General features: G+C 38.3%; 1 protein-coding gene across 8 annotated transcripts; it reads left to right on the top strand.

Annotated features, from left to right (window-relative positions):
* Nucleotides 1–69,482: 69,482 nt before the first annotated feature.
* On the top strand, nucleotides 69,483–140,139 carry PPARA (peroxisome proliferator activated receptor alpha). Of its 8 annotated transcripts, XM_066990319.1 has the most exons (10): nucleotides 71,856–73,605; nucleotides 74,285–74,375; nucleotides 108,211–108,337; nucleotides 113,807–113,902; nucleotides 127,905–128,149; nucleotides 130,755–130,915; nucleotides 132,326–132,464; nucleotides 135,188–135,390; nucleotides 138,538–138,985; nucleotides 139,578–140,139. In XM_066990319.1, the coding sequence occupies exons 5-10, from the start codon at nucleotides 127,942–127,944 to the stop codon at nucleotides 139,823–139,825; spliced, it is 1,407 nt and encodes a 468-aa protein (XP_066846420.1). In that variant the 5' UTR covers nucleotides 71,856–73,605; nucleotides 74,285–74,375; nucleotides 108,211–108,337; nucleotides 113,807–113,902; nucleotides 127,905–127,941; the 3' UTR covers nucleotides 139,826–140,139. The 8 variants fall into 8 exon arrangements, with proteins under 8 accessions (XP_066846418.1, XP_066846417.1, XP_066846420.1 ...); XM_066990318.1 differs by lacking the exon at nucleotides 113,807–113,902 and having other exon boundaries at nucleotides 71,858–73,605; XM_066990320.1 differs by lacking the exons at nucleotides 71,856–73,605; nucleotides 74,285–74,375; nucleotides 113,807–113,902 and adding an exon at nucleotides 104,799–104,987 and having other exon boundaries at nucleotides 108,215–108,337.
* Nucleotides 140,140–144,179: the final 4,040 nt, after the last annotated feature.

Genomic DNA, 144,179 nt, shown 5'->3' with positions numbered 1-144,179 from the left:
TGGTCCTCTCCAGAACTTTTCACAATGTATCTAGCCTTGAGATTGGAAAATAATTAGTGAATTTGGGTTGTCAGCCTCAGGAATCCTCAGAAGGCACTAAAATCTTCAGAAATTGCTGTTAATGGAGATTGCATTTTTCAAAATCACAGTGCCCTGGGTTTTGAAAATTTTAGGCTTGCAGCAGTATTCATGAGAAATTCAAACTCACCAATATTAATGAAAGAATACTCGTATGGAAAGTCCTTTGCGTGCATGGTGGATGCATTTTAGAACCTGTTTGAAATCCATGTGCAGATTCTGATGTTACCATAAAGGCAAACGTAAGCAAACAGAAGCATTTGAAACTGGGAACTAACATGTCAGTCATCTGGTACTGGAACTGGGTTTGAATTAGACCTACATGTTGCTGTGTGACCTTTGAACATGTAAGACATCAGTCTACCATCTGTTGTAATCGGTATCTAGTGATAAGGAGAGGCAGAGACCTGAAGCAGCAGCAGGTAGTAGAGACTTAGGCTTGTGCCTGTTACGGGCCCTGGTAGTGGCAGGTATGGAAGGCTGCTTACCTTCAGTGACAATTAACTTTTGAAGGTAGAAGAAAGCAAGTATTCTACACAACTAGTAGTTGTAATTGCAATATATATGTTTTTTTAACGATGTACTTGCAGTACATAAGAGAGTAAGGAATGTTCAAATGAAGATCACGTTGATTGCTATTTTTTTCAGATGAACAGGAACCTTAAATTGATAGAGCATGTCAGCAATAACTGCTTGTGTAGGTAAATCGACAAAAGCGGTCTGGAAGTGATTACGATATACACATGATGACTGGTCTAGCCTGCTGACCTCTGGTGGAGGAGTGTTTCAGCTCTGCACCAGGTGATGTCTACTAACTGCTCTATACCACAGGCTAGCAGGATTTGGAGGAAGCAGTAAGAAGGGGAGTGTGTTTTATTGGATGTTCAAAATTTTGTTTTGAGTAGGTCATACCCAAGTTGCTTCCATCAGGGAAAAGCTCACAGTGGACTGAGGCCCAGGGATGTTGAAAGGGAAGACAGGTTTTGGATTGGGTTTTTGAAAGAAGACAGAAGGCAAGGAAAATACAGAACAATCGAGATCTGCTTGGGACACTGTAACATTTTCATCCTCATCCGGATCTATGTGAAGTTCCAGTATTTGGATGTGTGCTGATTTATCTTTAAGTCAGGGAACTGACTCTTTCACAAAATTTTTCTCTGTGTCCTGGAGAGAATAGCGTTCTCTTTGGTCTTGTGGTGTTTGGTGGTAAATGTAAAGGTATTTCACAGAGGTTTTTATAAATTCAGTGACCAAGTTCTCTGCTTGTATGAACTGTCAGACTATCATTCTACTCAGCGCAAGCTTACACCAGTTTACGTGGAAGACAGTTTGGCCTTGGCGTACAGCAAATGGTTTCTGCTTCTCCCAGTTCCTGAACAGAGGAAAGTTTTTATTTGTTTTCAAGTGTAATTACGCCCTAATGTGTATACTCTGAGTCAGTAGTCTGAAGCCAGGGAGGTGTCTGTATATAAAAGGGAAGATGTTGTGCTTGAGCTAATATGCTTTTCTGGTTCAACTGAAGAGGGGGGAAAAAAGGGGTGGCAAAGAAGCACTGATCAAGCAAAGCATCAGGCACTGCCAGTAATATTGAATGCAGCCCAGTTCAAAAAGTTCAAAACCACTGCTTAAAGGAACAGTGAAAATGTTTTCCATCATTTTCTATGAAATGACATGGTTTGTTTACTGTTTCTTGTTTATCTGCTCTGTATGATATGTCACATTTATCAGTAAAACAGACTGTAGGGGGTAACAGTATATATATAACATGTTTATTTTATGATGTTTTGGCTTTTGCTGTGTTTATTCTGCATTTTCTGACTGAATTGGTACTCAGACAGCTTCTTCTTCTGCTCTTACAGAGTATCTATCTCAGGCTGCCCCTAAAAAGATGAAGTAGTAATCTGGCAAAGTGAACTCAAGAGGCACAAAGAGAAGACATCAGAGACTGATCTGCAAGGTGTTCAGGTATTTGTGATTTCATTATATATACCAGTAATTGGTGCACGGTGTGGGGTACTCTGCAGTTTGTGCACTTACAGGCTTGAAGGAAAATGTTCGTGATAACTCACAAAAGGTGATGATAAAATAACATAAAATGAATGAAATAGTTATAAGAAGCATTAAAACTGTTTAGTCAGAATGCCCCCATGCAACTTAAAGATGAAGCTATGATTTAAAAGGTACTGTGTAAGAGTTGCAGCTTGAAATTCGGTACATATTTATGCTGCTGGATGTTCCATCAAATCTGTTAGCTAGGTCAGATTTTACCCCATTACTACCCAGAGAATTGATGGCCATCCTTGGAGCTGTGGATAAAGCTGGCTGTTTTCTGACTCCCACTGCAGTGAAGTGAACAGGCTTACTCTGCTGATGGGCTCATTCAGCACCCGAAGAAGGCACTATCAAACTCCCAGTAATCTTGGGAGTACTGAATTAGATTCTGGGAAGTGCGTAAATTGTAGGCTACAGTAAAGGTGAAATTGCTTTTGGTGCCCAGAAGGTCTTGTGTATCTCAAGGATTTTATTGAGGTTTTAATAGCATAAATGTATTATATACAGTTGGAAAGAAATAAGGCATTTGCAGTTATTCCCAATGTAGAAATTGGACTTTGCAGTTGGATAGGAAGGACAATTTGCAGAAAGGTTGTGAATTTCTAGATTATAGGAAAAGAGATTTTTTTTTTATCAGTATATACAGGGAAAAGTAGTGAAGGTGTCTGTTTAGTCTGTGCTACGCATCTCTAAAGCAAGGAGAACAATTGTGTGATTACTTTTCAAAGCTCCTTGTGAGCAGGTGATGACAGGTGTGCTATGGATGTGCAAACTGATAACTTAACACTAGCAAGTAATTACATACATTTTTGTATTATGATAATAGTGTAGAGATATTGCATGTACACAGCTAGGTCCATTTATAACTGATTAATTTAGTGAAGCAAATGGGATTGCTAACAGGCTTAAAGGTAAGAGTTGTGTTTGCAGAATGCATTGATACAAAGTACATTCAAAGAAAATGCTTTACTTTTGTAATCATTACAGTCTTATATTATCTCAGTACAATCATTAAATCATTTTAATGAACATTGCAAACTGTTGTTCATAATCACATGCTTTAAACAAAACCACAGAAGCAGAGGGTAGCTCCTAAGGGTATATATTTAACAGTTGTGTCACTAATATGTAAAAAATCATCCTTGTTAAATGTTATACCATATGCTACTGTTTGAAAAGTAAATATGAGTAAATAGAAAAGTCACTCTAAATATTTTTTTTTAATTCCTGAACTACACACTGTATCAGCTTCCAGATATTTATTCAAGTTTGTATTTTATTATGTGTGCATTCCAGTGGTTTTGGCAGTGTGTTGGTAGACAGTATATGTATGTACTCTTTTGGATTTTGTTACTAAACTGCTTGTTTGACTTTGTACAGTTTATTTCATCTGAGTGAGCCTCAAATGCCTTGTATGCAAAACTGGTATTAAATCCTGGAGCACCAGATCTTGCTACACATATTACAGATGTAAGATGAGGGACTAGTGAGTGATGGTGCAGCGTTAGTAGCACTTCTAGTTTCACTATTTTGTCTTTACTGTTTGTGTCTTTGCTGTTTTTGTAACATTGGGCCTCCAGTGCAAGCAGTTGCTAGCAGCAGCTTCTTAAAATGTAATGTCAGTGGTGAAAAATTGTGTTTTTCTTCCAAGTATTTTTGAACCTTGAGCCAGATCACTGGCCTTCAGAAACATCCTCAGTCTGGTTTTGGAGCTACAGTTTTCTCTGTAAGAACAGGAAACTGCTGTCAGAATCTCCTAATGTAGACTTAGAAAATGTTTCTCTCCAACTTTGAAGAGTGATATTGTTTTCCTATAAGAAGATTAATTTTATCTAAATAATTTTAACTTTCAAACCTCCTTAAAATAAGTATACTTAAGATTAAAAAATGTTGAACTACTCGGTTACATAATTCCTTGAGAAGAGTGAACACTCTAAAACAGGAGAAATGACCCTTACCCAATTTGTATTGACAATAGATAGGAAGAATAATGTCTGAGAACATTCTTTAACCTGAAATTAAGCATCAGTTCTGTAACCAAAGGTGAAAAATTGGTGGTCAAATACAAACATCCAGTATTTTAGACGTGAATTACTGACCTTATTAGTTCTAAAAACTCATAGTTATGGGGAAAATAGACTTGACTTTGAATTTCAGGTTGTGATCGTTGTAGCACATCTGATTCCCTCAAAATAAAAAAAATCTAAAAGTCAGATTTTCCTTTTAGAAATCTCACAATATATATAATTTGAATAACTATAGGTAACAAGCTACTTTAGAAAGGAAGATTTTTTTTTCTTTCTTTAAGGAAAAAATTACACTTAATACTCATTGCAACCCTTTTCTATTTCTAACAGTACCCCAATACACTATTTTCTAAATAAATTGTGATTATGGTATAACAAAGCTACTCACAAGTGTACCTGTATTCTAGAGATGGAAATTTTTATTCATTTTGGTTTTCAGAGAAGGAGTACTTCTATTTCACAAATTTTCTGTAATTTTGGGACCTAAACAACTTGAAATCGGTATATTATCACAGTATTTCTAGAAGATGATGGCACTTTAAAAGGAACTTTTCCTAAGTGGAAAACTTTGTGAAAGAAACTCTTAAAGCCCATGTCCATCTCATTTCAAAACACTCTGCATTGAGTGTAAAAACAATTAGTATGAAAGTACTAATACAGGATGTGATACAGGATTATTCCAGTTAATTGTATTAACCACTGCTTTCATTCCTGTTTGCTGTATCCTGTAACCAAGGCAATGGTTTCAAAAAGTGCGGGAGTATTGGTTACTTTTTTTGAAATTGATTCAGTGTTGAATGGTAACAGAGATGTCTGGGTGCTGTTAAGCTGATGATGATGTTCAGATATCTCTATTTTAAAATGACAGCTTTGCACCTATTATGCAGCCCAAGCATGAGCAGATCTACTGCAAAATGAAGGCTAGGTAGCAATGGTAGTTAAATCTCAGCTGTAAAATCCAAATGCAACAGACACTGGGGAAGAAGAAAATAAAAATTAAGGTATAAAAATGATTTAGTTGAGTGCCTTCATGCTGCAAGTTCCTGAACTTGTGGTGTAACCATTTGTTTTCCTTGGTAATGTTCAAAAAGATAAATTGATTTCGCCCCCTCTCCTTTTTTTTTTTTTTTCTGGGAGGCAGGGCATTCATTGGACCTAAGTATCATCTATTGAACGGTAAAGCATAATGTGGGGATGGAAGAGAATTTCAGATGTGAATTAAGTCTGAGTTATAATGACTCATAACTGACAACAAAACACCCAAGAAGAGACATGAGACAGGATGAGATGAAATGAGATGACATGAAAGAAGGGGCAGATTTATGAGTTATCAGCCTACAGATGGAATGTGAAAATATACGAGTGGAGAATGAGATCATCACAGGGAAGTATGCTAGGGGAAAAGAAGGGGGTTCACAGGACAGATCCCAGTAGCCTCTTACGGATGGTGGGAGGATTGATTTAAGCCACAGGAAAACCAATATGAAAAATGATATAAAGATGGTTAGATTCCAAACCTCAGAGGGGCTTGATTTTTCTCTCAGTACACACACACACACACACACACACACACACAAAAAAAAAAAAAAAAAAAAAAAAAACATGAAGAAATGACAGTTGGGATGACCCTGAGCCTCAAGCAGTATGTGGAATCTGTGCACCTTGATGGTAATCCCACCTAGCTAAGATCTCATAAACATGCTTTCAATTTTGGTAATGAAAGGCAATTTTCAGCATTTTAAGGAAAGTACTGCATTGCTTAGAATAAAGACAGGAGGCAAAATTCTCGCCTTCAATCTAAACAATGCAGTAGATTTCTTAAAACGTTAAAATTTGCCTTTCATTCCTGAAACTGAAAGCATGTTTCCAAGTAACTGTGTCCTTTGTGTTACACTGCAGCCAAACCATTTCTTATGGATTATAAGTGGTAGAATTGATTGCCAAGTCTATTTGAATGAAATTTCAGTTGGCACAATTATAATCCATTTCAAGATTCAGCATCTTAAAATTTCAACCTAAAAGATGAAAATAAATACTTGGCTGCTTACAAAGTATTAAGTGGCACATACAGATCTGTCAAGTTTCTGTGTTCCTTTAGTCCCGTACCGCCCCCCCCCCCCACCACCACCCTTTTTCTAATTTTATTCTCATATCCTGTTAAGAGTGATTAGGAGGATCTGTTCAGAGAAGTGCACAGAAGTCTGTTATTTAGCTGAATCTGCAGAATCAGCTGGCAGTCTTATGAGGAAAACTTCTGGTAGAATTTCTTCTTATGCCTAGTTCTGATAGGAATAGATTGGAATTTGCAAGAGAAAGAGTGATTTTCACAGATTCAATCATTTTTGCTCCATGTTTTCACTAAGAATATTATGGGACATCTGTATTGCTGGTCAGATTGAGTTAAAACTTATTAAACTTAGTAACTGACACATAGGACTGAAGGTAGTCAGTAAAGCAGTTTTGATTTTTTTAAATGTCATTGACTTTTTGTTTTAATCTTCATTTTGAATATAAAAGTGAACTATATTTAAAATTCATGAAAATGTATTATTCTAAAATTGCATCTGGAGCTACTTAGTTTTGGGTGAAACTGAAAAAAAATGATAGTCTTTTTTTGAAAACGGGAAAATTAAAAATGCTGAAACATTTTTGCTTAATTTTAACCAGTAGGCTGAGACAGGATTGGTTAAGCTTTAGTCTTCAGTATTTTACATTTTGTTTATCTATTCCTCATCATTCTCTCACAGCAGTGTGCAGAGTAGGAGCTTATGTTATGGTACGTCATTAGGAAGGGATGGAAGGTGTGAGCATAAGCATGAGCCCATGAGCTGAGTCCCAGAACTCATCCAGCAGAGAGGTGGACTATCCACTCCTTCTGACTGTCACCTGTCCTCAGCACTGGCCAAAACTGAATGCCTAAGGAAGCGTGTAAGAATGAGGAAATTATATATCATATTTCTGGTAAGTAATCCCTCAGTGTTCAGCCATCCCAGAGATGTACTCAGGCAGGCATAGTTTCTTTCTACTTAGTAACCGCAGTGGATTTCTGCTCTGTAAACTTGTACAGTCTTCCTCTGAGCCCTGTAAATTCCGAGCATCTGCGTTAGCAAGGAGTCCCACACCTTAACACACGTGTTATGAAGAACCACTTCCTTTTCGTTTATTTTGAAACTACCTCCTCCTAGTTAAAGATGGAAGGATACATTATGGAATCTGACAGCAAAGCCGGTATAGCTTTATTGAAATTATATTTTGAAATGTGATTCATTCTTGGAAAATGTTAGATTAGTGGTGTAGATCAAGCACAACTAAGTAATCCATGATAGTGTAGCCTTGTAAATTAGATAACTACTAGCCTACAAGGTCTGCACTCCAAGAAAATTTATGTCTTAGCTGCCATATCAATTCTAAGCATGGACATGCTTGGAAACAGCAGCAAAATTCATGATAGGTGCTAGTTAAAGGAAGTATTTAAGCACGCTTAGTTCCATTGCTATGTTTCAGACTATGTGCTAGGGTAGTTTACTGAATCTGGGTCTTATTCTTGAGGCATTTCTGTATTTCTAAAATGTAATTTTGCTGAAACATGTATATTAAAATTACGTCTTCATACCTGCTTGATAAACACCATATACTTTCAACTTTGCTATCATCTGATGTGTTAGATTTCCTTCATCCCTTCCTCCCAAACAATTGGAATCTTATTGAGAACATATTTAGTAATTTCCAGCTTTCCAGTGATTGAGATCTAACCAGGAGAGAGAAGTGGGAAGAGGAGAGGAAGGGTGCATCTTGAACACTGCCATTTGAAGAAGATAGGAAGGACAGGAATCATCAGTCTGTTAAATATCGAGACCAGATTTCCCTGGGATGTGCTAATAAATGCTTAAAAACTACTTAAGTAGACAAAGATCTGAGAGACTTTTAAATTAACAATTTTTCCACTTTCTAAGATGTTGGTGGTAGCTTTTCTTTCCTTGTAAAGCAGATGTTTTATAGACATATTCATGGATAGTGAGTTAGGACGTTGCCAAAAGTCACAAGGCATGTTTAAGGTTAGACTGTTCTTAAGCTCTTTGGCGCATAACATTAGAATCTGTGTAACGATGTTGCCTCTGTCCATCAATGAACTCTTAGGTTATGGATAAGAATGAGTGAGCAGGTTTATCTATCCTTCAGAATGGGCATAGTGCAGAGCTTGGAATGAGCAGGCTGCAACTGCCAGAGCTGCTCTTTGTTCTCAGAAACAGTCACCCCTTTGTGGCATCTTCTGCTAAACAAAAAGAATGTCTCTTTGCTGTGTTTGTAAAACTTATTAAGAGCACTGAATGCAAAGCAGTGTAAAGAGCAAAGTATTAAAATTACTATTTACTCATATGGTTTTTCAGACTGCTCAGATATCTCCTGCAAAACCAAATGACCAGCCAAACACACATCCTTACAAAATCATGACATTGAGAGGCTGATTTTAACTAAATCACTGTAAAGTCTGTCTGGCTATGGGAGTTTCTCCTTTTTTTTTTTTTCATTTTGAGAAGGCTTCTTAATGCAAACAGACTTTACAAGTTTTAGTGCACTGAAACTGAACTGTCTTAAATGTCAAATGCCTTCTTTTTGGCAAATTATTATAGTAAATAGAACATATGACATTACATTATGTAACTGTGGTATTCTTAACTGAGTCTTATAGTAGAGTTCCAGGCTGAAACTCAAGACAAGCTGTGTGTAGTACAATATTTGATCATCTGTATCCTAAATTCCTTTCATGCAAAGATAGCTTGGGACAAGGCAAATACCGGTTTTTATTTTCATACGGCATACTGAAACACTGAAAGATTAGGACCAGAGTGTCAAAAAATTTGAAATCCTATTTAGACAGCAGAACGAAAGGCTGAACTTTCAAAAACGCTCAGCTCTATTGGCACTGTCTGATCATAAGATTTGAAGCTGGAAGTAGTTGATGCTGAGAGCTCTTGAAAGTCTGACATCAGCGGTGGGCTTTTAGCACTGAAATATCTGCCTGCAATTAAATTTCCTCAGGTAACACAAAAACTATGCTTCAATGCAGGAAATGAACCTAGACACTCAATCCTATATTTTAAACAATACAAGTTTCTGGGGTTTTGGTTGTGTGTTTTTTAAGAAGCAAACAGTAAAGGGAAAGGAAACACCTCAGAAGGAATAGAAAACTATCATAAAGATGGAAAGGAAAAAAAAAAACAACTGGAGAAAAAATGTAAGAAAATGCCATGAGCAAGTACATTGTTGGCAGTGAAAGATGGAAACCATCAAAAGAAATGTCAAAAGTAGCTAAAGATGCCAGGAGAGATAAAAGATGGGGATTATTATTCCTAAGATGTGTTCCTGTTGAGGGGAAGTCAGAAGGAAACTGTGAGGATCGATAGATTCAGAAAATGCTACTGCCCATCAAGACACTGTAAAAAAACACCATGAAAAACATGATTGTGAGATTGGTTAGGGCCAGAAATGACCAGATTTGTTGTATAAGGAAGATCACTAATAGCTGTATTATTTTCAAATAAGAGAGGAAATGAGTTTATTTCAAAGTTGAATTGTTAAAATACTCTTTATTATCACAATTAATACAACCTAAGCAAAAAATCTCTAATACAAACTTCTAACACCAGTGTCTTTATATATCTTCTAGTGAGCATATATTTCTCATGTATACTCAAGGTCTGAACAGATACAATAAAAGTATCTTAACCATTAGAATACTTACGTAATTCTGTCTGTTCGTTTTCTTTCTTGAAGCAGTTTGCTGCATTTCAGACAGGTTAAAATGGAGTGTTTTTCTGACTCTTGGGACAGACATTCAGCTTTCCTATTATGTCTTATTAAAGGCTCTGTCAGGTTTGAAAATCACTAATGTTAAAATAAAAACAGTGTCTGGAGGGAGAGGCACAATATGCTTTAGTTTTCCAGCCTGGTTGTTTGCGAAGAGTGGGAGGAGAAGCAGGGTTCGCCGCATGACTTAAGTCTACTTTAGATCCTTCTTTAACTAAAAAGGGAAAAACGGTGTTTATTTTTTAGAGAACAGCCTGTATTTGTATGTACTCAAAATACCGATTGATTTGCTGATATTATTGACAGACATTGCATGCATTTCAAGTCATTGAACAACAATTTGCAGTAATTCTGTTTTCCTTTGTGGAGATAATTAAGCCACACAACAGCTGTCTAGCAAACATTAGCGCTCTGCTACCCTGTCCCAGGAGAACAGAGGCAAAGCAGGAGTGCTATGACCAAGTGGCTGCAGTTACTGGATGGCAGAACTGGCGTGAGAATCAAATCTTACCAACTCTTGAATTATAAAGTCATACATGTTACCGCTGAGGAGGGTGGGCTCATGTTGTTTATACTTAGAACATCTCAATCAGTGTGCTTTGTGAATGCAGAAGAGTAAGTCATTTTATGTCTGGAGAAAAACTATATAGCTGTGCGAAGCATTGTACAAACATGTAGAGGTAATCCTAATCTCGGCTCTGCTCAGTCTAACTGTATGAAAGAGACGGAAGTCTCCTATAAATTTCTTTTAAACCATAATGCAAGGTAAGCTCTGTACAAATTGAGGGAGATTTAAGCATATGTCTCTTTTCTTTTTGTTTTTCTTGTATCAAGATCATACATTAGCTAAAGAGGACACCTTTCAGTCACAGGTGTACTTTAATACCATTTTTGAAAATGTAGTAGTGTACGTTGCATTATTGCACAGAATCACAGCACCACTTAGGTTAGAAGCTGAAGCTTACTAAGACCTCAAATGGTTTGTACAGTATCATCCTTCTCTATAAATAAATAGTATATAACCTTTGTACTCTAGAAGCCTAGTAAAGACCCTGGCAGGACATCACACAACCTCTTAATTTAACTTCCCAGCTATTTGTGGAACTCTGCCTCGGTGTCACTGAGAAACAGAGTTGGAGGTGACAGTTCAGATTTTGCATCCTCCTTCCGGAAGCCATTTCAGTCATGCAGCCAGTTATGTATCTTACTGTGCATTTATAGCTTAAGGGAATCATTTGCTGATGAAAATAGTCCTGGGCACAGCAGAGATGGACAGAGGGTGAAGGCAAAGGTACAGTTCTGTTATTACTTTAAGGATATTGAAATTGAATGTATATTTACTAGCTTTCTGTTCTAATGAAAATGATAAAGATAATAAATGTGAGTATGATATAGTTCAGAGAAGGTGCAATTTAGAATGTTGAAATATTTATGTGAACTCTCAAATACCATCCTAAGCAGGTATTATATTAATACTGCATATTAAAATACAAATTTTCCCTTTCCCACTTACTGGTAGTTACTCTCACTTTGATTATTGAAAATATTCTTAATTATTTTTCTGTTGCTGATTTTTTTCTGCTTAGATAAATAAGTTTACAAATCTAATGAATTTAAACTTCTAAATTTAGATACTTAATCTTCTTTCTGCTTAGATAATTAAAGTAAAAATGTGTAAAATGCAGACATACCATTTTCACAAAGCCATACTATTTTCAGATGTTCATTCACGTTGCAATATTCAAGAGCTTATGTGTTAATATCAGAAGAAAACACGCATCCAACTACAGGAAGTCTTTCTTGAGTCTTTTCATTGGGTGTCAGGGCTCAGGTAAGCTGTTTTAACTCGAGAGTATGAAGTCGCCAAACCTGGCACATGCCAGTGGACTAGCTTTTGTTTAAAGGAGTAGTTTAGAAACTCTCTCAGTTTGTACCTGCTAAACACATTCCCCAAGAGGAGTGGATACCGAGATCCTCCTAGGTTTTTAGAAAGGCCAGATTTCTGCCTAGTGTGTATGAACTTGCTCTCTGAGCCACCTGCCATAGAACTCATTCTGTTTCCTCCTTGGGCCACAGATCTCACACCAGCCATGCAGTAGGCAGAGTGATAGTCTCAGCAGCCTCTGAGGGATACAGAGGCCAGGAGGACATAGTTTTCTAAGCTCTTCTGTACAGACCAGCACGTAGGCAAGCACAGCTCACTTTTCTTGGTGGTGGAATTGAAACTGGATTTGGACAACAGATACACTAGTTGAAAGGACTTTCATTTTTCTCTTGGCCAGGGTTCGGTGGCTTTCTGGTGACTTGCTTCTATGAGATGTGGAGGACCACTCACATGCATAATTTTAGTCATATGCCTAACCTTTTCGAGTCATTCCTTGTGTTGTGTGAGTGGTGAACAGTACAGAGTTTATTGAATTTATCATTTGCATTGTACTTTTTATGGTAGGGGTACAGTTTAGGAGAATGTAGAAGTACAATCGAGAATGAAAGTTCAATTTGCATTGCACTACTTCAGTGACACTTGCTGAAATAATATTAGTTAGAATGCAGAATGCAGTTAGAGCAGTTGCTAAATTCAGTGTAATATTCTGGAAAATGTAACAATATTGTGTAAAGCAGTGTTTACCACTAGCTAGGAGAAAGCAGAGGGCGATCTTTTTGTTAACTGAATTTTCCTGGATTTCTACCTGCATTTAGCAGTGCATATTAGTTGATACATCATTTAGTTTACATATTTCATCTACATCCTTGGAACTAGATAAGGGTCTGTTAGTGTCTAGTAAGTGTGTACTCAGAGGATTTTTTTTAACACCAAAGCATACAAAGACAATAGAAATTCAAGATTTTCTCTTACACTTTGTGATTCTTCTACTGTTTTGCTGTTGAATTAATGAATGTTCTGTGCAAAACTATAACTGAAACATTAAATGTCACTGAAAGGGAAACTCCAGTGTATTTAATGGATAGTTTGCTTTTTTTCTTGGTCCTTAGCGGTTATACAAACACTGTATTTTGGGGAGGATGAGAGAAAATGCTAAGGGTGGATCTTGGAACCAGGACACAGACTTCTTTTAGTCATTTGTCTTTGTGCAATTTGACTGCTCTTGAGTTCATTCTCCGTCTCTGCTGCTTCGAGTTAAAAATGGTTAGCAGCGTTTCAGAGTCCCAGAGTATGTGGCCTCAGTTATATGGGTATAGTCTGTGAGAATTAATAGAGCCAGTGGAATTGAGTTGATAAATGCTACTACTATTGTACAATTACATATTACATATTAAATGTTACCTGCATTACCCTCTCAAGACAACACACTGCACTCCCAGGGAAGAAACACATAACATGACATGAAGAAAATGAGAACATTTAAAAAGGATGTCTTCAGAACAGTCTAGGGAGAAATTAAACTGGAATTCACTTTAAGTCTCATGTTAGGTAGATGTGCTAGTGAAAAATTAACAAAATGGAAGAGCTAAAAGGATATGCTTAACATGCCGTTTCCCCCCAGCTGGTAAATTCTGGAATATCATTTCTAATTTAATGTCATTTGAATATTATGCTCTGTTTTGGTTTGCTTTTAGTTTCTTTGAGAGAATAATTTCAAGGCATCTTTTCTTTTCTTGCTGGTATTGAACAAGATTTCTTTCAGCAGTGCCTAGCTGGTTGACTTATGATAGGAAAAGTACAGTGAAATACAGTGTATAAATAAACAAAAACATTAAGGCTTTTTATGTGTTTGCTCTCTACTCACTTCTTTTTGTGATGACAGTCTCAGTGATTATTTATAACTCCATGAAAATGTCTGTCTGCATGAATACCAAGAAGACACACATTATTTGGTTACACATATGAAAAAAAGGGAAATACATAAAATACTTTTCATTCCTCTTGTTAATTCCTGATTGAAATTCATTAAGCATTGCTGTTCTTCTGCTAGTAATGCACAGACAAAAGAGCGGACTGTCACCAACAACAGTTCCTTAACTTGTATTTCAGAGAATATCCTTATTTTATGGATATATATGTGCACAGATAAGTGTACGTTGGTTATAATGGATTGTGATATAAATGAGTGAAGCAGAAGGAAATCTCCAGCAGCATTGCAATATGTACATTATGATTACAGTTGGAGAAGCCCTGTTTAATCTGTGAAATGAGCACTTGCTGTTTGTAGGCATGCAAAATACAGTGTAAACACCAGCACCCCCTTTTTTAGGAAAAACAAGAAGTTGTACTTAAGGGGTTGCAGGACACATACGGCAGGTGAAGGTGATAACCATAACAAAGCTGGCTTTGAGATTCTCAAGAAAAGGCAAGGCATTTTAGGTACGAAGGATCAGGCTCATATTGGGTTCTCAGTACTGGTGGCATAACGCTATAATTTCCTTATAGAAACAGAGCAGTTAGAGGTGATAGGCTTGATGGTGGATGCTAAGTATCGGTTCCCTTTTTAATTTATTATTTATAATTTAGAAAGTTTTTATTTATTTTTATTTTACAGTATCTTTTTAAAATACTGTTCATTAAAGATAATAATGTTTAGAATATAGATTTACAGAAATACTTATGAATCCATTATGAAAAAAATGTATGAAGAAAATTTATGAGACTTTGATTTGTTCAGCTTCACACTGTACGTTTAAGAAAACAGTCTATTCTTGAGAGCCCAATTTGTACTGATAATCGTAAAAATGATTTTTGGGAGGGAAAGAATGTATTAGAAGCAGTTTCTGGAAAATGTCATTAGCAAGACTACTTACTCCTCCCTTAAAAATCAAATCACAGTAAAGCACCCTGCAGTGAGTTTTGGTTTTTGTAGCCAAACCATAAGTGTTCGTAGGTAACTACCAGAGTCTAGGCAAGGAATATACAAAAATCTCTGTCTGAATGAGACAGATGTAGTTAGATACATACATAACCTCATGTGATTTTTAAATTCATATGTGTGTTTTCGCTGCAGTACTTTGAGCAATAACAAATATTTTACCTATTCAGTACCTGCAGCAGCAGGTGCTTAATGAAAACTGTGTCATAAATTATATCTTAGGACTCAGGATCCTGGTATACTCCCTTTAACGTGAAGGACATATTCAAACTAATTGTGAATTTTAATACATTATAAGGAGCATCAGGACATTTTTTTCAGGTGTTCTGGTGAATAATAACAGCAGCTGCTATTTAGAGTATTAATACTACTTTATGTCTTTAGAAACAAGGAAATAAGAGAAAAAGAAATATGTATGCAGTTATTATGTTTTGTTGCTGTAGTGCTATTTAAACCTTTTCTTTTAAGATAGCAAACTCCATCAGATTATTTTTTTTATGAGCCGTACCTTGGGAAAGGTTGAAAGAACATGTGAATAATTCAGCAACTAGAGCTAGATGATGGTATGTTAAAAAGCTGTAATTCCTTAGCAAAATGGTAAGCACATCATTATTTGAAATTAGTAAGTTGTGAAGTTTTAAAAGTAGTAAAACACAAATCACGTTCCATCATGGGTGTGCTTTGCTTGTTAATTAAAAAATATTTTAGCAATGACATTTGCAGGCTTTTTCACTGTTGGATTTGCTGCTGCTTCTGTTAGCAGCAGGTTTTTTTTTTAACAGCTCTCACACAGGAAGAATGAGAAAACGTATTTCCATGTAACATTCTAAAGAGGTATAAGGTGAGAGTTCAGTCACGGAAAAAGGAGGATATCATGTCCTGAATATAACTTAATCTGTACAGAAGATTGTTAGATACTTTTTTCAGTGTAGATTTTGGCACTAGGTCTTTCTTGAAGGAAGGTTTATTGTTTCTTTTCTTCCTAACAAGTTTACAGATCTGAGGATGACAGAAAAGACTGGTACTATAATGTGTCCTTACTTACCAAGAGCAGTCCTGGTTCTCTGAAGCTAAAACTACATTCACAACAACTTTCTAACAGAGGAAGAAGGTGTATTTTTGTTTTTGGTATTGGGATGTTTGGAGTAATTACAAACATAGCAAACATTTTTGTCTCTATGATTTGATTTTGCAGCTCAGTGATCTAACATTAAATGTACCAAGCAGTTACGATAGAACCTTTGAACAGTTCTGAGAGGTAGTTTGGGATTGTTCCTAGGTAACAAAGCATACTGTAGAAGTTAGGTGATTTTTTTTTCCACAATCTAGTTTCTTGCATGCAATGCAACAGGATTTCTTTACTTCACATACTTGTGCCAGATATTCTAGCAACTAAGAAAACAGTTGATGATGAAAAATAGAATGTGTAAATTACATACTTGTTGAAGGGATCATCAGAATATTTTATTCTTTTTACAGAGTCCAATATTGCTGTGCAGAGAACAGGATTCATGTTTTGATTACCAACTCTATATGTTCTCTTTTTTGATTTATTTAAAAACAGTGGATCGAATTATTAAGATATCAAATCAAGACCATACTGCATAAGTAGATTGACGCTTAGGGTTGCTGCCTTGCATGCTTACCTGATTCAGACACAAAAAAACAAAGCTTTTTGCTTTTATTAAAGTATGCTGGTCAGTATGAAAGTGCATGAGCCATGCTGTTCATAAATAAAAAATGTGGAATGAGGGATAGTTTTTGGAATAGTCACAATCTGAAACTCAAAAATTGATATTTTTCCTTTTTTTTTTTTTTTTTTAAGCAACGGTCATGTTTTTAACAGTATGTCCCTGAAAGCACGTCTAACAAGAAAATTAACTGAGCTTCAGACTTACTCCTGGAAGTAAGCTGAGCACTAAGTGTTACGGTTAAAAAGCTTTTGTAGATGAGACCTTATTTTAAAATTGCCTTAGTTCCTTTAAAATCTGCTTAGTTCCATCGTTTATAGACTCATTTGGAACTGGCTTCTGATGTTGCTTGGGATGTTGTCTTCGGTATCCCAGTGGGATTTTCAAATATGTCACTGCTGAAGTTTGACAGTGCTTATGTTCCTGGAAGCATGGAGAATAAAAATAATTCTGAACAAAATAATTTTATTTATTTTAGGTCCACTGATAAGATGCAAACCAGAATCTGCTTACCATTGTCTATTCCAGATACAGTGTCAAAGCTAACAGGGGAGACTGAGAAGTAGCATGACTCCAAAGAGAAGCATTGGTAAGTCAGTCACCTAAGTCCATTAAGAAGTTGAGAAAATGATCTTTCACATGAGCAGATTGTTTTTCTGCTGCTTTGTAGTTAAAGCATATTTTTAAGAAACATTGATAAAAACATAGTAGGCTATTCACTTTTTGGAAAGTGTTTATGCTTTCAGATAGGTGGCGAATGAAAAATGGCGCATTCCTGCAAGGTATGCTTAGTTAGAACATCTGGCCAAAGCCTAAACTTCTAGAAAACTTAACAGCCCCTCAGCATTGCATTATGGTTTTGTTTAAGCGTAACACAGTGCTATTCATATTTATGCAGCTTCCACATTCTTTCAGAATTAATTATTTGCATGTTTCTGTTACAATATCTTTCTTGGCCAGCCTACATTACTCTGTATCTTAGAAGGAATATTTTCATATTCAAACTCCATTGAATAATATCATCTGCTTAAGGAGTTTCTCATTCACTTTAGACCTATGTATTGACTACTATACAGCAAAACTGAAATAAAGCTATTCCCACAACACACACCTAATTCTTAGGTCTTCACTATCTAAATATGCTTCACAGGCTTTTAAGCTTCTTCCTGAACTCTTAAAAGGTTGATTTTTAATGTGGTAGCCATATGGTTTGTAATACTATTAGTTCTTAAATTTACTGATACTCTTATACTATCATGCACAAGTTCCTTTACACCTTAAGGATTGTTTAGTTGTGCTAATATAGCTAACAATGTTGCTTGACTTTATTAAAGCCTACTAATGTGTTTAAAGGGGATTGAGAGGTCACATGGTTTCCCTTTACACCAGTAGCAGTCAGTTCTGATCTGTATTTTTACAAACTTACATTAATGTTTATAGTAGAACATATATACACAGATGATTAAAAGAAAAAGCTGTTTAACTTTTATATGTCACTGGAAAGTAGGGTACAGGTATGTACTGTACTCAAGTCAGCCTGCATATGGACATATAGCAATCACCTAAAGATAAATTGAGTATACATAGATAGTTTCTTACTATAATGCTTGAGAATGAGATAGCCCTGTTTCTGAAGCAAAATAACCCTGTCTGAAAATCATCTGGATAAATTCTTCCTTACTTTTCCACTCTGTAGAACTCTTGTACAAGGATCTACCCACCCGACCCTTTTCCAGAGTTTCTTTTCATTTCCCATTTTGATAACTGCTGCAGTTTCTTGGTATTCTTTACCCCCATTGGGCCCAAGTAGCAAGTACAGACTTTCCATTAATCATTACATCTTACTGATGACATTTTTGTAAAAGCAATGGAGAACAGATGATGTCTGTTGGTGTACCAGAAATGGAAGTGTCTTCCTGCACTTTCTAGCCTTTCTGGTTTTGTTCCAGTCACACTGTTCCATAACCTATTCTAGTTGACATTAGTTGTCCTCTGGACTGTTGTGTACGTGTGTTTCCTTTCCTGTACGTGCTTTACCTGTCTAAATAGAAGCATGGAAGACGTCTTGTGCACCATAAAATAATGCTTCTTGGCAGTGCATTTGAAAGAACATACCCGACATGCACCATAATCTGGGTTGCAACTAGAAGAATAGAGGCTAGATAAGAGAATTCTCAAAATACTGGTGTATTTCTCATGGTTCACACATGAGAAAAAGACATATGAGAATTGCATCCAGTGCAAATGCAGAGCCTGGGACAGAACTGAAAACAGCTGTAAACCCTGCCTCAGTGAGGTACAGCTGTAGTAGTACAGTAAGTACTACTCTGTAGTACAGTGAGGTAAAGCTGTAGTTCTGTTTCTATAGGGGTGCTACCCCAGCAAAAATAAATTGGGCAACTCCTGATCTAAGATATTAACGTTGTATTGTCATGATGTTCTTCTGACACCCACACACAATCATTACATTGCTACTGCATCAAAAAGGTCATAGTAGCTTAAATAAATAACATTGGTATTTTGCAAATGAGCAATTATGAAGCTTATTTTTGTATAGCTGCTGGCATTGATCCTGCTTTGCATTATTTAACACCAAAGACTCCAGAGTGAATTCATTTTGTCAGCCATGCAGCATAGCTTTGCTGTGGTAACATCTTTTGTGACCTTCTCAAGCACATACAGAGCAGACTGCAGGCTAATAAGAGTAATAAGTTCTGCACTTATTTACAGTGCAGTTGCCTTGGTTGTCCTCACATACTCTCCATTCTCTTGCTCCCTTTCTCTCTTGCACCATTCCTTCAGCACTGGTTTCCTCTGGTTCCTGGCACAGAAGTCTTTGGTGTCAGTGCAGTGTGTGTCCTCTGCAATACCTGATTTCTGTCTCAAAATCTGCTTTTCCAAGACTCCGAAAACATTTGCTGCCTTCCCCACACCTCCTCATTTGTATCTCCAAAGCAAAATACTGCACAAAATTTTGGCTTGACAGAGGTCCCATTACAGTAGTCACCACAGAGGAGAGTGGTAAGCCTAACCTCTGAAGTTGTAAAAGCCGCTTGACAAGTGGTAATGTCCCCTTATATTGCAGTTTATCAGAAGGGATTCCAGGAGGGAAAAAGTTAAAACAGAATTCCTGTGAAACTCAGGATTACATTTGTTTTATAAAAAGCATGAGTCAGTGTTTACTGCAAAGTTCTTTCTTGACTACAGGCTGAACAAGGAAGGAAACAAAGCATTTGAGCTCTCTGTGTAAGGCAGCTACTTTCTCTGTGCCTTTTTCTTTCCTCTGTTTAATTCCCAATACCCTAGAGATACAGTTTCCTCCCTTAGCAAGGACTGCGACCTTAAAAATAGCCAGTTCCAAAATAAACACAGCAAAAAAGCCACTTCAATTGTTTCACATACATGGTAAATAACCAAAACTGCATCCTTCCTAAAGCTGGAATTCATAAGCTTTTGGAGCTTTTGTTTCTCGGAGACTTAGCATTACTTTATGCTCACACTGCATGTCACTGTTTCCAGAGAAATTCATTAGATCTTAGGGCGCCATTTGCCCGTGATTTGTTTCTATTCTTATCTCTCTTGCAAAGTTTCCCGAGGATTCACTTTCACCTCGGACGAGAGCGGGGTGGGACTCACATCATGCAGGGAAGTGGCAATCCCAGGGCCCTCTCATGCTGGTGGGCATCGCTGCTGCCCAGGGCCAGCTGGAGGAGTTGGCGGCTTATGAAGCAGAAACCTTTTCCTGCCGCTTTTACTTCTAGTTTTAAAGCTCTGTTCTCTGATGCGGTTGCATGAGGGAGGAGGCAGGCCCGCCCTCTGGATTGCAGCCATGTCAGTAACCCCATCCAGGAGACCTCTGGGCTGTCTCATCGCTGCCGCTGCCACCGCTGCCTTCACTTCCGTCTGCAATTGGACCAGAGTTCATGTTCATACAAAAGCCTTTTTCAGGAGAACTTATCATTAAACAGATACGATGGGGGAAAAAACAACCCCTAACCTACTGCATTATCGGAAGGCTTGTGGCCACATGTTAAAGCCGTTCCCAGCTCCCTGTTGTTAAGGGCTGTACCGATCATTCAGAAGCTCTCCAGTGGTGTACAACCAACCAGTAAGAAGAGAAGGACAGGAGAAAGGACGTTCAAGTCCACTAAATAAATCCCTCTGACAGGCAAGAGGGATCTTTTTCGAAGTCTGGCCGGGGAGCTGTTGTCTTTATGCAGTTGCGTGGAAAAGTTAGTCATGTCTTATGAATGCTGCTCAGGGGTCAGAAGCTTCTGACCTTGCTTAGAAAGGTGGTTTAAATTTAGTAGAGATTCAAGAGTAACAGGCTGTTGGGTCTTCAGGAACATTTCAAGCCTTTCTCCCCACAAACACCAAGTAGTGCTTGTGCAGACTGTCACAAAATGCAGGTATTCATGGTACTTTTCAAGGCCTGAGTTTATATGGCAGGAGTGAGTTTTCTTCCTCTTCCCACATGAATATGCTAGCTATATCTGTGTGGTATAGAAAATACTTTAGCACTGGAATACTTTTCTCTGAATATAGTCTAAAATCTTTTGTTTACTTAGAAAAATGTATTACAGCATTTTGAAGTCCCAGGACAGGACTATGGAACTATTTTGATTCATGCAGACAGCTTGGTTCTTTTAGGTGTAGGGGAAAGAGGAACAGCTAGCAAATGAGTGGAGGGAAGTAGCACAAGAACATTTTGTGTACTTTTCCATCTAAGATATAACAGGGTTTGGGAAGGTTTTTAATCCATAGTGTTACCCAAATCCACGGGGAACTCATTTTGAAATTAAATATACCAAAGCATTTATGATTTACAAAGAGGGAAAAAATAAGAGCCTTCAAAAATATCTTGTGTTTGATCTATTTGTCGCTATGAAAATATTGACAGAAGGCGAAAGAATGGCCTTCATTTAGCTTATTATTGTTGGCTTGCTTTAATGCTTTCTTATTAAGAGCAAACTCCCATTTAGATGTGAGATTAACTCTTTCACTGTTGCAAAGGAATAAAATACTGAAATTTGGAACATAAAATTCCTGCAAGTAAGGATTCTAACCTAGGTAATCTTTATGTGATTCCTACTCAGAAATGTGTAATGTATGAGAAAGAACCTTTTAAAAGTAAATATATATATATATGGAATAGTTTATGCAAAATGTATGCTTCAAAATATCTTTAAAAGCAGCCTCTTCTGTAAACTTAGAAACATGGTGTTAATTACACATTCATAAAAGTAGTTCAGAAAATAAATATTTTGTGGGGAAAAAAGGAACATTAAAAATCTTACACAGAGTCTGCATATGTAGTCTCAGGATAAATCCTGAAATAAGGATCTGTCTTCACTGAAGTGTTAACTAGAGACCCAATTCAAATATTACTGGTAACTAATTGTCAGTCACCCACAAAAACCTCCAGTTTTGTCAAGTGGTGCTTTTCACTTGAGTCAGCTAGTCCTTCGGCTTCGGAAGCCTGTTTGGAAGAACAAGTGCTACTGATGTTTAAATTGGTAATGCAATAGAGAAGTGGCGAGAGACTTCAAACTTGAGTTAACACAGTGCATCAGCTGCTAATCCAGTCATGCTGTGCTGCTAATCAAATCATTCTGGTAGTCCAAGCTCTGTTTTCCAGTGTAGTCACTGTCACAGAAGTAAGAACTAGGTTGAAGTCTGTGCCAAAAATGCGTCTTAGCAAAACTTACCAGCTTCTGGCTGGCCAGTCTGGGTCCCAGAAACTGTCTGCATGTGGCAGTACAAGGGATCAGCTTCTAAGACAGATAAGCCAGTCCCTTGCAAACACCATGCTGCACTGGCTGTGCTGCTGCTATTAGTGGCCATGCTTGCTAGTTTGAAGGCCATTCAGGTTGTTAAACTCATTAAGGTTGGCAGGAGAATGATTACCTAGCTCTAGGTTAGTAATGTGATGCCTAACATTGCAGAGGCAAACCTCTTTCGTTTAAGCTGTCTGTTAAGAAGTTTACGCTGTCGGTTGTTGCTCTACAGAGAGACAGATGCTACTGCTGCCATCCCAAAATTCCTAAAAGAAATTGGTAATTTGAACTATTTATTCCATTAAATTCCCACTGAATTAGCATTAATAATAAAAGTAGCTGTATTGTTATCACTGGAGTATCTGAGGAAGCCTGTTGGCTAGAATGTCATAAGAACAGGAATGTCTGTTGGGATATTTAGTTTCATCTCCGTCGACAATGTGTGGTTGTTCTCTTTTGTAAATTTTCTGTTAACTGTTAGTGGACTGTGTAACTTTGTAGAATAGGTAGCAGTTACTACAGGCCAGCACAAAGCACACAAAAGTCTCTATCTGAAGAATGCCAACATGCATGGAGAAATTGGAAAGTTAGCTCTAGTGAGCTAGTGAACAAGATGTTCACATTTTCCTTCTCATAATTTCCCACTGGGCTTTGTTTTTTGTCACTTACCAATACATTGCTATGTCTCTGTAACTGAGAGTAAACTTTAGGATTCCTTCTTAAACTATGAGGACCTCTTCCTGCAAAACCCCATCTCCTTTAGCTCATCTGTGTAGTCTTGTTTGAAAGCTGTTTGGTCAGATGTTCAGGATCAGCTTTGCCTCGGCACTTCACAAAGTTTTCATCACTACCTCAAATCAGAGTTTAACTGATGCCTTGTTCACAGTAGGTATAGAGCTCTTAGTGTTTAAGACTGTAGCATTACAACACTTGCATTGTGCATTGTGTTATGCATATTTTATTGGAGTTCAATTAATAGACACGATTTTGACTAGTTTGCCATGGGGACACAGAATGTAGTTATGGATGTAGTAGGTATTGGTAATAAAGCTTATAATAAGCAGTAAGCTTGTGTTTGGAGTTGTGGACTAGACATACCACTTCCACGCAAAATGCATTCACTGTGCAGGGTTCTCCTTTTGTTTTTTACTTCTTGGTTTCTTTTTGTGTTGTATTTTGTATCTTTGGAGTTGGAGAGTAGATTTCTTTGTCACAGGAACCTACAGTATAAAATACAGGGGGACATCGCTTTATTAAAACAATTCTTTTAGTTGTCACGGCAACAGGTCTTACATAAATGATGAAGAGGAAGTATATAGAGAGATACATTCAGTCATAGTGATAAATCCACTATTTTTTAAACGAACAAGGAGGCACACTACGGTTTGGTTTTGTAGTTCATTTTATTCCAGATTATTTTTACAACTTGAGTATTATCCAGGTTCATAGTCAAAATTACAGCACTTGTATACTCACAGTTGTATCAGTTTCACTCTCTCTGGCGTATATAACAATTAAGCTCCTCCATTAGGAAACAGATTTATCAAAAATGAATGCAGAACTACATACTAAAAAGCCAGACATGATACTTTGTGGTTGTCTGCAAAATACTTCTATGCCCTTCTCCAAAACTTCACTCAGTCAGATAGGCAGCAACTACAGCATGAGGGAGAATGCTGTAGTGACCCTGAGCTTGTCAGTTTGAAGCACTTTTTAACAAATATTTAATTTTCTCACAACTCAGCTGTGTTAAAGGATAATTGGAGACTTGGGAGGGCTTGAAGGGGGATGTTTTTATAGTATCAGCATACATGATTTCCAGCATTTACAAGTGGTTAAGGAATAGTTCACCAAAGAAGTGGAACCCCAAAGCCCAAAACAATGCTGACAAAATTAGGATTTTTTTCTTTCTCTAGTGATTTAAAAGTAAAATCAAATTTAAACAATATTAGTATTAGTACACTTACAAAGATGTGTCAAAGAAATATGACATATTGCAATTAACATCCTTAATATTTTTATACCTATTACTTCATTTTCAGTATGATTTCTGAACTGCTGTCCTAATTTTTGCCTGTCATTTTTCAGTCTCTATTCTCATCTGTCCACAATAATTTCTCTTTTCCTTTCATATTTTACCTTTCATTTTTCCACTTTAAGTCCTTTACTTTTTTTTTTTCTGCATGCCTAAATTCATTTTCTGTTTTTCTCTTACAACTGTAAGGTCTTCCTGTTTTCAGTACTAGTAAGAAAAACCCTTTCAAAATATACCATAAATACTTTACAGTATATGATTATTCCTATTCTAATGTACAACAAACCAAAGCTGATAGGTTATATGGCTTCAGACCACTGGTCCCAATGCAAATGGTATTCTTCCACACTCATTTCCCTCTGGCTTACAGCCTGCTCTTTACTGTGACCAGAAAACTGGGGCTGTGCGAAGTTCAGCATCAGCTGGCTAACTGACACCAAGTATCACAGAGATTCACACTGTCAGGAACTAATATGATACGCCTCATGGAAATGCTGAAAGTACTTGTTTCATCAGACTTGAAAACTTGCATTTACAGAGGAGACAACTGAAAAGTGCTGTTTTACGATAAATACTGCTTCAAACCTTAAACCCATGCAATTGTTTTGCCTTTTTAACAGTTGTCCAAATTTAAGGGCTAACACCAACTTCTCTTTCATGCCCTCCTGACTGCTGAAAGTAAGCCTTGATAGCTTTGGTGTAGGCTGCAGTACATCAGGTTTTCCTGTGGGGATGGCACTGTATAATTTCTAGAAATATGTAAGTAATTGCAAAAACAGGAGCAAGCAGGGAAGTTAACAAGGACTCTACAGTCTACCCACACATTCCTCACTTAGGTAAGTCAAAAGTGTAATACAACTGTGCCTCCATCATACCTCCCTAATGTTTTTATTTAAATGAAAGTTGAACGGTGGGGTATGGAGACTTCTGGTTTTCTGAATGTCAACAGGTGAAAATCAGTGTATTTATTTCCCAGGAGCTCATGCAAACATTTTTTTCTTAATCTTTGTCTTGCTGTGTTTAAGTTTGCAGCTGCTGGATTCTGCTTTGAGTCTCAAGTTCAAAGGAACCCAGAAACTCTTTCTGAAATATCACAGAAACCACTGAACTTCACCTGGCTTTGCAAGGAAATCTTGTGAAACCACGAGTTTCCCACACTTCCAGTGTGAAACCTTATGTTAACTCAGAGCTTTTTTCTCCCATTTCAGATCCTCCGAAGGATCACAACCCTTAGGGAACTTCTTCACGAACTTTGGCCTGTTTTCAAGTTTGTAACAAAACTCAGAATTCTTTCCATGATTTTGGGGTTTTGTAAGAAAAGCAAAGCACAACTGTAATCCATGTAGCTTTTAAATCAATGGGTTTAGAGATGGTTCATAACCTTTGAACATAGCATGTGTGTACTAAGCTTGGCAGCCATCCTTATTTTGGCAGGTTTGTTCAAATTTTGAAAGAGCTGTCCCACCTGTTGTCACAGCAGTATGGCAGATTGCTGGCCCCACTGCAAAGATACAGGATGCTGCAAAATAAATGTCTCAGGGAAATAACATCTCTCGTAAAACACAGGGGGCTATATTGTGTTGTAAGACTCAGCCTTCACTGGGGTGCTGAGGGGGTTGTGTAGCAGCTGGGCTCATCAGATGCATCTCTCACAGGGCTGACGGCAGCACCGTTTGGAGTGGGACCTCCACCACATGTTAACAGCATTGCACTTATGCCCATCCCGGATGGCTCTGGCTTGGCTGAGGGTACAGACTGCAGTAATAATTCTCTTTCTGTCCTCTTATATACACTACAGGTCTAGCCAGCCCAAACAAATCTCCTTTCACTTGCTTTATCTCTTACTTACTTGTAAGGGAAGGTTCAGTGTAGGTTGGAAATTTCTGACATGTAAAGGCACAGAGAGACACAGTGTTACTGGTAGGTTTGTCACAGTCATATGTAAACTGTAGGCCAAATTCTTCCTTTTTCTGAGAACATTTTACCTCCCTGTCTCTGGGGGTTCAGAGTAGTTTTCTTTCAATGCAGCAAGGCACACCAGCTTCCTCCTGTTTACCACCAAGGGACAAAGTTTCAATATATGCCTCCCCAGACTATTTATTTATTCATCCAGGTAGCTGGTTCACTCTGCTGCCTGCATCCCAGATATGGTGACCTAACTTGTGGCTTTTGAGTGCTGGCCATATTTTCCCATTCAGTTGACCTCCTTCCTTGTCTACTTCGTGACTTGGTTTGTTGAATATCAAGCGTTATGCCGGAGTGCAAGTCTTTGTAAGAAAAGAGAAGCAGAAACATAGATATATTGCTTTAGCCTAGCCTCTTCTAATGTCAATATACATGTATTATGCCTGTGATGTTGGCAAGCCTCTGTAGTTATGCCTTACCTGCTCTTTTTGTCATCTATTACAGATACATCAAAGTCAGAAATACACTAAAATGAATAACAACTTTTTGTTATATAATTTGAGTGTTTTTTAAACTATATCCCCATTTTCAAACATAACATTAGTCCAGTCTGTTTGCTTGTTTTCTATCATGAAAAAATGTAAGCAAAATCCCCTCAACCATGTTTGATTTATAGAAGGATGAAAAAACCATAGTTTTTTTTGTTAAAAGTTGTAGTTTGAGTTTTTTTGTTGTTGGGTTGGGTTGTTTCTTTTCCTTAGGGAGCAGTATAAAAATGTCTAAATGTCTGAATCTTTAAACCTAAAATTTGGCAGGTACCTAAATCTTTAATAAGTTGCATGTGCTCTGCAGTTTTTTCCTAAAGATTTGCATATTTGTTTCCTAGGATGCATCAGTCACTAATACTTCTAGGAACAGTCTGGTAGGCACACAATTTAAAAAAAAAAAAAAGGAAGGTGCTTACTAAATTTTGGATTTTTTTTTGCTTTCATTCACTATGGTATTACCTTCTTTTGCTTTTGCTATTCCTAGCTTATTACAAATTAGAATGAAAAGTTATCTGCAGAGGCAGAGGTAGATTCCCTTTAAATGTTCATTTGCTGGTTTTGGTGAAAGTGCTTTAAAAGCTATGCTGAGCATTTTAAAGTTCCTGGAGCTGTAATAGAAAACATTAGTGTCTGGACTTTCAAGGGAAGAATGTGGTTAGGATTATAGCAACTGAGTCACTGTCAATGGGTGGTCTTGAATCCATATGGTACACAGTAGATAGGGACACAGAAGAGCCTTTGCTTCGGTAGGTGAAAAGCTCTACTCAAGATAAAAAAGGGCCATGCTAGACTATATTTTACCTGCATGGGGCTTAAATATGGTTGGGTTGCATCTCAGTGTGGCTTTGTTTCAACTTTGCAGTAAAGTAAGATAAAGGATCTGCTTAAAAGCTCAGTAGCTGTAATGTTACATGCTCCTTTTGGCTCCTCAAATTTCTTCTTTTCATTCAGTGCTTTTCCATTGTTGCGTTTAGCTTTTAATGAGACAGTTACAAAATGTCTGCCTCACTCTGACCGCCATTTTGTAGCCTGATTGTTGGATAATGAAGACTGTGAGAAATAGAAAATAAACAGCATGGCATGGAGAAGATTTCAAAAGGAGTACAAAATCTGCATGTTTTATTTAGACGCTTAATTGTTGCCGACTGGCTGCATTTAAACAAGCGGCTTTACAGTGTCTGGAAGAAGACCAGCTCCCGAATTTGAGGAGCTGACCTTGGGTAGATGCCATCAACTGTTCTTTTCTATTGGCATGAACGTGCTGCTGGCAGGATCTCCCTGTAGCTGCAGTCACTAACCCGCCTCTGACTCAGAACCTGCTTGCATTGCACTAGGCCACCAAATCATGCCGTTTGTTCTGAATATTTTTCACAGCCCCTTCAACAACAGAGATTTGATCTAGAATATATAGGATGTTTAAAAATAAGGACCTTCAAAATCGCTATCATTAAGCTTCTCCCATAGAGCAACATATAATGTTCAGAAAAAGGGGAGGAAGGGAGGCTTCAAGTTTGCTGAAAGCAAACTGAAAATGCACTACGGAAATTGAAAGGATACTATGGAATTGTTACTGTGCTCCTATGGACAGGGTGCTAACTGTGTGAGGAGTGCAGTTAACAGAATTTACGTGCTTCCTATATGAAAAACTCCTTTTTGTGTGTAGAACGTGGGCAAGGGGGGATGGGGAAGGACTCTTTACATTCACAGTAGGGTGTATATTCAAAGCTGTTTAAAATTCTGCCGTATCTTAATGATAATAGTTAATCCCAGTATCAGAACAGTACTTCTATTTTTAAAATGTAATCAATCAATCATTTTAATACATTGTGCCCTTAGTGCCAAACATCTCAGAAAGCGGTGTGTACAGTAGTGAAAATAAAGCATGTGAAACTGCTTCTATAGAATCATTCTTCCTTTCTTCCTCACCCATATATGTACAGTAAAATCTCAAAGCTGCAAGAAATATCTGGAATTACATAATAGTGACTAAGTCTTCCAAACAAGACCAGTTGCCATGTAAGGAATGTGGTCACAGACTGAGCGAGGAGTCACAGACTGACTGAGGATCTCTCTAGAAAAACTGCATATGCTGGGCTTTCTTGGGTTTTGTCGTTGGCTTGTGGGGTAGGAGGTACATTCAGATGCTTGACTTTCTTTTATGAGGATTACACTGAAAATTGCTTCTTTCCATTTTTTTTCTCAAGACTACTTCCTATGTCTACCATGCTCTTTCAGAAAGTTGTTCATATGGATATAATAGAGATTGTAGGTAATTTAAGTTCAGTTTCTGCCTCTGCCTCAGTGATACACACAAAAGCACAGTATCTGATTATGCATATGTTCTTCACATGCAAAATAAGGATTAATGCTTCCCTATCATTAGTGCTTATAAGTTAGGTTGAAGTTCCTCCCATGCACTCCAAATCACCTATCACTGTTAGCGATAAAAATGTGAACTACATGACTCAGTCATGTTAGTGGTGTATTAACTGGGAGGATTTTTAAATACTTGAATGTAAAAGTATCAGCCCCATATTCAGAGAATAACCAACTACAATGAGAGCATGCTTATATAAGCATATTATCTACATTTTTACTCACGTGTGGCTTCTCTCAAAAGTGAGCCTTTTCTTCGGTCACTCACTTTCTGAGACTGAGCCTCACCCAGTGTGTTGATCAAAGGCTTTGTGTTTTTTAACCATCAGCAAGAGACAATGATGTTTTCAGTCATCGAACTGATAGGACCATTGTGCTGGACTATCCTTCATTTTTTCATTGTCTCTTTAGGTTCTTGTCATGCCAAGAGTCCTCCATGCCAGCAGGCCTCTATGTCTGCAGAAGTCATTGCCAGTCTGTATTAGTTCTCTCTTAGGTACTCTAGGAGAGTACTTCTTCCAGGTTTGGGTTTTTCTTTGTTGTTGTTGTTGTTTGTTTCTGAAGAGCACTCATAGGCAGAGAAGGTATGTAGATGATATGCCTTTTTCTCATTTACAGTTACCATTGCTGCTCTGTTTGTTGGTGTGGGTTTTTTTCTTAAATCAAAGTCAGGGCTGTAGTGTGCTTTGCACAGTCACCATGGGGAGTTTCTTAAGTAAAGTTAACTACATGCAAGTATAACAAAAGAGTTGGTCGCAATTGTTACCAGTGTTTTCATTTACATGTTCCACATGCATCTCAGCCAGCTTCCATTTCACAAACTCACTCTGTTTTTTGTCTGCCACTGTTTTAGTCTTTGTTCATTGTCTGTGTTGAACAGAATGGAAATCTGGTGGCACTTGAGTCAAATTTTATATTGATTTCTGATTTTTTTTCATCTGGTATTTTTTTCTTTCTGTACATATGAAATACTCCTTCTTCGAGAGTTTTATCCATTATATGTTGCTGTCCTGGTGTACTCACCTAAATACTGCACTGAAGATCAAAATGTGTTGATGTTAGATTTTGAAGAAAGATGTGTTGAACCCACTGCCGTCAATGAATAGTAAGGACAACAAATGCATGTAGTTTGGATCAAGCCTCTCTGCGGACTCAGGCACAAGGCTGCCCAGTTTGTGAATCCTTTATTGGCTTAGGTTGCAGGATAGTGGCAGATCTGGTTGTACAGGTAAAAGAAGAGTCCAAAACTTGGAGCATCTTTGGTGTTCCAAATATGGAAAAGGCTTCCAAGCTTCTGCAGGTCTCATTCTTTAACTTGAGTGCCTGAATTCCACTAAAACCTTCCTTTAAATGACTGTGCACTTCTGCATACCTGTGTCTTCCCCCTTACTCTAGTCATAATGTCTGAGAACTTATGAGGCGCTCTCTGCCCAAAATCATCTCACATGAATTATGAATTAATTTCAAGCATTTCTGTTACCTCTTCAGTAAAGGGGGAAATTCTGAAAGAGATTTGAGGTTTCAGCTGAACAGTATTTTCCACAAATAGGTATTTATATAACAAAAAATAACTCAGTGCAAAGCAAGTTCACTTGAGGTGAAATTAGCGACAAAGGAATGAATGATCTGGAATCAGATCATAGGTTACAGAGATAAGACATCTGGATTTCTAGTCAATTCTCTGAAGGAATAACTAGGAGTTAGTAAGGTTTGCTTTCCTCTTACAGAAGGCCATTTTTTTATGCAGTGTCTCAAATTAGCTTCCTTAGGGGATTAATAATTGTTTTTTCCATTAATTCAAAATAGCCACCTTGGAACTGCAAGGCAGCTTATGACAGTACTTCTTAGCCTTATGATTTTATAACTGTAATTTTTCATGATTTCTACATATAAAGTCATCCTTCCTAGGGACAGCTGTCCCAGCAAGCAGAATATGATAATTGATGCCAAGACTTATTTAAAATATTTCCTGCTTTGAAAATTCATATCTTAGGCAGTATCTCAGAAGAATTTTTTTAAGTAGCAATAATGAGGGCCTGTATTTCTTGTTTGTCTATGGCAGCAAGGGACTGGATCCACTCGATCCATTCCCATGGCATGTTTCATTTTAAAAGGCAGCAAGCATGTTCTTCTGCTTCCTTGAGATGTGTCTGCTATGTTGACATCTGGAAAGCAGCCATACAAGGTTCCACACATAGTTTTTGCAAACACCATTTGCTGGTGGAATGAGCCAGAGCAGACACCTCTTTTGGCAGAACTTTGTTGCCATCTATTTTTAGTTGAACTCTACTACATCACATTACTGTGTGTAAGCCACCAGGAGTGTGGCTCGTAGGCAGGCACTCAAAGACGGAAGGCAGGCTTTCTGTCTGCACAGTGGCTGAAGTGTTCAGGGGTGAGTTATCCACATGTTCTGTGACTTGCCTCCTTCTCATTAATGTAATGTCACAAACTGTATTCTTGGTTGACAAACAGAAATGTAAGTGGGACTTGCACTGTCGTTTTTGTTACCCTCATGGCACATGGGAGCACATACAAACTTTAGAGGACAATGCTGGCCAGAATATGCCCATTCTGAATTAACAGAAATGATATACTCTTAACAGAGCATGCATACAGAACAATGCATACGGTAGCTGAACAGGTAGATAACTCTGGGTTTGGGTCTCTCAGCTGAGGTCCATTAGGTGATCTAAGGACTGTTGACTATTATTCTGCCCAAAGCAGGAAGAAAAAGGCCTACAGTTTCTTACCCTAATTGACAGGGCAGCAGAAAGGATGAAAAACTCTGTAGATTCCCTGCAAAATTTCACAGTCTCTGTTTCCATATGAAAATGCCTTTCTCAGATGTTTGCAGAAATAGTTTATTTTTGCTGGTTTTGATGCTCATTATGCTTTTGTATGTGATTGTACCTTTGTATGTCAGATAAATCTAAAATTATATGTTTTTAGTTCATCATACCAAAATACCTATGGCATAAATGAAAGACTGGGGTATACTAGAGTATACTGTTAATATATGTTCTGATATTCATCATACAGTTCCATGCTTTGCTTGCATGAGTGGTAGAGGACAGCCTGTCATGGTGGAGTGTCAATCAAATGTCTTGATTTTTTTCTGAGTGTTTTCTGAGATGTTGGATATAGAAGGTGCATGGCACTCAAAAGTTTGAGTTGTATTTGAATATTCAAAGTCCTGTTTGTGCAAAATATATTTACTAAACAATTGTCTGAAGCTCCTAAACACATAAAGAACTTCCACATTTTTATTTTTTTTTTATGAAGACGCTTGGGTTTATTTTGTAATTGATTGTTTTTTGTTGTTGTTGTTATTTGTTTTTGTTTTCTTTTTAAGTTAAGTAAGAACTTTCCCCTTTTGAATGTAGAGTGCAAGTTTTTGCCAGGATTTTGCAAGCAATTAGCTTGCACAGTGTTTGGACACTCAGCAGGTCTCTACAGATCAGCAGTGGCTAGGAATGTAAGCCAGTGCCAGGTGAATGGCTAGCGTTCATTCCTTTCCCATAGTTAACGTCAAAGGGTCAGAGATGATCACATCAGTTTTTTAAACACAATTTTAAAAATTGCACTGACTATGTTTCCAGAAGTAAAAAAGCTTGTTAACATTCTGCATTGGCTGTGTTAGGTTTCCTGTGGTGATGATTTTTTAATTGGGTATTTTTTGGTCTGATTATTTGCTTCTCAGCATTACTTTACTGAAATCATTAATTTAAAAAATCTCAGGGAGAAAACCCCGAAAAAATGCCAGTCATTACCATTGTTTCCCCTTGATATTAGACACCTGTTTTCATGTAGCAAGAAGCATTTTTTTTGCTTCTACTTCATCAGGTCCCAGTTATAATAATGTCTGTAGCATGAGTAGATAGGGTTTTGATCTGGTCTGGTATCCAGACACAGCTATAAAACTTCAAAAATTATTGTGTATGCTGTACCAGTCTTCCTATCTATATGGATTGCTTTTGGATAACAGATCGTCCTGAGAGCACTTTTCGTATTAGAGAAGATATAAATGATTTCTTTGTGTATTTTCTTATGCCTTATTGAGTCGATCCTATGTATTATGTTCCTATCTTACTCTAGATATTATAAAATACCTCATTTACTTGCTTCATCATTCTTCATGCGTTGTGGATAGTTGAAGTCATGACAGTCCTATTCATCCTTCCTACTTTAATACTTTGTAGTAGGTTATGTTTACATTAGAAAGATCATATTTTTTTCTTCCATGAATTACCAAGTAGGAGAGTGTTGTACTTATTCACAGGTTAGATGATTCATTAGTGATGGAATATGGTGTTCCCTTCTTAAATGAATGGGCTGCTTATTTACAACATTCAGTGTTGTAGCTGTGTTTCCAATGATGATGATTTGGGGTTTGGTTTCTTTTTTTAGCAGCTAAGGATCATTCTAGCAAAAAATTGTTGGTAAGCCACAAACCAACCTTGCAGGGTCCTGGTTTCCTAGCAGCCTAGCCTTTTGTACAGACAATATCAGCTCTCTTTGGAGGAGTCAGGTTAGCATGCTGCAAAAATCAAAAGACTAAAATGTTATTGAAGAATTCAGCAAGTCTGAGAGACTTTTGTGCTGAATCTTTGCATTTACAAATTCTCATTCACTTGAAAAAGTTCTGTGAAAGTCTGTTTACAGTGGTGATTAAAGTATTGTGTATTCAAGATGTTTCCTACTGGACAGGTTCAGTGAGCTTTCTCTGAAATAAGTCAGTGTCCATCCAGTGGACAACTGTGCTCCTGCAGTATCCAGCAACTCAATTAGAGTGTGTTCTGGGTGTGAGGGATTATCATACCCTAGCATATATAAGTACTAATGTTCTTAGAAGAAAAATTACTCCACTGCAGACTTGCTGTGTCCCAGCTTATCATCCACATTTTATTTAAATATCTGTGGCATTTTTGTTTGTTTTGATGAAGGTGCTTTCTCCGTGCACTGTTGATGCTGCAAGACATGGAAATTAGGAAATTTGTATTTTAACTTTTCCACAGCACCATAGAAGATTGTGGAAGATGTGCATTTGACAACATAAATGGTATACAAAAATGATGCATGTACAGTATGTGGACAACGAAACATTTAAATGATAGTAGGGAAAGTTACGTTTTTAGATTTCTTAGGTATTATGTGTTTAAATGCTGAACTTTGACATTGCATGAATTCTGGATTTTTTTAGCTTGCTTTTTCTCCCTTGCTTGCTTGCTTGCTTTTTATTTTACTGGCTCTGATTTTCTGACCACAATAAAGCAGACAGAATTACTTCATGTTGAGAACCTCGTTAATTTTATGGCCCGTTTTCACATGGAGATCAGCTTTTATTCCCCCCTCACTCTTTATTCTTGATTCAATTGTCAGTAAGGTTTGTTAAGCAAAAACACTGGATGTATTATGGGAAGAAATCTAATCAATGCAGCACCAAGGGACAGTCCTTCAGAATCCTCCCTAGTGACTGTGAGCCAGACTAGAGGTTACTATGAGGTTACTCTGTCTGACTTTAACCAAAATACCCATCTACTTCTGAAAAGGCTGCCTGCAGCCTTGTGCATGTGTAACAGAAGCCTCATTAATGTAAGCTCCCAATATATATACACCTGTTTTGCTAGCCCCCAGCACAGAGCCTGTGTTTCCTATTTTAAACACTTTGCATGTCTGTCTACATTCCCTTCTGTCTGCAGTTGCTCCAGTGTGGTACTGCAGAGCAACTCGTATGCAGTACCTCCAGGGAATGCAGAAGGCTAAATAAAGTTGTGGCAGATGTCAGTGGACTTTGCCAAACACTATTTTTCAAGTTAGATAGTTTGAAAGATTCATTGACTAAGCCAGACTTTGTAATACAGAATTAGCCTCATTAAGTATACATTTCTTTAACTACTCCTTTATCAGGTATCGATGAAGGAAATTGCGTTGACAAACGTGGGAAATTTTTATTTGATTGGCAAAAGTCTGCTCCCAAAACTTCATCCCCAAACCCTAACTCTCCTTTTTGTGTATGGAGTTTAACTCCTCTTAGAGTTAAATTCTTTGAAAAATGCAGCACTTCCTTAGGGCTGTTACCTGTTTTGGCTCTGAGTTCTAAAAAATCATTTGACAGCAAAATTACTGTAAGCTGAACTTTTCCTCTTTTATGAACTATTTGTTCAGCACATTCCAGAATAGGGTTTTAACTCAAGAAGTTACATATCTTCTTTGTTAAAGACCAAAAAAAAAAAAAAAAAAAGATCAAAAGCAGTATAAGATACAACTGCTGATTCAGTATAGGAACAAAGCCTTAGAAAACCCACTGAGCCATGTTCCCTCTGGCTGCCTAGCTTGGTTTTCCCAACCAATGCACAGGGAATCAGTTGTGTCAATACCTCTGATAGGTCCTTGCCATATTTTGCAAAAGGAGCAATAAGTTTGCTTCACACAGCTCTTGAGGAAAGCATGGTGGTCCCCCAGGCAGGTCCAAAGATGCTGCGAAACAGTGATGCTCTGGTACTCGCACCCAGGAGCCAGCAAGTCACTCCTAGCCACACAGGGGTTGGTCACAGGGGACACGCTTCTGGTGGTTGTGTGGCTCCTTGTTACACCATGTGTAGAATGACATTTCTGTAAGCAGGCACATCTGCTATTGCATTCACACTTTTCATAATTGTTTTCACAATGCACACTTGATAATGTCTGTTTTATTTTTTTTTCCAAAGCCTTTTCTGTAGAAAATTTCAATAGGGCATGAATCCTAGCTCTAGATATTGATGGCTACCAATTTCTGCTGTGAAATGTGCTCTGCGGTGAATCAGAGAAGCACTATAGGAACTGAATTAACTGTACTTCAGTTTTAGCATTTCTCCATCTGCAGTGATGGTCTTGCTTGTATTCTGTTGCAGCAGTTGATTGTGAATTATTACAGCCTGAGAGATATCTGGCAATTTTGATATGCATTTATATTAAGCATAATTTTGGGAAGCACAGTATCCTCTGTTAAAAATCCTAAGTACTTAAAAATTCCCAATCTGGAATGGACCAAAGGTCTGTCTGGCCTACTGACATGTTTCCAGCAGTGGTTAACATAAATTAAAAGTGGTATGATATGCATATATACAATAAACTAAAAGTTGTATGTATATGCAATAAACAGGCAGAAGTGGTGTGGTTATTCAGGTTAGTCACACTGCATATTAGAAATCGTCTTGGTCTATAGTTGCCATTGGCCAGTGGATTCTTATGCTAAAATCTTATTTTAGCCTATGGATCTGCACAGTGCATCTTGTCAAACGCTAAATGTGTCTGGGGTTAAGTCCACACATCCCAGCCATTTGCAAATGATCTAATTGTATGAGCTTTCATCTTCAATGACAGTAAATAGAAGATTGCTCAAATAGAGTCAATAACTGTCTTAATTATTTTTAGTAACCTGCTTCTTTACGTAATGGTTTTGATTTGTCTTGATTATTTCCTTTTTATGTCAGAATAAGACCCATTTTCACAGAATCACAGAATCATCTAGGTTGGAAGAGACCTCCAAGATCACCTAGTCCAACCTCTGACCTAACGCTAACAAGTCCTCCACTAAACCATATCACTAAGCTCTACATCTAAACGTCTTTTAAAGACCTCCAGGGATGGTGACTCAACCACCTCCCTGGGGAGCCTATTCCAATGCCTAACAACCCTTTCAGTAAAGTTCTTCCTAATATCCAACGTAAACCTCCCCTGGTGCAATTTTAGCCCATTCTCCCTCATCCTGTCACCAGGCACGTGGGAGAATAGACCAATCCCCACCTCTGCACAGCCTCCTTTAAGGTACCTGTAGAGAGCAATAAGGTTGCCCCTGAGCCTCCTCTCCGGGCTAAACAACCCCAGTTCCTTCAGCTGCTCCTCGTAAGACTTGTTCTCCAGACCCCTCACCAGTTTTGTTGCCCTTCTCTGGACACGCTCAAGCACCTCCATGTCCTTCTTGTATTGAGAGGCCCAAAACTGAACACAGTACTCAAGGTATAGGAATTCTTTTAGTATGTCTGGGTGTTTTGTGGACTTTGACTGTGGAAGCATTTTTTTTGTTGTTGATAGAAGGGATGGAATGTCACAAAAATTTTCCTTTTGTGAAGTGTTTTAGTAATGTTGCACACTTTTGGTCAGACCATAGAGCTAACAGGCATAGGAAGCAGGTTATAGTTGTCACCACACCCATTATGTCTTTGAGCAAATATCAGAGTGCTTATTCCAAAAAAGATTCATAGCCAGCACTTTCCTAAAATGGAATTAGCAGTGCCACTTCATGGAGGTCCTACTTGAGTATTGTCTACTGCATTTTAGTAGGGTTCATATCTGAAATGTCAGTCATGCGACTGCATTTGACCACAAATGCTCTTTTCTGCTTTTCAGACATTTTCTTACTTCCACTGAGATTATCTTGAACAGGTATACTAGAAATGGGTTACAGTTTCCCAAGATATATTTAGGAGATCACCCTTGCTTTTCTTGAAAGCTGAATAATGTTCCATAAAGTTAAATAACAAAAGTATAAGATCCAGAAACCTGACACTGAGGTCACCAAATGGCTCATTTAGAGCTCAAATCACTTTTTTGTTGACTCAGACTCCTATCGCAAAATAGCAAGTATTAGTAAACCATTTTAGAGCAATAAACTCCATTCTGGTCATGACAGTAGGGGTAACATCTTTGTAATTGGAAATGCAGATCTGTACTTCCAGTTGTGGTTAGGTTGTTGGTTAAGTGAACCACAGTTGGTCTCAGTGAACAAATTCTTTAGTCCACGTGAAACAGAAATGAGCATTTTGATTCTTTTACATGAGTGTTATTAGTTGGATAAGTTCAGGAATTTCTTTTTAATATAATTTTAATATTCTTAATAGTAGTTATTTATTTGAAACAAGAGTTTTTCTATGGGAAGATAATCAACAAACTGTGACTCTGTGAAACTTTCATGTGATGTATTAGATTAAATTGAAACCCAGTTGCTACAAGCTATGTTGACATTGTATGTTTCTGAAGAGAAAAATTTCCCTAAAGAGAACCACTCAGAGCACGTTCTTTGTACAAATTTGTTGTTCATATCAATCTTAGCATTTTCCACTTTTGAAAAGCAAGTATTTTCAGTCCATTAATCAGGTAGCATACACAGGGAGCCTTGGATATGGGAGAGGAAAAATTCTGAAATTCCTCAAAATAGGTGAGTCAGGAGTCTGGCCAGTACAGGGAGAAGGAGAAGGGAAAAGAAGAACCTGTGAAAGTTGTGAAATGCAATAGTCTGCTCACTTTAAATTGCTGCTCAGTAATGTTCTGCTGCATGGAGGAGATAATTCAAGTAAAAGTGAAGAAACGGAGTTCTGCATTCTGAAAGTAAGCTGAGAGGTAATGTAAATTGAAACTTACTGTTCTTGGTGTCAAGTCCTCAAAAAAAAAAAAAATTTGGAAGCTACTCTTCAAGAAGGCAAAAAGAAATAACAATGGTGTTCTGGTGTTTTGGTCAGTCTTGTGGTGGTGTTTTGTTTGTTTGTTTGTTTTGTTGTTGTTGTTTGTTTTTAATCAATTACAAAGATATTCTCTCCTTTCTGTCCATTAATGAACATCTTCCAATACTGTGCTGTGAATTGTGGCTTTTCCATTTTAGTGGACGGTATCTGTTAGTTATACAACATATTTGGCATTTCGCATTGCACTTCCATCATTATTTGTGAAAAGTACATAAACAAAACCATGAACTAAAAAGGAGGAGCTGAGTGTGGCTCTGCATGTATCTGCATGTTCTGATGTACCTGCATGTGTCCATTGAAATGGACTAGCTATGCTTCAAGTCACAAACCAGAGCATTTTCTTCTTCTGTTTTAAAAAACACATACTCCTAAAGTAGACTTTTAAAGCAACTGTTCACATCAGGATTATCAAGAAAGTACGGATTAACCTTGCAGAGTTAAAAAAGAAAAACTGTTCTTTACATCATACATAAAATCAACAGTATTTCAGATTGTACACAATCCTTCCCTCCCCCTAATGTTTTAGTCTTTTTTTCTTTTCCTATAAGCTACTATTAAAAATACCTCTTTGTGACCAAACTGATAAATTAGCCCAGATATTTTTAAAATATGGATTTAAGCACATAATAAACAAATAAAAACAAAAGACAGGAAATGTAAAAGTTTGTGCACAGCAGGGAAGCCAAAAGCTCGCATTATTGAAATCTGCAATGTTAAAAGGATGGCTTATCCCAATGACCTTCAAAAATATTCTCAGTTTAAGCTAAAAGAGGTACACTGATTTCCACTGTCAGCCACTAATCCATGAGGCACCCTTTTTTGGTGCTTTGGATTAGTGAGGAACCACCAGCAGCTCTGGGACTTCAGGTGAAAATAACTGTAGAGTAGCTTAACTACCTCCTTGTGCAGATATTAAGTACAAAGGACAATCAATTTTACTCTCTTTTCCAGATACGCATTATTGTGAGTTTCCTGGCTCTCAGGCTGTATCACTTTACTATCTCGAATACTGTACACACCTGCTGTTTGCCTTCTATTTTTTGCTTTTACTTGCAAGGGTAATACAGTTCTTGCTAAAGAACGTAGTATTTTTTGATCAGGGAGCAATATATCTGATGTTCAGTAATGTCCCAATTCAGAACAATACATAGAAACGTTTAATTTGAATTGCATATATAAGTAAGTCCTTGAAGGCCTTGAAGCATAGACTTAATGCTTTATCATAAAACGGACAGAAGTTTAATATGGTGTTTCTTGTTGTACGTTCTCATGCTTCAAGAAAAGAAATATCTGGCAACTGCTGCTCTTTGATTATGAATATAGGAGTGAGGTGGTTTCTTATTAACTCTCTCAAGAAGGAATTTAAGACCCAGTCATGAAAATACTGACATGACTAAGTTCTTCATGTCTAAACATCTGCAAGATTATAGTCTACTGTAATAACGGAACAGTCTGCAAACCATGTCTATAAAATCTCAGCATGGCACCATATCAACACATACTCTTTATAAAGTTTTAAGGCAGTCAAGTTTGAAGCGTTTCTTTATCTGCAGTATTTCTATCCCATCTTGTGTCTGGACTGTTTGCTGTCTGTGGGTTCCCATTTGCTGTATGGTTTGACTGAGGGTAAGGACTATATCATATACATTTTGTATAGTACCTGTATTCTCTTTTAAGGAAAAATATATGCATGCATTTTTCTTCTTTATTAATAAACCAAGTGACAATTTAAATAAATTATTTCAGCTGTGCAGAGTGGCACACAGATGTGCTAGCACATTTCATAGTAAGTTAAATAGAGAGCAAAGTATTACGTCACCAAAAGAGTAGAAGAAGAGGAGCTGATCTCTGATCACAAAAGCAAAATTAAGCATTGCTATGATGTTGGCTTTGACAAAAATAAGCCAGACTATTTTAGTACTTAGGTGAACTATGGAAGCAGCAAAAAATTTGAGAGACGTATAAAGGTAAACTGTGGAATGAAAGAGCAATAATGATACAGGTCAAAATAAAATTGAAAATTAGTTTGGGACATAATGCAAAAAGCAAAAAAAAAAATTATAGAAACATAGCATTAACGTGATTGATATCTTCATGGAAAGAGAGGATTGGAACAGTGAATAGACATTGGTGTGAAAACCTGTCTAATATCCACAATGGGGATGCCAATCTGAAGTCCTTAGCTCTCCCTGCAGATTGTACGGAGAAATCTGATGCCTTGGTATTTCATTCCATGACCAGGTATCTGACAGTGGGTAACTCAAACTTAATCTTTAGGATGCTTAAGGGGGGTGGGTGTCCTGGTAACGGGAGATGCCGAGAAGGCGGAGATACTGAATACTTTCTTTGCTTCAGTCTTTGCTTCAAGGACTACCCCCCGGGACTCCTCGACCCTGGAGGGAGGAGAAGGGGTCTTGGGAAATAGAGGGCTCCCCCCTGGTTGACGAGAGAGTGGTTCGGGAGCATCTGAGTGGGCTCAACGCACACAGATCCATGGGTCCCGATGGGATGCATCCACGTGTGCTAAGGGAGTTGGCAGAGGTGATCGCTGAACCGCTCTCTATCATCTTTGAAAGGTTCTGGAGAACAGGAGAGGTGCCTGAAGACTGGAGGATAGCCAGTGTCACTCCGGTCTTCAAGAAGGGCAAGAAGGAGGATTCGGGAAACTGCAGGCCAGTCAGTCTCACCTCTGTCCCTGGAAAGGTGTTGGAACAGCTTGTTCTGGATGCCATCTCCAAGCAACTGGAAGAGAAGAATGTTATGAGGAGTAGTCAGCATGGATTCACCAAGGGGAAGTCGTGCTCGACCAACCTCGTTGCCTTCTATGATGGCATCACCAGCTGGGTAGATGGGGGAAGAGCAGTGGATGTCATCTACCTTGACTTTAGCAAGGCTTTTGATACTGTCTCCCATGACATCCTGCTAGCAAAGCTGAAAAAGTGTGGGATAGAGGAGTGGGCAGTAAGGTGGGTTGAGAACTGGCTGACTGGCCAAGCTCAGAGGGTGGTGATGGGCGGCACAGAGTCCGGCTGGAGACCTGTGACTAGCAGTGTTCCCCAGGGGTCGGTGCTGGGCCGGGTCTTGTTCAACATCTTCATCGATGACCTCGATGAGGGAGTAGTGTCTGCCCTCAGCAAGTACACCGATGGCACGAAGCTGGGAGGAGTGGCTGACATGCCAGAAGGCTGTGCTGCCATTCAGCGAGACCTGGACCAGCTGGAGAGCTGGGCAGGAACAAACCAAATGAGGTTTAATAAGAGCAAGTGTAGAGTCCTGCACCTGGGAAGGAACAACCGCATGTATCAGTACAGGCTGGGGGACGACCTGCTGGAGAGGAGCTCCGAGGAGAAGGACCTGGGGGTCCTGGTGGACGACAGGTTGACCATGAGCCAGCACTGTGCCCTGGTGGCCAGGAGGGCCAGTGGGATCCTGGCATGCATTAAAAGGAGCATGGCTGGCAGGTCAAGGGAGGTGATCCTCCCCCTCTACTCTGCCCTGGTCAGGCCTCACCTGGAGTGCTGTGTCCAGTTCTGGGCTCCCCAGTACAAAAAAGACAGGGATCTCCTGGAAAGAGTCCAGCAGAGGGCCACAAAGATGATATGGGGCCTGGAGCATCTTCCCTATGGGGAAAGGCTGAGAGACCTGGGTGTGTTCAGCCTGGAGAAAAGAAGACCGAGAGGGGATCTCATCAATGTGTATAAATACCTGAGGTGTGGGAGACAGAGGGATTTGGCCAACCTGTTTTCAGTGGTTTGTGGGGATAGGACAAGGGGTCATGGCCACAAGATAGAGCACAGGAAGTTCCGCACCAACATGCGAAAGAACTTCTTCACAGTGAGGGTGACGAAGCACTGGAACAGGCTGCCCAGGGAGGTGGTGGAGTCTCCTTTTCTGGAGATATTCAAGGCCCGTCTGGATGCCTACCTGGGCAGCCTGCTCTAAGGAACCTGCTTTGGCAGGGGGGTTGGACCCGATGATCTTTCGAGGTCCCTTCCAATCCCCTACAATTCTGTGATTCTGTGATTAAGTCATTAGGGGACTTAGCTCTTTGCCTTGCAGTGGAGGGTATATTGACTTGAGTTTAGATACAGCTTAGGTGCATGTATAGGTAATTGCTGTTCCTAAGCTCCTAAGCTGCCGGTATGAAGACAGAAAAAGAGAGAGACTCCTAAGGGGTTGATTCAGGTTACCTATGTTAGACATGTACTACAGATTTTGCCCTGGACCCTGTACCAACTGACACAATATACGATTCTATCCTCTTAAATTAGACAGTTAAGTGCCTAAAGTTAGATGAGGTACATCCTTTCTCTCTCTTCATCTTCTTAGTCCATGAGCAAAGACAATAATTTTTCTGCTGTGAAACTGTGAGGGTAACGTGCAGCAGGAGTTGTGAGGCACTTGCATATTATGGTGGTCATAGGCAGAGAAATGCCAAAATGGGAGGATTCCAATCTCTCTTTGGAGAAAATCAGTTTTCAAGGACATTTGGTGGGCTATTGTATGTATATAAATTTTAAGGACATTGTGGGTAAAAGTAACCTTTCTTCAAAAAAGTGGCAGAATTAGCTGAAGAAAACAGGAATCAATAGTAAGTGAATAGAATTAGAATGCAATCTGGTGAACAGGCAGAGAACAATCATAGCATCACTTCTTTGGGGATGACCTTGAATAATTTATCTAGTGTTGTGTCACATTCCTAGTAGTGCTATCACTGTCACAATACAAGAAAACAAAGATTGTTATTTCACTATATTATATGTATTTTTATGTGTAATTAGTGGTTTCTGTATTTAAGTATGATTACAAAGTATTTTCAAAGGTATTAATTATATAAATGCATTATCCAGAAAATACTAGTATCACTCACTACTGAGACTAAGCTACTGAATACTACATGTTATGACTAATTTATACCTGATGTTTTGATGTCCTTGCCTGGTTGATTAGTCAGAGCACAGTTAATCTTTCTACTACCAGTAGGCATAGTAATTTCAAATGATTGCTAACAAGTCCAATATTCAGGAGTAAAGGTTGAAAAAATTGTATCTGATAACTTTTCTTTAAAATCAACTGGCTGTAAAAGTAAGGGACACTATTTTACTTGAAGCTTTCAAGGTTAGTAGCAGCTAAATTGAATAGTCTCGGTAATCGTAACTCATAGTGCTTCCCTGAGGGTAAAGTCATCCATCTACAAAGTGCCATTAATACCTCACTTACCCTCGATTAAGGCTTTCAAAATAAGTTTGAAGTGGGATACTGGCCTTGTACTGAAGCACGTTCCTTGAATATAGAAAAGGCTTTGGAAGGCCTGCATTTAATATCTGTATGTCAGTTTCTCACTTTTTCCCCTCATAATGATAACATACATATTTCTTTTTTCTTCTTTCTTCCTTTTTGAAACAGAGAATGACTTACTGGGGAACCAAGTTGTAAGATGAATGCTAACCAAGCTAGAAGAGGAAAGATGTGAAGATTGGTCACCTGTGCAAAGGAAACGACAAGGTGTGTGTAGCAATCACACTGGAGGTTATTTCTTGCTGGCATGTAGGTCTTCATGGTAGATTAATTCTGGCAATAAAGTTTAAAAATAGTCCTCTGAAACCTTGAAAAAGGTGTTTTGAAAAGAACTTTTTTCTTTTGTTTGATTGCCAGAGTAAGCATATATCTTTATAAGTATCTTTAAGATACATCTTTAAAGTCATTACTGTGTTGAATTGTAGCTGTATTTCTAGAGGTAAGAGGCAGTCACATCCATGAATTGTGTTTTTGGCAGAGACCAGGAAAAACAGCCCTTCTCCCAACACCAGAATAAAATCCTTCCAGATACTATCAATGGTCATTCCTGAGGCTTTCAGGATTATTTAAAATAATCGTTTTATGGATTCATTTAAATCACTGCACTTTGACACTCAGTGCAGGAGTTACACAATTTCCTCTTTTCTTCTGTGTATAACCACTACAAAGAGATGTGCTAGCACATGTTTTGCACTGCTTTTAAAGAGTGTGTTCTCCTACATTTGTTGTTCTGCAGATTTGTAACTTGAGGAATGCAAAATCAGCACTACTGACAACTCATATCCCTCAAATATTTTCAGTAATGTGAATATATAATATTTATACAGTGGCTGCTAAAAGGCTGGCAAAAGGCTATACGCTACTTAAGATCTGAGGTTAAATGGTACTTCAGTGATGCATAAAATTTGTATTGACCATCTGCCCAGCATTGAATTGAACCCATTAATGAACAAGCCTTACAGTATCACTGTGAGATAGGGAATTATGAACTTGATTTAACAAGTGATCAAACTAAGCCCCAAAGGGCTCATGTAATCATTTCAAGTCATACAGGAAGTATATAATAGAGCTAGCAATCTAAGCCAGCTCACCTGACCTGCTGTCTTTCTTATTTGGACATCCAAAATAATCCCGTTTGTTGTTCTTTTCACCATATTCTTTCAGGTGTGGAGCGTGTACATCAACAGCTATGCATTCTTTACGCACAGCTTTAACAGTCATACTCTCTTGCAGAGCAACTTAAAACACACAGTTAATGTGAACTGTGAATCATGCTCATCCATAAAGAACAAAATAAGACACAATGCAAAAAAGGCCAGCATAAACAGCACCAGATGGCCTTCATAAATTGAGCAAGTTAGTACAAAATGCCAAAAGGGAGATCTGTTATTGTGACCTCTCTATTTTTTTATATATATTTTTATTTATTTATTTATTTATTTGCTTAATGCTGAGATCTTTCCCTAGTACAGAGAGGAACTGCTGATGTAGGACGATTAATGCTTTTCCTTTTGTAATCTTGCTGAACGTCTCTTTAATTCCTTTAGCAAATGTCAGGTCACATGTTGACTGCTTGCGTTCTAAAACTGAAGTATAAATCATCTTCTCATGTGAAAGAAACTGTCATTTTTCTTTGCAAAATATTTTTCTAACTGTATCTTATGTAACTGTTACAGTTGTTGACATTTCCCTAAAAGCCCTGTTCATTTGACACTTAAGATTTCGGTATAAAGCTATAGACTAGAATAGAGAATTCTTTTGCCTTTGCTTGTACCTGTTTCCTTTACCATGCGTTGAAGAAAAGAATATTATGCATTTCTGAGTCATGCTGTAGAAAGGTACTTTATTTTTAATATCATTAGCATTTTAAAAGGAGAAAAATAAATCATACCACAGGTGAAAGCAAGAGTTAATGTGCTTCAGCTGTAGACAGTTGCTATTAAATTTTGATGGGATGCTATCACTAATACTTCAAATAAAATGTTGATGTGGTGATGTAGAGAGCGTGGATAATGAGTTGAATGCTACAGAAATGGCTGTTATTTTTAATGGGACATATATATAAAATATATGATCATCAACCAAAGATGTTCACACGGATCTATCCATAAGAAAATATCCGAGTATGGACTTCTTATGTGTGCCTTGAGTTGTCTACAAGAGTGCAGCCCTATAAAGCTGTGTCTTGTCATAGATTAAGGTTGAAAATATGTAACTTATGTTTTAGTGTGCCTGACTCCTGCCTGGTTTAAGGATAATATTCTAGCATTAATAATCTGATTTCCTTTTACTCATACATGTCTGCAGAAAGCTGTTGAAAGGTCTTCCTGATGGGCCTTTTAAATCAAACTTAACAAATGTAACAATATCTCAGAAAAAAAATGGCTGCAGAATGTGGAGTCGGTGTTAAACTCCTATTGGCATGGCCTTTTACTTGCAGCCTCTGCTGGATCCAGCTGAGGCATGAAAGAGGATTTTTGCAGGTGTTTCAGGTCACCACCTGTGCCAATATCACTATTATGGGCAGTGAATTAAAGTGTTTCGAAATGGCTCTGGAAAAACATGTTCAATAAATGCTGTGTTCCTTCTGTTGGAATGCTACTTTTAAGCTCCCAGGATGATCTGGAGTACCAGGACTTTGGTCTTGAAAATTGATACATTATTCCTAAAGCACACAAGCCCAAATCTTTTAGTTAGGTTTTAAGCAAGCTACAGACCTTTATAGGTAGATGCAGGGAATTTAAAGACATTTTTAGGAGTTTAAAGATAGTTTAGGATGTCCATATAGACATGGAATCTTAATCTCTCAAAACAAGGATTTGAATTGTTTGATTGAATATCCTGTTGCTGTCAAAGAGCATTGCTGAGTTTAGGAAGACAAATCAGATCTTGATCTAAATGCCTCTGCTTTATAATAAGATACAGTATAATAACAACATGCACAGTGAACAGTTGAACTCAACACAGACGCATGTGAGAGGGGACACTTTTCTCACTTAAAGAAAACTGTGAAAAGTGTCTGCCTCATTCCTGTGGCTGGCCCAGAGGCTAGACTCCCTGCAGAGTTTACAACAACATATCCTACCGTTGCATGTCAAGATTGTGCTTTCAAGGTTTATAGAATTACAGTTCAAAGCCAGAAGTAGGATGTGAGTCCCCAGGAAACAGGTTCCCCCCATCAGTCTACATACTGATGTGATCTTATCACTGAAGATTCTCGAAGCCAGTTCATGGACATTACGAATTTGTTCTCCTCAGTTCATAAAGGTAGGGACATAATATTTTACAGGTGTGGAAGCGAAACACAGATGTGAATATTTTAAGATGTATAGCCTGGACAGTCTAAGCTGGATACTTAAAAGCATTCAGCATGGATCAGCTCATCTTGTAACATTTCCAGGTAGACCAACAGCTGGTTTGTAGTTTGCCTTTGAAAGTCTAACTAGTTACTGAAGCATCTGAACACAGCAGTACTGCCATTTTTCTAAAATCCTTATCAGGTTATTTGCACAAGAGGATGAAGAAAATTTGTTGTACAGTTGTGAAATGAATACAGCTCTCTCAAGTTTCTGAATATCTTCCTCCCACCTTACTCTTTTCCCCATTCTGAAGACTTTTTTCTAAATTCTTAGAAGACCATACATCTCTTCTGTAAACTGTCCTCATTAAATCTTTCTTTGTCTTGCTACAAGCTGTAATAGAGGGGGACTCCCAATAGTGCTCTCTTGAAAATCCCGTAGTGCACATTAAACAATACTGGGTCCTGAGCCCTGAAGTCTCCAAAGGCTTACTGGATGATCGCCTTTTAAGATCTCTGTTGGTACCAGTTGTCCCAAATTACAAAACACTGGCAGGTCTCAGAAAACTGTAAGAGCAGGTCTCTGCAGTTTTTATATATCTCAGGAGATCAGCTAAGAGAAAGAGGATGATTAAAGTTTATGGCTTGAGAAAGAGGAAGTCAGGGGGAACATTTCCCAGTGTTCTTTTTATGAGAATTTTTAAAGGAAAAATATTTCCACTGACAGGCCTTTCTAATGATTGAATGTGCTGTGAGTTCCGTATTTGCAAGAAGGCCTAGAGGAATGCACTTTTATTTTCTGCTAGAAGACTGCAATCTTTAGCACTCTCAATATTAAGATCATTTGAGCCAGGGTTCCCTGCTGATGTTACTAAAATGAACTTTAATCAATCTTGAAAAAAGACTTTAATAACCTGACTTATGGCACCCAGTACTAAATCTTTGATAGGGGTGTGAGTCTAGCAGTGTTGATTTCCTCATGCTCAGCATTTCTTCTGATATTTTTACCACTTGTTAGCAGTGTGTATTCTAATAAAGCTTCAATTTATGAAGTGTCTTTTCCCAGCAATCTTTCTATGTTTAAGTGGAATATTTTTACATCATTCACATATATTTTTCCTCATTTCGAAACAATTACATTTTTTGTGGAAGACTGCAGATTCCAAAATTAATCTAAAAATGGCAACTTGCTTCCCTGTCTATGACACAGCCCTTGTCAGTCCTACCAGCTGGGGAAGATAAGCCAGAAAGTAGCATGGATAGTCACCAATTTTATTCTTCCATTTTCTCTTTCTCTGTGAGGAGGCAAGTTCTTTTAGATTTTCCTAACTCATACAGCATTTTAAGTCTTGGCCTTTATGATTAGAAGAATTTAGAGCTGGTTTTGATAAAATAGCCTGGACAGTTTTAGAGAATTCAGAGCTTACCTGAGATAACTGCAAAACTGAAAGAACTGAGAGGAAGGGGCTTTTGGCCAGGAAATCTGATGGGGAGTGCACATGAGCAGTTTACTAGTAAAGAAATGGCAAAAAAGCTGAAACTACTAATGTTGCTATTATTTTTCCAAATTTGTGTTCTAACAATGTGTATTGCAGCAAAGTTCACAGGTGGCATCTTGTATGTGGCTTGCAGCCTTCTGACCTCCTTCTGAAAGGTGTCCTTGTGGTTTGATAGGTTAGCTGTCCATGAGTAAGCTGTTACTGAGCAGACCACTAATGCTTCTCCACAGCACTACTGCTATACCTTTATAGTGACTGCTAAATGATGTGGTATGTACCACAGAGACCACCATCCAGAGGAAAGTGCTGTCAAAGACTGAGAGGGCGTTAACCACAAAATATTTACCATTTTAGTGTGCACTGAAAAAAAATGTAGCTGAAAACAGTATTTTCCTTTTGCTCTCTTTGTGCATTGTGGTTTTACGTTGGCTGCAAAGAAGAGTCCATATAGTGTTGATTCTCTAAAGAAGATGGCAAACAATGATTAACCAGTTCCTTCCAACTGCTCTTTAATGAGCAGAAACCAAGTTGAACCAGTTACTCATATTGAATTAAGCTTAAAAAAAAATCATGTAGTTACAAGCTTAAATGTTCTCATCTAAATCTAAACTTTCCCAGAATAGTACAGTTGGGGCTGGATGTCTTTTTTCAAGGTTATTTCTAGTGGCAGAGGATATAAAGAAGTAAATGATAGTAAAATACGATTATAGTTCCTGATTTAATTTAAAATTATTCCATTTTAAGTGAAATACTGATGCACAAGGGTAGGACAACTGAACCATGTGCATTTACAAGCCAGTCCTATGCAAAAGTTTTTTTATGCTGCTGTTGAGACTTAGCTTGTCATAAACTAAAGCTTCTTTAAGATTTGAGTGGAAACACTGTTCTAGCAGTACTATCATAAAATGGTTTGGGTTAGAAGGGACCTTAAAGACCATCTAATTCCAACCTCCCTGCCATGGGCAGGGACACCTCCCACTAGACCTGGTTGCTCAAAGCCCCATCCAGTGTGGCCTTGAGCACTTCTAGGGAAGGGACATCCACAGCTTCTCTGGGCAGCCTGTTCCACCTCGCCACCTTCAGAGTAAAGAATTTCTGCTCTATATCTAATATAAATCTACTTTCTTAAAGCCATTACCCCTTGCCCTATCATTACACTCTCTGACAAAGAGTCCCTCTCCTGCTTTCCTGTAGGCCCCCTTTAGGTTCTGGAAGACTACTATAAGGTCTGCCCGGAGCCTTCTCTTCTGCAGGCTGAACAACCCGAATTCTCAGCCTGTCTTCCTAGGAGTAGTGTTCCAGCCCTGTGAAGGGTTTTAGATGTATAGCATTAAAAGCTAAGGTAATAGGACATATATTTGCTATACATTCACATTCCTAAGCTGTTTTACGCATGGTACTTCAAGGCCAAGAGAGGCCTAGGATAGGATGGTCTTTCAAATTTAAAAATATATAAATACATAGATAAATAAAAGTAATCTTGGTAATTTGAGAAGTGGTGTATATACTGCCGTCAGTGAGACGATACAGGCTGGGGGTCACCTGTGTAGGAAGCAGTTTTGTAGAGTATCTGGGGTTTCTTGCATCCAGAGCTGCAATAGCAAGACTATAGTCAGCAGTTCTAGAGAAGCGATCCTCTCCGCTTTCTAGCACTCATGAGGCTCCATTTAGAGTATTGTCTCCAGTTTTGGGCTCCCTGGTACTAGATGCCAACCATCATAGCGTGAGTTCAGTGGAGGGCCGCCAGGCTGACCAGGGCTGGAGCACATGGTGAACAAGGAGGAGCTGAGAGAGCTGTGTCTGCCCAGCCTGGAGAAGAAACGGCAAAAGGGAGACCTATTGCTGCCTACAAATATCTGATTAATTGCCAGGTAAGGAGATGACACCAGACTCTTCTGAAAGGTGCATAGTAATAGAATGAGGGCTAATGGACGCAAGTTGGAACATGAAAAATTCTAGTCAGATATAAAGAAAAACTTTTTTCCAAAGAGTGGTCAAACATGGGGACAGGAGCCCAGATTGGTTATTGGATCTCCATCCTTGGAGATGTCTAAGACTCGGTTGAATACAGACCTTAGAAACCAGATCTAATTAGACCTGCTGTGAGTAGGAGGTTGGACTAGATGCTTCTAGAGGTCCCTTCAAAGCTGAGTTATTCTATGGTTCTTGAATTCTGTCATAACTTGTACTAAAACAAGAGTGATATAGCAGACTTGGACTACTGGAAGAGGGCAAAGAGTTTTTAACATTGCTTAGACTGTCTTTTTAAAATGGCACTTGTCAGCATAGTGTATGTAGCCTTGTTGGTATGTTCATATGATAAAAAACGTCAAGGGTGTGTTTCCTACTCTTACCTATTGTACTTTATAATGTTGCATATAGTATTGACTACAATTTTTTAATTGGGTGCAGTATGTGTGAGTATGGATAGTGATAAATTCTCACTGCCAGTCTACATGGCCCATAAAAATTTTGTGCAACTATAAGAAGAAGTTACTGCAACTGTAGAACCATTTGGGAAACGAAAGTGCCTGTTTCAGCAGTCTGGGTGTGATCCTTCAAGGCAGTCAGTATTTTTGGATGAGTGCAGGTGCACGCATGATTATGAAGTTAGAATGGTCCAGGAATGTTTAAAAACAACAAAATACCTCCAGTGTAGAGGTTAAGTTCTTGATTTGGTAATTCTTCTACCCAAATCTTCATAATATACCCTTCCATAAGAAAAGTAGAGATCTAAGAAATGTCTATTAGTATGTTACACCCAATTCCACTGTTTAGCATTTGTTGTGATTTTATAGTAATATTAACATTTTTCTGATTCTTATTTGACAAGTCTTCAGAACTTGTTTCTTTGAAACGTTTTCCCTATAGTCATGAGGGAATTCCATATGCTTGTAGAGAATCTGACATAATACATTAGTCCATTAGCTGTAGCATTAAAAAAAAAGTAACATAAGACTTGTGATTCTGAGAACTGGTAATGCTGCTTTTATGATTTAAGAAGATTTTTTTAATGGAGCATTTATATGCTTGTATGTGAATCCGTTACGTGACATGCAACGTGGTTAGCAACAGCTTTTGTGTATCATGGCTCAGGTTCCCATACACTCCTGACAGTATGTATATTCATGAGATTCATGACATTTTCCTGCATCTGCTCTTATAACAGATTTCATTTCAAAGCAGCACTTCATTGATGTAGTACACTGACGCATTTTACGTATAATTGCTTTTCATCTGGTTGTATGATTATTTTGTGACACCTAGTGGATATATTGATAGTAGTGCCGATTTGAATTTCCTTTGTTGTTGTTGTTGTGTTTGGTTTTTTTAGATTGTCTTGATATACGTTCTGGCCTGAAAACTCAATTCCCATTACAAACACCTAGACTCTATTTCTTTCTTGCTTTCTCTCTTTCTCCTTTTTAATTTTTTTCTTTAACTTTGCTCCTGTAATGACTTGTTCATAAGTAGGTGAACAGATACACGGCACCAGTTTGAGGAAATTCCATGAATCCCAACATTTGAAATTTTAATGATACCATTTAGTCAGAATCTGTACATGTGCAGTGTGTGGTCTTCACACATCAATTTTTTCTACTCTATCAACTTTTTTGTGTTGTGTTTCAAATATGCTGTTCTCTTAGGGATTGAACATATGTCATATAAATTTATAAAAGGTTACAAAGAAGTACTTAGACTTATTATCTTATGAGGACTATTAGAAATCCAATTCCTTTTCTGTTCTTAGAAAACGAAATGTGATAAATAATTAAAATATTATTCTATAAACAGAAGAATATATTTAGAATATTTCCATCAAGAAACAGTCTAGAAATGCCTTAAACACATGACGTACTTTCACAAGATATATCTTATGAAGTATATGTTAATTTACATGTCATGGATTCTGAGCCTGAAGCTTATTTCAAAGTCATTTCTCCAACAGGAAGATGTTGAATTACTGTCCCATGTATTTGCCACAAAAGCTGTGAGATAGGAAGGCAGGTATTTTCATATGACTCTATCTTCTATGTTGATAAAGGGAGAGGAATTGATGTATTTGTAGACAGTGGCCTCAAGTCTGCTTGCTGTATCGGTGGGTTGATACTGTCAGTGAGCATGTTTCTAACTTCACAGAAGGTATAATATACTACTTGCCCAACAGGTTTTTAATTCTGAAATCTTCCGGTGTCCCAGTGCAGATGCAGGACAATAGCTTACATGATAGCTAGGATACAATTTTAGTTCTTAAAAAGGAGCTAAAAGGAATGCAAGGTACATGAATTTGTGAGATTATGTATTTTTCATATTTGGGGAATTTGAATTGAGTTGTGCAGAGGGCATAAAGAAATTGATTTTAAAGACCATCTTCAAGATTTTAGGTTTTAGCTTGTCACTCTTCAGAGAAAATGTTTAATATTTCTGCTCCCAAGAGGCTTCAAAATCAGAAAATGTAATACTAAACTGTGTCTTTAATACCAGCTGATGTGGTGTTCTTTTCCTGTACTCTTCACAGTTGCTCATCGTAACATTTCTCTTGTGACTTTCGTTTATGTAAAATTCGAGCCTGTAGCAAGAGCATCATGAATAATGGACACAAAGGATCATCACTGAACGCTGGCAAAGATCTGCTTACTCTCCACCACCTGAAACCGTGGTTTGAGTCCATTAATGAATGTTTAACTAGTGAAAGCTTTAGTCTCAAGTAAAAAGACTTAGACTGGAGTAAATCTGTTGAGAGCCCCAGTCACCTGAGAAAACAAAAGGTTGCACAGAGGGAGCTGAAAACAGTGAGCGCTGTGTGTCTGGCTAACCGAGCTCCTTGCCTGCAGTTCATGAAGAGCGCTCGTTGTGCAAACAAGTGCGGTATTGGTTTCTGCCCCGCTCACCCCAGGGCACTCTGAACACTGTGCACCTCTTCGGCTCCCTCAGCACACACATCTGCAAGAGCTGCCTCCCTGGCACTCAGCCTCATCCTGCCCATGCTTGAAGGTAGTGGTGCTGCAGGCCGTCACAGTGTGGCACACCTGGTCTCATGGCCTCTGAATGAGTGCTGCAGCATGCCAGTGATGGTGAAATTGTGCCCTGGTAATGAACAGCATTTTTTGGTGATTTCTCCCTCACTTTTTGAAGGCTTGTATTATGTAAACCTGATCTGGGTCATGGACTAGTCTTCTTGTTGGATGGCTAATGAGACCGGTAATCTCATTAAGTTGTGCAGTGAGAGTACATGTAAGCCTTCTTTGCTTTGTCGTACCCACAGCTTGGAGTACTCTGAGTGGAAAATAATGGATCAGAGCAGAAACAGAAGAGTCATGACAAAACCCACCTGTGTACCTTTTTTTAATCATAATGCAACTTGTGACAATATCAAAGAGTAACAAAGCTGTTATTGTACATAGAGATCATCTGCTGGTAACCAAAGAAAAACAGTAGCTAAAAGGAAAAATGCATCTCAGTAGTTAGCAATGTTAGCGGTAAATTCATTGAGGTCCCTGGGAGTGTAGACATGAAACATGTAGGACACACTTCAGGCTCCAAAAGGAAGGCAGAGGAAGGGGATGAAAGGCAGGACGTGAACCAGAGTTGCAGACTGCACAAGTATTTTCTCTGTGTTAATGTATGTAAACTTCCAGGCTTTGGCTTCGTGACTGTTGGGTTGAACCAAGCCCAATGGCTCAAGCCAGCATACAGTCAAGACCTCAGAACATTGTTCTGAGCTGGAAATTAATTTTAAACTTTTAACAGTGTTTTAAAACATAATACATAAGTTGTTGATTATATGCCAGTTTTTCACATAATGCTACTCCTAATTCCAAATGCCACAGGTCTAAGTAATCATGGCAAATGGAACAGATTTTGTTTGTCTGCCATAATACAGAATTTACTCTTTGTTAGCAGACAAGTAACTTTATTGTGTTTGTGCTGATAGTAACTGTAAGTGTGCATTGATGTAAATATAGAATTTTAGGCTAAATTCACACAATGCTGGGTTATTCAGATGACTGATCTAGTCCTGGGTCCCAGTCTACTAACTTTCTCAGTCCTACTTGTCAGCTGCCTGATCTCACTGAGGGCTAAAATTTAAAATGGAAGTGTTGTGGGGCAAAAAGCAAAAGACATTTTTTCTACCAACCAGAGTTATTAGTGCAGCTGCATTTCTGTAAAATGAATTTTAGTTTTCTTGAGGCTTAGAACATATTCTGTCTGACATTCACTCTTGATGCTTAATTAAGACAGAACTTGCATATACTGGTTTATTGCATGTTTTAAAAAGGAAAATAATTCCAAGCATATAAATCTTTCTGACAGTGAAAATTGAGCTTTCCCAAAAAAGGAATTTGCAGGTTGAGATCGGGGATGGCAGTTTTCAAGAGGACATCAGGTTAATATTGTTTTGACAATTTCTTGTGACTCTGGTTGATGTTATTTACCTAACTTATGTATGGGACTGCAATTAATAAAGCTTCCTATCAGTGGTAGCACATAGGTTAGGTGTGTCACTATGTGAACTGCAACTATGAAAAAAGCCAAGTCTGGCTGTCTTAAAAAGCATATAGCTTATTTAAGATTCTCTATGTAGTGAGCGTTTGTTTTGTTTGTTTGTTTGTTTTTGTTTGTTTGTTTTTGTTTGTTTGTTTGTTTGTTTTTTGTTTTCCATCAGAAAATGCTTGGAAACAGTATTCAAATAGTTGCTTGTGGTATGGCCAAGTATGTAGCAAGATGGGTTGGAATATGTTGATCCTGACTGTTCCCTGCATCAGTGATTGTGCCCTGTTGGATTTTTTATTTTCACAGGGCTCAAGGGGAAGTGGGAAAGATGCATTTTTGAAGAACTGGGTATTACATGTAAAATCAAAGGTGAGGGTATTCAGTTTAAGTATCAGATTTTATATTCAAAGATGTTAAGTAAATCCAGGTGATGTCAGCTGACTTATGGGAGTTCAGCTCTTTCAAAAAAAAAGGTCCAATATGCAACATCCTGAAATAAGCAAATATTTGGGGGAAGGGGAGTAATTAATATTTAATTTTTGTGTCATCTGCATGAATTCAATCTGATATAGAGTATGGAGATTAATTATGAATGTTTAGGAAATGCTTACTGTAAGAAAGGTGTTATTTGCACCTTTTATTCTTAGCCATCTCTGACAAGAAAATAAAACTGACATGCTTTCTTAGCTCTTTTCTTAACAAGAAGCAATCCCTAATTTGTCACAGCTTCACCTCCTCTTACTGCAGATACTCATCTCCCAGATAATCCTCCCTTGCTTTTCTGCTTTTATGCCTGCTAAGATGTGAAGAATACCTGTAACATTTGTTTTTCATAAGACGTGTCTCACTTGCCCCTGGTGGATTTGCCCTTTCTACACAGGTTTCATCTCCCCTGGCTGCTGGCCTCACCCCGATTTCTGGGCATTGGGATCTGGTAACCGTGAGTTCCTGCTGCTGCTGCTCCTGCAGCCGTCTGTGTCACGCCTGGCAGCCATCTTAGGCTGGGCAGAAAGCCCACCAGGGCTAGCACAGCAAATCGGCTGGTAAGTGAGCAGACAGAAAGATTATGCTAGGAAAACATCAAGGGTAAATATTTAAGTTGTACAAAGCAAATAGCTCATAATACGCTAAACAGTTCTGCTTTCCTTATGGAGTTTATTTTATATATTAAAAAAAAAAAAGTATCTCCTTAAATTTTTATTTGCTGAAGAATACAAGTGCAACATACAAAGTAGCTGATGATTAGCCCTGGTTTAATTTCTCTTTTTGTGGAAGCTTTGAGAAATGCTGAGTGTTTTCATCAGTCTCATGAATACTAACTTATATAGTTTTTTAGCATTTGGAGTATTATATAAGCAAAACTCAGAAATAAATGCTATAGAAAAGTAAAATATATGGCAGTCTAGGTGCTTCAGTTTGCATAAACAGAAGAAAAGATCAAACATCCTAGAAAAATAAGGTGTTATTTTGATGGAAAACTGTCTTTTTCCTACTACATTCCCCTTTGAAGCATCTTTTTAACATTCAAGACATTTTACAGCACTGAGGCTATGAAATGCATTTTAAACATGTATAGAACATGTCTGTGAAGGTGCAGAACTCCTGTGATGTACACCCAGCACCAGCTCCTTGTCTTTAGTGCTAGCCAGATGCCTATACACCCATTCAGTATATTAAAGTAACAATTACTAAGCATATCCCCTTTTTGTATAGTGTTGTAAACCTTTCCTGAAACATGTTACATGAGCATTCATTTCTATGGAGGAATTTCATTGAATTTAGGAAGGGTCCAGGTAAGAGTAAGGAATCTCTTGTGCAGGTCTGTAGTAGATACAATGTGTCAGATGGAATTATTTACATTTGTATTTTTTTGCATGCTGTTGCCATTTTTTTCCATACATAAAGTGTTCAAGATTTTAGGAACATAGTAAGTTACTAGAGAGTTCAGAGACATGTAGCCACAGAGTTCTGTTTCATTTCATGACTGCTCCTTTTTGCCAAATATTTCCAAAGAGTTTGATAAAGACAATGGTTTCTGTGACTTTACAAAATTATGTAATAGATAGAACCGTATTACAGTACCTATAATGTTCTGTGTATTAATGAAGGTAAACAAAGGTGGACAACAATTACATAACTGATTTTAATGGAATTACTACTCAATACAAGCAGTCAGTTGCTCCTAATTTCTATTCTGATGTGAACATTTTCTGAGGATCCAGAAATGTTACCTTCAATATCTGTGCTTTATAATCTGTGCTGTAGTGGATCATCAGGACTATTTTCAAAGAGAGAGAGATCATGTGAAAGCATACTGTTGATTTCAACAGTGTATGAATTGCTCCCCAAGCCCACTGAGTATTTTTTCTTTTAAAAAGTCTTCTGATGATTTCAAAGAGATTGTTCCAGAGCAAAACTGTGAACAGGGTTCGTAGAAACCAGAAGAGCGCACCTGTACACTGTAGTGCCAAGTAACTTCACTACTGAACAAACATCATGACCAGAGCTGATCACCCATTTGGATATTCTCAAAAAGGTAGAGAAAGCTAAGTTTGGTCTCGCAGTCATAGTCTCGCTATACTAATGCCTAGTTACGGATATTAAGAACTTAGTGTATGGAGACTAATGTTCTTCTGCAGCCAGTTGAGAAAGACAAACGCTTGTACAGAGAACTACAGAGAGCAGGGCCTAACTGAAACAAATTTTAAAAAAACAACTGAATGTAGAAGGAGGCTGTAGAGACTTGATGCTTTGAATATTTCCTATTGTGCCTGTCTGAAGTTCCAGCAGAATCTGTCTTAATTTATTAAGGACAATGGCTCTGTGTCCAGGTGAAGGCTGGTGACAAGTTGTGTCCCTCAGGGGTCTGTCCTGGGACCGGTACTGTTGAATATTCTGTGATTCTGTGAATATCTTTATCAACAACATAGACAGTGGGATTGAGTCACCTCAGCAAGTTTGCAGATGACATCAAGCTGAGTGGTGCAGTCAATACAAGAGAAGGAAGGGATGCCTTCCAAAGGGACCTGGACAAGCTTGAGAAATGGGCCCACGTGAACCTAATGAGGTTCAGCAAGGCCAAGTGCAAGGTGCTGCACCTGGGTAGGGGCAATCCCAGACATGAGGACAGACTGGGAGAAGAACTCATTGAGAGCAACCATGCCGAAAGGACTTGGGGGTTCTGGTGGACCAAAAGCTCGGCATGAGCCAGCAGTGCGTGCTTGCAGCCCAGAAGGCCAACTGCACCCTCGGCTGCAGCAACAGAGGGGCAGCCAGCAGCAGGTCGAGGGAGGGGATTGTCCCCCTCTGCTCTGCCTTGTGAGGCCCCACCTGGAGTACCGCAGCCAGCTCTGGGGCCCCCAGCAACAGAGGTTGGATGAGACCCTGGGCAACCTCATCTGCTGGGTGGCATCCCTGCCCATGGCAGCAGGGTTGGAACTGGGTGATCTTTAAGGTCCCTTCTAACCCAAACCATTCTATGAGTCTATGATTCTGTGATTATTAAATTACAGTAAAGTTTCAAAATCAGTGAAAGAGCTGTTGTTTGCCATCTTAGAAGCAACTTTATTTCAGTAATGAGTTAAATTACCATATACATCATATTTCCAAGGAGTCACAGATTCTCAGAATCTGTTTGTAAAATACTTTTCACTTCTTGAAGGATGCAAGCTATATGAAAGCATTATGTATGTTATATTTACTTAAAAATGCATTTGGAAATACTGTGTGTGAAGTTCGTCATATGTGGATCCTAGGAAACTGTATCCTTCCCTCCATCTGTTGGTTTCTGTCTGAAATCTTCAGAAAAGTTACCTGCAATGGTACTGCTCTGTCACAGCCCTAGCTGACATGATGATGTGTCAGCTTAATTTCCTGCACAGAGTCTATTGGATTCAGTCAGAAAGATTCCCTTGGTCTCAGCATCTACCACAGCAGAACCTCAGCCATCTACCCCACAACCACTCTTAATAGCAGAAGTTTGTGACGTTTATAATAGTGAACAAATAGTCTGCAGGAACAGAGTGGTGGCTACACCACTTTGGAAGCCAGAAGATACTCGTTCTATGGAAGCAAGCACGAAAGCGCTGATCTGGCCTGCATCCAGACCCTTTACCTTGCTGGGGAATGTCCCTACCTTGTGGCTTGCCTTTGAGCCGTGCATTTCCCCAGTGCAGTCAACGTGCACTTCCTCAAGCACGCACCTGGGGCATTTACCTCACCCCCGGGATCCTAGTGAAGTTTTGCATTTGTAAATCATTCTGATATTTGGGGTGGAAGGTGCTCTGAAATTGCAGAACGCTTGTTCTGTGTTGTCCCAAAGTCTGTTAATTATTAAGGCTTTTAATTATATAACAAGCCAACTCTAAAACTGTCATCTTTCCTATTACATCATAGAAATAGCAGAGTTGGCTCTGTGCCTTTTTAAAAGTGACTGCTGAGGTATTTATTAACATCTGTTCCAAGACATTTTTCACTGAACAGTGAGAGTTAGAATATGGAAATGTCATATTTTTCCTAGTATTAAACAGTTGTTAAACTAGAAACATAACTCTTGCCAGATAGTTATTTTGTATGCATGTCTTCTTCATAGAAAGAAAGTGAACATGCACTTTTCTTTCATTAGGTATTTTAAAGTTCATCCTTGTTTGGTGATCTAGTTAATTAAAATAAGTTTATGAGCAGCTTGTGAGAGCAGGAGAATAATTAATTTTAAATGTTGGATAAAGCACATTCTTTTCCATTTTTGTTTGCTAATGAATACTTTAAACTACTAATACCCATAATAACTGATCTTACAGAAAATAGAACTACACAAGGTTTATATTGCTTTACAAATAATTATCTCAGTGTCTATGAAGTAACAAATTATTCCCTTTTTTGTGGAAGAATATACATTAAGGCAACATTATGTCAGAACTTCAGGTGTGGAGAAGAATCTTAAATATCATTATCAAAAGCTTATCTGCATTCACTAGAAGATAAGTGAATCTTTTTGAAATGTTTCTTAAAAGCTCACAATTTTTTCAAAAGGATGAACATTTTTCAGTATCCCAACTGACATTGCACCCATGAGTGAAAGACAGACAGGCAGTATAAATCATTAAAACATATCAGGTTTTCCAAAATTTTACAATTGTTTGGGTCTGTCTCTTGGAGTCACTGGAATCAGCTGCAAGGATCTTCATCTGAAATTTCTGGTGGTTGGAAGTGTTTGGGTCTGTGGGGTAGGCTGAGCTTTTCAATGCTGTAAACACATCATTTTTAATGCCAGAAATTAGTTCTTTGAACTGTTTTCACGGGACCATCCAGCATAAAGAGCAGTTACACTGAAGCATTACATTGTTTTTCTTCTTTCACTCTAAAACAAATGCTTATCCAAAAGTCTCACTTTGAAGTAAATCACACAGTGCACAGCTTTCCTCCAATTATTATGTGCTGGTTTATATTTATATAAGCATAGGGTTTGTTTTAAACTAAAGCCCTTTCTGTGGGGTGACTGCATAGTACACAGGTACACACCCAGCGTTTCTAAAATTTACCAACTTCTGCACAGAATTTTAGAAAAGGCTCCAATACAAATTCTAGGCTCCTAGGAAAAACACTGAGATCTCTGGCTGCACACAGAAAGAAGATGCTTGTTTTTAAACAAAAAACAGGCACAGGGGAGGTTTTTTTATTATTTTTCAAGTGATTATTCAGAGAGTAATTGACCTTACCCAAAAGCTGGCACTCAGAAAATGCAGGTATTTAAAACACTTAAGTGTATAGAGAAAACTGTCATGCTTTCTGCTGCAGAGGTTTCCAAATGACTTTCGTCAATTGAGGTTAGAGAAAGCTTTGTTACTAGCTGTTACCAGTTTATGCTAAAGAGGTGCTGAAATCTCTCCTGCTACACTTTTTTATATAACATACAAAGAATATTTTAATGAATATTTGCTTTGGCCTGCAAGGGCATCGATGTTATAAATTGCAAAATCTGGGTTTGTACAGTATTCCCTCTCATGCAGTGGTCTCAGAGAAGTCAAGGTTGCACCATTCCTGTTTTGTGCCACAAATATGCAACATGTACAGCTCAGAGCAATCAGTAACCTCTTTCTACATGTGGTCACAGTCCACTACAGTGAAGTGATCTTTGAAGTTGTCAGTGTAACATTGCTTTTTATAGATTAACACATTGCTCTCTAATTTGGTTAGGCATTTGCATTCTCTTGTTCCTTGAAGGTGAAGTAGCTAATACCTCTGCCTGTCTCTGCAGTGCTCTTAACATTTGAGTCAATCTAAAAAAAATACCTTTTCTTTTTTTCACGGTGCTTTGTCTCTTGCCTGTCTCTTTCAAAGTGGGGGTGCCCCCAGGCTGTGGTATGATTGGGGTAGTAACAAGTGAAAGAGAAAGCTGGTGCTGTGCATGGTTGTCTTTGAGAAAATGTACAGAGAAGCTGCTCTCTGCTTTTTCACTTGCTGTCACTCACCTTGTAATTATTTTAGTATGCACAGAAATGAAGTTGATACATGCATTTTCTCTTGCTGCTCTCTTTTTAGGTTCCCATATCGATTTTGCTAAGAGCAGTGAAAGATCACTTCAGTTGCCCTGAAACGTGAACTGCCTCCTTTGGGGTGAGATCTGCTTCATAGTGAAGCATGGCTTTAGTTTCTGTGTGTATTATTTATTGCTTTCTTTAGCTTACCGTTAACAAAGACTAAGTTAGCTTGTGAAGTTGGGGTATTTGCTTTGAAAGTCTGCTTATTTATTAAAGCAGTATTTATGTTACAATATGGACTGGTACTACGGTTCTTTTCACTTCTTTGGATTTTCCCTCAATGGGATGTGTTGTGGTACATCAAACCAGACGGCAGGCAATAACAAGCTGCTCAAACTCTAGCATAGTTGTGAGATTAAAGTAGATTATACTATAGTGGCAGTTTTGCTAGTCATGTTAACTAAAGTCTATGTAGTACAGTAGTGTATGTTTAGTTTGGCCATTGATTCAGAGCTGGGTTACTGTCCTTTGAGGAGTAGCATGTTGCTTAAGTAAGTCTTAACATTTTCTCACAGTCTGGACAAATTCTTGATTCAGTCTTATGGATTTACCTATGCAGAACTTGGGAAAGTCAGTCAGAGAAACTCAGCTGTTCCCCATTAGGGTAATAGAGGAATATCTAGAAGACAGTGTTAAACAATCCCTCTAAATCAGCATCCACTCTCTAAGTCATTGCAATGCCTTTCTTAAAGTGACAAAACTGGTTTGATAAGATGCAGTCATGTCAGAGCTGGAAGTACAAAAGTGCATTTATTAAAAATGAATGCTGTATCCTCTTTCCCCTTGTGTATCTTGTCACTGACATGACTTCACAAGTTGCAAATCTATTAAACATTTCAAATGTGAAACTAGAGCTCATTAAGCAAAATGTCAGCTGGTATGTAGCAAACTGTTTCAGACTGTACGCTGTTAATATTTATCTCCAGAGTTTTCTGTCTTCTAGGTTGTCACCAAGTCATCCAGCTGTCTGGGAATATAGTTTGTCTTTCGTCTCATCAGAGTCTGACTGTCCTTTGGGGTGAGGTAGTAGGTTGTATAGTTTTAGGGTTATGCCCTGCCTGTCAGATAACTATACAATCTACTGTCTTTCCTGAAGTGGCTGTGATATCATCGCTGGATATGTCTTCAAAAGGCAAAGTAAATATATTTCAATTGTAACATTCTCTGGCTCTGACTACACGTTGAATTTGGTTCTTATAGCAGGGTTATGAAAGAACACAAACGTCCTTAGATTGTTTAAATTCCTGGATCTGTCATTTAGATTCAAAAGTAATTTCCTTTTTGTCATCTTCTCAGAGGAGGTGTGTGAGTGACAGGGCACAGAGGTACCACCCAGTCTACTATGGGTTTGCTCATGCTCAGCTTTCTCCAACTGCCAGCATGCTCTTGCGAGTGGCTATTTGGAAAAAGCTGACCCATATCTTCATTACTTTGTGGCATTTGTGTTTATACTCAATGGAAAATGCCAATTTTGATTGAGAAGTTATTTAAATCCACTTTGCATAAGCTGTTTGACAAACTAAGTGATGACTTGGATAATAAAACAAAGAGGATGTCTTCCAGTTGCTCATGTTCTGCCCTGGAACCAGTAAATGCTAAGTAAAAAGATCCTAAGTCTCTTAACTAACTTTAGCAAAATCCTAAGTAAAGAGATTTTTAAAATCAGTTATTGAACACTGATTTAACTTACTTTTATATTACATAATGCTAACTTGGGAGGGCATGTGCTTTCCACTGCAGTTCTTCTGTCTGTGGAGTCACCCGACCAATTCTGATGAACTTCCAGGAAGAACACTGAGGAAGGGTTGGCAGGACATAATTATGGTCTTTTTAAGACTAAGATACACGTGGGATAGAAGGTGTTCAGGAAATCTTACTTGCAAATGATGAAATGCTAGTATTCTTCAGAAGATCCACTTAATGCTCTTAACAGGATGAGGTAGTAGGTTGTGTGGTTTCAGGGTAGTGATTTTGCCCCAATCAGGAGATAACTATACAACCTACTGCCTTCCCTGATAAGCAGCATAACATCAGTGTCTTAATCCACAGAAAATCAAGGGCTGAAGTAGACTTCTGTGACCAGCACAGTAAGTCTACATACAATTGTTGTTGCCCTGTCCCTAAGAGCTCTAATTTTCATGTCTTGCTTTGTTTTTAATAACTGCCTGCAAAATAATGATCTTTTTTAAACTATTGGGAAAAAAATGAATTAAAGAAATTTTGCTTATTCCAAAGTTTGTCTGTCCTTAATCTATTTCGTTTCTGGTTCATTTCAGTGGAATGAAGTTATCATGGGAAATGATTCCAAAAATGCTGTGAACTTGCATTCAAGATGTTCGTATTTCCTTGACATCTTAGTTTGAGTGCAACAAATTTTACTAGCAGAGCACTGTTCTTGTTCAACCCTCCCTCCCTCCTGGGAATCTTCCAATGTTTCACAAATAATAGCAGATTAACTCACACAACACTCTTCAACAGATCAGCTTTGTATTACAAATAAAGAGCTATAACAATGAAAATCAAGGACCAGATTTAAAAAAAAAAAAAAAAAAAAACATTGATTTTTTGCCCTCAGTTGCTCATAGGCAGTCTCATTTCATGACATTGAAATGGTCCCAAAAGAGAATTCACTGACTATCTAAAAGGAACAAGTTGCACCTGGAAAACCATGGACAGAAAATATTAGATCCAATAAAGATGTTTTGAGAATACAAACTATAGTCTTACACAGCCAAAAAAACAAAATCTCTGGAAGAATGGGGATATAGCAACAAGGTGCTGGTTTTAGTTGTAGGCACTGAAATCATTCTTCCACGTGCAAAATGTATCAGGAAATACAAATCATGTAAAACTTAAGGTTACCTTAAGATCAGGGGTATCAAGCTGGTTATGTAGAGCCATTTGTGTATATTTTGATTATACAGCATCTGATTACTGTAAAGAGGAATGAAAACTTAAGTTAGTTGTAATCCTTTATTCCTATCTCACATGCTATACAAAAGAAAGCGTTGCTCACATAAAAAGCATTACCCTCATACCTATACGTAGGCAAGCTCAGACATCCATGGTGAGAAAAACCAAAAAACCCTGATGTTACGTTCAGCAGCAAAACTGGGTATTTTATAACTTCTCTCATCCAAAAATATCACACATATCTGGACTCGGAAGGTTTTTGAGGTCACTCAACACTTCAAAACAGGGCCATTTGTTAATACCTTTAATAAATGACTAGGAATGTTATTTGACTCTTGTTCATAGGAATAAATGCAGTTGGTAGACAAGGAAAAATTACTACATGTCTGAAAAACGTAGGAGAATAGGCAATACTGAGGCTGGTTTTAATCTTCTCTTTTCTTCTTGCTGTTTAAAGAGGATCTCTTAATTTAAAACTGCTGTAAGGATACTTACCATGCTGGCCATGTTCAAGGGCTCCAGGACATGCATTGCAGATCCTGAACTCTTCTGCTGAAAATGCAGACTCACAGCTGCAGCATAAACATCTTAGATGAGTGTGAGTAGTGATTGCACTATGTGTAGCTTAAAACATCCTGCTCCTCTCCAAGATGCAAAACTGCCTGGAAATTTCTAGCTTAGTTTTACATTCAGTAAATACATAGCAAACGTTCTGTACTGGAGAAAGAGGGGAAAAGAGGGAAAGTACTCTCCACATTCTACAACAGCCTTTTGGATCTTGTCTCTGAAGTCATTTTAAAATCTTCTGTCTCTGTCTGGGTCAGCATTTCATTCTTGGTAATGAGCTGTGAGTTTTCAGATTCTAGTCATCCTGGCAATCCCATTAAAACAAAGGGCCAAAAAAATCCATAGCGTTCTCTTCACTGGGATCTACAGTAAATGCAAAAACATGTGCCTATATTTAGCAGTGTGCAAGCCTGCAGTTAATCAGGTTTGTCCTTAGCAGTAGGTGTCATTACAGCTAATGGGAACAGCAATAGAAACTTGAAAGAACAACTCTGTGGTGCCAAATATTTTCCAGAGTTGTATACAGAAGAAGGTTGTACCAAAACATTAGTAGCCTGGGCTGGAATTGTTATGGAAAGTGTTGTGTTTTTTTTTAAATTCAAGTCAGCTTTTTTTTTTTTTGGGGGGGGGTAGTTGTGTTGGTTGGTTGGTTGGTTGGTTGGTTGGTTGGGTTTGTGTTTTTTTTGAGGTCATGCACTGTTCTGTTGTGGAGACTCAGTAGGTGTGAGGAAAGCAGATGATCATGAGCTACGTAGCATGCAGTTTTATAATCTGTGTCTGCTTAAACATTGTTTTTTAGTCCAACAACAGCATTAAATGAAGAGAGGCTGAGTATTTCTTGCTAGAACAAAGCCTGTGCATTTGGTTATAACAGACTAAGCGAAAAGCAGTGGGCACAGAATTTTCTGTGAGGCCAGGATTTCAGTTGTTCGTTCCCCTTCTCTGCCCAGGAGAAAGTACACATATATACAACATAAACATCAACCAGCTCCCTGCCATCAAGGCCACCATTTACAAATTTTAGATCTCTGCTGCAAGTATGTGTGGAACATTACACTTCTTCTTCCACAAGGCAGGTAAGTTTTTGAGTTTTGTTTTAACATGTGCAAGCCTCCTTATTCTCTAAAAATGGATGCCCAGTGTGAAAATTTTGACTCCATTTGCTAAAAGACTAAAATAAATGTAAATGTTTTTAGACAAGCTGGGTAACTCTAGCAAAAGTCTGTGCTACCAGCCACACTTGCAAAAATCTGTGCTGCTACAGTGCATAGGTACCATGAGGTGCCCACTGCGGGGCTGTTCCTCTGGAGCCACTCTGGAGAAGACAAAAGCCTTGAACACAGAAATAGTTACTGGGAGGTCCACTGAAAGAGCAAATTACAAGGGGGATTTATACTGGGAGAGGATCCAAAAATGCAGTAAGACCATAGCTGGTACGCCAGTCAGCATTGATACGGATTCACTATGACACAACATACTGCAAAACAAGAGTTGCACTTGTGGTTACAGGGAGAGAGCTGGTGAAAAAATGCTTGCCTTCCCTGTGCTTACAGAGCTTCCCCAAACTGCCTGTTCCCAAGACTGTTCTTCAAACAGGAGACAAATATTAAATGAGAACAAAATAAAATTTTTAGCAGAAGTCATCTGTGTTAAAACAGTATACACCATTCAGAGAATGTGAGGTCTGAACGTATTGCTAATTACCATGAATGTGATCATGCACAGTGGTTATCTTAGAGATGTCACAGCTGAAACCTGTTTGGGCTTGGAGGTTTTCTGTAACTAATGCTATGCAGTTCTCAGAATATGAATGCATATTAGTTATGGGAATAATGGTTATCAAGATTACTAAAGAAATCATTTCTGTCATGCAATACAACAGCAAATCAAAGGTGGGAAGGGATGGGAGGATGCAGAATTGGATTAAAACTGAAAAAGTAGTTCGCAAAAGCAGCGTGGGGCTATACCGGCTGGAATTTGACCAGGTGTCTGCAGTTAAATCACATACTCTTTGGACAGAAAAAAATAACACCAAATGATCATCCAAGCAGGGGGATTCCACCTCTTACACTGACCTCATGTTTTCTTCCAGGTGGGCAGATCAGAAGCAGACATCCAGCCGTAAGCTGGCCATGTACTTTTGCCTGTCAGGAGGCAGGGCAGCAGCTCCAATGGCCATGTCTAGCAGCTCCCCACACGTCTTACATCACTGCACACAGAGCGGAGAGACATCAGTGCACTGCAAGGCGTGTTTGTGTCTTCACATCTATCTCTACACGAGGCATGTTTGCTCTGCTGGGCTGTTCCTCTCTAGCTCTACACATTGGTCTGTGTTAGTACAGGAATTAATACAGTTAATGGAAATGAAGTTCCATCTAGGCGCATACAAAGGCAAGTCAAAAACAGGATGAACCAAATTGTGCCTACTCACTGATTGTGTTTGGAAGTTTTTGAAGTGAAAATACTGGAAACCAACTTTACAAAAACATACTAGGAAAAACATCCAAACACTTTGCTCTTGTGATTTGGTAACTTCATGAAGATGTTAGCTTTGAGGTGACAACCTACTTCTGTGCACCATGATAAATCCTGCTGATGCCATTGATTTTACACAGGTGCAGCTGGGGTTGGAGTAGACAACACTGAAAAAGGCCATTTACCACATGCATAAGCTCCTGGAGCGTGCCTGCTTACAACTGTCAGCCAGTCCTCTGGTACCACTGCACTGCCATCAAGGCAGGCATGCCTCTTCTTGGCAGAGAGGGGTGTCTGCCAGCAACACCCAGGATGTGCTTGCACGGCCTCTGAGCACAGCCCACAGACCCTGATTGCACCCAAATGCCACTGTCTTCTATAGTGCTGGAACCCACAGTGGCCAGGTGTGGGCTGTAGCACAGCCCAGCTCCTCCAGCCCAGGGTCATGGGTACAGCTGCCCGCAGTGAGGCTGGAGTGCTTGGTTGTGCCTGCCTGCCTTGTTCTCACCATGCTGTGCCGGTGTTTCACAGGGGGCGATGCCAAGGAAGGAGAGCTGCTGGGCTAGATACCGCCCACACCGTGTGCTTTTCAGAGAGATGTGGGCTGTGGGCAGCTGAGCTGCAGAAGTCTTTGTGGCTGCAGTGCAGATGCAGCAAGTGGAATCAGTGGGAAAAAATAAAAATAAAAATTAAGGCCTGTCCTAAGAGCAGCATACAAAATTTGAAGGACAGGAGGATTAATAACGTATTTTAAAGCTGCCCCGGCATGGCTCTGATAAGTGTGGCTCTAGTTAATCCATGAAGGTAACTTCCATTAGAACACTACAGTGGATAGCAGATTTGAAGATGTCTGCAAGGGTATGGTACTCAGTGACTTGGATGTCCAGATCTTACCAAAAAAAATCTGTGCCAGCAGTGCTGAAAGAGCAGGACAACAGCATCAAAAAAACTAGGCCAAAAGTACATTAATTTTCAAATAGATCTGTGCTCCTAAGTCACTTTAGCATTTTTAATTGTTTTATAATTAACAATAATGATTAACAGTCATGCTCAGCATTTGATCGTAATAAGACTTTTGTCTGGTTGTGGAATACTGTTCATGCCTAGTCTCCAACACAAATCAAAACCATGTGAGTAACCAGGTTAAGAGACAACCAAGTTCTAACCAAGTTGCCTGATGTGGCTTATTTTTGTATTCCAGCCAGGGCCTGAGGCTCTTACTAGAGATTTTCCCTGTCCAGCTTGCATATTCAAATGTAAACAATAATATTTCCATCCTTGAGGAGTCCAAGTGAGATTTTATAACACAAAGGCATTAGTGTGTTAAAAAGGTCTCTCAACTGAAAGTGTGCAGCAGTTTGCATATTAGCGCATGTTTTTAATTAACACTTGGAAGAGAGAAATACTTGATGCAATTAGGAGTGACACAAATAAAAGTGTCTTTTGTACATTCTCAATGTAAACATCTAAACTGAAAATAAAATCATTCCTGCTCTCACAGAAGGCAACTGGCATTTAGCTTTTGTAAAAAAAGGCAGCTTAGTCTTTTTTTTTTTTTTTTCACACTGCCAGACAGGTTTTTCAACCGACTTGCTTTTGGTGATGAAAACATCTCACTTCTTGTGCAACTGTGAAGAGAAAACCCCCATTTGCTGCACCCCAGGTCATGGGGGGTTCCAACCTCATATCAGCCTTCACAGTCCTTCCTGAGCAGATGACTCCCATGTGGCTGCATTCACACACTCCTCTCTGCATTTCACCCGAGTTTGGTACTTTGTCTTTTACATCTGCTAAAAAGCTACCCTGTGAACTTGCTAAATGGTGTTCCAGAAGCAACTATTTGAAAATTGGGTGGGGAATCCCAGAGGTCCCATTTTTGTTTAGGTTTGGCTTACTGTCGCATCACAGTGACCTCCACTACAGTTAGGCACATGATACAAGGTAGAATGAAAAAAAAAATCATTTTCCCCTCAAGTTTCAACATGTCCTGCAGTTATATTTTCTTTTTCTCTTTTTTCCATTTACCACAGGTAAAATTTAATGGTCAATGGTCCAGAATTTAGAGATTAAACTCTTATTTCCTCTTCTCATCAAAACTCAGAAATGTTTTGAAATTTGAATTGACAAATTAGTTTCCACTTCATTCCCCTCTGCAGTTCAGTATTTTTTCCAAAGTTTAAGTTTTAAGATCTTCTGTCATAGCAAAAAGAAAACTTCTGAATATATTAAGTCTTAGACATTCATTTCTGTCACATTGTACCAAGTGACAGAAAAGGTAATAAGAAGAAATGATCATTCCCAAATTTTATTAAAATATGAGCAAAAATAGAATGAGAATAATCTTCTTTAGAAAGTTCCCACACTTAAAAGACTTTCCATATTAAAGCAAAGAAAAGGAGATTGTATTATCCACAATATGGTACTGTGTCTGTTATTCAAGCTATTTCCAAGTTTCTAATGGGGGAGCTGCATCTACATTACTTTGGGTAAATAAGTGAACACAAAATAAGGAACAGTTGTTGCTAACATTAAGCTACAATAGCTGCAGAAGGAAAATGCCCTCAACTGATGATCATGTGTTCCTGTGTACAGCTACTTGAACTGTGCCGAACATCTGCAGCGGGAAGAAAAGAAGCGGTTTGACTGTATGTGAGCCAAAGCACATGATGACTTAGTTTGTGCAGGTAATGCCAAGAGGTAAGCACGTCAGAGTACTTGAAGAGAGCAGGGGCTGGAGTTTGCTTCAGCCTGCTGTTGCCCACTGTGTACAGCACTCATGTTAAGCAGTGGCAGGTCTCATTCAGCAGTTTTCCACCAAAGTTAGTAACAGAATGAGGTGCAATTTTTCAACAATATTTAATGCACTTTTATCTCCGTTGGCCAAGCCTGAAGAACTCTAGAAACCTTTTTTGGTTGGTTGTTTTGTTTGGTTTTGGTTCTGATTAACCCCAGACTGTGCTTTCTATCACTAAAGAAAGAAAACAGAAAAAAAAGAAAAAGAAAACAAACAAACAAACAAACAAAAAAACAAGCAGAATGTGTTGGTTTTTTACTACTTGCAATTTCTAATTTAACTCACCTCGTGAGGTCCTTCCTCTGCTATTTAGCTGTCCTGATGAGTTTGGGAGGGATCAACTGAGGGAGAGGATGAGAAGGGTAGCATGGCATTGCACTGTTACTGATGTGGGAGAAGATTACGGGGAGTTGTGTTGAGGTTACAATTTTTTTTTGTAGGGGAGGAAGAAGAAGGAGGAGGAAGATGCCACCCAGAAGTTTGCATTATCAGCCTTTACAGCAGTCTGCTCATGAGGCTGCCTACAGCTTAGTCCGTAAATATACCCACAAGTGGGCAGGACCAGAAGCAGAAAGCTCCTTCCCAAACACCATCTGGCTGCTGGTGGCAATGCCTAGGCCGTGGCCACCCTGGTCTTGCCTGGCCTTGGGTGGGTCTTTTCAAAGCTTCACCATGCTGAGTGAATGTAAACATAGAATCATAGAATATCCCGAGTTGCAAGGGACCCTTAAGGATCATCGAGTCCAACTCCTGGCTCCACGCAGGTCCACCCAAGAATTCAGACCATATGACTAAGTGCACAGTCCAAACGCTACTTGAACTCCTACAGGCTTGGTGCCATGACTGCTTCCCTGGGGAGCCTGCTCCAGTGCACGACAACCTTCTCAGTGAAGAACCTCTTCCTGATTGTCCTGGTTCCAGTTAGGACAGAGTTAATTTTCCCTCATAGTAGCTGGTAGGGTGCTATGTTTTGGATTAGGATGAGAAGAGCGCTGATAACATGCTGATGTTTTAATTGTTGCAGAGCAGTGTTTACACCAGGCCAAGGACTTTTCGGCTTCTCGCTCTGTCCTGCCAGCGAGCAGGCTGGGGGTGCAGCAGGAGCTGGGAGGGGACAGACCCAGGACAGCTGACCCAAACTGGCCAAAGGGGTATTCCATACCATCTGACGTCATGCTAAACAACATATAGGGGTGGCTGGCCGGGGTGGGGGGCCGGCTGCTTGGGGATAGGCTGGGCATCGGTCAGCGGGTGGTGAGCAATTGCGTTGTGCATCACTTGTTTTCTTACACATTATTATTATTAATACTATTATCATTATCACTATTATTATTATTATTGTTATTATTATATTCCTGTCTTAATAAACTGTCTCTATCTCAACTCACCGGCTTCACTTTCCCGTTTCTCTCCCCCATCCCAGAGAGGGAGGGGGGAGGGTGAGCGAACGGCTGTGTGGTGTTCAGCTGCCAGCCGGGTTAAACCACAACACTGATGTTCAGCCTGAACCTCCCCTGCTGCAGCTTGACACCATTCCCTTGAGTCCTATCACTGGTCGCTAAAGAGAATAGGTTGGTGCCTGCCCCTCCACTCCCCTTTGTGAGGAAAAGAATTAATGATCAAGTCATAGCTTATATGACTAATTATTGCCTATATGTTACACATGCCTATTTGATTAGTTCTTTTTTTCTTTTTTTTTTTTAGAATAAAATCCTATAAAGAAATTAAAAACATTGAACTTTAAGTTAGAAGATGTGAACATTTTTCTAAATTTGTTTCTTCCTTTCAAGAATAACCCTATATGACAAATATTCTTTCAAATAATAAAAGTATTTAATTTTAGGTAGTTGATTTCATATAGCTGAGGCTGGAGGAGAATTAAACAAACAAGGTACATCTGTGACTTCAACTGAAGCTTACATGAGTTCCAGTCAGCAAACTGGACATGGCAAAGCCCATCTCAAAAGAGAGAAAGGGAGAAAGAGAGAAAACATAAATGACTGAAAATCACAACCATGATGACAAACAACTTTGAAAGGATATTACTTCATGGAAAACACCACTTTTAAGAGAAATACCAGGAAACTGAGAGTGGTAAGAAATGCCCTGTAATCCCTTTTAGGCCTTTTTACCTGGCCTCCTTTCTCTTGCCTCATGTATGTCACAGGTAATCCCTACAACTCTTCCAGGCATCTGCCTGTCCATGTCCCTCCCACATACCTGTTCTTTCACTACTCTACCTCCACCATCACACTTGTAATTCACCCCTTTCCCTGAACTCCATTTAACTGTGATTTCCTTTATTCTTTTTCCCCTGAGATGCTCCTTGCTTTGCAGCAGAAAGGCCAGGCCACTGCAGGTGGACGCTCTCCAGCAGCCGGGGGCCACCACAGGTGGGCAGAGGGTAGGGGGAGGATGGAGATTGCTCTCACCCCAGCCTCCAGCCCACTTCTCCAGATGAAGCTTTGCTTTGCTGATTTATGACTGCTCCTGAGTGCCTTGGATGGAGTTATAGCCCCTTGTATTACATGGTGCCTTCTCTGTTATTCTTGCTACACGCCACAGATTTATGGTGGCTTTTAAGCCAGGCAGTGCATGAAGAAATATGATCTTAACAAAGCATAGAAGGGACCAAGGGAGGTCAAAGTGTGGGAGCTGAACGCTCTATGGTGCTCCAGGATTTCCCTTTATTTACTGCGCACACCTTTTCAATCTCAAGTGGATTTCAGCTGTCTTGGACAGCCCTAGCCAACAGATGGGGAGGAATCTGCAGTCTGGTGAGCTGAGAGGCTTTGCCATCAGCAGATGACTTTTATTATGATTTAGCACACATAGGAAATCCCAAAATATCATTGGTGAATTAAATCAATTTACACACAGAGTGCCAGAAAGATGCATAGCATCAAGGAAAGCAGGAATGTCACAGTACGAGTGTCATCTTGTACTGCGTCACCTATCTGTGTTTTGCTAGGTTAACCATGTCCTGCAAAGCTCTGCTTTTGATGCTGAAGGAAAAAAAAAATGTGATAGACTTTCACGGAGAAGTGAAGCAAAAGCTATGCCTGATTTCCTCAATATGATGGTGTGACAAGGAAAATAAAGCTGTAAGTGATTTTCTTTTTTAGTATTTTTTACATGTAGTCATAAATTATACGAAAACAGTAACATATAGAAAAAAGGCAGGCACTGTTCTTAATGTATAGATGGATAATGTGAGTCTGAGCAGCACACACATGAGGACACATGCACAAGGGCAGAGCTGCATGGAGTCACCTGCAGGACCACAGCCTGCACTGAACACTTTGTGTCAAGATGCAAAGTGAAACAGCTGGCAAAGCGGGAAGAAAGGTGTAATTACAGCCAACAAATGACTCTGAGCCAACACCTACTGATGAGGCCCTGGCCTCAGAACAGAAGCCAGGAACAGGAGCTTTTTTCCTCCTGTGTCATAATCCCATCCAGCTACAGCATCATTCTCTGTTAATAAGACAGCTCCCTCTCGATCAAAGATTTATTATCATTATTTCTCTATCTGAGGAATGAAATTTGTCTCCCTTCTGCTTAGTCTAGGGCTATAGCAAGGATCCTATGGCACTTGGTTTTTGAAAGGGACCCAGCAATCCAAATGGGCATCTGCTCTTCCAAGCTTCCAGAGCAACAGTCTCTAAGTCTCAGATACATCATGCTGCAAGCTCTTCCTAACGCAAGGAAAGTCAAAATAGGCCAGGCCTTGGATGCTTTTTGGTAATTCTTTTTGGTAATTTTTTTTATCCCTTTGTGCAGAGCATTGAAGCCTGGGCTTTGCCCTTGAAGGTCGTGGCTCAGGTCTTCTCATGAGATGCATGGTCTCCTCCAGAATGGCACTGAAAGAATGGTGAGTGATGTAACTTTGCAGGAAGGGGAGATGTGTGCCCTCTTGGGATTCTTATGTTCCCCAGCTTTCTGTTTTCCAAATGATTACTTAATTTTCTCATGCTTGTTTCCTCACAGTATATGCTGTGTATCGTGATGTCAAGAACAATAGATTTTGCAAATATTAACACTGCAGCAGGCATTGAATATACTGATTGTGTATTGTGAATATACTATATTACGAATATAACATATGCCCAAACCTCTCACAATCTGAACATGCTATCTCCTGTTTTTTCAATGTTATGATGACTTACCTCATCTGAAGATCCTATGTATTTTCTAAGTGGAGTTTCACTCGGCTTAGTCTTTGATTATTATTGATGTGGAGAAAGCAGGGAACAACAGTGTCCTGCCTTATGCGGTAAGAGACCTAGGGAATGCCAGGTTCAAAATGATCAAAAAGAGATGCTTCTTCCTAGCCTGTTGAGGTTAAGCAGTGGAGATCTTTTCTATTAAGTGTACCATGGTGACCTTGGCAGGCCTACAGCAGCAGCTCAAAGAACAGTATGAGTGAGAGAAGTATGTGGATGACCACAGCAGGTGTAGCACTCCTGTCTCAGCTCGGGATAGATCCTTGGAGGGGCAGAGCCTGATTTTGTGAAATGGCTTTTTCACTTTAGTTAAAAGTTGTCAAAGGTGTCTCTCATGGTAGGAGCACTAGCTCAAATGAGCTTCTTCAAGAAGCACTATTGAACTTGCTTTTGTTTAGATGGTTTTTCCCTTTGACATGCTTGTTTTGCAATAGTGACTTGGCTTGAAAAGAAGATTGTAAAGATGAACATGGTGAAGATAAATCTCAAAGCTACTGCAACTGTGGGGGCATTCCCTCTTTGGACAGGAAGTAGACTTATAGTTGAAAGCCATCTCAGCTTCATAGTAGATTTTGTGAGGGGTGAAAGTTAGTTACTTTTGCATTAAGCTTCAGTACCTTTAAAAAATAAGGTGCTCAGTTTATGCAAGAGTCATGAGGCTGTTCCTCTGATTCTGTTCTTTCTGTCAGGAGCCTCTTGTCCTTGCACGTGATTTGTGTGCTCAATTATAGCTGTTCCAGTGGGATACATACCTTAGATTTTATAATAGAATGGAAGTACAAAGTCAAAGCTTAAACTGTATTGCAGTAGCACTTCTTGCTGGCCTGTTATGCATATTTCAATAAAGAAAGGTCAAAATACTGCACCACCATAGAAAGGGGCTCATGATGTCTTTATCTGTAGTATAGGGATAATATTCTTTGCTTATATGCCAAAACTTGCTGTAAATTTAGAGACACAAAACCTGAAGATTTTTAGTATGGCCAAAATACATTGTGACAACTGACAGATACCTGTTAATTATCAGTGACTAGGGGAGTGGTGGGGGATGAGGGGGAGTGTGTGAACCTTTTATTCCTGGTGTTGCTGATCACATAAAAGTTTCAAATGAATGCAGCCTTTTGTTTCCTGTGAAACAAAAGATTCTAATATAGACCATGCTGCTGCTGAAGTAATGAAATAAATTACTGGTCAGTTCTAAACTTTGAAAATGACCGTTTTTCTTTTGGTGGCAGTTCTAGATCAGGCTTCTATATGTGGAAGAAAACAACAACAATAACAAAAACCCATCTCCTAAATATAGCTTTAGTTTTCTACTTCATAGCTACAAGCAGAAAATACCCATGAATCAATAATGGAGGCCTGTAAACACTCTTCTGTCTCTGTAGTGTACTTAATGTCAACCAGGGGCTGTAGTAAACCACAATTTCCCAGCTGCAATAAATGCTGCAGGCTCCAGAGCTGAGCACAAAGTTTAATTAAAAGCAAACTGACATATATTATATATATGTGCGTGTATATATATGTATATATGTACTCTCTCAATTATTTTTCAACAATCTTGGGAATCTGGAGAGGTCCCATTGGACTGGAAGCTGGCAAATGTTGTGCCAATTTTCAAGAAGGTGCCAATTTTTTCAAGAAGGGTAAGAAAGAAGACCCTAGCAATTACAGGCCTGTCAGTCTCACATCAGTGCCTGGTAAAATTATGGAGAGGATGATCCCTGAAGTTATTGAAGCGCACCTGGGGGACAATGCAGTCATTGGTCCCAGCCAACATGAGTTCATGAGGGGTAGGTCCTGCATAAGGAATTCGATTTCTTTTTATAAGATGATCACCCATCTAGTTGATCAAGGGAAAGCAGCTGATGTGATCTTTTTGGACTTCAGCAAAGCTTTTGACACAGTTTCCCATAGGATCCTACTGGACAAAATGTCCAGCATACAGCTAAACAAAAACATCATACGATGGGTGAGCAATTGGCTGATGGGCAGGGCTCAAAGGGTTGTGGTAAATGGGGCCACATCTGGCTGGCGGATGGTCACTAGTGGGGTCTCTCAAGGCTCCATTTTAGGTCCAGTCCTCTGCAATGCTTTTGTAAATGATTTGGATGTAGGACTAGAAGGTGTTTTGAGCAAATTTGCCGACGACACCAAACTTGGAGGAGTTGTGGACTCGGATGAGGGTGGAAAGGCCTTGCAGAGAGATGTGGACAGATTGGAGAGCTGGGCAAACACCAACCACATGAAGTTTAACAAAAGCAAGTGCTGGGTCCTGCACCTGGGATGGGGAAACCCTGGCTATATGTACAGACTGGGCAATGAGACGCTGGAGAGCAGCCCCGCAGAGAGGGATCTGGGGGTTGTGGTTGACAGCAAGTTGAATATGAGCCAGCAGTGTGCCCTGGCAGCCAGGAGGGCCAACCGCATCCTGGGATGCATCAAGCACGGCATCGCTAGTCGGTTGAGGGAAGTGATTGTCCTGCTCTACTCTGCACTGGTGCGGCCTCACCTCGAGTACTGTGTGCAGTTCTGGGCACCACAGTACAAAAAGGGCATTAAACTGTTGGAGAGTGTCCAGAGGAGGGCGACAAAGATGGTGAAGGGCCTAGAGGGGAAGACATATGAGGAGCGGCTGAGGTCACTGGGCTTGTTCAGCCTAGAGAAGAGGAGGCTGAGGGGGGGCCTCATCACAGTCTACAACTTCCTTGCGAGGGGGAGTGGAGAGGCAGGTGACCTATCCTCCGTTATCACCAGTGACAGGACCCGTGGGAACGGTGTTAAGCGGAGGCAGGGGAAGTTTAGGCTAGACATCAGGAAGAGGTTCTTCACCGAAAGGGTGGTTGCACACTGGAACAGGCTCCCCAGGGAAGTAGTCACTGAACCAAGCCTGTCTGAATTTAAGAAGAGATTGGACTGTGCACTTAGTCACATGGTCTAAACTTTTGGGCAGACCTGTGCGGTGCCAGGAGTTGGACTTGATGATCCTTATGGGTCCCTTCCAACTCAGGATATTCTATGATTCTATGATTCTATGATATATAAATCTGCTGACGCAATCTCTCACTCTTGCATCTGAAATATATAGAGGTCTCTTCCTGGAGACAGTGGATGATTTAGAATTCAATTTCACTTAAGAAGCCTCTCAGATAATACTATCCAGTTATTCTCTGTGCACACTACATAAAGACATCCTGTTAACTAAGTGCATTGATCTCCCATTGTTTTACATGCCTAGTGTATCAGCTGTTGAGTTATTTGGCTTAAATTAGCCAAATGGCTTAAATTAGCCAATCAGAGACTCAGCAACATTTTCCTATGCTCTAAATAGCCAGACATACCTGAACTTTCAGGAGGAACTACATTTGGCAATTAATGGGTATGATAGCACTAATATATTATATTTTAGCTATAAGTAAGCTTAGAAGTTTTGAGGAAATGTCTCACTGATGCTTTAGCTCCAGACAAGCTCTGCTCGTATTAGCCATGTTTGACAAGCTGTTCTATAAATGTTTAATGACATGCAGTTCCTTGTTGATTTGTGTCCTAAGTCCTTCCTAGCTCTGCACACACTTTGGCCTGAGTTTACCCCTTCTCCCCCTCCCCCTGTGCTCTGGTTGTTTGCTGGATGTGGCACTGCAGATCCCATGTCTGCTTTGCAGATTGATGGGGAAATCGGAGTTAGGTGGGACCTCTGGACCTGTTAAAAACTGCTGTTGAAAACAGGGACTTAGATTAGGTTATCCAGGGCACTGTCAAGTGAAGTCTTGAATATTTTCAGTGAGAAAGGACCCACAACCTCTCTGGGAAGCCTGTTATGATGCTCAGTTGTTCTCAGGCTGAAGAATTACTCTTTTTCTTAAATTGAAGGAGTTTCCCCTAAAGCAAGTTGTGCCCACAGCCTCTTATCCTGCCACTCGCTATACTTTTGAAGAGAGCATCTCCATCTTTTCTACCACTACCTTCTGTGGGTATTGCAAGGCACTGATTAGATCCATCCTGAGCCTTTTCTTCTCCAGACTGAACAAATCCAATTCCTTTAACTTTTCTTTTTATCCCAAGTTCTCCAAGCCTCTGATCGTCTTGGTGACCCTCAGCTGGACCTTCTCCATTTTTCCAATGTCTCTCCTGAGCTAAGGGCCAAAACTGGACATTAAATTCCAGGTATAGTCTAAGAAATCCTGGGTAGAGCTATAAATACATTGGCTGATCTGTTAGTATGTTCATGTGGATTGACAAACAACATGCATAATTCTTCAGTTTACATAAAATCTATTCCTTTGGTGGAAACACTATTTTGAGGCATTTCATCAAAACACACAAAGTTCCTGTTTCACTGAACAACTGCAGACCTCCCCCCTCCCTCCCCCCCCTTCCCCCTCCCCGACAAATTCGGGTGAAAATGTCCATGTTAAAAATATTTTGGATGAGACAAGACTAACAGGCAGCATAATAAAGAAAGGACATTTTCTTGACAAATCACGTTTAGTTAAACGCTAGTCTTAGTGCTTATGCAGTTGACACTGAAGCTCCAAAGCAGACTTCCAGCATTATTGATGTTGCTGCTGGTCCTGCTAAGAAGGACAGTAGCAAGGGATTTCATGACATGCAAACACAGCAAGAGCTCTAGCACACCTTTTTTATCAGAATGTGCAGCTGAGATCTGCTTGTGCCTGACTCCATCTCAGACACTGGGGGTTTGTCTGACTTTGAACCGACTTTGAGGCTAATTTTTCCAAACACAGAAAAGGTGGAGGATGACAACTGTTATGGGACTTGGGAATAAAATGAGGCTTAGTTGGCTTTGCTTTCTCAGCATTTGTTCCTCAGAAATTAAAAATATCTAAAAGTATACGTGACGCTGGAGTTCTGGAATAAAGTGTATTAAAGCAATATTCCAGAGGCAAAACAGCTTTTCACACAATATGAAACACACAGTTAGCTCTCAAAGAATTAGAGTTCATTTATACTGGGGACCAAACCACAATGCCTTATACCTTTGAACAAAAATTAATCTCTTCCTCTTGTTTTATTTATAGTGGTCTTTGTAGATTTATATCCATATGGTGTTTTGGCTGGCATGCAATCTATTGTTGCATTGCTAAATAAAAGTGAACCATGAAGTCTTCATAGCCAAAACTTTTCTTGCATTCTTGAGGAGATACAGTGATGCATTTGTTGCCAATGTGCACCTGGCTGGATCAGTAAAGATAGATCTCTCATTCATGGATGTTTTAAGAGACCTCCAGAAGCTTACTGAGTTAAGGATATCCCAATCAGCTACTGTTAGACTGAAAGAGTCTACCACATTTTGCACTAAAGGGAGGCTTTTAAAAAATTAAAACAGCAGCAACAAAAAACCACTAAAATTTGTATGCATTAACTGAAGCTCTGTCTTCAGCAGTAAAGATACACAAATCAAAACAACAGAAGATACAGCCTGCAGTTACAGAATTTTGCTTTAGCTGTGCTTCAAATTTGCTTTCATATGGAATAGCAAAACCAAGAATTTATGGAAAAAGAGATTAAAAGAGATCACCATGCAGTTCTTAAAACATCTAAAACTTAGCTTGGAAACACGGAATTAAGTTCTTTGTGTACAAAGACAAGTTCAGAACCACAGCTCAACTCATGCCTTTTGCAAGAAACTAGAACAAAGGTGAGACCTCAAAACAAACAAACAAACAACAATAAAAAACACCACTGAACAGTAGTTACTTCATCAAAACATAGGCCTTGAACCAAATTTTGTCTTTTTCATCTTATTTATTTTGCCTGTTTCATCTTAGTCATGGCAGTTGTCTTGCCATGGTTAGAGTGACATGGAGGGTAAAGCAGAGGAAAATGAATTCAAACTGCATCATAATACAATCCAAATATTCAAAGCACAGTAATATGTTTAAAATACAAAAACTAATGAAATTTTTGGGGAAAAATTCTACCTGTCTCTTCTTACATTTTTTACTTTTTGATTGAACAATAAAGTCAATGTATTAAAGTTGCACTGGTCTTTATTTTTATGTCTGCATTAACTAACTACAGTAGTTACTGAAAATCAGAATAAAGTCTGGATATGCACTAATGGACTAGTATTTGTAGTTAATACCCTGAAATTTGGCCATCTGGATGTTAAAATTAAATGTTTAGTGGGCTAGAAGTACTGCAGGCAAAGATAAGGCTGAAAGCCAATATAGTGATGTTTGTCCATTTTCTCCTAAAGGAGGGGGGAATCCTGAAAATGGAAAATAAAAGGAGGAGGAAGCAAGAACATAGGGAATGACTCAAGAGGTGACAAAAACATGAGATTGCATATATGCAACATGATCAAGTTGGAAAAATAATTTGTTAGGAGGACTGCAAGGTGAACTAGTAGTGGAAAAAGTCACTTCAGTCAGGAGGTAGAAATCTGATGCTGGAGGAAGTCTGAAGATGAGTCTGATCAATCCATTTTGATTTTTTCAAAACATGAATTATTCTTAGTCAACAGGACACCATCTAATGAACAGAGTATACATTAGCTTAAAACAACTCTGTTTGAAATGGTCTTGAAACTAAAAGTTTGTCTAGAACAGTATTTGAACTCTCAAGCGTGTGAGATTCTGCAAGCCAAGTGAGAGCCAGAAGGATCTCCTGCAATTCAATATTCAACAGCTGTTAAAGCTTTTATGTTCCTAGTGTGCAAGAGGGAGTCACAGAAAAAAAGAGTCAAGGGAAAAGAAATTTTAGAAGCACTGTTACTGACTTGCAGGTGTAAATATCCAATGAAGATTGAAGTAAATATGGGGGAAATGGCAAATAGGACTAGAAAAGAAACATAGAAGCTGAAAAAGACAATGTTCCAGTGCTGTCAAAATTGTCAGTGAGTGTATGAAGACAGCAAGGATGGAAAATGAAATACTGGCTTAATACATCACATTGAAATAAAGTGGATCTGAAGAGAGGCTAGAGAAAAATCCAACAAGGTCATCAGCAGTCACACCAAGGATGTGGATGTATGACACCTACGAGGGCATCAGAAATATAAAATGAGGGCTTCAACTTCCAACACTAGGAAACTGGTTTTGAGAGTCATCTGCTAGTCTTACCTGAGATTCTGGGATATGCACGTGAAGCTTCCTAGCAAAGACAGAAACTGAGATGCCTGAAATTCTAGGGAATATTATCTACAAAAATCAGTAAAGAAGCAATATGAATTGTAAAGAAAAGCACTGAAACTTAGTTATTGTGTCTTGCAATCCCAAAATATGAATGTCTTAACATCTTCGTTCTTCACTTCATATGAATTTAACATATTTTCCATGTAAAATAGTGCCTTTATACAAAGTTTCTCAACTCTTTTGCAGCAAGTGTTACTGCCTAAATATAAAGCTGCTCTTTGAAAGAAGAGTTACTTTCCCTTTTGGCACTTCTGAATATTTCTGTTTCAATTTTCTGTTCCTTTCCCCCTAAGATCTGAGTTGCAGAGCTGCTTACTTCAGTCCCCAGTGTAGGCCTATTTGTATTGGCTTTGATGTAAGCAGTAGCTTCTTGGTTTAATTTTAACATTTCAAGGGAAGAGTTTATTCACATATGAATTACGCAGCATGAAATCTTAAAAGCTTCAGTTAGATGCTCATAAAAAAAATGCATAATGAGTTTGGTTGGGAAAAATATTACAGAACTGATGTTCTCCTAGTCTAAAAAGACAACGTGCTTTCAGGAAGAGAAAAAAGAGTGAACAAGATGGGAAAGAGAGGCTTCAGCACAAAGAAAGGGCTGCAGATCGGCATGTAGTGTGCCTGTTAGGTCAAATATACGTGTGCAGACTGGAATGAGAAATGCTGCACAGGGAGAACAAAAATCCCAGATTTCCAAGCAACACGTCCAGCGTCTAGTCTGTTGAACTAGCCACCTTGCTGTTGTGATCTTTAGCAATGCTCTGTGCAGGAGCAGGATCTTGAATACCTTGTAGGCATTACAGTTATTTTTTGTCATGTCATGAACTTCTGTGGTCGTTTGTTTAGTACCAGCAGTGTGTACCATACTTTTTATTGCCAAGAGTGGCAATAAATTTTTCTGCTTGAGGCTGGGTAGCTCCCACAAGCATGGTATCTGTGATCTTTAGGAATTCACAGAATGGGCTTCTTGAAAGTGTCTTACTGCAGTGCACAGGTAAAAACCACAAAAGAAATCTTGCCAGCAGTGCAACTGCCACAAATACAGGAAAAAAAATACAACCAATTTTGATCTGGTCGATTATTTAAGAATTGTTCTATAAAGTTACTGTAATCAAGCTCATCAGTACCTAAGGGCCTGGGATGAATAGAGGATGAGATTCCAGATAATATCCGAGAAAAAAGATGGAGACGTGCTCATGTGCTTGCAAAATCCATCCCGAGCCACTGGATGGCAGCAGGAGCAGCTGCAGTGGCTGCTCACAATGAACACAAAATCCAATGCAGAGCAACAGGCAGTGATGGATTAGCTTATTTAGAAGCATTTATGAAGGGAAATCACTTGGGCCTGAATCTAACAATGAAAAATAGCATAATAACTCCATGGGTCCCAAGAAAACGTGAAAGAAAGTAAAAGTTGCATGAACAGCAATAATGTGTTAGCTTTTTCAAGTAAAGTCGGGTAATGCAAATAGGAAGAAGAGTATAATTAATTTGCTTAATAGGCACCACTAAGTAATGCAGGACAAACAAACAAGATGGCTTGATGTGGTGCAAGAAGGGAGACATGACAGCCTGTGACGTAAGAATGAGTCTCTCAATGTAAATTGTTGGTTTTGGGGGGGGCAAAAGCTATACTTTGAGTAGGTTCCCAGAAGTGTTTAAATCAAAGCATTAGGAAATAAGCCTGTTAAAAAAAACATATTGCTTGGATTATAGAAAAGGTCTGTCTTCTGTTGCAAGGAGGTAGAAAGGGAAAAAGCAGCGTGTGTGCCTTGGGAGCAGACTTGAGAGCAGGCATCTGCTTCCTGGTGCGTGGGCTGAAAGGACGGGTGGGTTTGCCGGAAGATCCTCAGCCATGGTCCAGCTGTGGTGTGAGGGCCCAGCTGTTGTGCCAGGCTGCAAGGGGTGTGCGGTTGACATCTGGCAGAACAGTCCCATGTAATGTTTTGAGGACTTCAGTGAGACATAGCTACGATGCCAACCACGGGTTGTCCAAAAGCACATAAACGCGCTTTACCCACCATGCAGATGTTAGGGTCTGGCAGTGACACCAGAGCTTGAAGTCCTCCAGGCTCCCGGCTCTCAGCCGAAGCCATTGCCTCTCTTTGCTGTGTCTCCTCTTTCTACATCCCCTCAAATAAAACAGACACACCTGCATCTGCAAAGGTTTCTCAATATTATCCTGCCAGTAACACACAAGGAACATCTTCATCTGCCATAAATCACACTCAAACTAATATAAATATTTGTTAATCTAGGGCCCTTTTAAAGCTCTGTTACAGTTCTACCTGTAATTCTCATTAGGCAGCACTGCAGCTTATATCTGCAATAACATCTAAACTAGTTGCTTTTCTGGACCATCTGTGTTCAGCTGGAGGAGGTGGGAGGGAGGGAAAAAGAAACACAGTCTTACTGATGTAACTACACAGCCAAAGAAAGTTTCTGCCTCCAAAAGTTGAAGTCGTGGCAGTTCTCTGTAGCTGTGTGACCTCTGGATTGGTGAATATGGACTTCTTCCTGTGGAGCAGTCAGCTACAAGTTAATAGAGGAAAAATTATTCTTTGTCCTCTGAATCATGTTATCCGCAGAATTATGGCACTATTTCTTTCTCCAACTACTTTTCTGTAGTTCCTAAATTCCAATTCAGCTCAACATCAGAATAATTCCAGCCAGATCGAATATGAATTTCAGCTCAATCAAAATCCATGTTCGTCCAATGCCCTTTTCTTGTTGTGATAAACGTATTGTCTAGGACTCAAAAGACAATTAAGGTAGTTGAGTACTAAGATTATGTTCTGGCTTTTTAGGACTCACATGGTTGTATCTGTTCCAGCTTTTAGGCTTTCATGACTATTGGAGCAAGAATGAGGCATCATCAGAGTATGTATTCTCTGTAAGACAGATAGGATATCAGAAAAACACTAAATAACCCCTACAATACTACTTAGAAATAAAGGAGGTATATATTGCCAATATGAGAGACAAAACAAGATTAAAAACGACTAGCTTTGGGTATTCTGACTCTTAAACGTTCCAATCTGGACTGAAATTCTGTGACCCAAACTTCCCCCTACCAAAGCCCAAATTTATTTTGAAATTCCAAGATGAAAAGAACCCAAATTTCAACTTCCAAAATGAAAGTTAATTTTTCAACCACTTTTCTCTCAGGTCAACAAAACTGTGAACCAATTAACAATTACTAAAAAATGTAATTAAGTGTTTCACCAGAAGAGGCCAACTTGTGTTTGCCCAAGGATCATTATACTACTTCAGAGTAGTATAGACTACTAGACTGATTTAAACATCATATTTCTAAATTAAATAGTTGCAAAGTGCTCACTTTTCATACATGTTTTGCTGCAAGATAAAATAAACTGAAACGTTGATTGTCTCTCATTTGTTTCTCAATTTCCCATATATATATGTGTGTACATAAGCATGTATGTATCTTCACAGGAATATTAGTTCATGCTAGAGCATAAATGCTCAATACATTCATTCTCCTTTTACTCCTGTCCCCTGTTCTTTGGACCTTGAAACCTTTTTGCATATAATAATATTAACAAAAACTTTGATTTTGTACTATCTAACTTCAATATGGGCAACTATAGGGTTGTGTAAATTTTTTGGTGTAAATCATTACATGGAGCATCACTGTTACTTTGGGAGGATGGCAGAGTATTTTGGACTTAGGTAACTTACAACTGTGTACTTTTTGAGTGCCAAATAGAACAAAAATATATTCCCTCTGTGCAGAGCAGTTGCAAGACCTTCACAAGAGAAAACACAGCAATCTAACTATAAATAGCAACTTAACTAAAATTAGATAGAACTGGCAGGCTGTAATATATGAATGGGAGCACTGTTACTATGCTCATCAGGTATTGGAAGGGCTCCAAATCTGACAAGGAATGCTACAGTGCAAACTTGCTGTGCCTGGAAAAATGAACAGAAATGGCTGAATGAATAGGGCCAGGGATGTTTTCATAACTGGATAATACTGTCAGAGACTCCCTGACTAGGTTGATTAAATTTAAATAGAGTACTGCAAGTAGGAATATTTCTCCATATTCCTTATTGCATTGGTTTGCTTATGCTAACAGAAAAAAATGCCATTAAATCTAATGAATAAAGAAATGTGGGAAATCATTTAGGGGAAAATTAATGCCAAAATGCTCAGTAAAGTTAAACCAAGCTAGCTAATGGTGTAAATTTAAAGCGTGTAACCGCTTTTGTATGTTTTCATTCAAAAATGGTTAAGTCCTCTCTACAATCCTAAACGAAGATATGAATTTATGGTACCCCAGGTACATGTTTTCATCTGCTGCCTGACCCCCTGCTATAGAAACACCAAAAATGCTTTCGCCTCAAATAGCTTTTTCTAGTTCATACTGTACCCTGCAGTATAGAAAGTGCCATTATGGTCCCCAAATGGTAGAGAGACTTCAATTGAACAGATGATAGATGACAACCTTCCTTCTACATGAAGAACCACTGAAATACAATCACTTCTGCACCTGCTATCAATCAGCCTACACTTTCATATATAGCTTCCATTTTATTTTATTTTTTTCCTAAAAAAATTTAAGTTACCTCATACAAAGGCACCTTGAGGGCATACTGTATTTCCACAAGAGAAGTCAAAGCAAAGTAGCTGATGAATTGTGAATTTACACTGAGCTTATTGTACAATGTCTCTCCCATGTTGATAAACCATCAGTTTATTTCAGTTTAATTCATTCTGAGCGTGAATTAAGTTAATTATGGCCAGCTGACTCCTAAATGAGTGTCCATAGAGGAATTATATGTGCGCTAGTTATATTCACTTTAAATTCACATCTTTTCTGTTAATTCACTTTGACATCTTGTGTAGGACAAGCCATTGGATATCTTGGGCTTCTGCCAAAGTACCTTGAAGATAAGGAAGGAGATTTTGAACTAGTCTCAGCAGACAGAACAAAATCTGTTTCTTAGAGGCTTCTAAATTTAAAATGTTACACAAGTTTTTCTATTAAATAGAAAATATATAAGTGGATCAAGCATAAAAATATTTTTAAATATAACTATGATAATTTAACTTTTTGTTGCTGTTGTTGAGAAACATTAAAATTAAACAATTTAGTCTTAGTCTACACCTTTTTCAAATCAGTGCTTGTCAACCATAAGAAAAACATAAACTTATCTCTATTATGTCATAACTAATCATTTAAATGGGCTACAATATTTGCTACCATGGCTGTTTTTACAGAAATCATAACTTCATATAGCTGTACCAACTTGTTTTTAATGTACAAAATGATTTGAGTCTTACGTAACTCAGTTTTCATTCTGGCTTCAGGAAATAAGCATATGTTATTCTAACTCGAACTCTAAAAATAATGAACCTTTGAATCTGACATTGCTCCAGCCGGTCTGCAGATTTGTCATCATCACATTAACAAGACTGTTTCACTGGCCTGAAGCCTTTGTGAAGCTGTAAGGAAAAGTATATTTAGATTGTAGCTAATGTTTTTGGCTTAGGAGAAAGTTTGTATTGTAGTGATGCAAACTAGTGCTTTGAAATTTAATCCTGCAGGGGTTAAAACAACACTGTTGGTTCTCATTGAGGGGATTAATATTTAGATTAGCCACACAATTTGGAAGGCTATGACCTTTGTTTATGGAATAGTTACTGTATTTTTAGTCCGACAGGAATGCAAATTTTGATGTACAGAGTGCTGATAGTTAAGCATGTGTTTTCACTGGGCAAATGTTATGTGTCAGTTGAGGAGAAGGAATGAAGTCTAGTGAGGATCCAAATGCACTTGTTGAATAATTGTGCGTGCGTGGAGGGGAGAATCAACCAGCTCAAGAAATTTACTAAAAACTTTCTATGTGAAGTTATAAAACTTACTAGAATGTTGCTATATTTCTTTTGGAAAACTTCTTTTTGGAAAATCATTTACACATTTCTTAAATGAAGTAATCAACTCAGAAGATTCAAGAACAAAAGCTTCAGAAGCAATACTATCCTGGATTCTGAACTGTGATCTTGATGGCAAAGATATTTAGACAAAAACTAGTAAAGCATCTTATGAAAGTTCAGGTTACCTTTCACAATTCCAGCTTGTTTTTTAACCATTTTCCCCTTTTCAACTCCTTCACTTCTTTCTCATATTTAAAGCATATTCTGAGAAAGCTGCCACTAGAGGTCAGATGTTTATCATTATCTTTATTGTCATTAATAAGTATTAGCACTATATATTTGGAAAATAAAATTACTGCAAACTGGTTAAAATTGTTCTTTTTCTTATATATTTATGACGCAAATATAAAGGCAACAGTGAATTACACCATTTAGAAAGCAGAACACTTAAAATTGTTTAGTTAGAATTTTGTATAAAAAATTGTAGTTTGATTTCCATTGAAAGCCAGTGTTGCTGTGTAACTCATGTCTCAGTTTGATGTCCTAAAAACAAAAACCAACCAAACAAAAAGCCACAGGCCAACAAACAAACAAACAAAAACCACCACCAACAAAAAACCACAAGCCAATCTGGACTATTAAGTATTTTAGCAGTCTCCCTGGAAATGCCACTTGATAAAATTTTGTGAGGGGTGTTGTAATTTGCTATGTATGAAGAGGGATTTTCCAAACAGGTGAAGAAGATAAGTGCATTAATGTGAGTTATTGATATACTAGACATAATAGAGAAATTATAGCTTTCATGTTAGTAATGGTAATGAAAATAACTGTTAGATGCAGTATTTGTACTTTTTGAATCATGTATGGCAGTTTTTTATAGTAATTTGTGCCAGCCCAAAGTAGATGAATGTGCTTCTCTTTTGGTGGCAGATACTCATGTTCCTTGCATTTAGACAAGGTTAAAAATACAAAGAACATAGAAAGTTTATTGACTTTGGTCTTTCCCAGACTGCAGGAGATGCACGTATGTTTTTATACAGGACAATAATATAATTTTTAGGCTCAGAAGTGCCAAAGAAATATCAAGAAGTTAATTTATTAAAATAACACATTAATTAATTCAATTAACTAAAACAGCAAGAGGGGGTGACCACCACAATTGCAGTCTAGCTCTCGAGAATTCCACCTGTGCTATTTCTCTCCCAACATCACGTGTTTCCCTATGAACATCGTTAAATAATCTTATGACAATGCCATCTACAAACCAATGGCATACGATAGCCTGTGCAACAGGGATTTAGTAAACACACGGTCATTTGCGAACACACGAAGAGGACATCCAACTGATTAATGGTGTTTCTTAAAGGACCACATCAGCTCACCAAAAGGATACTTCTCACTTAACTAACTCTTCCATGAAACTATTTCCATGACACGTCCCTATTACATAGATCTAAGCAAGAGCATTGTTTTTTTGCTCTCTATAGAGAGACAAAAATCATCTCTGCTATCCTTTCCTTGTTAAGTAAAATGTTGGGTTCCACATTTTGTCAGAAAACGTCCAGTAGTAAAATGAGATCTGTAGGCCATCTTGACATAGCCCTTTGGATGTGTTCTGAGCAGTTCCAGGTATCTCAGCACTTCAAATTTCTGGTTTTACTAGCTTGTCATTGGGGACACTTTTCATTTTCATAAATTTTCTCAGGAAACTTTGGAGAGAATTCAGCTTCACTTTAAAATGTATCCCACCCAATATGAAGACTACCTCATGTAGACTGCACGAACAGAGACAATTTTCTAAGCTTACTCCTTCCTTTACTCTGTCAGCATGCAGTAAATTCTCTCACAGAGGTTTCTGCCAGGAACAGCTATCATTAGCCATGTCCCTGAATGCAGCCATTCATCCATTGTCATCACTGCATTTTAAAATTATTTTTCAGGTGTGCTTGAAACACATTATGTTAATTTGCAACCCAGCCCTGTACCTCCACCCAAAGCTCCAGGGGAGCTTTGGTGCAATGTTTTGGCTTCCCAACAGGGTGAGGGATGTATAAATTTTACCACTGAAGAACTCAAAGTGTGCTGATTCCAAATTTGAAAGAGATACGACTTTGTTATCATTGGATAAACACTGTAATGGATTAGAGACCTAGCAATCGCCTTGCAGAGGGCCTTGCTGTCTTCTCCAAGGAGTTACCCTTTTCTCTTTCCTAGAATTTCCCCTGATTTATGTTCTTTTTGATTAATAGAGAATTGAGCTCCAGAACAATAAGACTCTTTGACATTATGGTGTAAAGCCATAGGCCAGCAATTAAACCAAACGTTATCATTTTTGATTAATATATATTAATCAATAATTAATATATATTAATTTATATATATATATATAAATCTTTTCTTATTAGAAATGCAGGCCTCTTCAGAATCTCTTTGTAAACCTGGTACCATCATGTAGTTTTGAAAATCTTCATCAGAGTATCGCTCTGACCCCAGGGCTGATCTGGAGTTCAGTGGGAGCTGTGACAGATCAGTCAGGTTGCCACTAGTTAAAGGGTAAACCTGTAACCATGCTGTTAACCTTCATGACACAGCTGAACATGCACTTCTGTCCATTTCCCCTGGTGGCTCAAGACCCTTCTAAGTTACCTGATTGTATTTTAAAACTTTTTTTTTTTTTTTCATTTGGTAAAAGAACTCCTGTGCTTTTGCTAGTATTTTACAGTGGGAGAAAAAGTAGTACTTTATTTTATTGCAGAAAGGTTCACTGTGATTATTTCATTCTGCACTGAATATATAAGAAAGCCTGGTTTTTCTTTTTTAGCTTTACACAGAACTATGCTTTTAAATGGAACAATACAATGAACATTTAGAGAGCTTCAGTATTTCACAGTTCTCTGAAATCAGTAAGCCTCAGAGCCAGCTGTAAAATTAATCACATCCACAGGTGAATTATGACTTTCGTTACAGATGTTTTAAACCTTTTTCATAAAAAAAAAAAAAAAAAAAAAAAAAAGTTTCCAAGTGAGCAGAGGGAAGGAAAGGAATGTAAGGATGTTTTTTTAATTGCAGAAGATGAATCAAGACATCAAATTCATGTGGCTCCAACTTCAGGGTCTGCACATGGGGAAACTGTACCCCAAGGTTATGTGTGTTGGAGTGTGTTAGTCTCCCCCGTCCTCAACATGGAGAGATGCTTAATTTTTGTTAAGGGTTACAACTCGGAGTGCTCCATAGGTTCAGAATGTCTTTTAGAATCTGGCCCAATATGAAAACCTCAAACAATATCCAAAATGGATTGCTGCTCTTTCTGCTGCAGAACTCTCTGCTAGATGATTTCTGGTGAAGTAATAAAAACTGCAAAGCTCTGAATGGACTAGAAATAAGGAAGAATTGGTGCTGCAAGTTTATTTGGTTCTGTTTTGTTTTAGTTTGGTTTTGTAGTAAAAGTCCTTTTGTCTTTGTTCAAAGGACAAATGGACTAATGGATATTCTTATAAACATCAGAAAAAGTATACAAGCCGTTGTATGCCCATTTTTTTTCCAGTATCTCTACTTCGTTTTTAACATGGCTTGATGCAGCATAATCACTGGTACAAAAGTTCACAGTTATGCAATGTCCATTTACTTCATGCAAATATTTTTATTATGATAGGATCATTATTTTCGAGGATGGCACAATTGTCCTGTTACTATTTTAAGCCAGCTGTTGGTAATGTGAAACTATTCACAGAGCATACCTTATGGTATGCTAAAACTGGATTTAGGGTTTACTTGAGTGTTTTTGATGACTGATTTGCTCAGATCCTGCCTTGTCTGCATCTGAGAACATCCTCAGAAGAGGGAATGCAATGTTTTATTCCTACCAGAGAGTAATTTAAACAGAAAATATCTCTTTTTAGGTTTAAATAATTTCTGGGGCAGGTATACTTTGTTATTTGTAGAGACAATATATTCTTATTAGAAAAAAAATACAAGTTTAAGAGAAATCACCTATTTGTATTCTTGTCATCTTGTAACACAAATAGGAGAAATATTTTTAAATGATAGGAAGCTGGTTCTATTAAATCTAAAAGTGATGGTCTACTTTCCAGTAAATCTGAGTATAATTTACGTATGCACTGATCTTCATTTGGTGCAGATGGTGCTTGCTAAATGGTCATGTAATTCTGTCAAATGTTTGAAAGTCATTCTAAAATATCACTCGTTATATCAAATTCCCCCTGATTTATCACTGGGCCTGGAATCCCTGCAATTTGTATTGTGTGTGGTTTTTACTACTTTTTTAATTAGTGATTTTTGTTGTTGCTGTTGTTCAGAAGCATGTTGGTATATGCTGACTATTATAGTGAGAAATGCTTATCCTGGCAGTTTGTTTCTTAACACCACCAACATCTCTGCATTCAATTATAAGAGCAGTGAGGAAGAGAAAGTCAGTTTTATTTCTGTACTGTGAACCTTGCAAAAAGCCACTTCATTTGTGGTGCCAGAGCAAAGAAAACAGTAATATAAATTAAAAATATGAAAGAGCTGCAGCTTTTACACTACAGTTAAACTCAGTCTGTGAGATAGATAAGCACACCGAACACATCTGGAAAGAGGCACAGCAAAAAGCAGTGAGCTTCTGAAAAACAACAGAAGGTATAGCTTTGTGAATATTAGGTAAAGAGAAGCTCTGTATTGTAATTAACAGAGCATTCAGAGCTCCTGTTTAGGGCATTTGCTAGATATTGTAGAGAGTGTATCAGTGTGCTTACAGCATGATACTACAAAGCAATTTCTTTTGCTGTGCTTTAGGTGTAATTTCCATTTGTGCTGAAGGACCAAAAAGACATGCCAATTGATCCCTTAGGATCAGCACCATCTCATGTGAGATCTGAGGCTGTGTTCTGCCTGATGTGAACAAAAGGTGTTTTTGTTAGTTAGGTATTATCCTTTTTTTCCTGAAAAGCAAGGTGTTTTTTTTTACACTTAATACTACCTTCTCAGGTTAGTATAAGGCGATGTGTTATGTATTCTCTGCTTCTGTCTTAATCTCTCTAAGTTCTGACACAGATTTTTGGAGGCATATCAATAAAAGGTGAATATATACAAGAAATATATGCATCCATACATGTTACTCCTGAGACAGGGATTATGACTTTGTTACACAATCTGCATGAAAACTGACCTCTTATTAGCTCTCTTACAGGCTATATTTTTACCCTGTTGACCACTGATACTTTTTGGTAATGATATTGGAGGAAGATGAGAATATATTTTTCCTGTTTATTTGTTTGTGGGTTTTTCTTTTTTCTCTTTTTTTTTTTTTTTTTTCAATAATTTTCTGGGTTTGTATCTCTTCTACACTGGTGACTCCAGCAAGGCAAAAATAATCACAACACTGTCACAGAACAGCGCCCCCCCCCAAAAAAAAAAAAAAGAGAGAGAGAGAGAAAACCCTGTCATTTTGCCCAAGTCCCCATGGGGCATGAGGTGGACAGGTTGTGGAGACTAAAGAGCTAAAATGTCTACAGTGTCCTTCTGTCTCCTGGCTCCACTCAAAATTCTCCACTGCCAACAACATACAGTATGAAAGTCTCTGTTTCTTCCACAATGTCTCTGCAACTGGTACACCTCAGCAGTACATTCATTTCCCCTTCCTTATGCCAGCTGCCCATTGCTGAGCCCCAGTCTGAATAGCACCCATAAAAATTGATGGAGCATGTGAAGTTCAAAGCAGTATTAGCCAAATATACATACCGCGTCAAGCTTTCATCATGACCTTTAATTTGACCCTCATGTTCCCCCAGTCCTCCTGGGTGTCATCTCCTGCTATAGCATAAGCTCCCAGGGGAGGAGATATCCCTTTACTTGCTGTAGAGCATTCTGCTCTCCTGCTGTGAATAAAAAATAACAATGGTGGGTTGCAGCATGCATGGCATGAGGGACTTGCCTGCCAAGAGCTGAGGCTTGATCCTCATGATCCCCCAAAGAACAGCTCAGTGTGTTTAGCACATTGCTCTGAGTGATTAATCCAGTGGGGAAAAAAAAAAAAAAGAAAAAAAAAAAGAGCGTTTTGTTGTTGTTGCTCTTTGTTTTTTTTTTTTGTTGTTGTTTTTGTTAAGGTACATGAATATTTTAAAAGTAAGTTTTAATTTTGCTGAAGCACCACAAAGCCTTGGAATTGAATTACCAAATTTTTTCTAGCCCTATGATGACTTGTGACCAGGAATGGAAAAAACAATATAATGTCACAGAATCACAGAATCACAGAATCGAAGGGGTTGGAAGGGACCTCGAAAGATCATCAGGTCCATCCCCCCTGCCAAAGCAGGTTCCCTAGAGCAGGCTGCCCACGTAGGCATCCAGATGGGCCTTGAATATCTCCAGAGAAGGAGACTCCACAACCTCCCTGGGCAGCCCGTTCCAGTGCTCCGTCACCCTCACTGTGAAGAAGTTCTTTCGCATGTTGGTGCGGAACTTCCTGTGCTCTATCTTGTGGCCATTGCCCCTTGTCCTATCCCCACAGACCACTGAAAAGAGGTTGGCCAAATCCCTCTGTACACTGCTAATAGTACACTACTGTATGAAACATATTTGTCCAATAATCTTTGGTATCCAGGAGCTTATCAGAAACCTAGTATCTGGTACAGGCTGCTCTGGGTACAGCCTGGTGTTTCACATTGGAGCTGTATAGAGTCCAGCCACACATGTTCAGAGAGCTGCAAACAGACACAGCAAACATTCAGGGTGGATTTTCATACATTTGTATTATCAAGCTTCTCTTTTAATGTATGGTTTGTCCTTTCACCATGGAGTAGCTATAACTGGAGGCTATTTAAAGAACAGAATTGATAGGCTTGGGCCCATTTGACATTAAATTTTTTTACAGAAGAAAAAAGCAGGGCCACCAGATTAGCAACTAAATTAAAAACAGATGTTGAAGTACATCCTTAGGTAGATAATATACATCTTTCAAATGTATGGACATGGTCTGAGAAAAACATGAAATCAACCATAATTTATGCAGGGACAGACAGACTTTCATGAACCACAGAGCCAAATAAAATGTGAATACCTTCCAAAAGAAAACACTGTAGTTAGGTCTCAAAGGTAAATAAAATCTGTCTAGATTAATTTAACATCTGTAGGTATATTTCTAAATCAAAGCATCATTAGTGTAACATATATACCAGCTGTAAAGTTTCTATTTCTGGAGTGAAAAAAAAGGTGAACATAAGAGGTAGAAACAGAAAAAAGAATAATGAAAAGAGGTTGGTTGTTCCAACTCTGCTCCCCGAGGAACTGCACAGATTTTTAAATTTCACTGTTGTATTAATCTTTTATTTTTAATCAGAATTTAATTGCTTTTGGATTAAGAATACTTTGATTCCAGTGTTTGACTCAGACATTTTTTAAATGTATAGTTCAGCTTTATTACTTAATGACATTAATTTTCCTGTATATGGTTCAGGGGACTGATCATGGGATAATGACCAATTCAGATCATTATCTTTTCTCCAGCTAGGTGCAAATGGAAGCTATTAAGGTGTCTTGGACTCTTTTGCTTTGGCAAAACTAAAGATAGACAGACGACACTCTACAAAACTGAGTTAAGTGTAACATTTTTGCCCCCCAAAACTGGCATGGTTGCTTAGGCTAACAGGAGCAAGAACTCTGGTATAATTATGTTGATGGTAGTCAATGGAAAACACTAATAAAAAAGAAAAAAAAAAAAAACACAAAATAAAAAGGGCTTTAAAAAGGGCATCTAAAGAGGACAGGAAAGGACACTGGGTGTTTGCTAAGGGGGGTGTTGCCCCAGTCAAGGGGTTTGGAGACAAGGGGGAAGAAAAGAGGAATAAAACTGATCTTGGTTGTATCAGAAACCAAGCCACCCAACAGTGATTTTAACTACTCCTTGATCTACTTTTAAACATCCCCAATGAGTGGCCTTTACCACCTTCCTCCAAGGTGTGGTTTAACAAACATCTGAACTGATGTAATATCTTACAGCTGTGACAGGGAGGATCTGGTGTCCTCTTGCTTGGTCCTGAGGACCTCTCCTCTTCTGTGGGCCTGCTCTGGTGTTAGCTGCCTCCTGGATGAGTCAGCCCAACTCACTAACCTACAGAAAATTACTTTTTGCCAGTTTAGTGAAGCAAATTTTGATTCACTAAGGGGGCCGAAAAACACCAAAGCCAAAAGAAGGTAAATGGCAGAGCTATAGGCCTGAAGGAAGAGTAAGAAGAGGGAATGGGATTTTCTATTTTCAGTAATGCTGAGTGGCAACATTGGCATTATTCCAAAAGACTGCTCTGGTGCCCTAATAGCCATAAAGTACAGTTCTGGAACCTGAGACACCTTGGTTTGAGGAATTGTTTTGGGGCCTCCCTCATTGGAGATAATTAAAAATCTGTCTGGACACAGTCCTGAGCAGCCTTCTCGAGGTGGCCCTGCAGGAGACTGGGCCAGATGACCTCCAGAGGTCCCTTCCCACCTTGGCTGTTCTGTGATTACGTGACTCAGTTTCCCCTCTTAAAATTAAGCTATGGCATGGCGCTTTAAAAGAAAAAAAAGAATTTTTACTCTGTGCTGAAATGAGAGTTTTCTTGGATCAAAAGAAGGTTCTTGTTTGTTTTTATTTACACCAAAGCACTTGTTTTAGAGCACAGTAATATGTAATAGCTAATCTAACCGTAAAATCTTAAGTGGAGAGACAGCACTGGTAATTCTACTGCCACGCAATTAGGTGAAGTCAGCACACTCACACCCTTGGTTAATCTTAGCCTCATTTACCCTATGATAACATAACAGTGCCTTGTCTTCACCCCATTTTCTCAGTGGTACAGGGAGCTCACTGCAAGTATATTTGTATATTGCATTAAAGGCTTTTTTTTTTTTTTTTTTTAAGATGACAGACCTGTTGACATGTGTGAGACTGCCAGGGCACTTTTTCTTTTGCATATCTTCAACAAGTAAACTCCTAGAATGTAAACATTTCAAAAAGAGACATACAGGGTAGGAATACAGAAGAGAGATTTTTTTCTTTCTAGATTAATTGGAAATAAATTAAAGGAATATTGAGTTAGCTGATACATTTGAAAATCCTAGTCTGGACATCAAACAAATATTTGTAGTACTGCTCCCCAGGATAAACAGCAAATATTTTGAGTTCTTTAGCAAATATTTGCAGGCATACATGCAGATGGATTAGGTAATCAAAGAAACTGCAATTGGGTAGCATGACTTAAAAAAGATGTGAAATCTATGCAAAGTCTCTAATTAAATGCTCTTGTATTCTGCTTCTTGTACTTAGTTTGTTTCTTGTAGAATGGCACTTGGTAGTTTTTCATGTCCCATTCTTGATGCTTCCCAGTGGCTTGGGAACCTCTGGGGTCTCCAGCTATGGTTGTCAAAATAGGGAACCCCAATAAGAACTGCACATAAACTCTGCATGCAGCAAGTAGCTGATAGGAGAATGACTTCTGAATATTTGCTCCTTTGCATGCTAATGGGATGAATTTGGTCTGCCAGTTCCTATAGTCAAGTGTAGCAGCGGACTGAGTGTTACCTCAAAGCATGAACAGAAGGTGAAAGGCAGATAATTATATTAATATAGGTAAGAATTAATAACAATTAAAAAATAGGAGAGACCCCCTAAAACAATTCAGTGAAAAACTGAACATCTGGTGACACTAATATACAGAAAAGCAGATTAGAAAGGCCTGCAGCTCACAGAATGCTTTGCAGTTGCCTTTTTTAAACTATATATCCAGATTTTTATCCTGGCACTCACTGCATTTGGAGCTAAGTGATCTGAGAAAATAAGGTTTCTTTGTGTATTTTTTTTTTAACAGGCAAGATATTACCTTAGGGATTATTACCAAAAAAAAAAAAAAACCCTGCACTAGATTTGAATCTAACTCTGAATGCAACAGTTTTTATTTCTTTTAGGTTCAGTATCAGATTACTTCCACAAGGTTTCCAGAAGTGAAGGAAGCATTTCAGACACGGTTTCACTAAAGAGAGACAGGTCTAGCTGCACAAGGATCTGTCACGTGTGATATTGTTTACTTCTGTCTGTTTGCTAACCTCAGACTTCAGTGAGTCATTGTAATTTTACTGCCGTACTATCCATTCCATAGGCTTTAGCGCACTCCTCCACTTAATTATTAACAAAGTCCAAAGGTATCCACCCCTCTCCCACACAGATCTTCCAGCTAAACACGGCTCCATAAGCTCTTCTTATTTAAAGTTGTTCATTACGGTTTGGATAAATATAGTGTTAGCAGCTGATGCTTTGGTGTTGCTGAAATACTTCCTTTCCTGGTTTCTAAGTTCAGAGGGTTGTGAACATCACAGCTCCTGCTGCTGTTTATATTCTTTACATCCAAGTAAAGAGGGCAACCCTGTGTGCTGGTCCTACAGAGTTCTACTGGTTTTGTTCTTCATCCGTTTGAGAACCACCTTCTTTTTCAGAATTCCCTGTAGCCACCTTCTAACAAAACAAGCTCTTTTCTCTCTTTCCTGATTCCTCAGCTCACCCGCTGCTGTCTTCTCCTCTGTTTCTCTGGTCAGGCCTGACCGTGGTTTGGTGCCAGGCATGTTTCAGAGGTACCAAAGATGGAAGGAATCAGTCGGCATTCCTTCATCGCAGCATGACACCTCTCCGGTACATGGGGGATGTGCCAGGAATTAGGTCAGGAAATGATTTTTATTTCCTGCAGCTTTTAAAAATTATTTTTCAGCTGAACAGGCCTCCTGATCTGGTTCACAGCATGGCCCAGCAAAGAGACAGTGGTGGGAAAATGGAAGCGTGATGCAGCATTGCATGAGGATAAGAAAAGGTAGAATTCAGTGCTGGGATGTTCCTTAGGCCACAATATCAGAAAACTATGGTCTTTCTGCTGCTGGCCTCAGATGAGCCTGCCCTGAATGTTTGCAAATTATTTTGTCAAACATTTTAAGCAATTTTGGAAGTACTGTCTTGCTTTCAAAAATCTATTTGGGAATTAATTATGATATTCACATGACAAAGCTGACCATTTTAAAGAACGGTGAGAAATATCTGAATGAGGACGTGGACAATTGAAGTGTGAAGCAAGAAGTGGCACCTGAAAAGCATCAGCCCAACTGCATGTATGCTTCTTTTTCTTAAAAATCTACCTAGTAGATATGTAATAATTGAGCAAAGTGCTCCAAAATGAAATACATGATTGTTCTTCATAAAATGTTCCTCTAGCATATGCTCAAAATATCAGTCATGAATGCTGGAAAAGATGGGTGTAGCACGGTGAGAGTTAGTCATGGCCTGAAAACAGGGTAGGAAAACAATTTAAGCTGAATAGTTACTCAGCTAATTGCTTTGAGTAAGTCTCAGATTCACACACCCTAGCACCCAAACTCAAATTTTTTACTTGATAGGATACACTTGAAATGACTAGGAAGAGAAACCCCTTGCATTAAGGATCTTGGAGCAGTGTAAAAGTGTGGTTTAGATGGGCTCTGGAAAATGCACTGCAGTGGATGCAAAGTCCTAGTAATACCTGGTGTGTTTTCAACCTGCTTGCCACGTGCTGCCAATCTCAAAGCAGCATGCAACCTGTACTTTCCCTTTAATTGCCTCAGTTAAATAACAAAATAAAAAAATCCAGGAGCTTAGCTTTAAACTCACCTTCAAAAGGAGCTTAAGCCAAGTCACTGGACTTTGCACCTAAACAAACATAAGTAAACATGACTCACGCTGAGTCTCCTTGGGTGCTCTGGCAATAACACAGCTTTTAAAATCACAGCATCTACTTGCTAAATAAATGTATTTATACCTTTGGTGCATGAAGAATGAAGTGTATGTAGTTAGTATGGAGGCAAACATAACTTCCAAGTTCACTTCTAATTTCTGTGTCTGGACTGAATTACTTGCAAAGAGCTGAGATCACGGGAAGCTGACATTTACATGGTAATTCCTTCCTGAACTCTGCATAATACATGAGCAAAGGCATAGAAACTATTGAACCTTAGATTAAGGCTACAACTAAAGCCAGACAAGAATAAATAAGTATTGGCTGAAGTATGCTGGGAGAATTTACCACTTGGGGTGTACACTAATCTAGGCATGCAAGGGCATACACACATGCTGCAGAGGTATATAAATGAATGCAGTACACTTTTTAAACAAAACTAGGTATAAGTTGCTAGTAATTGTATTGAGAAGCAAATTCCACCATGCATTCTTTCTTGCTTCTGTGTTTTGTCTTGCTCTTCAGGAAAAGTGTAGATTTTAGCATGATTATTAAAGGACAGCAGGCAGTGCACATGGTCTTATGGGAAAGAAGGGTTGAGAATTGGATGCAGCCATCAGAAAGGGGTACAGAGCTGGTGCAAATGCTAAAGAGGCTTGAGAGGGACAGTAAAGAATAGCTTTAACTGCAGAGTGGGAAGAATGGAGGCCAAAAAAAGATGTTGCAACAATCAAGTAATGAATAAGATATGAATCACAGTTACGGTGGTGATGACAGAGAGATTTTAAAGATGTCACCCAAGAAGAGAATCTCAGCGTGACAGATAAAACACTGAATGTGAAACAGAGACTGGAGAAAAAGAGGCTGCAAAGACTTCACTGAAAGAACAGAGCAAAAGCTGGAAGAAGTGAGAAGCCTGGAGAGGAAAAGAAACACTGTCTTTGAAACAGGAAACCTTCAAATAGTATTCAATCTGCTTAGGCCTGCTGAATCTGGTAATAGATTGTCAAATGAAATCGAAATGCATAGAAAAGGAGTCTTACACTGGACGAAGAAGGGATTCAGATGACATTGTAAGGTGGATTTGGGAAGGAACAGAACAGCTGAGTGTTAGGAGTAATTGTTTTTTCCAATACACTGTTTTCAAGCTGATACTTTGCCCTACAGTTCCCCTGCAGAAGGGTCAAGTGTGAGCTTTCCCTCAGGAAGACCATGGAGGGGGCTGTTTATCTCCTCTCTTTTCATTTACCCTTACTGTGTGCATCCTTTGTTACTGTAAGAGAAGTGCTTGCTCACCACTAACAGCTTTTCTTCAAAAAAACAACTTTTTTTCATTAAAATGGAGAAATGAAACAGTTACAGTTATAATGATGGGAGAACTATCATGTTAAAAAAAATGTAATTCCACAATTTTCTCATCAGAAGAGATGTACTGACATCTGGAATGTCTGATCTTGAGACTCTGACAAATAATGAAATATTTCACCAGTAAATAAGGGGTAATGGTAAAGTCACTTTCAAATATGGATAGAGATGATTTGAATGGCTGGGTCCACACTTTACATTGATGATACGGCATGGTAAACATCCATAGTGAAAATTAAATATAAATAACAACTTTAATCCCTTATTTTGTTGAAAAATTAAGCCTTAGCTTAGGCTAAAAAATAATCCAATATCTAGAGAGTCTTGTGGAAAATTAGACTTGTGTAAACCTGTAACCTGCACCCTGGTTCTCTTCAGAACCTGTCATATTAAAATGAGGCATGTGAGCCTGAGATGCTTTATCTTAAACCTGTTAATTTACCTGTCATAGAACTTTGTTCTAATCCAACCCAGAGACCTGCATCTAAAACCAACCAGCATACTCTAAAACAGCAACAAAACCCAGCAGCACAGACCTTTCAGTAAAACAAGTGCTATGCTGGGACAGGACTTCAGCAGAAAAGATCAGGATGGGCACATCACAGCTCTCCACTGTTTCAACAGTTCATTTGCTTGTTTAAGTGGGTTGATCTGGAGAGAGAACTGCTCTTTTAACAGTAATCTGCCTACCACACATGCATATAAGCCATGTATTTAATGAAAGAAATCAAGGTATCATCTTCTGTTCATCATCACTTGGGACTTTTGTCTTTGAGCTATTCTGACTGATCACAAAGGAGCAGGATTCAGCCTGCACAAAAATATGCATAGAAAGTCTTAAATTACACTCAAAAGTTTTTATATACTTGGTAGGGACTTCTGTTCATGAAGCTTGTTCTTGTCATAGTCTGGCCACTTATTTTAAGAATACTAATTCAGTAGTATTAAAATAATTTCCATTGAGTAAACGGTAATTCAGTAAAACTTTGGTAGTCACATAAAGAGAAACTGAACCACGTATGTGCTATTCCACCTTATGAAATGCTGGATATGCTGTTTTTCTGTTCAGATAAATATCTAAACGGGAAGGCCCCATTTTACTTCTCATCCTGACCTTGTTAGGAAAGTCTTTCGTGATGACACAGCAAAACTGAGGCACATTGTCTGTTAAAATTCCTATCGTTGGATCAGCAAGAGAAACCACAGCAAGTATTTTAGCGCAGGGGCAGCCCACTTCCTGCATGTCACCAGGAACTGGAGGAGGTGGTGAAAGCACAACGAGCTTTTGCTGTTCTCGTCCCTTTCCCAAAATTCTGATCCACGGTCTGACTGAATCTGCTCATCTCCTTCCACATAGCTGTTACAAGACTCCCTGCCTGTTGTTTAACAACCAAAAAGGCATTTTTGTTTTACAAATGAAAACATTTTATTACAGAAATGCTGTGTGTGACAGTGAGGACCTCTGACAAAACCAGCTGGATGCTGAAAAGATGGAAAATCAGCTACTGCACAAGTCTGCTTGTTTCACAACTGTCAATCTGTTAGGCAACACCAATATGGTTATTGCATATTAATAGAATATAACAGTAATTAAAGCTTATTCCATCTAAAAGCCTGGTAAATAATCTAATTTCAGATTTCTAAAAGCTTGCACATTTAAATAGCTAATGGGTGTTTATGATATTTAGTATGTTATTAAGATTCAAACTGCGATACGGATTTATGCAATCCTATCAGCAAGGTACACACAAAAATCACTTTCAGCACCAAAGGAATTGATCTGGTCTCCTGGATAATACTTGAAATGTGGGATACATTTTCCTTCTTTACCACAGATATGTTCTGCAACACCAGCCATTTTCATGGACAAAACATACACAACTTATTGAAAGGAAAACATTTCCAGTGTAGGGCTGAGTAGAGTTCTCCTCCATGTCTTGGATATCATGGTCCTCTTCACTGACTGTGCTGCAGATGGAGGCTGCTGTGAGCTTGACTGTCAGTAAGCATGGGGTGGGGAACCTGTAGTTTGTCAACAAAAAATGGCCCACAGATCATTTTAAATTTCAATAAATATTTTCATGGTTTTACTGAATTGGGGATCACATTAATGTGTGACCCAGTACGAGATGAAGATTTCTTTCTTTCTTTTTGAGAATTTCACCTTAGTGCTTGTCATTTCCAAGACCAGTAGTAGTCCCATGCATGTGAACAGACCACCTAAAGCTAGTTCAATGTGGATACTTAGTGTCCTCACTCTCCACAGCTTCCTTAACAGAACAAAAGGGGAAAGAGTTCTGTTTTTAAGAGCTGATCAAGTACCCAATCTAAACAATATATATTTGTAGTTGTACAGAAGCTCATTATGTTTGGATATATTGGGGGGAGAGGGGAAGGTAGGGGCAGGAGGGACAAACAGAAACAAAAGCAAACAATGCAAAGCTCATCTGCTCGGATAAGATCTTTTATAGTCCCTGATCCTCGTTATCAGCTCAGCTCTCTTACTCACACACTGTGAGGAAATATGTAGGTGTTAAAATTAGGAATTAACTTTCTAAACCAGCTGATTCTTGCAGCATTGGGTGTTGGCCTGGTTTGGGATGGAACTTGGAGCAGCACGACTGGCTGAGAAGTCAGGCTGTGACCAAAACCACTTTGAAGAAGCCTTAACTTACTATAAATGTGTCAGCTTTCCTTAACTTCAGTTTTCTGCTGTTAATAGTGCCTTTTGCAGCTTTTCACTGAGGCATGCCTTCTGGGTTGTTTTCCACCCTCTTTTCATTGCTGTTTCTGTAGTGAATGCTCCAGCATCCAGGTTCAAGTGCTTAACCTAGCGGCTGAGAAATGTACGGAACTGAAGATGGCCCAGATGATCTTGGAGGTCTCTTCCAACCTTAATGATCTATGGTGTTTGCTGCAGTAGGGTGTCTTCAGCGCAGAGCTCTCTTTCCTTCCCTTCTGGTCCTGTTTCTGTTTTCTGAGCTATCATAAAGTGTGATTCCATGCAGTAAAAATAAGCAGAAGCCCCGTGTGCACGTGTGATACAACTAAATGAACTTCCCATTGGAAATGTATGGAACAGGCCGTGTTCTCTCCACCTGACATCCCTGTCCTTGGCTACTACAGTCAGTAATGAGTGAGAACATGAAAGTAAAAATGTAATTTACTATTAAAAAAGTAATCTAGTGATTTTTTCTCTGTAGTGATAACCACAACAATTATGAGAATAATCAAGAAACGCAGTATGCATGGAGCAGTGAAAGAGCAGAAGGGGGATAAAAAGCCAAAACACAGCCCTTGTGGCTTGTGTTACCTTTTGAAGATTTACAAGATTCAAGAAATCAAAGGCCTTCACAGAGCTTTGCTTGGGGTTTTATTTAGGAGGGGAGGTGTACTAAGTGCTGCCTGGGATTAACTCCCAGAACACTAAGCCCCTCGCGGGCCCTCCTCGCCCTCCCTGGGGTCCCAGGCACCGCCGACGTCCCCAGAGGGGTCCTGCCCCGGCGGCGCCCCGAAGCAGCCCCCCTTTTTCTCCCTCTCAGGCCAGAGAAGGCCTCGGGGGCCTGGCGCTGATGCGGGGGTCCCGCCGGGGCCCCCCGCGCCACAAGCAGCTCGGGCGAGCGGGTATAGGCAGGCGGCGAGCACAGACTTCGCCCCCACACGGCCGCCCTCGCCTCCCGCGCCGCCGGCCTTTATCTGCCCTTGACGGGGAGCTTCGGCGCCGCGCTCCCGCCCGGCTCGGTGGGCACGGGCAGGGGGCAGGGGCCGCGGCGGTGCCGGTGCCGGTGCCGGTGCCGGGGGGCGGCACACCGAGGCGCCCGCGCTGCGCCCGCCCGCGCCGCTCTCCCCTCCCCGCACCCAGCCAATGGCGCGCGGCCGCGGCGGGAGGTGTGTGCCGCGACCTCACTTCCGGTACCTGTCACCCCGCCGCCGACCGGGCGCGGGACGCGGCGCCGCCGCCCCCTGCCCTCAGCCCCCCTCTCTCCCGCGGGCAGCGGCCGTTGGGAGGCGCCGCGGTCGCGGCCGGGCCCCGCCCCCCGCGCCCATGGGCGCCCAGCGGCCGCGGGCGGTGGCAGCGCCTCCGCGGGCGGCTGCGGGCAGGGCCTGAGCACGGTACGGGGCGGCGGGGGGCTCCCGGCCGGGGGCGGGCGCGGGTGCGGGGAGTGGGCTTGGGCTGGGCTGGTCTGAGTTGGGTTAGTTTGGGTTGGTTGGGTTTAATTTGGGTTGGTTCAATTTGGATTGGGTTGTTTTAACTTGTGTTGGCTTAGTTTGGATTGGCTTGGGATGGTTCGGTTTACTTTGGGTTCGGTTGGGATGGTTTACTCTTGTTTGGGTTGGTTTGGTTTGGTTTAGTTTGGGATGGTTTGGTTTAGTTTGGGTTGGTTTGATTCAATTTGGTTTGTTTTGGGGGGGTTTGGCTTGGTTTGTTTGGTTTAGTTTGGGTTGGTTTGGTTTAATTTGTTTTTTTTTTTTTTTGGGAGTTGGTTTGGGCAGGTTTGATCAGTTTGGTTGAGTTTGGATTGGTTTAGTTTGGATACGAGGGGGCACTTCTTTACAGTGAGGGTGACAGAGCACTGGCACAGGTTGCCCAGAGAGGCTGTGGAGTCTCCTTCTCTGGAGATATTCAAGACCCGCCTGGATGCCATCCTGCGCAGTGTGCTGTAGGTGATCCTGCTCGGTGAGGGGTTGGACTGGGTGACCTTCAGAGGTCCCTTCCAACCCCAGCCATTCTGGGATCCTACGATCCTGTGATTTTGTGGATGAGTTTGGTTTGGGTTGGTTGGGTTTGGATTGGTTTGGTTTGGTTTAGTTTGGTTTTACTTCACGTTACTGCCATGTTCTACTGCTGGGCTGCATCCTGGGGGTCCAAGGGCAAGGAGGGGCATCCCTGGTGTTTGAAGCTCGTGTTTCTAGTCCAAAAAGCAATTCTAGAAACTTCAGGGAGATGTCAGGATGCTGGGGCTCGGGGAATGGAGAGGTGGAAGGTGATGTTCTGCTGCACAAGGTGCCAGCTTGCTGCTGTCCTGTCGCTTTGGTGTGGTGCATTTGAATTGCCTGTCCTGTTTGGGAACCAGATGGAGGATTTGCACTTGGAGGTTGCCTTGGCTTGGCTGGTCAGGGTGTACTTTTTTCATGATCAGTTGGCTGGAGGAGAGCAGGATACCTGTGGAGCAAGGAGTGGGTCTGTGGGAGCTCCCCCTGTATCGACTTCTGTGGTTTGACAAGCAAAACGTGTTCCTGATGGTTCCTACCAGGCTGTCCGCTTGCCATCTGTAAAGCAGGTGGAAAAGATAATGTTCAAACAGAAACGGAAAGGAGTGTTACAAGGTCTTGCCTTGTGTATTCATATTAAGATTAGCACAGTCTCACTCGCACGAGTAGCTGCTCCTAAGCTCTCAGATGAAAGCTGTATGAGTACAGGCATCGTCAGCCAGGATTATCTGGACTAAAGATGTTTGGCATGTTGGTGGCATTGGATGCCTTAGTAGTACTTCACAAATAAAGACATTGCATAAGTTTTGCTGGGACGGAAAGGTTTAATCAAACTGTACTTGTGTTATAGAACATGCACTGACTTTCCTAATAGCATCAAACACAGATCGTAGGGTTGTGATTCACGTGGTCTTTGCAGGTAGCAAAACTGAAAAGCGTTTCCTTTATAAACTCTGAATTGTTGCCATAACACTGAAGATACCTGGTCTCATGCTGAAACTGACGGCAGTGGTGGTTCATGTGATGTGGTCACAAGCCTACGCTAAGCTAAACCAGTATCATAACCTTTGTTAGTTGGCATTAGCTGTCCATCCAGCAGCCCTTGGCTCTCAGTTACTTTTCGTGGCAACTTGTTGGATTTTAAGTAGCACAAGGTATTGTTTCAGAAGGATGAGTGTGTGCCCAGACCTTATCAGAGGTTTGTACAACTGCGTGGCCAGCATGCCCTCTTGCTTTTCCCATGTTTGGAAGGAGCACTTGACATAGTCCAAAAAAAAGTTCTTATCAATCTGCTGATGCCTTGTATTGACTCTCATCCTGTACACTCAGGCGGCATAGAGAGTTTTGCTTGCCTGTGATAATCTTGTACGTCCTGAAAGCCTTTTTCTCACTTGCAGTTCAGTTTTGTTGTTGCTTTTTTAATGTCTTCATTTTCTGTTCATGCCCCTCAAAACTGTAGTCTTCTCACAGGGAATTATGAAATTTAAAGCAAAGAATAGGGGTTGCATTTCTGTTGTGATTTAGTGTCATTATGTTTTTAATATTTTGTGTTGAGTGTTACAAAAACATTAGAGAAGATTGTGTCCTACAGCACAGTAGGATAAGTGGCCTAGGATATTCATCTTGTTCTAGAAATTGGATTACAGTGTTCACTCTTTACCTGAAGTGGTCAAGGAGGGCAAAGTAAATTTTTTTTCAGTTCTCAGTTTTCAGAAGAAGTGCTTTCTTCAAAATTGCAAATAGGGCTTTTTTCTTGTTTATGTTGCCTTGGCTTACCTGCTGTGATTTCAGTTCCTAGTTGCTTCTCTTGCAACTGGAATATTTGTTATGAGATGAAGAAGAGAATGCCTTACTTGTCTGGGAGAATAAACGAAATTGAATTTGTATCTATTATAAATACAAACATTCTTACAGCATTCATGAATTTTAACATTTTTAATTTAATCTGTCTGCTCTTGCAAAATCTCCCTAAATTTAACTTGTTTGTTTTTGAGTTGAGTGGACTGGGGAGTCAACTTAATCAAAGCAGTATTTATTTTTATATAGCTATGTATGTGCTTTTTTTTTTTTTCAGTACGGGCCTTGTAAAGTATGTAACAATAAAATCTCTCCCTTTGCAATTGGCCTTTCAAGTACCAACCACACCCCAAAGACATATTGTGGGACGTGTGTGTGTACCTCAGGATCCATAACAGTCTGTCTACATAAAGACTATAACTTCTGTGAGAACTCTTCTTAGGGGTAAAAGTATTTTGTTTTATAACAGGTAATTAAAATACCACAGGGCTTTGACTGAAGTGGTCTCAACTGAGGGCTTTTTATTTTATTATTATTATTTTTTTAGCATGAAGAAAAAAGCTTGGAATGATATTGGCATGTACCAGTCACAGAGCCTAGTTAGCTAGATGTCAGTGTAGTCCTTCTGTAAAACTAAGTGTTGTATTTACAACCTCAGCCATTTAAAAAAAAAAAACAAAACAGGTTTAGCTCAAGTGAAGTGACAGTGTTGTTTTTTCTGAAGAGACATGAACATAAAAAAGCAGTACATTATATGATATCAGTATAAAGTTAGATTAGTAAGCTATGGGAAAATTTGTTGACTGTTTATTTTTTTATTTTAAAGAAAGAATGTTGGCACGTTTTTATTAATGAAGAGACCCTTGTTATTGCCAATGTGCACGTGAAATGGAAAGGGAACATATTATGGAAAAGAGCTTCTGTTTCAACCTTGCAAGATGCTGCGTGAAGTGGTGAGTAAATACATGGACTGAGAATTACCTTGGCAATATTTTTGAACAACTAGAGAAGAAAAAAATCTGAGGTACAGTTTCTGTAAAGAGTGATTAATATGTAGTCAACTGACAAGGAAAGAAATCTGAGCAAGATGTACAAACAAATAGGTGACACGAAAGGTGGCACAATCAGGAAAACAGTGTAAGTAATATTTCCTTATGTTGTAGTGTCTGTTGCTATGTTGGACGTTTACATAGAAGGAAGTTGTGTAAAGGCGCTACCCAGTAGAATTCTTAATTAGATGAATTCTTAATATTTTTAAGTTTTTAAAAGTGTTCAAGAGTGTTCAGCATCTCACAGGAACAGGTCTGTAAAATGCTGAATAGACACTGAGTGAAAAAGTACTTATCCTGTAAGATGAGGCTCTAAATCATCTCTATACTCAAAATAAAAGTGATTGTTAGAAACTAAAATCTCTCTCTTAAAAGCATAATATCTAGTGTGTTTTTAAAACACTAAATCGATATAAGCAGATCGTTGTGTGACCAGATTGTATGTTGCATTGAGATGTTGCCAAATGTGATTCTGCTTCCTCATACCAGTTCTAATGGTTTCTGCTTATGAAACAGTATTTATTTATAAGTGCATTGCATGTGTCTTTTAAATATCTGGGAAGTATAATTTCTGTGTCCAGCAAAGGGCTTCTTTTGCACAGATGGATACAAATTGTAAAATACAATTCACTGGTAATTCTAATCCTGATAAAGGCTTCTTACATCACTGGTTTGTGTGGTTGCTTGCTGTGTTTTAAACTGCTGTAAGCGTGAGCTTTTTTTTTTTTTTTGTACGTTGCAGATTGAAAGATGAGAACAAGCAAACAGGATAGTTTGTTGCAGTACTACATTCGTTAAATTTATTGTTTTAAGTTCAAGTTGTCTCATACATGTGGAAACACTAACAATATGAGGAGTATTTGCAAGCATTTGGCAAATTACCTATCCCTCTCTAGAAATGTTGATATACAATCATATGGTATTATTTATTTATGTATTTATAAACTAAAAAATTATTCACTTTAGCTTTCCAAATGGAGAAAGAAACCTGGTCAAAGATGCATCTGCCTTGAGAAACTCAGAGTTGCTACTTGGCACTTAGCAGCTACTGAAGTTGTAAGGTTTTTTGGCATTTGGTTCCAGCCAGCTGACATGCATGTGAAAGCAAGTTAGTCCACTATTTTCATATTTCAATAGTCCAGTTTGTTGGTAAGTATGTAAAAGGAAACCAGAGCTGATGTTCAGTGTGCAAGTAAATTGCTGGCTGAGTAAATTATTGTTCATCCAAATGTGTATGAAATCCTGGAGCTGAGAGCATTTACTGTTGAGTAGCTTGGAGTGTGATGTATTTTGCATGGAAAAACATTATCACGGTCTGTCCTAATGTTATTTAGATTTAACCAAAAAAAAAAAAAAAGGCTCATTTCAAACTATTCTATCAAGGTTTTGATGCAGGGCTTACTGTCTTAATGGTTATATCTACACATCCAGCACAGCTCTACCGTCTGAAAAATTTCTAATATCTGCGTGTAGACTTGTATTGCAGTTCTTTTTTTGTTACATAAATAAGACTGTACATGCCTGTTTCATTTTAATTATTTACTAGAAATTACTGATACAGCAATTCACAAAAGAAACTGTTGAATTTAAACCATAACGTGAGTGTTCAGATGGTAAGAACTTTTGTCTTCTAGCAAAATCTCTTTGAAAGTGAAGACTTCAATTACTGTTGATACATCCCATTTGCCTGTTAGTGTTACTGCTTCAGCAAGGATGTTATTAAGTGCATGGCATTAGAGTCATAGTGCAGGCTCATATAAAAGAAAACAAAGCCTCCTCGTGTGTTTATTCAACATGTGTGAAAAATATTCCCTGGAGTAGTTAAATTGAAAAATATAGTATAAAACAACTTAGATTTGAGGGTGGAAAGAGGGAGAAGATGAGTGTTTTGTCAAGAAGGGCTGGTTTCAAGACTCCTGGATTTATTGCCAGGAAGTGCTTGCTGGCATTCTTTGCAATGGGGCTGAGCAATGCTCCATTATAGCAGTCCACAAATTCACCCAGTCTCATGTGTTGCAGCCCACGAGTCATAGTGAATATTGTGGGCTTGTTGGCAGTTTTCAGGGGAAGACAACAGGAGCTACACATTGCCAGCTTAAAAATATGTTTCTCATGGAGGCTAGAATTAGATTCATGATGAATGTTAGTAGTCCTACAAAAAAATGGAAAAAAGAACCAGCACAGGTATGCACAGAATACTGGACAGTGATGTTTAGTCAGCAAAGTTGGAAATGGTTAAATGTGACTTTTCAAATCTTTTTCTTAGCCAGTAGGTAAACATTCAGTTTGGAGTACGTTTGCTGTATTACTGGGTTTTCCTAGGCAGATTTGTTGTAAATGGAAGATGCTGTATGGATGCAGCTTCACTAGAGGAGAGCTATGTAAACAGGAGAACGTTCTATCTGTGGTAGTTTCTGACACGGTGGTTATTGGAAATTTTGCTCAGTGGCATAAAATGTAGTTATACTGTTAAGCTGTATATACCTGAAACTTAAAAATGGTGCAGTGTGCGTACTCGTATTGCACATAGCTGCCCAGAGAGAAGAGCATGTAAGAATTTTGAACTGTTTCTTACCTCTGAAAATATTTTTTAATATTTTATTTATTATTATTCTTATGCACCGTGGAACAAAAGACTGCTGTGTGGAGTTACACAGGCCAGACTGACTAGAAACAAGTCAGGTAGCAGCTTTAGAAAACATGTAGCTAAGGGACGAGAATAGTTTGCAGCTCAGAATACTGCTTTTGAAAAAAACAGCAGCTGTACTTTTTGTGTACTGTGCTTCCATAGAGATGTGGCTGTACATAAACAGGCCAATGTTTTCAAACAGCTGCCAAATTCTCAGCTTTTAAATGTATGTTTTGGGCACCTGATTTTCAGTGCACTGAGCTGCCATAATTCTAACTGTTACAGGGAATTGCATTTTCTCAAGATTATAAATCCTATTGAAATTCAATAGTGATTATCCTTGAAGAAGATAGAATTGTTTAGTTTGCAGCTATCACTCATTTTATTTCTCTTCTACCTGATATGTGGGTATGAAAAAAACAGAATCAGCTGTCCCCTCTCTGTGTTGTTGCTGATAGCTCTGCAAATACGAGGCTTGCAGTGAGAGGTGTGGTTGCACATCATGGCCTGATCTGATCCAGCAACTGTTGTTAAAGATCAGGCATGCTCTCTCTTCGTGCTTCTTTCCTTTCCTGCCAGCAACGTGGATGCCAGCCTTCCTTCCTTTTTGCTGCCCTTCAGTGAGTCCGTTCAGCTATCTCAAGCTATTTACATTTTTCCTGTGTTATGTTTCTACCAGTTTAATGAGCCAGATTGTTTCACTGAGGCTGTGTCTATACTAGGTAATAAAATATGCTGGGGATTGTTCTCTGGACCCAGAGCGAAGTGGCAATACCGCACACACCTAGCAGCCTTCCTCCCAGAACAGATAGCTGTTTCCTTAACCAGGTCTGGGCATTTGGCTGGGAGAATACCAAGCTGGTGTGGGCCAAAATGGTGTCAGAGAGAACGCTAACACGTATGACTCAAGCCTGAGCTCTGACCCTGGTTTATTTACTCTTATAGATGTGGCCAGAGAGGTCAGACAGTGTGGGAGCCAGCCCAAAGGTAGGCTGGAGCTGCGTGGCTGGAAATGAAGAGGGGAGAGTGCAGGACTGACAATATCAGAGCTATGGCAGGGACATCCTTTTGATGTCATGGAACTATTAGTTACTTAAGCTGGCTGTACCCTTAATGCAACTTGATTTTGCAACCTGAAACTTCTGTGTGGCTTTGCAGAGGGCTGAGTGCTGTCCCCCTTGTAACTGCTTTCTCAAAGTTCTATTCTGTCAGCTAAAATGTCTTACAAATTAAATTCAAACTGATATATGAAAGTATATGTGGGACTCTGTAAACAAAATTTCTTGTCCTGACTGTTTCATTGGTCTGTTGGTTGTTTTTGTCTTCTTTTTCCCACCTTGCTGTAATTCAGTTTCTTCCTTGGTTTAAAAAAAAAAAAAAGTGGGGAGGAGAGGTGGAGTAGCAGGCAGGCAGCAGTGGTGATACTATTGTTAATACAGTGCTGTTAAACCAATAAGTAGATACCCTTTACATCATGTGAAGGATGAGCAGAGAGCTTAGATGTCAGGAAAATAATTGGTTATATTTTGATGTTTTTGATCATGCAGGAGTGTGAGGCTTGTGATCTCTATACTGTAGCAAGTGACCTGATTTAGAACTGTGAAGTCATGTGAACCAAGTATATCCTCTGACATGTCAGTAGCTTGGAAGCACAAGTACTTGATGTCCATTTGCCAAAAGATGTAGATTCATTGCATTCATACCTGTTGCTAGGACTCCAGTCTGCAATGTTACTTCAATGTAAACTTTGTTTCTGGGTGATACATTTGTCATGCAGAAAAGCTTCTTATGGTAGGAATTTCTAAATTATTGGAACAAAACTGAAGACCTTTTTCTTGACAACAACAAAAAGTGAAAGAATTTTGATTCACATTCCACTCTGGATGCTCTGAGTTGTGGCACGCCATTAAATCAAACTTAGTTTATTTTTAGCAGGTTTTTTTATTATTTAAATGTAATCATTGAGCAATGAGAGCATGTAAAAAATACTCTGAAGGAATGAGTAAAATTGTAATACACTGAAGAATAAGTAAACCAAGCAATTCCAGGTGCTGTTTATAGAAGGCATTAGTCTACTGGTAGAAGAGTACAAAAGCTAGCTCATTGGGATTACTCAATTAATTTCCAGAAGAAAGAACCTTAATCTGTAATAACTTGTTTGAAGGTCAGTCTCTTTTATTGGATGTAAATCTTACTAAACTGAATTTAGGTTATCAAATATGCTTTGCTAGTATGTCTGGGCAGGGGAATGAAGTTTATCAGTGAAATAAAACCACAGAAAATGCACAGTGGTGTTCTTCTCCACTAAGAAGGCGAATTCAGGCTTCTTGAATCTCTTCCAGAAACAGATGTAAATTCCACTGTAGCTTTTTAAATAGTGAATAATCATGGTCTGTTACGTTTGATGATAAATCATGCAGGGGGTTGCAGATGGTGAGAAGAGTGCAGCTGTGCAGATACTAGAGGAGCTGAGATGGAAGACTAGAGGACCCGAGGGGATGAAGGAGGTGATTTGAGGGTGGGTTGACACAGCTTATGAAAGAGAAGGATAAGACAGCTGAAAGACTATTGAAGCTGAGCATGCTGGGGTAAAGCCAAAAACCGAAACCTGAGATTTGGGGATGGGGAGAGTGCTGGAAACTGAAAAGGATGTATACTTGAGGCAAAAAAGATTTTTCTTGTTGTTGATCTCTGAATCAGAAGTTGCAGCATTAGATATCAAAGTAACTTTGTTTTTGTCCCAGGCCAAAACAATGAGACCAACCCTAGATGGAAGTTTAAGCAGTAGATGAAAAGAGGAAACTGAAGGGCTTCATGTACCTTGTAAAGGAATGCTGGTCGTAAGTAGGAGAGCTACTGTAGTTACACATACAGATACAAAGTTGTGGGGTTTTTTTGTTTTGATTTTTGAGGATGGGGCTTGTGTAATGAAATAAGAATTGCAAAATGTGGGAATTCACCAGGTGGAGAAGTTTTATCTGACTAGGTGCTCCTAAAGAAGGGGATTGCAAGTCCCAGGTTGTGGTTGAAGGACAGTGAAGATTCAAGTGAAGCTTTGCATAATCTCAGTGATAAAAGGAACGATCTTAAACCAATATTCTAGAAAATCCAAACCATCTTTCACCTGTTTGCATTGAGTAATTTTAATTGAATCCATCTCTCTCTCTCGATTAAAAAACTATTGTTCCAAGACAATAGCTCTTTTCTTTATTCAGGAAAGATGTTGCCATTAGAATCTCTGTAAGAACTACTATTTTTGCCTACAGGTCAGAAGTCCTCAGCCAAAGTGAAAATTTAACCACTATTTCAAGGACAGCCAATTGTCTTTTTCTTAATAAAGTATGCAATTAGGAGTCAAAGTGAGGGATCCTGGAAAACTAGAAGAATACTTCAAGTACTAACATAACTTCAGGCATCCATTTGTGTATTCTACAAACCTTAGTAAGTGCAAAAGAAGAGTTATGCTCATAAACTGATGTATTGATAACTGTCTTCAGAATTACTTTCTCATCTCTTTAGTCTTGCTACTTCAAAAAGTCAGGTATATGCAGTATGGTCTGCCTTCCTCTTCCAATAACTTTGAACCTGCAAGTCTTGCCAAATTTGACCGAGGAGTGGTGGTTGCAAAGGTATTGGAGTCGCATAATTTTTTTGGAAGTTGGTAACTTGACAGAAAGAGGGAAAACACATTATTGACCCAGCTGAGGAAATGATGCAATAAGAATTCAACAATTCTCTGTTCTATTTGGCCTGTTAATTGCCAGTCAGCACAGGAGCACTGGTTGCAACATGCAGCTCTGAGCCAGCTTACAGCGTGTGCTCACTGTTTGCCCAGTCAGTAGTTCAGGGACGTTGCGTGGGGAGAGGGAAGTATTGTGAGGAAGGGAAAGATCAGGGAGTCACGATAGGATGATGTGGGGTTGCAATGGTATGAAAATGTTAGGTCTTGGGAAGCAAATCAATAGAAATTAAAGCGTCTTATTTCTTCTAACAGCAGTTACCCCTTTTCCACTGTTTTAATGTTACTGACAGTGAATACCAATATGAATTCTACCTTCCATATTTAGTTACTGTCACAATGTAATGCTGTCACGTTTTTATCACGTTGTTTAAACTCAGTTATATACAACTTCAAAAATCTCTTTACGAGGTAACAAAACTACTTGGTATCCTTAAAGTATTGTAGATTGTGTTGCAGAATTTGAGGCCTAGCATTTGTGTTCAGTTGAAGTATTTTTGTTGTAGGAACATTGCTTTGCTTTGAAGAATAAGCAAGGATGAAATCATACAGGAATAATAAGTATGCTCACAAAACAAATGATGAGTTAACTATTTCTCAGCCTTAGTTTTACTATGAATTTATACTTAAGGCAGGTATTTCTATTTACAAGACACCAAGAATTCTTAGTTTTAAGAGTATGTTATTACCAGTCCTGCCAGGAAGAAATTATTGCCAATATATACCAATTGCTACCACACACAAGGGTCTGAGGAGATAAAACAAATGCAATTCTTTTATCCGACTTTATAAGAACACATTTTAAGACATCCATGCATATACATGAACCCTAAAGATTGTTGCAATGTTATTGGAGGTTTAGAAATTGCTTCTCACTAAATCATCTAAGTCTTTGCTTGATTCCATAAGTTAATGGCAATTGATTTTTTTATTTCTTTTTATAAATATAGTCTGTCTAAAGTCTCACATTTGTTAGTAAGAGCTGCTAGACATCTTTGCTTGTAAAAGTTATGATGTCCTTTTGAATAGGACAATGATTTGTGATTTTTTTTTTTTTTTAAATCAAGCACAGGAACAAGTAAAATTTCTGAGTTATAGGTGTTTATGTAACAGCATCATCAATATGTTTAATGGAAAATGACCAAAAAACCTACCTGGCACTTCTTCTATGTGTATCAGATTATAATTTTAATGGACAATTTTGTTTGCACAGAGTCTTTAGTGTTTCACCCTCTGAAGTTTATTTTTACCATATGTAATAAAAATATACTCTGCAGGAAACTTAGCAATAGACTTACATTTTATTTACTCAAAATTTGATTATATTGGAGATAATCATTTAGTCACCACATTAAAATGCAATTTGTATTTGCCTTTTACCCTCAGATATCTTTATCCTTCAACAAAGGAAATCTCTGTAGAATGTCAGGGTATGGTTAGAAAATTGTTGAGAAGTCACTTTGCATAATCTGAGATGCATTACTCACACATGTAAGGGAACAATTACAACATTTCAATGTAGTCTCAATGATCTTGTTTCTCAGTGAGCAGCATGTTAAGACAGATGTGTAGGCTGTTGGTAAATGCTGTACACATAGGAACCAACTTTGACTTAACCACTAAAACTTACTTTTACATACTATTTTTAGAAAAGAGCATTGATAATGGTTTTATGACATCTAATATGTTCATGCAGTTCATAAGACTTTTTTTTTTTTTTTTTAACTTCTCTTAATTCTGGACATACTATGCAAGTAGGTTTATCCTCAGTTTGAGCACACTGACTTGGGAAGTCCAGGTGTTCCTAGCTGTTAATTGATTCAAAATACTGGCTTAGGTAGTTAGCTTGTCAGATGTTTGGACAGTAATGCAAAACTTAAAGAAGCCAGATGACTTCCAAAAATGAATAAGGAGTTTGGGGACATATGGGGAAAGTAGAAGAGCTTTGTGTTCATTAACGTGGTAATAAAAATATAGCAAGTACTCAGATGACACATTTGTATGAACGTGACCTTGGTCTTGGATCAAATAGCAAATACATAAAAGTCATGTTTGTCTGAATGTGACCTTGCATTGGTTCAAATATCAATCATAAATCTAATCCTAGATTTTAATGTACATGTACAAAAAATGGCCTCTTAAATGATGCGTCGTATCTTTGGTTCTCAGTAGTCATGGTCTTCACATGTAAGTGTTCAGCAAACACAAAAAGCACCTTTGTGCAAAACACTAAATTATTTTAGCTGCATTGCCTACAAGATGCTGTCAATGAATGATTTAGAATCTGTTAAAGCTTGAAGCGCAAATTGCTATGACTGCTATGATTAACATGTATAATCATTTGAATCTCGTTCAAGTATGGAATAATTTGAGTAGAATATAACAGGGACCTGAAGAGACATGGACACTGAAACAGCATTGAATAAAGAGCAAAGCCAGTGATTGTCTGGAGAGAGGAAAAGAAAAAAAGGTAGAGTGTGCTGCAAGCATAGATGTATATATAACAATGAAGTGGGGGTTTTATTAGAAACTGATGAGCTGTAAGAAGTAGTTGTGGGGACTTGAAAGAGAGCACGTATCAGAGAACACCACGTCCTCTGTAACATAGTGATTACTAAGATGTTGCAGTGGGTTTCTTGAAGCACATTCCTATTGGTTTTTTGATTCTTGTATTAATAAAATATACTTATGTCTGTATTGAAGCCTCAAAAATATGGGATGTTATTAATTCCAATCTGAATAATTGCTTTCATGGTAAATTGAATGAACTTCCCACATACTGTTGTCTAGGCTGTTTTTTGTTTTTTTTAATGTCATGTTAATTATAGTATGCCTATTCTATAATTTTAAGCATGTAGTCAATTCTCAACTATGTGTCAGTGCTCATTATTTTCTGTAAAAGTGGAACCAAAACCAGGATAAATGGAGAAAGGCAAAAAATCACAAATTGCCATTTTTTCAGGATTTCTGGGCATCTCGACAGCAAAAGTCAAAGGAAAACGAAAGATTTTTCCGCAAAGTTTCCCCCTTATGACTTTGCTGGTACTTACCTGTTTTAGAGTCAGGAATCATCTATAGATCAGACTGGGTTGTACTGCAATTAAAAACTAAAGCAAAGACCCCATCAAAGCACTTTTTGAAGAAAATAGTAAAGTGAAGGTTAACAGTCTTGCTTACCAATAGTCCTGATATAATATTCTGTAGTTTGTTTACTTGTACTGAATTCCTGACGAGTCAAGTCTTAGAAGAATTTAAAGGATTCAGCAGACATAGATTTAAAAGAAAGATTTAAATGCTTTACTTTGGCATATAGCTACTTCTGATATAAGTTTCTGCTTAGCCTTCACTAGGGATGAAAAGTAAAGTCTGATCTTTCTATTCCCAGTTACAGAAATGAGTGAGGTATTCACCTTTTGGATATGAAAATTCACATTTAGAGGAGGAAAAAACAAAGCAAAATCTCTGAATGTCATGTTGGGATTCCATATAAAAATACAGATGTGAATCTGTTTGAGCTTTGTGTCAGTTCAAGCAACAACACAATCTCCGTTCTTTAAAGAAATGAACTAAGAAAAATGGAATTTTTGTTTTATCAGAAGGACCTTGGTGCAAATTTGAGTACTGTCATATTTGATATATCTGATGTCCATTTACGTGGAAGAAAACAAATATGGCTTTAGATAAATGTAAACTTGAGGTGATAGACCTGTAAGTCTTGTCTCTGGAGCCTGAAGACAAAGTTGCAAAACCTTTATGTCCTGTTGCTGACAAAGTCAAATCTGGCTCCTGTTGTTCAAGGGGTTAGCAGTGGCTAATTTAAAGACAGGCTTCAGATCTCATCATACTGATAACTTGGAGCTGTGGTATTTCTGTACATTATAAGTCAAGATCTGTCTGCTAGAGGTTGACTAGGCTAATGTTGTAGATCAAATACAAAATTCAGATGAAATGTATTTCCTGGTCTAATATTTAGTCAGTGTAGGTGTCATATATGTAAATGTAAAGTGTTCTCAACTGAGTTCCTATTTCCCCTGTTCTTGAGGGGCTTGTTGAATTTAAAATTTCCTGTTAGGAAGCCATTTGATAATATGTTATTTTATTTTTTCTTTGAGCTAGATTACATCTTTCAGAGTTTCTAGCACTGGAGCTATTATTTTTTTTTTTTTTTCTTCAGGGGTGGGAAGCCTGGAGTGTTGTTGTTTCAGCTGAGAGTAAATGCCTGTATCTTCCATTTACTGGATTTCTAAGAGATTTTTACTGTTGGAAGAATAATGAATAACTGGGATGTGCATGAGCTCCCCAGCCTATAGGGAAGTCTTATGGCCATATCAAAAGATGATACTGCTTAGTCTAATACAGAGGCTGTCTGATCTGTAGAGCCATTTTCTGCGCCCAACAGCCACTTAAGTGGCAGGGCTGCTTTACTTCAGGCAATGCAAGAGCCTAATTTAGAAGCCTAGACTGTTGATACAGTCATTGGATTCTTCGGAGAGGATTCAGTCTGCACATCCACAAATACATTTGTTGGCTGTGCAGCACATCTGTCCCTTTCCCCAACTGCTTTTTCTGCTCCCTGTGTTGAGCCAGCACAAATATTTGTGAGGCTTTGCAGTGAACTGGATTGGGGAAGTGATCTGGTTTAAAAGTCCTGCTTTTAAATTTGTAATTGTGGTCTCAAAGACCAGTCACACTCTGGAAAGTCCATTGAGTTCTGCATTACTCAGATGTGTAAGTGAGGTGCTTGACGTGAGGTGAGATGCCTGTTTGCTGAAAATTAATTCCTGCTTTGTATTTTTTCTTCTCCCTTAGTAATTGCTTCTGTCCTGTGAGAGGGTATTCAATTTGGAAGAAATAGTTTAATTACCTCCTGGACAGTGCTGTTGCTGTTCTGTTACTAGTCACTTCTTGAACAGCAATCTTGACAAAACCAAAAAATTGTTGCAACTACTTTATATAAAATGAATGTGTTACATAACTTAAAAAATCTGAGGAAATAATGAATATATAAACATGAAGGTATAGAAAGCTGCTAAACGGTTTTAAAGCAGAAATGTTGCATTTAAAAGGGGGATGAGTTGCCCTGTTCAAAGACATTTATCCTTCTCTAATATATTCTAGGCAATGAGATTCCACTTCAGAGAGGCAGGACCCATGAAGTAGCTTCTGCCCTCTGCCACTAAATCTTGGAAAGAAGCTACAGGGAGATGCCAACAGGGATTGAAGCTGGCTCAGTAAATGCAAAGTAGTTGTATAGTGACCACTAGAGATTATGTCATTGGCCTCTGTATTTTTTCAATCTGCCTACCCACCCCCCCCGCCTTGCTGATTAGTCACTTTTTTCCTGCCTCTTTCTGTATAGGGTCTGCCCAAATTTTAACAGCTGAGCAGTGTTAAGGAATTTTTTCCATAGGTATTTTAGGCTTTTTGGTCTTTAAAGGTTATGATATTGCTGCAAATGCTAAATTTTAAACTGTGCCTCTGTATATACTGCAGTTATAAGTGATTCAAAGTTCTCTTTTATAAGGAGATATGATAGTATTTTATTTAGCGGTCCAGGATGACTTTGAATGTTTTGCCTTTAACTGAGTGTTTTTATAATCGTACAGGTTAAGGCTTTAGATTTTTGCTTGGGATGGACATTAAGTGTTAAGCAGAGGGACATAAGTGTTAAACAGATGTTCCTAGAGCCTTAAACTTCTATTAATATTCTGCATTGTGGCTCCTATGTACTTGAATATTAGGTAAGGAATCTTTCATGTTTAGTATGGCTACCTGTTTGACAACCCTTGTTAGTTTTCTTTACAGAGTTTGTATGCTGTTATGTTTTACTGTTGGTAATACTCTTTTTGCCAAATAAGAGCTGTTGCTTATTTTAATATCTCCTTATATATATTCTTATTTTTTTAAGTGGTTTGTACCAGGAAAAGTGTGGATTTGTAGCACTGTTATGTAAATGATCTTTTATAGTTTTATAAAGACATTTCCTTACTATTTCAAAGTAAAAATAACTGAATAACAATATGGTTACATGTTAAGAACTGAGGATTTTTATTTATTTATTTTTTAACTGGTGGGAACCTGCATCTGCATGCCAAATATCATGTATATTGCATGATAAGAGTTTCTGGCAACATTGTTGTACCTTGCTACAGAGCTGGAAAACTTCTGCTCTGCATATGTCACAAAATAGATTTAATTTTAAAATCTCAACACTTTGCCTAAATAAGTCACGTTGGCTTTATCAGTAAATTTTTTCCAGTCGTGGTGGGCTAATAGCTGGTGCTGCACCACAGAAGTATTGTGTATTTCCCTGACAGTCTGATAGAGTACATCTAGTTAAAGAATGCTTCTGCTTAATGTAATGTGCAGTCAGTTGCTCGTGTGGTTTTGTTCACACCTAACCTATCATTAATCAGCACTGCTTGTGTGCATCTTCTTACTGTTGACTTGCTTGTACAGCATGTTAATTCATCTGTTTTAGTCCTGTCTTTACAAGTGTTTGCTTCTGGTGTTGGCAAATTACTTGTATGGAAAAGTTGATAAAGATTGTTAATTTTCAGTAAGAAAATCTTGCCTTTCCTCTCTCTTTTTGGATCACATCTTTTAAAATTCAGCAGGACAGAAAATCCTGGGACCAAAGAAACGCTGCTGCCTGGCTCAGTAAGTTCTGCTCGGGTTTGGCTGAGTAATACAAAAACAAACAAATACTCCCATATTGTTTTTACCACTTTTAGTATCAATCAGCAAAATATTTGAAGTGTGTCAGAGCTTCAACAACACTTCCCATGTAAGATTAGAAGTGTGTTATCTCTGCATCTCCTGATGCAATTACAGAAGTGTTTTCAGGGGAGGAAAGTAAAGCTCATCATGCTCCCCACTTCTGTAAGCCAGTACACTTGTCTCTGTGGCCTCTGCTCCTCCTTCAAGAACTCTCTACTGTTTCTTCAGTTCTACAAGTATACTTACAGATCAGAGAAAGAGGATTTTCTTTTCTCCCACTTTTCCTAAGCAAACAATATTTTTCCCTTTTGATTGACCCATAAATTAACAGCTTTTTTTTTTTAATACTGCAGACTAATATAGACTGTGTTGTCCTATGAGCTGTGTGATTCCACTTCTGTTTAATACATTGCCCAGTTGTAAGGGGAATGATTTGGGGAAAGAACACTGTGCAGTATATAAGTACATTCTGTTACTGTGCCTCAAAAACCTGAGGTTGCATAGAATTTTTTATTTTGTAACTTATAAGAGCTTAACTTTGCAATTTTAGTATTATTTTTGAAAATTAAAGTATGTGAATTTTGATTTAATTTAAAGGCAAGGATGCTTGTAAGTTGTGTGTGATATCTTGGAGTACAACTGTATAAAAGGGAAAAAACATAGTTTCTCTGTGTGTGTGCACGTGTGTGCAAATGGCAGCCTTGATGAAGAGGTGGCACATGAAAAATTTTCATTTGTTGTAAATTGTCTTATGTTCTTAATGCTATGGAAAATACAAAATATTACTGGTGTGGATGGTTACAAAGTATCAAAACTATTAAATGTCAGAGGATAAAGGAGAAAACATGCATCCTTTCCCAGATAGGAGGTGGGACTTCATACTTTCAGGTGCCAGATTTTATTTTCAGTTGATGGTTTTTATGTGTTGAAGCAGGATATCGGAAATATCCTTCAGCTTATTTACTTGTTGTCTTCCTATTCACCAAAGTTTTCTAGAAGCATCTACTATACCCACTAGTTCTAAATGTTCTGTATTCAGCTACAACATTCTCAGTGACCTGAAGGTAATGATTGTTTCAACTTTAACCTTGATATTTGCAAGCAAGCCCTTTAAACGATCAATTTGTTTATGCAGTAAATCCAGACTTTGTTACTGTTTCTCAGAGACCTTTGCATCTCAAAGATCTGTCTCCTTACAGGGATTATCCTTAGTTTGGCAAGTATTAAATGTGGAACAGCCAGGGGTTTAGTCTCCCACCAACCTTTTCCAAAATGAAGCAAATTACTGATTGCTACATGAATAGGCATTTTTCTTTGATAATCTGCCTGTGATTTCTTTAAAACCTGCCTCAAGTTTATAGGTAAGTTACTCATTGGTTATTTGCAATGTGGTGGTGGGAGAGGGGGACTTATTCAAAAAGCAGGCATATTGCGGAGATAATAGACTGAGAGAGAGCTCCAGTAAAATCTGTTTATCTTTAAAACAATAATTATATGAAATTGTGTTCTCATTTTTCTATGTCAGTCTTTCTTGTTTTCAGTTTCCTTTATGTGTGTTTGCATGCGGGTGTAGGAAAGGTGGCATGGAGACTAGAATATTGTATGGGACACTGAGAAAATCCTCTGACAATGTCCCAAGCACAGGATTTTTCTGAAGTCTTCAGAATAAGAAGAAATGTTGGCTTATACAGGCATGTGAGTGGACACTGCAGCTACCTCCAACTACTCTTGTAACATGTAAAGCTTTTCTTGTAAAGCAAAGTACTCTCTGAGAATGTTATTTAAATAAACTTTGTACTCATTACTCTTTTTACTGCGGAGGTTTTATTTTCATATGAACTGTATCAATGCATATTAAGTGAAAGCTGCCAATGAAAGCATATGCATGTATAAACATGCACAAGTACAGAGAAGACAAAATGAAAGGAGTTCATTGCACGAATACTGGGTGGTTTACATTAATGTTTTGTTTCTGTGCTTCTAAAAAAAAGATAAAAAAAATATATTTTTTTTTCAGTAATGGAAAGGTTAGTATGTTTTGTCTTCAGAAATGGTTATGTAAGAGGTGTGCTCACTAAAGTAGCTAGTTAACCATTGACATGAGCCATAATGATTAAGCAGCTGTAATTTACTGGTAGCGTTTGAAAGTACAAAAGGGTATGTCATTTAATAGTTAAAAACAAAAACTACTTGATTTATATTTCACTAGCTGTTGAACTGTTATATAAATTCAGCTAAACAGTCTGGTGTATTTTAAATATTTACTGCAAATGTGGAGAAGTATGACGCAATTTGGACAAAACTGATTGTGCTGTTGAAAATGCTGTTGCCATGTTCAGAGTTCAGCTATCAAGTCTTTTCATTGCTTTCTTGTCAAATAAGGCCTACTTTATTGAAAGGTGAACTTCAGTGTTCACTTAATCTTTTAAAAATACTTGTGCTGGACTAAGAGGTTGCATTTGTAGAGGCGGGTGTGATTCAGCAGGTAGCGTCAAGTAACACTGGGCTGGCTACCCAGAGCCTGGTGCTTCCTGAAACTTCCCCAGCGATACTGGGATACTCTTGCTACACGTCCGCAGAGGAACGTCATGTTTCTGTGCCATGAGCAATGCCGTTACACTCAGCACACTGGAGGAGCAGTGCTGATCATAATCTCTGCCATTCCTTTCTTCCTTTTTCTGTTGATGGCTCCTTAGGGAGACAAATTTGGTAGTCCACTTTGGATTGCCAGAGAACAGTTGCTAGAATTCTCAGCTACCATTATAAAAATGATATACATCAAGGTGTTTTTTTTTTTTTACTCCTTTCCCTCAAAACAATTTACAGCGATGGTAATTTAACTTTGGTTTCACAAATAAATGCATAACTGATTTCTTGTTTCTCCACTGAAGTCTGACATCTTCCAGTTAAATCTGGGGAGAGTAAGATGTGTAATAAATGCTGGTGGCACCAGATTTGGACAGTGCTAGATAACTAACAGCAAACTGCAGAGTTAGTTCCAGGGTTTATGGAGATGTTTCATGCTGCCTCAAGAGAGAAATTGTACAAATATATTCACAGTTAAAGGTAGTGACAGAGAATAACAAAGAAGGTTAACCAGAAATGTTTGCTGTTGCTTCTTTTTCTTACTTTGTCAAAAGTAGTGCTTTGTAACAGCCTTTGCATCTCCAAAGTTATTTTGCAGCTCAAGTCTTCATGAGATTGGAAGCATTGGTCTGAATCCATGCAGATGGTTTAGCAATAAAATCTCTGTCAGATAGCGCACAATAATCTGTGGCATTTTCTTTTGATGTGTGACCATATGCTCCTAAAATGTTAGGCTAATGTTAGGCTAGGGAGTGTTTTATTTATTGTTGTCATTCGTGCAATTTCTGAGCCTTTTTTTTCTTCCAGAAATAACTATGGTCATGTATGTTGGAGTGATTTTAATTTTGTGTCTTCTGTCAGCCTTATGAGTATCAAATCTAGATATTTGTTCATATTTTGTCATGTCACAAGCCAGTAGGATTTATAAGAGAAACAAAGGTAGTTCTTGGAGACAGGACAACCGTTGAGGTTTAAAAGAAAGTGATATTTGAAACTGATTTTACTAAATAGTCTCAAATTATGGAATTCATGTAGTGACTATAATGGATGTCAATTACAGTTCAGTACTCTGTGTGGAAGGAGTTATTCTGATTCAGTTTTCCAATATAATGTTGTGTTCCAAAATAATTGATTATCACAATCACGGTTTCTTGGATGTTCTTGAGGTTGAGATACAGATGAAAATCCTTGCATTGCTGATAAATGTTCTAGTACAGTGCTGGCAATATACTACTGAGTACTTAATATATCAAATTGGATAGTTAATTTATCTGTTATTTCTAAATACACTGAGCTGTGTATAGTGATAGAGTAGCAATGTGGCATATCCGAGTAAAATCAATAGTGACATAGTGTTGTAACTGGGGTTACAAATCATGGATAAATTCCTATTCTTAGTCTCCTAGATATTATTTGCTACCTCGTGATACAAAACACATTTGTATTTCCTACTGCTTCTTTGCTCATTGTTTGAATGTTTAAATTAATGTAACTACCAGACACTGATTTAAAAGAGATGTTTTGTTGTTACTTCAATATTCCTCTGTAGTTCATTGTGCAACCTGATAACACTTTGTTTAAAGTGGATTTTGCCAAAAACAGATATTTAAGAGGCAGTTATTGCCAAGAAAATCCTCTTTATAGTCAAATTATTTTTCCATTTCTAGTTAAAGCTATCCTGTTTCAGATAACTTTTTTCTTCAGGGAGCCTGAATATAGTTTACAAATAGGAATTCATTACTGTGGGTAATATTGGTGGCTGGGGGATGGTTGGACCAGATGATCTTGGAGGTCTTTTCCAACCTTAAGGATTCTACGAAAAATGAGTAAAATGGTGCATAGAGCTGTAAGAAGGATATATAGAACATATTGCTTTGTTTTAATCACCAGAGTTTATGATTACAATACAATTTCAATTTCTTCTTGTACCTGAGGGGTTAACATTCACTTGGCTAAAATGAGTGATGCATAATGGTACATAGGCTGTACTAGTATAGAAGTTGGGTATAAATATTAAAAAAATGGGTAGTCTTAAAATCAGAGGAAAACTTAGAGAAGACTAGTGTATATATTTTAAATAACATCGATTGGCTGGTCAATGGTATGAAGGATGCAGATTGTGGGATAGAAAGCCTTATTATGCTATACAGATTTATTTTTTTGTTTTGTTTTGCTTTAACATCATGTAATGAACACATTGGAAAACACCATAGCAATGATATATATATATGAACCATTGGTTTTCCATGAAATAGCGGAAAGAGCACGTTGCTGAGTGCACTTGGAAAATAAATCTCTTAAAAACTGCGTGTAACTTGCAGGTTTTTGCAAGATTAACTCTTAAGTCTTCCATAGAGCAGATCATTCTGCCCTCAGTTACATCTGTGCAAATATAATTGAAGGCAGACTTTTGCCATCAGTCTAGGGAGAAAAGGCTTGATGGCAGGTATCTTGCTAGTCTAAATCCTTTTAAGTTTTTTATATAACCAAATACAAGTGACAGCTGTCTTTTGTCATTAGTATGTAAAGCAATAGTTCTTTGTATCACTCATAGATGTCATCTTTTGGGCAATTATGTAGAGAAAAGAAAAAAACCACTTTTTAACCAGAATAAATACCCAATTTTCATAGGATGAATCTGTCATTTACAAATTATCAGATACAAGGATTGATTTCTTAATATAAAGCATTTAGTGTCATAGAAGCCAGACTAGCTCTATATAAAACTTTAAATAACATCAAGGAAGGTTGGGTTTTCTGTTTGTTCACTTGTTTTTATCATAACCTAGTACTTTTTATTGAAAAATCAGTATTGGCATATCCCCATATAGCCAGTTATTGGCAAATTCAAGCTCCACGATAAACTGCAGTATACACGTGGCTCTTTGCGAAGCTCAGCGTTGAGTAGTAACCACAGTAACAGTCAAAGCTTCCCTGCAAGCCAGCGTGTATTCATTGAATGGTCAATACTGCATCAAGACGTGTCTGTACGTGTGCGGAGTATAACACAGCAGTGCAAAAAATTAGTTCCTTTTAGCAGTATGTCTTGGCAGCAGCAGCAACATTCTACAGCACATTTATTAGTTGAAATAACTACTTAATTTTCTTAAGAATCTGTACTGTTACTTAAAGTTGATTACACTGGTGGCAAGTTTGGAAGGCAGCTTTGAAAACATTTCACTGTGGGAAATAAATCTAACTTTAGGAATTACAGATATGTTGGATTGCATATGCTGAAGCACTCGTGATGAAGGTGTTAACTTCATTGACCTAAGTAGGTCAAAAACCATTAGTTTTACCTGCTTCTATAAAGATTATAGTATAAGGCAGTATTTTGTTCTCTGCAGTGTCGTAAGACCTATCAAATAAATCTAAGAGATGAGAACAGAGGACCAAATCAACATATCTAAACTTGTTAGATGAAGTGAGAAAAGACTGCTCTCACATAATATGTAATCATATTGATACTTATTTTTCTGTGAAATTTGGTGGGAAGTGCATAATGCATGCTATAGAAACATAATTTGTAAGCTTCAACAGCAAAGGAGAAAAAACAACAACCTATACATTGATCTCATCATATCTTTTCATCATATTGAAATATTTTTTGGACTTTTTTTCCTGTCCTGTCAATGATTCATGTTGCATAAAGCTTCTGGAGAAACAGAATATTGTATAATATTTCATTATCAGATTAGAGTTTGTGTATTCAATATTCTGTGTGTAACAGAATCGAATATAAATATATGTATTCTGAATTTGTAAGCACAGGACTTTTTTTTTTTTTCCCCCACCAGTGTAAAGAAGTTTAAGTGACAGCTCTACTTGACCAAAATGGTGGACACTGAAAACCAGCTCTATCCACTTACTCCCTTGGAGGAGGATGATATAGGTAGCCCTTTATCTGGAGAGTTTCTACAAGAGATGGAGAATATTCAAGACATTTCTCAGTCTCTAGGTGATGATAGCTCTGGAGCTTTAAGTTTAACAGAGTTCCAGTCACTGGGAAATGGTCCAGGATCTGACGGATCAGTCATAACAGGTAAGAGTGTTTTTGGTTACCAGGAAACTTGTTTTTCATTCCTATTATTATGTATTTATAAAAGCTTTTTTTTTTTTTCAATGTAATAATTGTTGTTTATGACTAAATGACACTAAAAATATATAAACTGATAATAGCTTCATCTTAATATATTTAAGGCTAAAATTACTTTATTAGATTGTAACGTAAACTTGCTGGTTTTTAAGTTATCATTAGTATCAATGTTTTCTTTTTCAAAATAACTTAAAATCACTATTTCTAGAAAAGAAGTTACATATTTTAGTCATATAGGATGTAATGATATTGCACTAAAACAAATACCATTTCTTTAGTTTCTTTAAATCACAAGTATTTGAAATGTACTATGAAATATCAGTCAAAAATATATTTATAATCAAGCTCCTGCAAGTGCACCCAGAATTCCAGTATATTTTAATGTACTGGTGTTTTTAACTTGCTGTTTTCTCTCCCTTCTCAAGAGTAGCATTATTCAACTAACGGTTTCTCCCCTGATAAAATTAATCTGAGAGTGCTATATAGTACATAGTCATTAGTCAAAAGATCTTTCATTGTGTGAGATTTGTTTTGAGGGTTCAAAATGGAAATTGTTGAAATGTTGTGGGGCACTGCAATAACATCAATAAGATATTCTTTCTGAAATTGTGGTTTTACAAACCTTTTAGCAGTACAACCATTTTAAGATTAAGTTTATGATTAACCTTCTAGTTGTTTTGCATTCTGTTTTGTTTTTGCTTTTGTGTGTTTTTATTTTTTTACTGTAAATTAATTCTTAGGCTGAGATCAGTAGATCACTATTTTACTTTACAAAAATTGCACCAATAAAACTGAGGTGCACCGCTGTGCTACAAGTGGTTGAAATGAATAGTGTAAATTTTGGAAGAAAGGAGAGCTGTCCCTTGGCACTCTTGCCTAAAGAAATGCTTGTTAGAATATGGTTTGGGTCCCTTTTGGTTGCAGACTTTCACAGCTAGAGATATGCCTCATACAGGAAAAGTTTATATGTACTGGCTTTATAATACAGTTCTTCTGTGATCTGATTTTTTTTTAATTATTTGTGTGTGTATATGTGTACAAGTCCTATGATAATTTGGATCAGTTTCTAGTATCAGCTTCTTATTTTCAGTATTCAGTGTTCATTGCAAAAACTCCTAGTTTTGCTGTTACAGAAGATGGAAAATGAAAATGTTTAAGGCTCAAATTCCATAAGACAAGTAAAAAGAAATGAAAATCATACTTTAAAAAATCCTGGGTTTTAGGCTGTTGTTGATGACTGCCTGTGGGCTTGGCAGTCTTGGCAATGAAGACTCGGAATTCTATGCCAAGTTTTTTTTTCCAATGTAATACTTGCTGACCTACATTCGTAAGTGTTTCTTAATCTTTCTGTTAAAATAACACACCCATTAATTTGCTGAAGTCTTGTGGTGCAAGCTGCAAGATGGAAGATAAAAGAAATTCTGGCCTCAGAAAATATTTTCTTCAAACAAGGTGGAAATATTAATTGAAATAATTGAAGTTGGAAGGTGTTGGTTCTGTAACGTGTTATCTAGTAGTAAAATTGAGAGTTTGTTTAATTCATTGTGTAGCAATCCAGAAATTATTTTCCCATTATACTCAAAAGGTAAAATATTTAAGCAAGACTTATTGCCTGGTTATCTTAGAAGTAGACACTCTTCTTACCTTCCTTTTAATATTTGTTTAGCCTTTTTACTGATGTGAAGGAGTATATTTTCACTTTGATAAAATCTTTTCTTTAGAAAAATGATGTGTTTAACTGCCTTTTAGTTCTCAGTTTAGATGATCATTTAAAACTATGATAGCTTTTCAGTCAGTGGAACTTTTAAGTGTGTCTTCAAGTGCTGGACTAATTCAGCTTGAGCTACAAATACATCTCTTGTCATGCTGTAGTAATAGATCTCATTCTGAATGCTGGCAGAAGAGATGGTAACAGCGAGATGAGCTCTTAATAACCTTTCTGGAAAGAGTGAGTGACAGGTTCAATGGATATTGTGATACAGACTTGAAGCCATGGGGGAGGTCTCTGTTGTTGATGTAGATTTTCTTTTTTCTTTTTCATTTTTTTTACTATTTGTCTTGAGTAGTAGATACATGTTGAATATTGTTTCTTGGTTTCAAATTAGTTATTCCTGAAGACAGTTACATGTGTATTTTTATATTTATGAAATTTTCCTTGGTTTAAATGAAAAATTCTTTGAATACTTAGTTACTTATTTTAAGTTTTGGGATTAAACAATTTCATATTCACTTCAAACTGAGAACAAATTGAAAAATCCAAAGTAAAAAATTAGATGTGGGAAAATCCAAAAAACCTTGATTTTCTCTTTCTTTCTTAGTAAGGCTTTTTGTCTGTCGACATTGTATCTCATCCAAATTAGCAGGATATGCCTTGTATTTTGTATATGTTTGTATGTTAATATAAATATGAATTATTTTCAAACACTTAATGCCAAATTCACTTAATGGCTATGATTATTCACTGCTGACTCACGATTATTTTTTAAAATAAGCTTTTTTTTGTTGTTGTGGGTTTAGTATAGTATTTATGAAGTGTTCCTTTTTCTTTTAGACACCCTTTCACCAGCATCCAGTCCTTCATCCATTAATTTTGCCACAGCTCCAGGTAGCATAGATGAATCACCCAGTGGAGCATTAAACATTGAATGTAGAATTTGTGGGGATAAAGCCTCAGGCTACCATTACGGAGTACATGCTTGTGAAGGTTGTAAGGTACAGTCGTAATTTTCTTTTTAAGAGCCTAAATCATGTTGCTTTATTTGCAGGGTTATATGGAGATAAGCATTTGTTTCATAAATGTTTAATATGATTCTAGCCATTAAAATTATTTCAATGATAAACATATCTGTGATCTTTTTTGAGAAATAATTTGTTCAGATACCATAACTGGCTACCGTAACTCAATACCAGACCTTCATCAAGCAGAGGCAATGCACAATGACAATTTTAATGCTACTTTTGTGGAACTAGTTAGTTAAACACTAAAACAACTTAAAACACTAAACTGTGACCAAAAATCAAAGCCTACTTGCTCCACTAGTGTTTTATTTGTGTTGGGAGTATAGCTGTGAGAAGCATGCGAGCCTGCTACATTTCCATTGTAACACTAACAAATCCCAAATATTTCATCTCCACCCCATTCTGCTTAAATCACTTAGTATTGTACCTCTTGTAGTTTTGGAGCCAGTGCATATCTGCGGGGCAAAGTAATGTTATCATTAATGTATAATTTGGGGAATGATATGGCCCAGGAATTAAAAGATTCTTTTATTTTACTTCTAATGTGTTAGGTTTTTTTTCTTTTTCTTTTTTTTTTTTTTAGAATTATGTCTGATAAGAGAATTAATTTTATACATGTATATTTTTCTCTCACGCTCCATGTCAGAAGGTGATAATTCAAATATAAATCTTATAAATTAATCCTAAAAACTCTACTTGCCTTTGAAGAGATGGAGAGCCAGTTCATAATCAGATGTGGCCAGAAAGCCCCAGAGCCTAAATGACATTTGTTACTATGTCATGTGAAGCAAAATGTTGCAATGACTTTAAAAAGCTTTGCTAACCCTTTAATTACTTCTTAGCATGAGACTAGTATTACATTGCAGTATCAAGACATCATGGTGAGATCTGCTGAGGTATAGCCTTTTCTGTAATGCCCATTTTTGTGTCCTTGGCACTTTCTACACACTGTGCTGCATTGTAATACCCCTCACGTTTGCTGAATAGAGAAGAGATGTGTTAAATCTCTGCATTTGTGTAACTTACACATATGAAAGATTAAGGTTGTTTCTGTCGGAGGACACAGAAAATGTATGCAAAACCAGGATGTGACTGTTTTACTTAATCCTTAAAAGCAATTTACTCTGGTACTCTGGGGTCTTAGTTCTCTTCCAAGAATAAGAGCTGAAAGCTACTTCCTGCTTTCTTGTTTTCCGTTCTGTATATGCCGTCATACACACCACTTCACCACGTAGAGTGGGAGATTCTTACCTTCGGACAGATTATGCTTTGCATATTGCTTTCCTACTGATATCACTAAACAATTAAAAAATCACATGTACGATAAAGTTTAGTAGCCACAACTCTTTAACATTACATATTGTCTTCTCAAACTTCTTATAGGGTTTTTTCAGGAGAACAATTCGATTAAAACTCATCTACGATAAATGTGATCGCAACTGCAAAATTCAGAAAAAAAATCGTAATAAGTGCCAATACTGTCGTTTTCAAAAGTGCCTTTCAGTTGGAATGTCACATAATGGTAGGTAAGAGTGCCATTAATAATTTGCTTGTTCCTACCCAGGGTCTGCTTCTGGAAGCAGACACTTGGATAACTTTTATGCTTATTTGTATGAGTTGAACCTCAGATTTTTACGGTATAGATTGGAGGGGGTGGGGGGACAACACCAATTTCCCTAATGTCTAGTAGAAGTAATTGATAAACAGCTGCTAAATCTACTCCTGTGAATTTTACACAATTGTGTTGAATGTTCATTTGTCCATATTATTGTTAATTTAGTTGGTTTTTTTTTTCACCCAGAACTTTGACACCATTGGTGCCATTGAAGCAAGTTCCAATACTGGAAGAGTTCTGGCTGGGGGAGTTTTAGAGGAGCAGGAGAACTACCTCATTGTGGGAGGGCATGACACAGGAAAGAAATCTGTAGGAAACCAGACTTAATTATTTTGCAGATGACAGTGCAACAGCTCTTGGGCAGATGGTTCAGGGAGTGTTGGGGGGAGGGCTGACTGTGTGCTGACTGTGGGGCAGGAGTTAGAAGTATGTTGCTTGTTAAATGGAATGGTAAAAATTCAGAACGTTTAGATATACAGTTTAAGAATTATATTATTGTTTGTGTTAATGGCTTAACTCTGGCTTACATGCCAATATTACCCCCACAAGGCAGTTTTATGCACAGTATGTAGCTTGCTAAGCAACTTTGGTAAAGAGGGGAGAAGAAAGAAGATAAAGCTGGGAGAGGCCAACCCACGAGAAAGCATATTGTAGTTGGATGACAGCAGTTTGCTTTCCCTACGTAAGTCTTATGGTGTCAAGGCTGAACTTGGGAGCAGGTGCAATTTGGGAGTAGGTTGCTGGGCTACATGAAAAGCTGTGGGCTGGGAGATGAACTTCCTGAGGAAACATTGCAGTCAAGATAGTTGGGGTGGGGACCTGGTTGGGAAAGCCGCCTATGGCAGCATACTCTAGAGTCCTAGCAAGAGACATTGGGAAAGTTGACTTTCTGGTTCTGGGGGAAGCCTGGTTGTGTGCACAGCCTTGACTGAGATTAAAGTGCATTTGGAGAGTCACATTCAGGACTGGTAATAACCTTACTGAAGTAACAGACTTGGGAAGAGTGTGCCAGCTAACAAAGTAACATCTCAGGGGCAGGAACTGAGTAGGGAGCTGTGTTGGATGGCAGGGATTAGTGTTCAGTTGAAGCTGTTTCATGCTATTAAAGCACTGTGGGCACCTGTGCTCTAGCTGAAGGAAGCAGCAGTTTCACTGGAGAAAACATATAGGAGGCTGAAGGGAATGAGAAGACTGCTAACTTGCAGACAGTGCTTCTCAGGAAAAGAACCTTAACTAGATTTACACCTATGACCTCTATCCTCTAAGTTTCGGTTTAGGGAAGATATTCTTCCACTCTTCTGATAGACCCATGGCCAGATTCAGAGCAGGCCATCCACAGAAGGACTTGCATTAAAGTCCAAAACTGCATTGCAGATCATGCCTCAAATCACCTTCTTGTGTCATAAGATTCCTCAGGCATGTTGAAGCACTAATTCTGCACAGGCTTGGAATTGCTCAGTCAAAGCAGTGAGGTTCTGTCCTCCCAGTGGTTAGCTGCTGAAATAGGCAAGAGTAACTAGCTTTATTAGCATTCTCAAAACCTTGCTTACTATCAGAGGGTAGGCCCCTCTATAAAATGGAGTTATTTTAGTTTTAAGATGAAACTGAAGAAGCATGTGGACATGCCTATTTTAGTGCTAAATGGCAAGAGCACTGGCCCAAGAAATGGGAGGACCACCATGTCCAGTGGGGTTTCAAACTCACATCTCCTGCCTTTCAAAAGGATGTACTAATGACTGGATTGCATATTCAAACTCTGTTCTCCTCCTGTCCAGTTTTGAAGAGTTAATCTATTGATTCTGGGTCTGGGAGGAGATTTTGTTGACTATAACCTTTGTGCATAAATGAGAGTTTCTGGTCTGTTTTGTTCTCTCCAGTCAGTACAGGTACATTGAACTGAACATCCAGTGCCTAAAGAACTGAATGCCGTAGCCATTTCAAAATCAGCACTGAAATTTGGGCCTACCTCCCTGCACTGCTCCCTGCAGAGTTCCCCCAGGCATCTTTTGACGGAGCACTGGAACAGGCTGCCCAGGGACGTTGTGGAGTCTCCTTCTCTGGAGATATTCAAGGCCCGTCTGGACACCTACCTGGGCAGCCTGCTGTAAGGAACCTGCTTTGGCAGGGGGGTTGGACTTGATGATCTTTCGAGGTCCCTTCCAACCCCTGCAATTCTGTGATTCTGTGATCTCTCCAGTCAGTGTGTGTGCCCTCTGCTAAGCTCCTGACACAACTTTCCTCACTTAGCTTTTTAGAATTCCCATGGTGGACTTTGAGTTTCATGTTGGGCATTGCAGAACACAGAGAGGAGAGAAAAAGATACAACTACTTAGTGTAGAAGGAAAAAGGTATGCATTCTACATCATTGCAGATACCAGATCTTGTTTTGAAATGTCTGATTACTTTCAGTGTAGTACACTAACCTGACGAGTCAGGTTTCATTAGTTGGGTCTCAGTCACTGTCTGTGTTGGAAAGGATAAGACTACTTCACTCATGAATTTATCATAGTAAGTCTGCTACTTCTACCTCAGTTTTTCTAGATGGAAAATCTTACTGCTCTATTCAGCAATGGAAAAAGGTGTAGGTTTTTGTATAACATGTTTGTTTTACAATTATGTCTTCCTATCAGCAATACGTTTTGGACGAATGCCAAGGTCTGAGAAGGCCAAGTTGAAGGCAGAAATTCTAACAGGTGAAAGTTATATTGAAGATTCAGAAATGGCAGATCTTAAATCACTTGCTAAAAGAATTCATGATGCTTACCTGAAAAACTTCAATATGAACAAGGTTAAAGCCAGAGTCATCCTTGCAGGCAAAACTAATAACAATCCAGTAAGTACTTTTGCTGTAACTTTAAAGTAAAGCTGGAAAACACGTAAGGTGGTACAATGATTTGTTAAACTTGTAAGCAAATCTTTCAGAAAATAAATAACATGCTAATATGGAAATGAAATATACAAAAAAGAATACCTGTAGTAAATGTAATTGCTTTTAGCCACTATAAGAACAAGAAAAAGTTTTAGGAACCTTAAATTATAGTAGAGAGATAAGGGAAATAAAATTAGTTCTTAATCAAGAAACAGAATGTGAATACCTCTTGCTATGGGTGGGGGAAAATGGTTCAGATTTAATTTCCTAGTGTGAAAGTCGGGGAAAAAAATAATTCAAATACTTTTCAGCCACAGATACCAGGATAAATACTGTTATCTTCTAGGGCGTACAGAAGCTCTGAATGACTCTTGTTCTAATCACAGCAGTATAAATGGTAGGAGAGGAAAGAGAACTTGAGTTTGTAATTCTTTGTTAACAGTTCTTCCCACTTCCTCATGCAGCCTTCCTGGTCTTAAATGTATGGTTATTTTGAAAAGGAGAAGCAAACAAGTTTCTGATGACATGTATGCTATACTGTTTATTTTTCTTACAGGATAATTTATCCAAGATTTTATAACAAATTGTTATATGTTCTCATATAACAAACTGTTATGTTACATGTTCTCTATGAATTTTTACTTATAGTACTTTGGTCATTACTAATTAATATGTATTGTGCAATATTTACTCACCAGTTGCACAACATCTTTGAGATTTAACTGTGAGCCATACTGTTTTGACAATGTGCATAACTCTCCTAGAAATGATTGAATACGGCAAGGAAATCAACATTGGACAATGAAGAACTTGGTCTAGGTTCTGCTATCAACTGCTTTTTGTTCTGTAGCACACAAGATTGTAAGGACTGACTTGTTTCACTTTAGCTACAATTTCTTTAATTCTATTGTGATTTATCATATAGAGAAGATAAAATCAGTGGTAAAATAGGAGTCTTACTTTCAGGATGAATCTGGGGGGAAGATATTTTAAGTATAACATAATAAAAATTGTGTAAATATGGGAATAAGCATTAAGAAAATTGTAAGCAACCTGTCTTCGAAGTTATAGAATTTGGCCTATTATAGTCTAGTCTAGACAAGCATACAAGCTTCTGTATTAAAAGAGAAACATATGAATAATGCCAGTCTTTTTCTCTGGGTTGATGAGGTGCTTAAAAATTAAGAACAACCCATAAGCCATAAACCTTTTTGGGGGTACAAGCTGACATAAGCCTACAGTAAATACCATGCTTTAACACCTTACCAAGTAGCCACCTCTCCACATAGCCCTTTTCAAGCTTGCTACCATGTCAGAATCATAAATTGCAATATTTAATATACATGCAGAGATCCTAGATCTCTACATCTTAATTTTTGTGTTTGTATTTATGGGATGAAGTTGATGTAATGGCTCTCAGATTATAGTCATCTGATTAACCAGGTAATAGTGGCTCGCATGTATCCTATTGAATTTACAAGTGAAAATTGATGAGGAATCGGAGCTAATATATTGCAAACAGGCTGTTCCTTTATTCTTCAATATTCAGGAAAAAGGAGAGAGTTTTTCAGCTATTTCATCATCTCTTCTGGGGAAAAAAAAAATCCCTAAACAAAAACAAATTTTGAGGGGGTTGTTGGTAATTAATAATCCACCTGTTTCTGAACTATGCATTAACATTTCATTTCAGAGAATCCTAATTCTTGGCATCACTATAACTCATCTCAGAACAAACTAGCATTTTTCATGATGACGAGATGTCCTTTTTAAATTTGGATCCCAAGACCTTGACATTACCTGTTTTCTGCGTATTGAAATGATGATAAATTCCAAAAGAATTTACATGACAGATTACATCTAACAAAGTTCAAAAAGTGGTGTTTGATTGTTCTGCTGCTTTTCTCTCATATCCACCTGCACATAAAAAGTTCTGTACTAAGTACAGAAATGTGATGGAATTGTTCTAAGCACTTGAAAAAGTGTACAACATTCAAAGTGGTTCAGTGGATTGTAGGGAAAATTTAATGTTTTACAGTTTTCTAAGTAAAATAAGTGAATTCTATTTATAAAGGAATACAAAAAATTGTCCATGATGTTTAATCTGAGATAAGCAAAACAGCATAGGGATGGTACTTCGCTTAGCATTTAAGGAAATAACATTTATGTTCAAGGCCAGTTGCCATGACTTTGATAGACTGGGAAGCATTGTTGGTTTGTTTGGTTGGTTGGTTTTGTTTTGTTTGTTTGCTTCTTTGTTTTTCTTTCATAAATAGTCCTTTGTTTTGTTTTGATTACTGCTCTTCAGATATATATCAAAATATTTTTGAGTTCTGGTTGATTCTTAAGAAAGTGGGAATGCTTCTTTATGTGATGCTTTTAAGAGACCAGCTCATCATATTGTAATGCACATACCTTTTTAAATAGAGGGGTTTTTATTTATGGAAAAAATGGTGATCGAGACTGAAATTTAGTGTTGTCTGACATTCTAGTGGGATCTGGGTTTAGAGATGACTTAGCACTAACAGTAGCTAGAAAGGTGAGCTGAATTTATGTGGAAGAACAGCTGAGACCTAGTCTATGAAAATCTGATAATGAACGCAAGAGTAATAGATGAGTCATGTTCTTGTGTAAACATGCTGTCCTATATTTGAATGATTGTCTGTATTCCCCTTAGGATACTTCAGGAAAGCATCACGATGTGCATCAAGTGTAGTTAGTTTAGGAATTTATAGGAAAGTAGGAAGAATAACCTGGACTACTGGAGAAGGTAATGCACGTCTTTTGAGAACCTTCTGGGTCTTACTCTGAGATGGATATATATATATACTACACACAGTACTTCTGGATATTCACTGCAAATACGTCATGCATATTTACATTTTGTTTTTTGCTGAGTCATTTGCAGGGCAGACTTGATCTAAGACATTGCATTTTGTAGTTCAGTAATATGTGGTTTCTCTTTATGCAGAAATATGAAAGAACTCAAAGTTTATTGATAGATGAAAACTGATTAGTATGAAACTTATAAGGTTCATCAAAATTCAGTTGTTTAGGAAACCAATGATTAATAGCTTTGATTTTGTCAATGAATTAATACTGTTTTCTCTGTAGCCATTTGTTATACACGATATGGATACCTTGTGCATGGCAGAGAAGACCCTTGTGGCAAAACTGGTAGCCAATGGAATTCAGAATAAGGAAGCAGAAGTTCGAATCTTCCACTGCTGCCAGTGTACTTCTGTAGAGACTGTCACAGAACTTACTGAATTTGCCAAATCTATCCCTGGCTTCTCCAATCTTGACTTGAATGATCAAGTGACGCTGTTGAAATACGGAGTTTATGAAGCCATCTTTGCTATGTTAGCATCTGTAATGAACAAGGATGGGATGCTGGTAGCCTATGGAAATGGTTTTATAACACGGGAGTTCCTGAAAAGTCTGAGAAAGCCGTTCTGTGATATAATGGAGCCAAAATTTGATTTTGCAATGAAATTCAATGCACTGGAATTGGATGATAGCGATATATCCCTTTTTGTCGCTGCCATCATTTGCTGTGGAGGTAAGCACTACGTATTTGTTCTTCAAGGCAGCAAATTTTCAAGTTAGAGAGGGGTCTAATTACTCTGCATTTTTAAAAATGGAACGTGAAGTCCGATGGCGTGTTTTTGTTTGGGGCTTGGCAGATTTTTTATGAGTTTAGGACTGGGTAGAAAACAGTATTTTTACCTACAAAGTGGGCAGAAAAACAGTTTGTAAAGAGATTGGAGGCAGATGCAGGTTATAGCTTTGCTCATCTTTGACTCTTGCTGATTGTTCATTTCCAGGGTGGAGGGTGTTTTGTTTTATGTTTCTTTTCCTTGCTTTTGTAGCATGGGTTGTATTTAGTACTATGAACTCTCTCCTCAAGTAAGTGTGGGCATTGAAAACAATCTGTCCTGAGGGGTAACGAAAGACTACTTTTCTATTACTGTAATAAAGATTTACTTTGAGCCTGTTTCAAACCTGTTGAAATTAATGAGAATATTTTCATTGCCCTTAGTGTATAATGTAAATTTACACTGTAGCCTACAACATAGAATCTTTGAAGTAGCATACAATAAAGAATATTTTTAAAATTATGACATGTATTTTTCTGTTTGTTTTGAGAATAGATCGTCCTGGTCTTGTAAATGTAGGACACATTGAAAAAATGCAAGAGAGCATTGTGCACGTACTGAAACTTCATTTGCAAACCAACCATCCTGATGATACCTTCCTCTTCCCAAAACTTCTTCAAAAAATGGCTGACCTCCGACAACTTGTCACGGAACATGCTCAACTTGTTCAGATAATCAAGAAGACTGAATCTGATGCACATTTACATCCTTTACTACAGGAAATCTACAGGGATATGTATTAAGGATTTTTAGTATTTTGTCCACAATATTTAAAGACAACAGCAATATTAATAATAGATGGGAGCAAAACTACTCAGTTATCGGCTGATCACTCAGTTCAGAGCATGAACAGTTTAAAAGCTAGGTAACTGGAGTGCTACACTTTTGGTTTGGGTTCTTTTCTCTTTTAAAAGAGTTCTGCAGAAAAACACTGATTATAATGCTCATGAAGTGTCTTGCAGCGGTTCTTTTATTTGGAAATCTGAAGATTGGTAAGGAATTCGTATTTGTATAATAAATCAGAATGCTAAGTAACAGAAATGAAAAAAAAAATACATATTTCCTCTTGGCTTAGTCATTTAGAGTTAAAATAACAAATTCAGCAAATTCTTTCCAGCTATATATACATGAAGATTACACATTCTTGGCTAACAGTAATTACTGAGAACCAACTAATGATTTTTCTTAAAGGCAGTCAGTCTAGGTGTATCAAATGGTTTGATATTATTGCATATACACTTCTAAAAAATTTGAAAGACTTTGATGTGCCACTGCTTGAATTTCATGAAGTGCAGTACAGCTTCATATAGTATGACATTGGTGTACCTTGGGATTAGCATGTTGAAAAGAAGTACTTTTGAGAAATTAAATAAAATCCTAAGTGGTATCTAAAGTACAACAGATATGCTCCATTCAGATGTTTCTTGAAGAGTAAATGTGATAAGCAAAGGAACCCTTGTCTGGAAAGGGTTTTAAGGAAATACAAAAATGTCCTTGGGGAAAAATATGTCATACTATATGTATTTTGGAGAACTTGTAGTAGCTCAAGCTGCAGTTTTGGCTTAAAGTTACAATTTTTAATTAATCTGAGTTTTGGAGAGACTGAAAAATCTGATCCTAGTACAGAAATAAATAATTTCAACTGCACGGTATTCCAGTGCAGTGATAGCTTTTCAGTGATCATTTCTGAAGAAAAGATTATATAAGAAAAGCACTTTCTTTCTTGTCCTGTATTTTGGCAGTATAGAATCTTTGGAACTTGTTTACTTTTCTGATGAGTACACTATTATATTTTTTCTTTTTTCAATTATCCTCTCAGATATATTCCTATTCTTCCATAGGCCTTGTCCATACAGGTAATAGCTAGATTATTTCACCAAGTTTTGTCCTTGTCCTTACAACCATAGTGGATGAGGTGACGGTATTACCAAGAGTGGAGTTTGTTAATTGTGTAATATTAAAGAGAGTACAGTCGAGAGTACCTGAGGGCATATGGTGGTTTTACAAGAGTACTTATCCTTGATGCAAAATAAGCCAAAAGGAAACTGCTTGACTTCGGTATTTACAGGGTCCTTTATCAGAGATTAATGCACAAAATGTGAAAGCAAATACTAGTTGCATGCAAAGCACTGTACTATTTCTTTTTCTTGACATTTTTTAATTTCCTTTTTATTGGTAATTTCCTGGTATTTCTACATAAATTCCTACATAATACTGGTAATTTCCTTTTATTATTCCGTTATTTTACTATCAGTTTCATAACACAAAATAATCAGAAGCCAATCTTAGTATTTTCACAATAGTTAAGCTTTCAGTTGCACAGGAGAACACATTGTGCTTGTTTTATTGTAGCATGTTCGAAGACTTCAGAATCTTAAACCTTTACTGAAAAAAATAAGTTAGTTGGATAAAGTGAGAGCATCATAAAATGAGGCTTATTTTTGTCACAACATCTGTTTTTTAAAGGCCCACTGGCATGGCTAAACACTGACTGGTCAAATTACAGATTTGAAAATAATTTGTTCTTTATCTAGGTGATGGCCATTAGCACAGGTCTTAGTGTGAAATACTAAAGTATTGGCCTTACATTTGGTGACCATCTAAGGCAGGATAGGTGCAATAGATGCATATGCACAAAACTCCCTCACCTTCTCTGTCAACTACCTTCTGCTCTCCCCAGCTGGGAGAGCATAAGCGTTATGTTACAACTACTTCTAACACTTAATTAAGAGAAGTTTGTTTGTCTTACCAGGAAACAGTGGATGAGAAATGTGTTGTTGTCTGTGTCTTGCAGCAATATACAGTATGCCCTCAGAAACAACAAGAGGATTTTAGCAATGATGCTGCTTGATTCTTCAATTCAGCCTTGCCTTACTATGGGCTGTGGGCTTTAGGCAATGGATATGCTCTACTGCTTACTCCAATAAAAAAAAAAGTGTCAAAATGTCATGATGGCATACTAAGGATCTGTACATGTGGCATGGCATCCATCTATAGGAAGTGTGTAGTGCAGTGCTTAGCACACTCAGCGCAGCTGATGGCAGTCTAAATTCTAACTTTGGAGACTCTAATAGCAAACTGTCTTAAGCTGAGTCTTAAATACAAGCTGCATTTTTTTCCCCAAAGCTCAGATGTGGGCAAAACGCAAATTTGAAAGTGCTGTTCCATTGTTTGCATGTACTGAAGTTTCTCATTAAAAACAAACAAACAAACAGACACAATCACTGCAGACAAAATGTATTTTCTCTGTTCTTGTTTTCAAAATTGGCTAAAACGCTTTACTGAAACTTTTCAAAAACATGGAAAATTTAATAATGAATACTTAACTTTGGCAAAATTATGAAGAATTGAAAACAGCATTGTTCAGTGGAAAGCATAATGCAGCTGCTCTGTAAAAGGATCCCACTATACGCTTTAGGAAAGTGAGTAATTTGCGTTTTTCCTATTCTGGATGCATTTTCTTTTTTTTATTATTTAAAAAAGCATGCATATTTTTAATAATTCCTTGGACAACGGCATTTGATTTCTGTTTTAAATTAAGTCATGGACCTTTAAACATGGAAAGAACACATTGTGAATTACAGAAATATGAATGAAATGTTAACGTAGCCTAAAATTCTGGATAAATTCCGCTGTCTGCAGGGTTGCAGTGTGCACATATCCACAGTATCTTCGAAGAATGACACAGAGCAGACAATTCACTTCCTGAGTGTTAATGTACAAAAGAAGTTCTTAATTGCAGCATTACACATCTAATAAAGCATACTAACAGAGTACACATCGGCTACTTCTGTAGATGACTGCAGTAGGCATTTGCCAACCAGATGTCAACAAATGACTCCATTTGTGTTCATTTTCTGGAATTTTGGAGTCTGCCAAGTTTTAGATGTATTACTGAGGAGCCTTCAGCATCTCCACCTTTTAGAGATCGTCTAATATTTTAATCTATGGAGGGAAATAAAGTGATCAGATTTTAGAATAAAGATTTGTTAAAGGCTTACTGGCTTATTATGTATAGTTTTGATCTGATTCATACCTACACTAAGTTATTTTAATATCATAGCACTGAAGAGCCCTCGTTAGGCACCAGGTACCCACAAACAGCTTAGAACAAGAGACCACAAGTGGAGAGAGAAAAATCCTAGGGAGCAATGGTACAACTTAACGTTTTCAGCAAACCTACAGCCTATTCAATTTTTAGGGTTGTTTGGTTTTTTGCTTTATTGGGATCCAAGAGGTACTTTGATAGAGGGGAAAACAAACAAACAAACAAAACAATTTGTGTCAAACATTAGGGAAATCTAATATTCATTTTTACCTCTCTAATATTTTGTTTAAAGGTGTACTGTTTTCTGTGCACAGCTGTCCTTAAAAAAAAAAAAAGTTACATTGTACCTGTTAAATTTCAGATGTCCGCTTTCATTTTAAAAAACTAATTGTCTGGCAATAGACAGGAATGCTTTCCACTTACAGAAATTGAATCTTTCTTGGCATTTAAAGAATTTTTCTTTTTTTTTTTTTTTTTTTTTAAATTTAATTGCCATTTCCATGTGCCTTTGTGCTTTGGTTCTAGCCAGCTGCTAGAAAGCTGAAGTGTTGCCAAAGAGCATATTTTAGCTTTATTTCTGGCCTGCACAGATTTAGGAAATACCAGCAGTTGCACTAAGTCCGTTCTCATGAGAGAGCTAGCACAAGTTTGCAAATCAAAGAGCTTATAATAAGCATCTAAACATTTGTTTGTTTATTCAAACTGCTAAAGCTTTGGAGATTTCCTCATCACGAGAGCTGGGTCACATAATATTAAATTTGAATTTCCTCCTTATTTCTAATGGAAAGCCTGGACAAGTTAGCATCTATGACAGAGAAACTGGAGGTTACACCATAGCTGCCTCTGCTCTGTCTGAAGAGGAACAATTTCAGCTCTGTCTCTCCTTAAAAGCAACCATGTTACTTAGTTGAAAATCTGCAACTGCATTTAACAAATGCATTTGCAGCTGTTTGGATATTACTTAAGCATAAGTTCTTATAAATAATGGTCCTTCCCTGAAAACCCTAATCCTTTAGTAAGTGTTGATATGTAAGGTGTAGTATGGTATC

The sequence above is a fragment of the Anser cygnoides genome, chromosome 1 (assembly GCF_040182565.1).
Source record: "Anser cygnoides isolate HZ-2024a breed goose chromosome 1, Taihu_goose_T2T_genome, whole genome shotgun sequence".
Classification (NCBI taxonomy): Eukaryota; Metazoa; Chordata; class Aves; order Anseriformes; family Anatidae; genus Anser; species Anser cygnoides.
Note: the sequence above shows the minus strand (reverse complement) of the source record. Positions and strands in the feature narration are given on the sequence as shown.

What these genes read in the sequence shown, in the direction of transcription:
- PPARA (XM_066990317.1), top strand. Translation starts at nt 76,235, where the DNA reads ATGTGCGTGTATATATATGTATATATGTACTCTCTCAATTATTTTTCA.